The 121,896-nt window shown below is 42.9% G+C and overlaps 2 protein-coding genes and 1 long non-coding RNA gene across 3 annotated transcripts; 1 reads left to right on the plus strand and 2 right to left on the minus strand.

The window, feature by feature from the left end:
• Window positions 1-35,669: 35,669 nt before the first annotated feature.
• On the plus strand, window positions 35,670-70,419 carry PDPN (podoplanin). The gene is made up of 6 exons (XM_020875599.2): window positions 35,670-36,028; window positions 59,463-59,581; window positions 61,199-61,346; window positions 67,154-67,192; window positions 67,740-67,851; window positions 68,580-70,419. The coding sequence occupies exons 1-6, from the start codon at window positions 35,962-35,964 to the stop codon at window positions 68,584-68,586; spliced, it is 492 nt and encodes a 163-aa protein (XP_020731258.2). The 5' UTR covers window positions 35,670-35,961; the 3' UTR covers window positions 68,587-70,419.
• Window positions 70,420-76,063: 5,644 nt separating this feature from the next.
• Window positions 76,064-121,391, minus strand: LOC110126100 (uncharacterized). Its single transcript, XR_011490300.1, has 4 exons — window positions 121,191-121,391; window positions 117,119-117,302; window positions 82,161-82,321; window positions 76,064-79,256 (listed from the first exon to the last, which is right to left on the minus strand). It is a non-coding gene; the product is annotated as an uncharacterized lncRNA (long non-coding RNA).
• LOC139037372 (zinc finger protein 292-like) lies at window positions 119,399-120,776 on the minus strand. The gene is made up of 3 exons (XM_070473763.1): window positions 120,373-120,776; window positions 120,034-120,236; window positions 119,399-119,943 (listed from the first exon to the last, which is right to left on the minus strand). Exons 1-2 carry the CDS (start codon window positions 120,772-120,774, stop codon window positions 120,234-120,236), a joined length of 405 nt encoding a protein of 134 aa, XP_070329864.1. The 5' UTR covers window positions 120,775-120,776; the 3' UTR covers window positions 119,399-119,943; window positions 120,034-120,233.
• Window positions 121,392-121,896: the final 505 nt, after the last annotated feature.

Genomic DNA, 121,896 nt, shown 5'->3' on the forward strand with positions numbered 1-121,896 from the left:
ACTGAACAACCACAGCAAAGAGATTGATGCCCCAAATTCAGCCTCTGTGCAACAGTGCCAAATTGAATCCTGGAGACAGTTTTGGATGAAACAGCATAGCTTTATTGCTTTACCAGGCAAAGGGGGACACAGTGGGCTTATGCCCTCAAAACCTGTATGTTCCAACTGAGTGTGATTGGTGAGGAGTTTAACAGCAACGGGTCAAGGGTGGGGTTGCTGATAAGGATCAGCGTGTGTACAGAACCTGCATTCCTTTAACCTGGTCTCCTGTGGTCTCCTGGTGAGCTTCTGAGGTTCCTTTAATCTGGCCTCAGATGGTCTCCTAATGAGCTGTGTTTTTCAAGTTTGTCAGACCTCTGATAACCTTCTCTCTGGAATGAAGAATTCTTCATCAAGTAATACATCTTCCATTTGTTGAGGTTTTTTTTTTTTAAGATTACAGATGAGAGAGGTGATGACAAGCTGATTCCTTTTCACTGGGCCTGGCAGACCCATCTTAAGGTTGGGGGCAAAGCCAAAGGATGTAGGTCATCAACTTTCTTCCCACCACTATGACAGGGTGGTGATCGTGAGCTTGGGCACTTGAGTGCACAGGAGTTTGGAGGTCTTCTCCAAACTCTCCATGATATTAGCTGGGCAACTCGGCACATGGCTTCACCTGCCTCTAGCATTCAGACTTCTCACCGTCAAATGGGAATAAAATAACACTCCCCACACCCCACCTGCAGAGTGGCTGCAGGTTACAGTGAGTTCACACACATCGGGTACCCAGTTTGGTGTCTGATCCCTGAAAAGTGAAAAAGTGAAGTGAAGTCGCTCAGTTGTGTCCAACTCTGCAAACCCATGAACTGTAGCCCACCAGGCTTCTCTGTCCATGGGATTTTCCAGGCAAGAGTACTGGAGTGGGTTGCCATTTCCTTCTCCAGGGGGTCTTCCTGACCCAGGGATCAAACCCAGGTCTCCTACATTGCAGGCAGGCGCTTTACCCTCTGAGCCATCCCTAAACAGTAGCAATTATTATTATCTTTGGTTCACCCAGAGGAGACCCACACCCTGCTTGTTATACAGTGGTAACACTCAATAAGGATTTCTTTTTTTTAAATTCATTTCTTTTTTACAACTCTATTCATTTACTTACTGATTTTGATGTGGACCATTTTTAAAGTCTTTATTGCATTTGCCACAGTGTTGCCTCTGTATTATGTTTTGGGTTTTTGGTCACAAAGTTTGTGGGATCCTAGATCCCTGACGTGAGATCAAATCCACACCCCCTGCATCAGAAGGCTGTATCGGAAGGCGAAGTCTTAACCACTGGACCAGCAGGGAAGACCCAGGATTTCTTGAATTAATTGAAAGAAAGTCTTCATTTCTCTAAGAGGAAGACAGCCCTCTGTGTGCATGAGTGCTCAGTCACTCATTCCTGCCTGACTCTTTGTGTCCACATAGACTATAGCCAGGCTCCTCTGTCCATGGAATTTTCCAGGCAAGAAATACTGGAATGGGTTGCCATTCCCTTCTCCAAGGGACCTTCCTGACCTATGGATCGAACCCAGGTCTTCTGCATTGCAGGCAGTTGTTTACCATTTGAGCCACAAGGGAAGCCCAAACAGCCCTTTAGTTCTGGGTAAATCAACAACCAACAATAATGATAATGATGATAATAACATCACACTTTTTTTTTTAGCATAGATTATCTTTTTAAAATTTACTTTCAGTTGGAGGATAATTGCTTTACAATATTGTATTGGCTTCTGCCATACATCATAAACGTCACATTTTTAACATGAAGTTCACAGTACAATTTGAACCCTTTGTCTCACGAACCGCAGCCTTAAGTCATTTTTTCCACTCTGGAGAAATTTCAGAAGAAAAGAAACCTCATCCATTGGCAAAATACAGAGTCAGAGGCAGCAGCTGTGTGGGTGCAGATGTCCTTGGATGGCTCCGGATAATTCTAACCTGAAGACGCACATGCAAACATTTAGTCAATGACTTAAAGCTGACTTAAATCAAGCTGCCCAGCACCCAGAAGCCATAAACAGCCCTGCCTGGATGCTTGGCCCTCCCTCTGTCCCTGGGATTATTTCCACAAGGCTCCAAGTGGGAGAGAAATGCCAGTCATTCCTTCACAGGCTTCAGGACACAGGTCGGATCAGTCACTGACGTCAGAGGGGAATTCACTCCCCCCGCTCTGATCTAGAATTTCACTGCTCCTCTCACTGGACACACAGACAGAAGTATTGGTGTGGCCGCGGCGGGAGCTACCTTGCCTGTGGCTGCATGGGAGTGTTTGCTAACTTGCTCAGTTGTGTCTGACTCTTTGCCACCCTATGGACTGTAGCCCACCAGGCTCCTCTGTCCATGGAATTCTCCAGGCAAGAATACTGGAGTGTGTAGCCACATCCTTCCCCAGGGGATCTTCTCGACTCAGGGACTAAACCAGCACCTCTTATATCCCCTGCTTAGCACACTATATATAAAATAGATAATCATCAAGGACCCAAGGACCTACTGTATAGCCAGGGAACTATATTCAATATCTTACAATAACCTATAATGGAAGAGATTGGTTTTTAAAAAAAAAAATACATACATTTCCTTATATACGTGTAACTGAATCACTTTGGGGTACACCTGTAAGTGAAAGTCGCTCAGTCCTCTCTGACTCTTTGCAACTCCATGGACTATACAGTCCATGGAATTCTCCAGGCCAGAATACTGGAGTGGGCAGCCTTTCCCTTCCCCAGGGGATCTTCCCAACCCAGGGATGGAATCCAGGTCTCCCGCTTTGCAGGTGGATTCTTTACCAGCTGAGCCGCCAGGGAAGCCCAAGAATCCTGGAGTGGATAGCCTATCCCTTCTCCAGGGGATCTTCCCAACCCAGGAAGCAAACCACAGTCTCCTGCATTGTAGGTGGATTCTATACCAACTGAGCTATCAGGGAAGCCCTTGCTCAGTATATCCCTCCCCAGAAGGGGTGAGGGAGACTCTGGCATGATTAGAAAGAAAAGAGAACTACCCACCTCTTGGAGGCCCCGCTCCCATGCCGACCTCCTCCCGTACCTTGTCAGGCTCGCATTCATCCACCCTCCCTCCTACACAAGTGCCCGGGCCCCCCAGGGCCAGCTTTGACCAGGGGACACAGCCAGCCTTGCACAGACGGTGTGACCAGGAGGAGACAGACAACAAACATGGGGAGGTCTAAACTGTAAGCTCATTGCAGAGAGGGATGGTGCTGTGTGGAGGACAAAGCAGCTCTGTGAGCCAGGGAGACCGGGTAGGGCTCCGGGCAGGTGCCCAGGGGCCCAGGGAAGGGCGCTCTGAGGAGGTGACATCTGAGCCGAAAAGCCCTGGGCGACCAAAGGAGCCAGACATGCCAAGACCGAGTTCTAGGTAGAGGCAGCATCGGCTAGGTGATTCTCAGGGTCCCGGGCTTGACATAAAAATGTGAGATCCCATTCAAAACATATTAAGCACTTCACAATGATGAGAGCAGGGCATTAAACCAAGCGTGAGGTCCCTCCAAGCTCAGGCCCTGTTAGACTGCAGAGGTAATATGCCCCCTGAGAGGACTCTAGGAGAAGGAATAGTCAGCCTCGGAGCCCTGAGTCTTGGCCAGACTTAGAGAGCTCTGGAATCAGGAAGAAAGCCAGGGTGCCTGGAGGGCAGAGGGCAAAAGTCAGAGGGTGTGTATGGAGGAAGGCAGATAGTGGTGGCCCCTGAGAGAGGGGTGGGGGCTTCCCAGGTGACTCAGTGGCAAAGAATCTACCTGCCAGTGTAGGAGACACCGGTTTGACCCCTGGGTCAGGAAGATTCCCAGTCCCGTGTTCTCGTCTGGAAAATCTCATGGACAGAGGAGCTTGGCAGGCTATAATCCATGAGGTCACAAAGAGTCGGACATGACTTAGCAACTGAGCCCGAGAGGTGTGACCAGAGGTTTTGCAGGAGGGACATACTTGGTCTGATTAATATTTCTAAAGATCCAACTGACCATGGGGTAGAGGCTAGTGTGAGGCAGGTCTGAGGGGAAGCGAGGAGCCAGGTTAGAAGGCAAAGATGGTGATGGTGGAGGCAGACGAGCCAGGACTACCCCCAGGACCTGAGGGTACTATCTCAGGCCTGCGCTTATCCCTGCCCCTCGCACCTGGGGTCTGAATCCTCCAGGCGCCCTGCACATACACACTTATCACTTAACTCCATCTCAACTCACCCACCCTCACCAGTATTGGAGAAGCCTTACAGGCTGGCTCCACCAATGCCCTACCCAGTACCCACCTCCCCACCAGGCCCAGGAAATCCTTTGTATTTCTGGTGTCCTGCCGAGTGCCTGGCACATGATGGGTTGTGCTCAATAACCAGTTGTCCAGTGAATGAATGAACTTATTAATTAATGTTTGAAAAAAAAAAAAAGGGCCCTGCTCCAACCAGGCAAATCTGAGCCTAGACCTTGACCTGAAAAAGAAGGCTTCTATTTCCAAACCCAGCATATTTCCCTCTCATTAGATGTCTTTTAAAAAAAAAAAAAGAAGAAGAAGAAGAAAGAAAAGAAATCAGAAAAGGAAAGAGGAAAAGCTGACATCCGAGACTGCAGCACCCAAATTATAGCCTCTGACTATTGTTTATGCTATATTTGCCCTGTTTCCAGGCGTCATCATGGGGGACAAGGCTTAACATGCCAAACGGTCCCTCTGGCAGCAGCATCCCCAGAAGGAATGTTGCCCTCCTGCGCTCTCTCGTGGCCAGGATGCACACTGCATATGCCCCAAGCAATTTTTCCCAAGACAAGGAAAAATCAGGATGGTATTGATGATGAAAACTTAGGAGAGGTGGGCTGCCAGAGAGGCCTGGGTGCTGAGCGTCTCTTGGGTTGGTGGCCTCCATTAACCCACAGCACGCCAGTCTCTTCTGTTCTTCACTATATCCCAGAGTTTGCTCAAATTTATGTCCATTGAGTCAGTGATGCTATCTAACCATCTCATCCTCTGCCGCTCTTTCTCCTTTTGCCTTCAATCTGTCCCAGCATCAGGGTCTTTTCCAATGAGTCAGCCCTGCACATCAGATAGCCAAGTATTGGAGCTTCAGTTTAAGTGTCATTTTTTGCAATTATAATATTCAGGATTGATTTCCTTTAGGATTGACTGGTTTGATCTCCTTGCTATCCAAAGAACTCTCAAGTCCATTTCAGCACCACAGTTCGAAAGCAGCAGTTCCTCAGCACTCAATCATTTTTACGGTCCAACTGTCATCCCCCAACCTCAGGGCTGCCCAACTGTACAGGAGTTGGAGGACAGCTCTCCTGGACAGGGGATAACAGTCCTTGCTGGAGGAAGACAGACACGCTGAATCTTTACATGGTTTCTTCTGGTCTCTTCACAGAGCTGTTTTATTTACTCACTGCATGGATGCGGTGTAGGAAAAACCCAGATCCACCATATAATTTGCAGCTAAGTACATGATGGATGCCCAGAGATTTAAAATTAGCCAAGTAAACTTAATACTGGGGCATTATGCTTGCTTTCAAGCGCCCGGATGTCTGTTAGGGAGGCATCACTAGGGAAAGACTCTTGATAGAATAATCAGGCTCTATCCTCCCTAGAAATTAAAAACAAGGACCCACTCTAAAGGGGACTAGTTGTCCCAAATGTCCTTCAACCAAAGTAATGAGTAGAGTTGGTTGTCCATGTGAGATTATTTTGTGGCTTGCACAAATTAAAGTGAGGTTTGGGTGATTTCCAAAAAACAAATATATATTTGCTGTTTTATAAACACATACCACTCAGCTTTCAAAACTGAAGCTCTCCCCTCTGCTCTGGTAGGGGAGGTGATAGAGGGAGTGGGGCAATGAAGAGGCTTGACTCATGGCACCTCCTCCAAGTTCATGATAGGAAAAGAGATGATATCAATTCACATTAGAAGCTGGTATATGAGGGACTTCCCCCATGGTCCAGTGGTAAAGACTCCCCCTTCCAATGCAGCAACTCAGATTGGGGTTCTAAGATTCTTGACTGGGGAGCAGAGATCCCATATACTTCACGTGAAAGTGAAAGTCACTCAGTCGTGTTCGGCTGTTTGCAACCCCATGGGCTATAGAGTCTGTGGAATTCTCCAGGCCAGAATACTAGAATGGGTAGCCTTTCCCTTCTCCAGGAGATCTTCCCAACCCAGGGATCAAACCCAGGTCTCCCACACTGTAGGTGGATTCTTTACCAGCTGAGCCACAAGGGAAGCCCAAGCATACTGGAGTGGATAGCCTATCCCTTCTCCAGTGGATCTTCGCAACCCAGGAATCAAACCGGGGTCTCCTGCTGTGCAGGCAATTCTTTACCAGCTGTGGGGCAAATAAGCCCTTTCACCACAACTACTGGGTCCATGAGCTCTAGAGCAGGGGTCCCTAACCCCCAGGCTACTCAGCAGGAGGTGAGTGGGGCAAGCAAGTGAAGCTTCATCTGTATTTACACACACTCCCCATTGCTCACATTACCAAATAATCACGATGAAGGAGTAATAGAAATAAAGTGCACAATAAATGTAATGTGATTGAATCCTCTCAAAATCAGCCCCCACCCCAGCCCCGCCCCAGTCTGTAGAAAAAAACTATGTCCCATGAAACCAGTCTCTGGTGTCAAAAAGGTTGAGGACAGCTGGTCTGGAGCACTTGAGCCACAACTAGAGAAATCTACATGCTGTAATGAAGACCGAGCACAGCCAAAACAAAAAAAAACAGTGCCTAGAAGATTAGGGAATGCTTATTCTTGTGCTCTTTATTTGCATTTTTTCATTTACTTCCTACAACTTAATGAGCCAGGTCTTATTATCTCCACTTACTTAAATGAAGAGACTGAGGCTGAGCCTGGTTAGCTCACATGACCATGATCATGCAGGAGGAATAACTGCAGAACCTGGATTCAAATTCAGGTCTGCAGAATGGATGCGCTAGCATCCTGCACTATTTTATCCCAGAGCAGAGTGGAATCTGTCTTCACTGGGAGCTCAGCTGGTAAAGAATTCGCCTGCAATGCAGGAGACCCTGGTTCAATTCCTGGATCAGGAAGATCCCCTGGAGAAGGGATAGGCTACCCACTCCAGTATTCTTGGGCTTCCCTCGAGGCTCAGATGGTAAAGAATCCACCTGCAATGCAGGAGACCTGGGTTCGATCCCTGGGTTGGGCAGATCCCCTGGAGGAGGGCATGACAACCCACTCCAGTATTCTTGCCTGGAGAATTTCACAGACAGAGGAGCCTGGAGGGCTACAGTCCATGAGGTCGCAAAGAGTCAGACACGACTGAGTGACTAAGCACAGCAGAGAGTGGAATTCACCAGGTGTTACACTTCAGATCCTGCCCTCTGATGGGACTGCAGGGAGCCAGTCAATCACATCTTTTATTGCCTTTTCTAGTGTGCAAACAAGTGAGAAGTAGATTGCATCTGTAATCTGTTGCTGCATAACATGTGCTAAGTCACTTCAGCTGTGTCTGCCTCTTTGCGACCCCATGGACTGTCGTCCGCCTGGCTCCTCTGTCTGTGGAATTCTCTAGGCATGAACACTGGAGTGGGTTGCCATTTCCTTCTCCAGAGGATCTTTCTGACCCAAGGCTCAAACCTGAGTCTCTTATGTCTCCTGCGTTGGCAGGTGGGTTCTTTACCACTAGCACCAAAGCTATGCCCAAGTGTAGCAGCTTTAAGCAACAGTGAACATTCAGTGCCTCGCAGTTTCTGAGGCTCAGCTATCTGGGACTGGATGAATTGAGTGACTCGAAGGCAGAGTTTCTTATGAGGTTGCAGTCAAGAGGTCAGCCAGGGCTGTGGTCAGTTCACAGTTCAGTTGAGGCTGGAAGATTTGCACCTAAGTTTACTTGCTTGGTGTTGGCAGAAGGTCCCATTCTTTGCCATGTGGGTTTTTCCCTAGGAGGGCACTCATGATATGAATGGTGGCTTCCCCACCATAGAGGAAGTGGTGGGGGACCAGGGGGCTCATAAATGTCATGGTATTATTTTTGCCATATTCTTGTGATCACAGAGACTACCCCAGTACAAGAGCACAAATGCCAAGAGGTATGGATTATTGGGTACCATCTTGGATGCTGCCTATCATGTCAACAGAGAAACTAGATAGATGGAGAACAAAATGATGGCTTTTAAACTGGAAAAGCTGCATCAAAGGATGCAGCATAAGGAACTCCTTAATATTTCATCTCTAAAATAAACACACTTAACCACCTGGTCACAGGTGTGACAGGAACACAGTTCCCCCTGCACAAGGACAGTAGCAAGGCTTAACATGTGAAGGAGCAGAGCATGCATGCTGAGAACAAGACATTCTGCAAAGAGAATGGGCTGAGCTGGGCAGGCTTAGCAGTATCTTCCCACTGCCCAACCCAGGACATTTCTCCTTACCCAGGAGGCTGGGAATGATATTCTAGTAGACTTGCCCTCACATGAACACATGATCAGGGAATGCCTTTGTCACTAATACCATCACTGGTCCAATTAGCTCTCCATTCCACCACTGCCTGTACATCTCATGGATGTTTTATGGATGGTTTTAGGCAAGAAATACTTTTCCTTGCTGTTTTTTTTTTTTTTTCTTGTCCATGCAACTTGTGGGATCTTAGTTCCTTGATGAAGCCCTGGCCCCAGCAGTGGAAGCGTGGAGCCTTAACCACTGGACATCCAGGGAATTCTGCCTCTCCTTGATTTCAATGTCCCCAAAACCTAATGTGACCTGTGCCATCATCACTGTCATCACCACTATCATTATCTGTGATTGGGTATCTAGCAAGTGCCAGGCAGGATACTGATTCCTTCACAGGAATGACCCCCATTCCATCACCACAACACTCTGCCGCAGGTACCATAACTTCCTCCATTTAATGGAAAAGACAGATTGGCTCCAGAGAAGTCAATAATGTGCCCACAGTCACACAGTTAACAAGTGGAAGACGTGGGAACTGGAGCAAGCTAGTCTGACTCAACAGCCTTGCTCTTAAATCCCATGCCAAAGGCCATTCAGTTAATATTTGTTGAAAGAGATGAATTCAAAATAACTTCTGATTTACAAAAAGGAAAGAAAGCCTGAATAAGTTAAGTTGTTGGACCATAGCAAGTTTTAGAAAAAACTTAATCTCTACAGTAAATAGAGGGTAAGTAGCAGAGTGGGATTTCCCAGGTGGCATAGTGATAAAGAATCCACCTGCCAATGCAGGAGATGCAAGAGATGCAACTTCGATCCCTGGATCAGGAAGATCCCCTGGAGGAGGAAATGACACACCACTCCAGTATTCTTGCCTGGGAAACCCCATGGGCAGAGGAGCCTGGTGGGCCACAGTCCATGGCGTTGCAAAAGATTCAGACACGACTGAGCTCATATGCAATTCCCACAGTGCTTTTTCTGGGTCTTAGGAATAAACTTAGGGTTGAAGAAAGGAACAGCATCTTGCAAAATAAATAATTGGTTTCCAGGAGGCAGACGCTTAGGCCAGGGTATGGCTTCCTTTTCAGCATAAAGCTGCTTCTCACTTCCATTCATTTCTGTAGTTGCTGCTTCTGTGGCTAAAACGAGGGCTGTGCATGAGATCTGAGTAAAGCAGGAGTAGGCTGAGAACTTTGCTCCCCTAAATGTCCAACACTGGAGGCTAGCACAGTGGTCAGTGCAGATGGCTTGTTGGCTGTCAGCTCCAGGAAGTGGGGGTGGGTTCATACTGCACTTCCCAGACCCAGAGTTTGTTTGCTTCTGAGACAAACAAATGAAAGGCCAAGAGACAAGACGCTTAGAGACTTAGCACTTCCACTCAAATTGTTTGGCTACCTGGGAGCAAGGGCCCACTTGCTGGTGTCTCGCCTGCCTCTGAGGCCACCCCCACTGCCCAACAGCTGTGGCCCTCTGGCTACATCAACTCATTTCAATGTCCGATCCAAACCAGAGACTAGAGTTCAAAAACCGGAGTTCACTAACAGCTACAAGAGCACCAATTATGCATCAGACCCAGGGCAGGGCTTATTGAGAGACATGGAAGACAAGGAGAGGCAAGGTCTGATGGAGAGATAAAAGGGAGATAAAATCTCATGGGGAGAGACTTCCCTGGTGGTCCAGTGATGAAAACTTCGCCTTCCAATGCAAGTGGTGCAGGGTGCATTGGTATAGTAGTGAGCACAGTTGCCTTCCAATCCAAGGTGTGAGAGTTCCATCCCTGATCCAGGAGCTAAGTAAGATCCCACATGCCCAGCAGCCAAAAAACCAAGACTTAAAGCCGAAGCAGTATTGTAACAAATTCAACAAAGACTTTTAAAAAAATATCTCATGGGGTCACAAAGAGGAGTAAGGGGACACCTACCCTGTGGGAAGTTGGTGTGGGGTTTTCATCTGTCCTCAATGTGCCTGCTTCCGTCTTGGGGTGATTCAGGCATCATGGCACAGAATCTTAAGGTGACTTGCAGAAGACAAGATAAGAGGCACTGGCCACAAGGTTTTTGTCCTTCAGAGGAAGGAGGAGGCCCAGGAGGCTGAGTTGAGGAGAGAAGCTTTTAGTGGGAACATGAGATCTGGGGACTGAGAAGATACTGCCCAGGGTTTCCCAACCCTCATTCTCACATGATTTTTGCAATATTTAAGTACAGTCTGTGTACTACTATTGACTTAAAACTTTCATTAAACTGAATCATTTTTCAACATATATATTGATTCCTCTTTAAATGAAACTTTATACCACACAGTAACACTTTCCATGATAGAATGTGGCCATAAGATAAAGATCATGAAAATTAAACAACAATATTAAATTCTAGTCAGATACTATTGTTGGCAAAGTCTCTGACTCTTAACAGGTGTTACAGAGGCAACACAAGAATGCTTAATTCACACTTTCTCCTTGACATAATCCAAAGATTGAAAATTAACTGGATTCCTCTTGTAGGAGTTTGGCAAATCAACTCCTCTGAAGGCCCTGCCCATCACACTATAAGTAGACTCCAGCAAGATTACATATAATTGTTAGGTTTGTATGAATGGAGAGTAACAGAAACTCAGCTGTTGCTTAGGGTCAGGGAAGAGTGTCAACTAGAACGAGGAATCACTCTGGGGAGCAATTTAGCATTATCTCACAAAGTTAGTGTCTTCATTCATCCTGGCTGTGTAAAAAACTACCACAGGTTGGGGGTCTTATGAACAACAGAAGTCTTTTCTCCCCCCCACAGTTCTAGAGGTGGTGATGTCAAGGCTGTATATTGCCACCCTGCTTAACTTCTATGCAGAGTACATCATGAGAAACGCTGAGCTGGAAGAAGCACAAGCTGGAATCAAGATTGCTGGGAGAAATGTCAATAACCTCAGATATGCAGATGACACCACCCTTATGGCAGAAAGTGAAGAAGAACTAAAGAGCCTCTTGATGAAAGTAAAGGAGGAGAGTGAAAAATTTGGCTAAAAGCTCAACATTCAGAAAACTAAGATCATGGCATCCCATCCCATCACTTCATGGGAAATAGATGGAGAAACAGTGGAAACAATGTCAGATTTTATTTTTGGGGGCTCCAAAATCACTGCAGATGGTGATTGCAGCCATGAAATTAAAAGATGCTTACTCCTTGGCAGGAAAGTTATGACCAACCTAGACAGCATATTAAAAAGCAGAGATATTACTTTGCCAACAAAGGTCTGTCTAGTTAAGGTTGTGGTTTATCCAGTGGTCATGTATGGATGTGAGAGTCAGACTGTGAGGAAAGCTGAGTGCCGAAAAATTGATGCTTTTGAGCTCTGGTGTTGGAGAAGACTCTTGAGAGTCCCTTGGACTGCAAGAAGATCCAACCAGTCCATCCTAAAGATCAGTCCTGGGTGTTCATTGGAAGGACTGATGCTGAAGCTGGAACTCCTTAGCCACCTCATGCGAAGAGTTGACTCATTGGAAAAGACCCTGATGCTGGGAGGGATTGGGGGCAGGAGGAGAAGGGGACGACAGAGGATAAGATGGCTGGATGGCATCACTGACTCGATGGACATGAGTTTGAGTAAACTCTGGGAGTCGGTGATGGACAGGGAGGCCTGGTGTGCTGCGATTCATGGGGTCGCAAAGAGTCGGACATGACTGAGCGACTGAACTGAACTGAACTGAATCCCATTCATGACCTAGTCACCTCCCCAAGACCCCACCTCCAACCACCATCACTTGGGGAAATAGATTTCACCACATGAATTTTGCAGAGACCCAAACATTTAGTCCATGGCAGTTAAATATGCATATTCAGTGACTTCCCTGCCAGTCCAGTGGCTAAGGATCCACATTCCCAATGCAGGGGACCTGGTTCAATCCCTGGTCACAGAACTAGATCCCACATTCTGTAAATAAGAGTTCAGCTAACATGCCACACCAAAGATTCTACATGCGACAACTAAAATACCCAGGGTAGCCAAATAAATAAATAAATAAACATACATTTTTTTAAAACCCTGCACATGAAAACGCACATTCCCTGTAATCTAGTAATTCCACTCTTAAATTTATACCAGTGTTTTTCAGACTTCAGTGAGTATCAGATCTCCCTAGAGGACTTGTTAAATCCAAGTTTATCAGGCCCCCCTCTCAGAGTTTTCAATTCAACAGGTCTGGTTAGGGGCCCCAGAATTTGCATTTCTAGCAAGTTCCCAGGTGATGGTGCTGATGGTCCAGGGACCACACTCTGAGATGAATCAGTTTAGGGAAATCCTCAGTTGTGGGCACCAAAAGACATGTGCACTAATGTTCATAGCAGCACTGTTCATAACTGCAAAAAACTAAAAATCCAACCCAAATGTCCATTAATAGGAGCTAAAAAATAAATTGACAGGTCCACAGAATGGAATATTACATAGCAGTGAAAATGGATGAACAATGTTACATGCAACCACAGGGATGAATATGAATACTGTAATTTTGAATGAAAAAAAAAAGAAGCAAGTTAAGCAAAAGGAGAAGGGGGCAGCAGAGGATGAGCTGGTTAGAGAGCATCACTGACTCAATGGGCATGAATTTGAGCAAACTCCAGGAGATGGTGAAGGACAGAGGAGACTGGTGGGCTACAGTCCATGGGGTCAGAAGAGTTGGACATGACTTAATGAGAGAACCACAGAAGCCTCACTTTTATCTAGATTTTGGGATTGTGCTCAGTCACTAAGCTGTGTCCAACTCTGCAACCCGATGGACTATAACTCACCACACTCTTTCATCCATGGAATTGTCCAGGCAAGAATACTGAAGTGAGTTACCTTTTCCTTCTCAAGAAGATTTTCCCGACACAAGGGTCAAACCCAATAGCAGGCAGGTTCTTTACTACAGAGCCAGCAGGGAAGCACCAAATATTGGGATCAGAGGGACTGAAACACTCTAGTTATCACTAACTCAATCTCTTCTTGTTTGGAACAGGCCGCTAACATCCATCCATGCTCTTTTGGGGAAATGCTCAATTTCTCAAGATTTCTGTTGCTGAATGATATCTGGATGCAGGGGAAGTTTTCACATCTCATGAGGAAATGTCTGTGGCTGTGAAATACGATGTGAATGCTCTGGCTTTGTTGTTTGGGGCATCCTCCTTGCCTCTGGGCAGTAGCCTCAATCCTTGCTGCATAGACTAGTGATGTCATTGGCCCTTCCTGCTCTTAAGCCACAAGCTGGCATCTGCTATTGCTACTGATTCTCAGCTCTGCCATTTGCTCTGGTCAAAGGGTCACTGCTGTCTGAGGTCTTCAGAGCCTGACTCAGGCTTCCATCAAGACCACTGGTTCTCTCAGCATTTCTTTCCTTGGAGGGGACATGAGGGTCTTCCCTCTGTGAGGAGCCAGCTGTGCCATATCAGGACCACTTACCTAGAACTTCTCCAGACAGCTCCCTCCACCGTACTTCTTCTTCTTGCCATGTTGGATGTTTCTGGTCAGCCTATGTATTCCCAGGATGTGCCCTCAAACTGTCTGGTGTTTCTGTTTTCTTCCCATCACCCCCACCCTTGGGCAGAGCCTGGAGGGACCCAGGTAGCATCAGCTCTCTCTCTCTCTCCTCCCTTTGGGGTGTAATCTTTACTCTTTTTCTCACTTCAGAAACATTCATCACTTCCTAGTTGAGAGCAGTCCAACAGCAGCTGGGCACACAATCCTGGAGCTCTAGTAAAGATCTGGAAGGAAACATGCATTTGAGAATGATCAGCACTGAAAAATCATAATAATTTTGATAAGAAGAGTTTGCAAAAATATATACCACTGGATCTTTTGAGACATTTTTTAGTTTCTGGAAAGTACATCAAAAACATATTACCAATGCTTACTGATGTTGCAGTTCAGTTGACAAGTCGTGTCTGATTCTTTGCAATCCCATGGATGGACAGTAGCATGGCAGGCTCCTCTGTCCTGCACTGTCTCCCAGAGTTTGCTTAAATTCATGTCCATTGAGTAGGTGATGCTATCTAACCATCTCATCCTCTGTTGTCCCCTTCTCCTGCCTTCAATCTTTCCGAAGTATCAGGGTCTTTTCCAATGAGTCAGCTCTTCGCATTAGGTGGCCAAAGTATTGGAGTTTCAGCTTCAACATCAGTCCTGCCAATGAACACCCAGGACTGATCTCCATTAAGATGAACTGGTTGGATCTTCTTGCAGTCCAAGGGACTCTCCAGAGTCTTCTCCAATACCACAGTTCAAAAGCATCAATTTTTCAGTGCTCAGCTTTCTTTACAGTCCAACTCTCACATCCATATATGACTACTGGAAAAACCATAGCCTTGACAAGACAGACCTTTGTTGGCAAAGTAATGTCTCTGCTTTTTAATATGCTGTCTAGGTTGGTCATAACTTTCCTGCCAAGGAGTAAGCATCTTTTAATTTCATGGCTTCAGTCCATCTGCAGTGATTTTGGAGCCCTCCAAAATAGTCTGCCACTGTTTCCACTGTTTCCCCATCTATTTCCCATGGAGTGATGGGATGGGGTGCCATGATCTTAGTTTTCTGAATGTTGAGCTTTAAGCCAAATTTTTCACTCTCCTCTTTCACTTTCATCAAGAGGCTCTTTAGTTCTTCTTCACTTTCTTCCATAAGGGTGGTGTCATCTGTGTTATCTGAGGTTATTGATATTTCTCCCAGCAATCTTGATTCTAGCTTGTGCTTCATCCAGCCCAGCATTTCTCATGACGCACTCTGCATATAAGGTAAATAAGCAAGGTGACAACATACAGCCTTGATGTACTCCTTTTCCTATTTGAACCTAGTCTGCTGTTCCATGTCCAGTTCTAACTGTTGCTTTCTGACCTGTATACAGAGTTCTCAAGAGGCAGGTCATCTCTTTCAGAATTTTCCATAGTTTGTGGTGATCCACACAGTCAAAAGCTTTAGCATAGTCAATAAAGCAGAAGTAGATGTTTTTCTGGAACTCTCTTGCTTTTTCGATGATCCAGCGGATGTTGGCAATTTGATCTCTGGTTCCTCTGCCTTTTCTAAAAGCAGCTTGAACATCTGGAAGTTCATGGTTCATGTATTGTTGAAGCCTGGCTTGGAGAATTTTGAGCATTACTTTACTCACGTATGAGGTGAGTGCAATTGTGCGGTAGTTTGAGCATTCTTTCGTATTGCCTTTCTTTGGGATTGGAATGAGGTAGATGGCAAATGCCTTTGTTGTTCAGTCATTGGCAATGCTCTTGGTAAGTGCCAATTTGTAGTTGACATGGCCCCCTTGTGGTCATCAATCTGACCATACTTTAGGGCCATCTCATGACCATTTTGTCCTGCATTGCTGAGAAGGCTCGTTCCCAGTTCTGAAAAAGGTTTTTGTTGATAAGACACTCAATGTACTATTACTGGACTAGGTCTTAATAATTGAAGATCTCTGAACACCTGTCTTCTAGTTATGGTCCAGGAAAGTGTCTCCTCTCGTTGCATCTTTTCATACCTAGTGTTACACTGTTATAATCATTGATCATATATAGAGCTATACCTTTGATCAACTGCTTCAAGTCTAGTCATCATTTCCATTGGAGGCTCAGTCATATACTTGGTAATACAAGAAATAATAATCTTGTGAAACAAGCAAAATACAAATGGTATCATTAATAACATTAGTGGAATTAAAAGTAAATATTTTACCAGTGAGCCTCCCACACCAGTTTTTTGTGTTTTTTTTTTTAAAAGATCATCAAGACTAGGGAATGGGTCACTTAAAGCAGAAATCTGATTTTTCATATGGTTCAAATGTATTACATTAAAGGATTTATCAGGTATGAAAACATACCATTCAGTTTGAATTGTAGCACAGATATCTCCCTGAGATGCTGTAAGGTGTCAAGGGCCTTGCAGTTGTATAGCACTGCCTTTCTCATCATAGAGATCTCAGAATTCAATAAGCTAACAACCCGGTTACTATCATTTAAAGTTTATGAAAGTTGTTAAGGCTTAGATACGGTCAATTGCATCCTCCAACCCCATTGAGGCACAAACACATACACATACACAAAAGCTGTTAAACGGTCATACCAGTAAAATATAGATCTTTGACCCACTAGGATCATACCAATGGTAGATTTGTTGGGGTTACCTCTAATTTGTTAACATGTATGACCTTAAATTCATAGGAACTCCAGGCTACACCTTCATATTCATCCCTGTAGATGTCAAGACCATAAATTAGTGCCACAAATCCACTGAGTTCCATACCAATCACTCTCTCTAAGGGTAATAATAGGCATAGTTCATAAAGCACCAAGCCTTGTCTCATAATTACCAGGTTGATCATTTTTAGTATGATTTAACTGTTCCCAACATAGAGGAGCCTTTAAACCTAAATGACCACAGCCTGGTGTTAACCATGTAGATCCTCCCTATAATTGTAGGAGTTTTCCTTTAATAGATGAGAAGTTAATTTTTTAGAGACTTAGCTCATCACTCCAACTGAGTTTAAATGACCCTAAGAGAAAACTTAAATCTATGGCCAGCATCAGAGCAGGTATTATTAATTGGCCAGGTGTGAGGATCCCATCTAGTAATATCATGAATAGCTAGAACAGGACTGAACACTCATCTAAAATAAATTTCCTAGGGGATATCCAATCAGAGCTCTAAAGAACAGAAATCCACCCAGAGAACAGGTAACTCAGAAGTACTAGGCCCAGGTAATTGACCACAACCTAACAACTGGATTGAGTTTTAAACTAGTGTAGAATCATGTCCATGATAGAAAACATGTTATTGATAGGCATAGGCCCAAGGAATCAAGAAAACATTATAAATGATCATAAAAGTCAGATCAGCATCTTGGGCAAGCTGTCTACTTCTGATGTCGTTTTCTTCTCATCCTAGTGTAGTGTAGTTTCCTCTGTTTGAGCATGTTTTAAGGTGAGCTTCAGGTCAGCAGGCCTCTCTATGGACCAGTCCAGCTTAGGGGCCTTTGGAAGTGGGAGTTAACCCAACAGTCAATTTCCCTTCAATTTCACTGGTCATTAGCTAATTAAGAGTACCTGATAGAAAGGTCCTTCCATCCAGGTTGGAGACAGTTCCTTAACTGTCTTAAAGAAGACAGGTCATCTTTCAGTCTTGATTGAAGGTCATGTGTGAGGCATCTGATCTTCACCCAAAGACAGATTACTGAGATAAGCTTCAGAAACAACCCTAGAGTGTCCTTTAATAATTCAATTAAATTTTATATTAATATACCCTAACAGCAAAGAACTATCCAGGAAATGAGTCTTCATAGATATAAGAAACTGGAATTTAACATTCATTGAAACATCTCTTTCTCCCTAAAATCACCATCATTTTTACCAAATACAACCTAATTAAGACCTGTTTGTAATATAGGTCTGGTCTCAATAAACTTGGCCTGATGCTTTATATAACCATAATTGATCACAGACATTTTCGCTTTGCCGAGAATTTATAGTCTCAGACTGAACTTTTAAAATAAAACCTTTCAGGGCAGGAAAGTCGTGCCAAAGGCTTAGCACAGATTTTCCCTAACAGATCTAAGTAAATTCCTCCCTTCTCAAGGTGTCCAAAATTCCTTGAGACTTCTATATCTGTTATTGAGATAACCTTCCTAACTTATAAAGTTACTGGAAGCTTCCAGTCTCTGGAGGGTTCAGAGAGAGAGAAAAGATAAAAGTTTCAATTTGTTTATAAAATACAGTTTTACCAAATTACTGTCATAATTAGTTTGAGGGGAAGGTTTTTTTTTTTCCTTACACCTAGAAAACACAGATTCAAATCAGTAATTTTTTCAGATAGAAACCATAAAAGTTAAACATATTCACCAATTCATTCAGTCCTTTTGTTAACCTTTGTGAAGTCATCAAGTTTTCTGTTAGAATCCTTACCTAGTTCAGAAACTGGTATCTATCCAAAAGTCCTTTCTATAAATCTTCTTGAAGAGGTGAAACATGGTTAGTGCTATAACAATATTTTGAGACAGTAACTAGAATTATGCCTGACAACATTTTACCCAAACATATCAGAATTTTAGGAACTTCATACAGTTTCTAGGATATCTATTTTAGTAACACTTACCATACAATATAACCCGAGACTTATTACTCATTTGACAATATTTCCCATGTAATTCTTTATACAAAACAAACCTAATTAGTGTAATATCTCTCTTTGGGATGTTTCAGGGGCCCCCTGAAGCATCCCAAAGTTAGCTAGAAATCTTCTTCATTAGAGTGATTTTGGAAGCTTTGTCAACAAATGTCAAAAAGGTTTAGAACACTCAGTCAGATAGGATTATAGGCCATTGTGAAACAATACTATTCACTTAGCCAAAGTAACAATAGGGATTTCAGAATAGATCATTTAAGAGATAAAGAAACTTAAATCTATTATCAAAGGCAGTTCAATAGGTGTCCTCTTAAGAAAAGGTGTCCTCTTAACAGAGAGAAACGCTAAATTCAAGTTTTTGCACCAGCTTACTTTACTTAAAAGTTAAACTTAATTAACTTTATTTTAAACTTAGTCCTAACCATATATAAAACTCTTTCCTCATAGTTCATCTTTCACAAACCTTATCACTTTCTGTACCCATTACTGTGTTCTTCCATTCTAAAAAGCCACCTGTAAGTCAGGCTCACTTTCTTTTCCCTTCACAAACTGCAATTCCATTCCTCATATACCTTCTTTAGCAAAAACACCCTTCCTACTTCCCTTAAGCAACAAAGAACTGACTTTTATATTAGCATTTATTATAGATTGGTGAGCTTAAATACCAGTGATAATTTCTAAAACCTTTGTTTTCTTAGAAAGAACATTTTAGGATGGCACCAAACATCATTTATTTTTAATCCCGAATCTCTTTAGTTCTCTGTAAGAGGTAATTAGTGTTTAGTAGTAAATGTTTGAAAATCTTATTTTATTTGGAAATGACTGAGCTATTCAATGGACTTCCAACACTTAGTTTAGCACAACCCTTAGAAGTTCAATTTACCCCAATCTGGAAAGACTATTTTAGAAAGACATTCCTAAAGCATAGTTATTCTTAATAGAGTTTATGTTAAGGCTCATATCTCATTTACATTTTTTCAGAAGTTTCTTCACTCGAGGTAATTTCCTTGCTGACAAACTTGTAACAGATATAATAATATTTAACTTATATTAAACCTAGGTACAATGAAAATATTCTGCTTAATGTTAATTACTCTTAGACATGTCTACATTATTTAGATCAACAAATAAACATTAATATCAGGTATTTAACACTGAATATTTCCCAGTTCACATGAACCTGAAATTCATTTAGGTTAATTTCTCTTGTATTTATAATTATTTGATTTGTAAGTGCTTAGTATTTTTTTTTAAGGCCAATTAGATTAGAGCTCATTTACAAGCTGATCTCAGCAAGCAGCAATATTATAAAAAAAAAAAAAGACACACACTGAGACATACATACATAAAAATAGGCACAAGAAATCCTATAGCTTCATTTTCCAAACTTAGTTATGAATAAAAATGTTTGGAATAAGATTTTAAAAGGCTTTGTTCCCCCTGCTCTTTTTTTTTTTTTTCCCGCTTTTGGTTTCAAGAATTAGATATGGTCTAGATAAGTGATCAAGAGAGCTCTGGGCTAAAGGTATCAGTTCAGTTCAGTCGCTCAGTCATGTCTGACTATTTGTGACCCCACAGATGGTAGTACACCAGGCCTCCCTGTCCATCACCTATAGGAAGAGTTATTGCCTCAGGGCAAGAATTCTTAAAGAGATAATTTTTTCTTCAAGCTTCCTCTGGAGTCTAAAGAATATAGTGACCACATTGTCAAAAATTGTATTTTTTTTTTTTTTTTTTGGTGACCACAGTTTTATAGCCAAAAATTAGACTAGATAGTGCTCCACTTGGCCCTGATAACAAGGGCAGATTGGTCCCAGCAGGGACTGTCCCTCTGGGGAAGTAGGGGTCTTAGTTTGATCAGCCCCAGGCTGTTGATTACAGGAGGAAGTCCTGGACATAAGGGAACTTCAGTTCATTTTCCTATCCTATGTCAATAAAGATCTAATACTTTTCAGGCCATTTTTCTTGTCATTGGATCATAGCTATAGATTGACCAATCAAAAAAAAAAAAATTCCCAAGGGGCTCCCAGGTGAAGTGTGGAACCTTACAGTGAGTAATTTCCACATTAGCTTGAACAGTTTGTACCAGCTGTCTGTGCACTCAAACCAAATCAACAAACCAAACCGAACCAGAACTTCACCAGCCAGAAGTCACACTTCAAATGAAACAAAAGGCAGAGAGATGACCAGAAATCAAAAAACAAGTGGCAAGAGTGCCCCCCAAAATGGGAAAGTGATGCCCAGAAATCAAAAACCAAATGGCATAAAAGTCAAACGTGATTTCCCAGTTCAACTAGACCTGTGACCTGGCAAAGTCAGTGCTAGCAGCCTTTTTAAAATTTTGATATAGTTTCAAGCAATTTCTTGTTGATTTTCTGTGAAGAAGTTACTCTATCATTTCCTGTTTTAGAAGTTTCTAGATACCAGTCAAAGTAAGCATGGCCGGCCTTTTCTAATTGTGCGCACAAAAAAAATATCAAGTTTGGAATATCAAAAGAACCCCAATTTGGCCATTTTAGGTTTAGATCTCTTTTAGTATAATTTCTCCAATTAACTAGGTACTTGCAAGTATGACCTCCGTGCGTATTGTACATGAATCTGGCTAGTGTTAGTCAGAGGCTGGCTTTCTGACACCGCTTTGTCTCTGTTTTTGAGATTCTGTTTCCCATTTTCAGCTGAACTTGTCAGGGATAAAAGTCACTAGTGAACTTGTGCTGTGGGCCCATGTGCTGCCTGTGTGCTTAACTCCTCCAGGAGTCACCCCAGAATCGTTTCAGCTCGTCTTACGTGTCTCGGATTCTGCCTCCGGCAACGTAAGACCACCATGGCTCCTCAGGTTGCTGAATGGCCAATTCTTATGTGCGACCCCCGGACAAGCAAGTGTTTTAATTAATGAGTGGGTTTTCCTAAGGGACCACTGCATGGTATGAGGACTAGGCCTCCAGCACTCCCGTAAATTTCTCAGTCACCTGAGAAAACCGAAACCCGCCAGAAGGAGTCTTGCCCCTTTTCTTCAGAGCAAAGCTCTCATTTATTTTCCTCACTTTTATCCTGACAAATTCTATAATGGCAGTCGAATTGAGGAAAAGTGTCAGATCAGCCTTTTACTTAACCACTCAGCCAAGACCATTCAGTCCCCCACAATAGAGCAACCTTTCAGCTGAGCCCTGGGTATTCCTCGATTTTTTTCCAAACAAGCTCCCCCTACCCAGTAACTTTCCACTGGGTGGGCAATTCTCCTGGCATCTTTCAGCCAGCCCCTCACCCAGTACCTTTTGACCAGGTGGGGATTTCTCAGTATCTGTGAACCAAGCCCCACTCAGTGTCTAGACCATAAGTGAGTATGCCCCAGATGTTTCTCCTGCCCACCCCGACCCCTACCCACCCCCGCCAGTATCTTTCCTACTAGGAGGAGGCACATAACCTGCTCCACCGCCAAATAAAACTCAGAATCTTAACCAATACAGGAGATTCAAGAACCAGGAGAGACTTACCCAAATTCGTCTGCACTGCCCGAGGAGGCTGATGGGTGCACGGGGCTGCTTCTGGTACCAAAGCTCCGGTTCCTCGTAGAGTCCAGTCGAAGGAAGGAAGTCTACTCTGGGTTACTTTGTCAGTTGATAGTTGTGAGTTAAGTTTTATTTGGGGCAAAATTTTAACTTAACTCACAACTCACAAGTTGTACATCTTTTTTTTTTTTAGTCCACACAGGTTTCTCAGGAGACAGCTAAGATGGTCTGCTAGTCCTGTCTCTTTGAGAATTTTCCACAGTTTGTTGTGATCCACACAGTCAAAGTCTTTTGTGTAGTCAATGAAGCAGAAGTAGATGTTTTCTGGAATTCCCTGGCTTTCTCCATGATCCAACAAATGTTGGCAATTTGATCTCTGATTCCTCTGCCTCTTCAAAACCCAGCTTGTACATCTGAGAGCTCTCAGCTCACACACTGCTGAAGCCTAGCTTGAAGGATTTTGAGCATAACCTTACTAGCATGTGAAATGAGTGCAATTGTATTGTAGTTTGAACATTTTTATTAAAAAACATGTATTAAACAACTACTAATTTGCCCGTTATTCTTTTACTTTGTTTAGTTGCAAGTGAAAGTGTTAGTCACTCAGTCATGTCCGACTCTTTGTGACCCATGGACTGTAACATGCCAGGCTCCTCTGTCCATGGAATTCTCATGGAACATACAAGAATACTGGAGTGGGTTGCCATTCTCTTCTCCAGGGGAATCTTCCCAACCCTGGGATCAGACCCGGGTCTCCTGCATTGCAGGCAGATTCTTTACCATCTGAGCCACCAGGTTGGATGTACTCAAAAAATAATTTGGAAAATAAAAATATTTCTTATTTCAAGACACCTTTGCCAATGTAGTTAAATAAATTGATTTTATCTGATCACACACTTCTCATATATTTTCACAAAAACCTACACTGCTCTGAATTATGTTCATTGAATTAATGGGAAATCTCTGCCAGGGAACTTAATTGTTAACACCAGCTCTTTACCAAACCAGACTTTCCTTCTCTCAGGAGTCTAACTCTATTTCGGTTCAAAATGATGAATTATTACACATCTTCTTGAGAATTCTGATTCTTCTGAATTCTAATTCTGACATGGATTTATGGATCTGGCAGGAGTCTTGTCCATGAGTTTGGCTCCTGTTTGAAACAAGGAGTCTTTGTTTCTCTTCATCCTCCCTTCTTTTTTGTCTCTCAGGGCTCTCCTTCAGAGCCATGAATCTGGGTCAAGAGCCAGAGCATAGAAGAGGCCAGGTCATAAAATTGAATCAGTCATCACTCTGGCCAGGATACCTGGGTTCAGTCCCTGGGTCGGAAAGATTCCCTAGAAAAGTATATGGCAACCCACTCCAGTATTCTTGCCTGGAGAATTCCATGGACAGAGGAGCTGGCAGGCTACAGTTCATGCAGCTGCAAAGAACCAGCCATGACTAACACTAATGGTCCAGTTCAGTTCAGTTGAACAGTTGTGTCCAGCTCTTTGCTGCCCCATGGACTGCAGCACGCCAGGCTTCCCTGTCCATCACCAATTCCCAGACCTTGCTTAAACTCATGTCCATCAAGTTGGTGATGCCATCCAGCCATCCAACACTAACACTTAACACTGCTCAATACGAATTCAGAATAACCTACCTGGGGTCAAAATACCCCAATTCTAAAGCTAGATTTCACCCTTCATAGAAATATCCCTACAACAAGAAAAAAACATAAACTCTTCAGTGGGTTTATTGTGTTTTAGTGTATGTGCTGCCAAAGCGAGCACTTGGGTTTAGGGCGTTTTGCTCATAGGAGGTTATACAGACACCATCTCAAACTGTCTGTCACTTGTCCTTGTTTGTTGTTGTTTAGTCGCTCAGTCTCTTCGCGACCCCATATACTGTAGCACCCCCACCCCCATCCCCGGTCTCCTCTGTCTGTGAAATTTCCCAGCATGAATACTGGAGTGGGTTGCCATTTCCTTCTCCAGGGGATCTTCCCAACTCAGGGATCTAATCCATGTCTCCTGTATTGGCAGGTGAGCCACCTGGGAAGCCCTTAGGGGGGTTTACATCCTATAGGCAATGCATCACTGAAGGATGAAGGAGGATTAAGAGGCTTGTCTTCCCGCAGCAAAAGATAAGAAAACAGTGTGGAAGAGGAGTAGATACATGTTAGCAAAGAGAACACATGTTAATTGGGAAGCTGAAAACTGATACCCTTTAAACTTTCTTGTCTGCCTGTGTCCCCTTGGTCACTGCTGCCCCCAGTGTTGTGCTTCCCCACTTGGAAGGCTGCTACTCTGCTCCATGAACTTTTTTTTTTCTTTCATAACCCTCAGCACAACCTTTGCATACCTTATTTATTTCCTTGTCTATTATCTGTTTCTCCTCAGTGTCTCCAGTGGCTCAGACCGTAAAGAATCCACCTATCATATAGGAGACCCAGGTTCAGTCCCTGAATTGGGAAGATTCCCTGGAGTGGGGAATGGCAACCTGCTGCAGAATTCTTGCCTGGGAAATTCCATGAAGAGAGGAGCCTGGTGGGCTACAGTCCATGGGGTGGCAAAGAGTCAGACTTGAATGAGCAAGTAACACTACAGCAATGGAAGAGGTTCAGAAATATCCATCTGGATGCCTTGCTCCCTGACATGTCCCTGGAGCCTGGAACACTGCCTGGTAAACACTTGGATGTTCAACAGATCTTACTGAATGAAAGAATAAATCGTGTCTTGTAGCTCCCTGCTGTCAGCACTAGTAATAAAAAGGTGACCAGACTCCCTAGCTCTTCCAAGGCAAACAGTTAAATCCCTCCATCTCCTAGAAACTTCCCTGTGCCACTTACCTGACTCCCAAACCCTGTGAACATGCTGCTCCAATGTAAGGATAGTCCTTGCCCTGTCTGAAGGCAGCTGGGGACACGATTGGGGGCTCAGAGGCTCTGACTATTGCACTGCTAACATAAAAGCTGTTTGCTTCCAGCTTTATTAACTTCTAAGCCTTTTCCTGTTTTCCTATCATGGCCAAACCCAACTCTTGGCAGACACTAAAATCCAAATTTTTGAATTAGATTCCTGAAGGTGATTAAAACAGATTTGGGACCTCAACAAAAGAGATTTCAAGCTACCAACAGTATCCAGACTATTCCAAAGAAACTATGCCCCATGGAGGAGGTGGGGTGGGGTCTTGTCCTGTGCATCTCTTGGCCTCATCTCCCGCAACCGCACTGTCTCGCCTGCGCAGGGGATTCCAGGCTGGCATAGCACGAGGTCTGCGGTGGGGCTGCTGTCATTGCCAGGCATGTGTGCAGGAGCTGGCAGAAAAATGGGTGAAGTTGCTGGTTTTTTCACTGACTCACAGCAGCCTTGCCCACCAGCATTTTCACAAGTTCACTTTCCATTCAGGGAAACTGAGAGAGAGAAAGACCAGGATTGATGTCTTCAAGGCCACCACCCTTCAGGAGAGCAGTAAGATAAACATCAGCCTCCAGCCCTGCCCCAGTTCGACTTCCCAGCCTCCCACACTGAGATGCATTCATTCAGACTGTTTGCCAAGCAGTGCTGAGTCTCCATAATGAAGAGCCCTCTGAACACACCAATGAAAGGAGCTTTCTGTGTATATCGGTCTGAATTGTAAAAACATCCTTCTGCCCAAATGCTTGTCTGTCCGTTAAAAACTCAGCATTGATCAGGAAAAAAAAAAAAAAAAAAAGAACAAGCCAACAAAACAAAACAAAAAACAAAACGAACAAAAAAACGGACTCTCTGCTCTCAACACATTAAAGGAATCAGCAACCCTTGTCTCCCAACCATCCAGCATACCTGAATTCAAACCCATTGGTGGAGTCAGTCAGCTTCTTCTTTTGAGTAGGGGACAGAGGAAGGGTTGTACATAAAAAATCAATTTGTTGTTGTGAAAAGGAAAAGTTTCCAGGGGCCTGTGTAAGTTGTTTTTGAATTTCTTTGGTGCGGTGTGGAGCCAACATCAGATTCTAAGTATGTCAAATGGGGCGTTTCATCTCCCGGGGGAAGAGGATGTTCACACCCAGGCCAGGCCAGGCCAGTTCAGAGCTCTCTGTTCTCCTGGAGTGTGTGGATCCCTCTCTGTGTCTAGCAGAGAGGCCCAAGGCTGCCCCCACACCACCTCCCCCATAGGATAACAAAATTCACAGGAGCCTGTTGATCCACAGAGCTGAATGTTTTCCTTATTGCTTTAAGCAAAAGCACCACATTTTTAATAAACTAGGGGAAAACTGCAAAGTGAAGGGAAGTAAAGTCAAAGTTACTTAGTTGTGTCCAACTCATTGTGACCCCAGGACCTGTAGCCCTCTAGGCTCCTCTGTCCATGGGATTTTCCAGGCAAGAAAACTGGAGTGGTTTTTTTCCCCATTTCCTCCTCCAGGAGATCTTCCCAACCCAAGGATCAAAGCCTGGCCTCCTACATTGCAGGCAGATTCTTTACCATCTGAGCCACTAAGGAAGCCTCAGACTAGGGAAAAACTGAACATCATTCCTCGGCCCAAGACAGAAGCAGGGCCCTGCATGAATGACAAAGACTCAACTTTTCTCTACCAAGATGAGGGATAAGAGTGGAGAGGTTGAAGGTATGTGAGGTAAGATTGATGGTAAGGTCAGCTAGGGGACAGCCAGGTCCAGGCAAACCTCACATCTTTGCTGTTGGGCAAGCAGTATGTCCTGAATGAGCCAAATAATGAGTTACAACAGTGAATGAATGACAGCATAAATCCTGAGCCACTGCGAGACCAAACGAAATTATGAAATGGCTATAACGTGTCTTTGCCATCCCAGAGCTTTTTATTTTTGTGCGCCTTCTTCTTCTTGGCAATATCCAAGAAACTAGTCTTGTTGTTAGTCGCTCAGTTGTATCTGACTCTTTTGCAACCCCATGGACTGTAGCCCACCAGGCTCCTCTGTCCATGGGATTTCCCAGGCAAGCATACTGGAGTGGATTGCCATTTCCTCCTTCAGGGGATCTTCCCAACCCAGGAATCGAACCTGTGTCTCCTGCACAGTCATGCATGTTATTTACCACTGAGCCAACGCAGGAAGCCCTCTAGTCTCCTTGACATCTTATCAAAACCTGCTCTTGGACAAAGAAGAGAAAGTCATTCACAACTAACTCTGCAAGACTGATAGTGCTACATGCCATCTTCATATGTATACTTGTAGTGTCAAAGGAATCAGGTTTCTAAACGGAATGTAAGCTAAGAAGTTAATACTGTTTATGGAACTTTCAGCTCTTAGGCAGTTTGTAAGGAGACAGAGGTATGCACTGAGATTTGGAGAGGTGCCCCCAGGGCTTTTCCAGCATCCCATCCCAGAAACCTTACAAATCACCTGATCATTTTGTCTTTGCATCATCAGGCTGACTGGAGGTTTATCACGTGCTATTGACTCACCCACCTGGCTGCGTTGGGCTGGGATTCCTCAATGGTGAGGATCTTCTAGTAGGCCCAACAAAATCACAAGTCTCCTTTCACAAATACTGATGGAGAACATGCCAGAGGAAGATGAATGTATCAGCAAGCTCCTGACTACAGGGAACTCAGGATATCCTCTGCTGCTGTTTAGTCATTAAGACGCGCCCAACTCTTTGCAGTGACCCCATGGACCATAGCCCACCAGATTCCTCTGTCCATGGGATGTCCTAGGCAAGCATACTGGAGTGCATTGCCATTTCCTTCTCCAGGGTATCTTCCCAAGCCAGGGATGGAACCCACGTCTCCTGCATTGGCAGGTAGATTCTTTACTGCTGAGCCACAAGGGAAGCCCTGAGTGGGATGAGGTGACCCTAACGCTGGGTGGATATCCAGCCAGGCAAGGGGGCAGGGTAGGGTCTTCAAATTGTGGATGCACACAGCTTTCCTCAGGGGCATGCCATCAAGGGATGGAGTCCTCAAATTCTCAAGGTTCATAAGTTTTCCTCTAAAACTCCTGGGGAAAGGGGGTGCCATTGTGATAACCCTTTCACCACTTGCAAAAGAAATGCAGCTCCCTATCCATCCTGAATTTTATTTATGGAGCATTTCTCTGGGAGGAAAAAAACCTCTTTAGCCTCAGGGTACCAATGTGATAAACTGTCTTTTTTTGTTTTTTGTACATTCTCACTTAGAAGTGAATTCAACTGGTTCTATACTTAGTGAATCCTTGCCAGGCATTTTTCTTTCACTCTTCTATAATTTTAACTATAAACTATGAAGAAGATCAATTTTTTTTTTAAGAAGATCAATTTTTATGGTGACCTGTTTTCTTTCTTTTAACTTACACCACAATGTTAATCACTAGTTTCTAGCCTGATAGATACTATTTATAATGGAATAAACCTCTAATGAGGGAAATAATTCTTAAATAAAACATTAAAATTTAGCACATGTTTGAACATATTCTTGACCCTATGCTTAGCAAAAGGAGGTTTTTGGTCATCATTATAATGCCCTTTGGGTGGGGTATTAATTGACTTTAAAAATTACAATGAAACTTAATTAGGCAGCCTTTACTCTTACATTAGGGGCTTCCCAGGTGGTTCAGTGGTAAAGAATTCTGCCTATCATTATAGGAGACACAGGAGACATGGGTTTGATATTTGGATCAGGAAGATCCCCTGGAGAAGGAAATGGCAACCCACTCCAGTATTCTTGCCTGGAAAATTCCATGGACAGAGGACCCTGGTGGGCTACAGTCCATGGGATTGCAAAGAGTCAGACACAAATGAGCACACATGCACTCTTGCTTTAATATTCTTTCTGCTCTGAATCCTAAGTGAAAAAGTATGCTCTATTAAATATTCAAAAACTGTGTACTGGTTTTATTGTCAAAAACCTGTGGAGTATTTTAATGACCAATAAACTTTCACGTTAAAGAAACATCTTTTATGAGGAATTTTTGAAAAGAAATTTGGATAAAGTAATGTAATAGTACTAATAATTAAGTGAACTGGACTTTCCAGGTGGCTCAGTGGTAAGGAATCTGCCTGCCAATGCAAGAGATGCAGGTTGGATCCCTGGGTCAGGAAGATCCCCTGGAGGAGGACATGGGAAATCCAGAGTATCGCCTTGCTCGTGCACCTGCTGGTGAGAGTGCGTTTGGCTCGGGTCGGGGTGTTCTGAATTTAGGATCGGGGTCCTCTACAAGGGAAGAGTTAACACTCACATGTTGACATTGTGAGATGACATCAGGGGCTGTGTGAAAATGCAATGGTCTGTGTTCATCCAGCCAAAAATGCACCCCTGAAGCTAAACATGAGGACGGATCAGACAAACCCAAACTGAAGGACAGTCTACAAGGTAAGTAGCCTGTCGTCTTCAAGAAGCATCAGGAAAGATGGAAAGAGGCTGAATCAGAGTTCTGAGATCTGAAGACAAGTGCAATATGAGGTCCTGTATCAGATCCTGAAAAAAAAAAATCCATAAAGGACATTATTGGTATGACTGTCAGCATTTGAATATGGACTGTGGATTAGACCTTAGTGCTGTTTCAGTGTTAAATTTTATGATTTTGCTAATCCTGTGTTTACAAAAGAGAATGTCTTTGTCCTTAGGAAATTCACTCCCAAACATTTAGGGCTAGAGCACTTGATAATGAAGCCAATATGCAAGTATTTGTAAATACAGAGATAAAACTGATAGTGCAAATGGAGTAAAAGACAAATTCATGAATCTAGGTCAAGGGTATATGGGAGTTCTTGAACTGTTCCAGATTTATTGTAAATTTGAAATTATGTCAAAAGAAAAAGTTGCAAACAAACATACAATGAAACCTCAGCATATGATGATTTCTCTATATTCCTGTTTTCCATATTTCTTTTATGAATGTATATTTTCATAATAAAAATTAGTACATGCACACCATTTAAAAAATTTGTGAGTGATGCTGACACTTTGAAGTGTAACTGGACAATTTTCCAGGTATTGTATCAAAAAACATCAAGATGTACGGTTAAAAATTCATAGGTAAATTTTTTCATGATCAGTGCGCTTATTCATTATGTCATCAAATGGCAACATGATTTTTTTTCCAATTACAGTCAGACTTCATCTTATTTCTCTTTATGATGTGTTTGATATATTCTACTGAATATAGCTTGGGTGTCATTAGGGGGGCTCCAAGGAGTTCTGATAAATAGTCCTTCATGTCTCAGTACAGAGCAGAACTCAGCGAGAGACAAAAGCGATAGATAAGAAGTGATTTGTTAGAGTAGGACATGTGTTAGGTTTACCTGTGGGTGGGTGAGGGGTTGCCACACCCCAAGAACTTATCGAACTACAGTTCTATAATCAATTGAAAGTTGGGAGCGGGGGGAGAACTTCTTTGTCTTCCTTGAGTAGATATCATGCTTCCGTATTAGTTCCTCCTCCAGGTTGAGCAGGGGCATCTTCTTGTCCCTACATGGTCAAGTTAAGTCCACAAATTATTGTTTTTTATGTGTGCAGAGAGCATGTCCTGGGGATTATTAACTTGATGACACCAATGGGCAGATTGTAAGGCTTATTCTCTACTATTGTTTTATTGTTTGGGGGGTGGGTATTGTGCAAAGAACATGTCTTATGAGTCAAACAGCATGCTTGGGGTTCACTAACTCACTGAGCTCACTAGGCAGGATGTAGGTCTCAAGCCACCATTGTTTTATTGTTTGGGGGCATGTCTCGTGCTTCTGGTGTAATTTAGTTGCTAAGCAAGGTAGCTTGATTCTACTGTTAAGCAAGCCAATCTGGCTTTGATGCAAGTGATTTGTTCTGCTTTATGAGTCAAGCAAGGGCTTCCCACGTGAACTTTCTTGCCAGTGCAGGAGATGTAAGAGACATGGATTGGATCCCTGGGTCTGGAAGATTCCCTGGAGGAAGGCTTAGCAACCCACTTCCAGTACTCTTGACTGGAGAATCACATGGAAGTGGAGCTTGCCGGGCTACAGTCCATGGGGTCGCAAAGAGTTGGACTGAAGTGACTGAGCACATACACCTGCACAGGTCAAGCAGGCCCACATTGTTTCAGAATTTTCCCATTACTTTCTTGAGTGATCATTAATCTTATTGTAGTCTCCCAAAGCCCTCTGAAGTTCCATCTCTATCTACAATTCCCTCATGGGGTTTCTAAGCTAACTATCTCAGTCATGTCCAACTCTTTGTGACCCCATGGACTGTAGCCTGCCTGGCTCCCCCATCCCTGGGATTCTCCAGGCAAGAACACTGGAGTGAGTTGCCATTTCCTTCTCCAATGTATGAAAGTGAAAAGTGTAAGCGAAGTCGCTCAGTCGTGTCCGACTCTTAGCGACCCCGTGGGCCGCAGCCTACCAGGCTCCTCTGTCCATGGGATTTTCCAGGCAAGAGTACTAGAGTGGGGTGCCATTGCCTTCTCCACTGGGTAGCCCTACTTCCCATTAAAAATATACCTATTTAACTCTATGATGAAAAAAGAGTTGGAATCTTCTTTTTCAAAAAAGTTTTAGGGAGTCAAGAAAAAATTGTGTGCTGCCCATTGACACAGGGCATGTGACAGTTTGACTCTGACAGTAGGAGGGGTACTCAGCATTGAGGCGACTCCTGGAGAGAAACGGGGTACTCTGGCAAACACAGGTAACCCCGTGGATCAGAAAGCCAAGCCAGTTACCCAGTAGTGGGATGGCAGGAACCAGCCACCTGGTGGGGTCTCGATGTGGAACACTGGTTCCTGAGTAGAACTGGGAGATAATCAGGTTTTCCAGAAGGGACCCTGGGCCCAGGGAGCCAGACAGGGGTCCAAGAGACTCAGGAAGCAGACTCAAAGTGAGGGTTGGACTAGCAGGGCATGAGTTCATGCTGAGTCCCTGTTCAATGGCCTAAGGGTTTCCTTAGGCCAAAAGGAAGCAATTCTATAGAGTCCATGTCAATGGGCATCCCTGGGGACATCCCCACTAATCCAGCAGTTGGAACTTCACCTTCCAATGCAAGGGGTACAAGGTCTATTCCTGGTTGGGGAGCTAGGATCACACGTGCCTCACATCCAAAAAGCCAAAACATGGAACAGAAGCAAATGTTGTGCCACATTTCAGTAAAGACTTTGAAAATGGTCCACGTAAAAAAAAAAGAACCTCTGCCCTGGAGGCTAGGCTGGCTGAGGGTTCAGGGGGCATGGATGGTCACTGGAAGACATGAGAGGTTGAGAATCAGGTCAGGTCTGGCAGAAAGACCATCACAGCAACCAACTGTAACCACAACAATAAACTGCAGCCGTAGCAGTTCTACTCTGAACTGTGCATAGAACCCTCCAAAGTGGGACTAGCACACCATTTCAAAGAAGCAGAAACTGAGGCTCGGGTTGACTGAAGCCACCGTGGAGCTGAATTGCTATTCCTAAACACTGAGGCTCTTTCTAGCCAAGTGGGTTCCTTCAGCCCCAGCACAACTCCCCGCCCCCCACCCCACCCCCACCCCCACCATCCCAACTCTCAGCTTCATCCCACACTCCTGCTAGATACATTTTGAGCCCAACTCACTCACCTAAGCCCAGCATTTATCCCTGAGTCACAGAGGTGCCTTTAATATCATTTATATCTCAGCTCTGGAGCGGTATGTGTTGAGAAGCAAGAGAAGATGCTGAGAAGTCTTTGCCCTGAGATTGTGCAGAGGCCTCAGGGAACACAGGGCACAGCAGTGATCCTAACACTCATTCTCCAGCATCCCTCAGGGAGGAGGGTCCCAGGCTGAGGGCTCTGGCTCTGCTCCTTCTGCATCTCGGTCCCCCACCTGAGGGTGTGAGAGAGGCTCCCACTCCTTAGAAGTGACTTACAGACCTCTCTTTCCAGATCCTTAAGCAAGAGAGCACACTATTCAACAGGTTCACTTCTTGCAACAGAGGGTTGGTCGCTCCACCCGTCATTCCAGGAGACCCGGGACAATCTGTGTGGTCTCTAAATCAGTGGATCTCCAAGTGGGGCCTGAGAACTTGTTAGAAAGGCAAATTCTCAGGTACAACCCCAACCTATGTGTCAGAAACTCTTAGGGTGAGGTCCAGCTCTAAGGGTCTTAAATTTATTTTTTCCCCCAGCATCTTAATCTTAACCAGGCAAATCTGATGCACACTGGCTTTGGAAGCCCCGTGGGAAACCATACTACTTTGAAAATCTGTTTCCTTGGATGCAAAATGGATATTATCAGTGTTCTTAGTGCAAAGGGTATCTTGAGGTTAAAAGAGATAATTCCTAAGGTCCTAGAGTTCCTGGTTAAATGTTAGCGTTATCTCACCAATTACCACTCTAAGAGTTCAAGCTGTTTCACAAGAATGTAGGAATCTGGGGCTTTCCTGGTGGCTCAGTGGTAAAGAATCTGCCTGCCAATGCAGAAGACGTAGATATGATCCCTGATCCAGGAAGATCCAGGCAGGCTGGTTCAAAATTGGTTCAAAAAGAATGTCAAGGGTGTATATTGTCACTCTGTTTATTTAGCTTCTATGCAGAGTACATCATGTGAAATGCCAGGCTGGATGAAGCACAAGCTGGAATCAAGATTGCCGGGAGAAATATTAATAACCTCAGATATGCAGATGACACCACAGTATGGCAGAAAGTGAAGAACTAAAGAGCCTCTTGACGAAAGTGAAAGAAGAGAGTGAAAAAGCTGGCTTAAAACTCAACATTCAGAAAACTAAGATCATGGCATACGGTCCCATCACTTCATGACAAATAGATGGGGAAACAATGGAAACAGTGACAGATTTTATTTTGGGGGGCTCTAAAATCACTGCAGATGGTGACTATAGCCATGAAATTAAAAGACGCTTGCTCCTAGGAAGAAAAGTTATGACCAACCTAGACAACATATTAAAAAGCAGAGATATTATTTTGCAAACAAAGGTCCATCCAGTCAAAGCTATGGTTTTTCCAGTAGTCAAGTTATGGATGTGAGAGTTGGACTATAAAGAAAGCTGAGCACTGAAGAATTGATGCTTTTGAACTGTGGTGTTGGAGAAGACTCTTGAGAGTCCCCGGACTGTAAGGAGATCAAATCAGTCAATCCTAAAGGAAATCAGTTCTAAATATGAATATTCATTGGCAGGACTGATGCTGAAGCTGAAACTCCAATACTTTGGCCACCTGATGCAAAGAGCCCACTCATTGGAAAAGACCCTGATACTGGGAAAGAGTGGGGGCAGAAGGGGAGGACAGAGGCTGAGACGGTTGGATGGCATCACCGACTCAATGGCCACGAGTTTGAGCAAGCTCCGAGAGGTGGTGATGGACAGGGAGGCCTGGAGTGCTGCAGGCCCTGGACGTCAGAGTCGGACACGACTGAGTGACTGAACTGAAATGAATGCAATGACACCAGTAAAATGCCTGAACATGATGGGGAAGTTAGTTCAGAAATTACCCTATCTACAGTTTTGTCTTTACGTTTCCAACCCCTGCGCTCTCCAGGGTCTCTTCCTCTCCTTATTTCAGGTGTCAGCGCCCAACTGAGAGCCCCAGGACAAGAATTCACCTGGGAGATTGTTAGAAATTCAGAATTTCCCCAGGAAGCTTTACAACATTCTAACAGCGATTGCCTGGGTCGCGGGTGTTTGAGAAGGGCTGCGGGGGGGCTCTGTTTACTAAACATCCTTGGGTTTTTGCATAAGGAATTCCCTAAGGGTCTGATTACAATCTCCCCGTGTAATTCTTATGACAAAGTAAATTTGGAATCTAGGGATTCGCCTTCCCCTAAGGATCCGGAAAACAATTTTTCACCCTAGGATGGAGATTTGGGGCATTCATCTTCTGGCTTTTTGTTTAATGGAGTTTATGGCATCTGGGAGTGGACCACCTTTCCAAGCCTCCACTTAGGAGAAAAATGAAGATTTAATTCCAAGAGTTCAAAAGGAAATAAAACAAATTCTCTTCTTGTTGCTAACATCCAGTACCTGAGATCAGAACCAGTAAAATGGGGATTAGGGGGCCAAGGTCCGGGATTAGAAGGGACGAGCCCCAGCTGGAAGTGCCCACAGGTTGGTGACCTGGTGGGTCCCTTTGACACCCTTGGGCTGTGGCGCCCCACCGACTGACTGCGCGGGTCTGTCCTGGGCCCCAGCCCCGCAGCGCTGTAACCAAAGTGGGGAGAGGCTGGATCGCGCGCTCAGCGTTTTCCCCACAACTGCCGAATCCCAAGAGCCTGCCAAGCTCCCAGCCAGCTCTCTAGGGATGCACCCCCGGGTCCGTACGCCAGCCAGAGCCCGCCCGCTCCCAGCCCCCAGACAAGGGCGCAATTTACCAGTGGGAACCGCCTCTGGCCCACCCATAGGAGGACGCCGCTTTTTTTTTTTTTTTTAATGCCATCAAATTCAATATTTACAAGAACAATCCCATGCTTGGTGCTAAAATGACTGGCCACACAAGAAACAGTTTACTTCTTATAAGAAGAAAAACCTACGCTTGTGCCTTACTCTTTTAGAGAGAGAGAATAATAAATACAGTTTAAAAATTACCCCCCAAAATCGCTTTTTGCACGCGCCCCCTTTCCCTCTAGTCGGGGAACAAATAGTAGTCAACTTTGCCAGGGACCCATCGGCGGGTCCTAGCAGCCCCCGCAGCTGTGGCCTTGTAACTTTAAACCTGGCCTGAGGTCATCGTTTTCGCGCTGGCCAAACGCAGGCAGGGGGCGGTCCTAGCGAACCCGAGACTGGGACCACCTTAGCCCGCGGACTGTCCCCGCCCTCGCCCTCGTCGGGAGAGATAAATGCTGACTCCGATCCGAAAGTTCCCAACTGCAAAGTTTGCTCCGCCTGCTGCTATTGAGAGCGAAGGAACTTGGGGACCCCTCCCGCGCTGGGACTTTTGCTCCCCGTTTTCCAGGCCCCACTCTCGCGCTCCATCAAGGGAAGGCCCCTGGCTACGGAGCTTTTTCATCTTTCCCGCAGCCCAGAAACTAGCTGCTCGGCCCCGCACCCCAAAGAACAAGTCAGCTAAGAAAAATGTGGAAGGTGCCAGTTCTGTTCTTCATTTTGGGAAGCGCATCGTTCTGGGTCCTGGCAGAAGGAGGTAAGGCCAGCGGGCGGAGCTCCCCGAGCAGCTAGCTGGTGGGGACGAGCGAGCCGGGACTTGCGGGTTTCCGGGGCCTGGAATGTGAGGTTGCCTGGGGGAGCAGAGGGGAGCTGGCAATGTGTGCGCGCCGGAGTCTGGAGGGCCCGGGAGAAGAAGAGACGACGGCTTAGCGGGTGCCAGGTCCCAGGCAAAGAGCTGAGTGGGGTGCCAGGGAAAGACCCCGAATCCACAGGTAGCAGGTGGGGAGCAGAGGGTCCCTCGGGGGCGACCCGCCTCCTGCCAACCCTTGCTGGCTCCCAAGAGACAGAGAGAAGGCTCGCAGCCAGGCGCCTTCCACTGGCGGCGCTCGGATTTTCTCCAGGGCTGTGTATTGGAGGCATGCTGTTGGCCTCAGAAGTACTGGCCCCATGGAATCGTGAGGGTCGGGAATGAGGGTGGGATATCCCTGCGCAGCAACGGCCTCCCTCTGGGGGCTGCCAGTCTGTAAGACAGCACGTTGGATACACCCAGGACCCCATCAGTGGGGATTCGTTATCCTCTGTAGAGAGGATAGTGTGTGGGGATAAGGACCGCACTGGAGGGTCCTGATTGCAGAAGGGAGTGGCCCATTATTAACACTGATGTTTAAGTTCCTTTGGGGCCACGTGTGGAACTTGGCCAACAGTGTTAATGACCGCGTGTTGGTGACTCCTTAGACCTTCACTTCTCTAGGTCTGAGAATGGGGACGCTGCTTGCCCATCACTCGCATATCTCCTCCTTCTTCCCTCTTCTTGCCTTTTTGTCCTCTTGCCCCTTGTTGCTGTGTTGGTAGCCTCCAGTCACATGGATCAGTGTTTTCTTTTTCTTGGGTCTTTATTTTGATCTGTTTCCACAGTAGAATATAAACTCCTGTGGACACAGCTGTGTCTTCACCTTGATCCCCAGGGCCAAACAATATCCAGCCCTTAGTAGTTGCTCACTGAATATTGGTTGAAGGCATTGTAAGCTAACTAGGGATCTTTGGAGCTGAAGGTTGAGGAAATGAAACTCTTTTACATTTTCCAAATTGAGGATGGAGGTAGGCCTGGAGCCAGAGGAATCCTGCCTGAAGGGAGGGGCTTGAAGGAGGCCTCCGCACAAAGACGGTAATACCTAGCTCCAGGCCGGTGAGTGGTTCAGGGTGTGTTTCCCTGTGCGGCGCTGCTTCGTGGAGACTGAGGCGCTGTCTGTGCTGTGCGTGCGTGTGTGCTCACTTGTGTCCAACTGTTTTGTCAGCCCATGGACTGTAGCCCAGCAGGCTCCTCTGTCCATGGGATTTCCCAGGCAAGAATACTGGAGCAGGTTGCCATTTCCTCCTCAGGGATCTTCCGGACTCGGGGATTGAACCCGGGGGATCTCGTGTATCTCCTGCATTGGCAGGCGGATTCTTTACCCCTGTGCCATCTGGGTGGGAAGCCCTATTTTGCTGGGTGGCGAGCTATTCATGGCGGTCCTATCTTTGGAACTTCTCTCTTCAGAGCGACATACATGGCTCTGCATTTCAGTTACATTTCCTTTCTGGCCAGACTATGCAAATGACACCATTTTGTGCTCAGCAGGGCAAGATGTGGGAGGCCCCCCCAAACTGAGCCTTGTCCTAGCTCTGCTCAGGAAACAGGGCCACTGGGTGGCATCCCCTCCCCTCCCCCAGCCTCCCCCACTCCCCTGCAACCCCCTTGCCCCGGGGAAGAGTTTAGCTGTAATTATCTTTAAGCCAATTCTGAATATCAAAGGTACTCCTAAAAAGAAGTAATAAAAAAAAAAATCTTCGGGGCTGAAAAACCAGCCACTTCTAGTAATAGCAACTCGATTGGGAAAGACTGAAGCACCCTGGCCCCCTCCCCAGGGGCTGTGTGTTAATGCAGAGTTACTGGGCTGCTGGCGAAGAGTTGAGGCCCAGGAGGGGTTTTGTCTGAGGATAATGAGCAAGGCAACTTGAATATGGATGAATAACTTCTTTGAGCTGAGCTATTGTGGGCTCTAGTTGGGGAGCTGAGCTAGGGGTAATTATGGTGATGAATTTTACTATCCTTCTCTTAGGAGTCTACTCCCTACTGGGCTTCCCTCTTCTAAAGTTATAATCTGGTTCATTTGTACAATCTGGTCCTCTGGCTTGAGATGTCCTCTGGGTCTCTTGAGATGTTAGTGGATTTAAAGGAGCTCGGTGGTCCACACATCTGGCATTTTCCTCCACCGTCAGGCCCCACCTTCACTCTGAACTTTCATCCAAGACACGTATAGGGGCCGCTCCTGTTTATTTCGTGAAATTCTGCAGGCCTCTGCTTGCTGAAAACCCACATGTGCTTTTTTCCCGGACCAGTCCACCCAGGATTAATCATGCGATGAACAAATTTCCCTGTGCTTTTCCCAAAACTCTTGCCAGTTTCAGAGGCTTGGAAATCTTCACGAGTTGCTAAGAGTTTTGTTGCACTTAAGGTATCTCAGGTCTGTTAGAGCCTTCTCGAGGGAGGCTCTGATGACACTGGCATGTGAGATCCAAGATAGCATTTAATATAGAAAAGCACATTTCTAAAAAGTATCCTAGCCTGAGAAGGCTAAACTGGGACATGGCAAGAGGGAGGAACCCAGGCTGATCAGAGGTACGTGGCGGCTGCCCCCCACCCCACCGCCCCCTCACCCCCACCCTCAGGCCTCTGAAATGAGTGACCAGTGAGTAAGTCTATACCAAGAATTACAAGGACCCCAAACCTTGGCATGAAGGTGGATGGTGTGACCGAATGGGAGGGACACTACCTCTGTCCCATTCCCATCCCCCTCCACATGCCAGGAATGTCACGGTTCCCTCATTAAGTCATCATGCATCCTTAAATTATACATTACCATCTTCAGAATAGGCCAGAAGTGAAATTCCAAAAATGGGCCTAGCTCCAAACCTCAAAGCTTTTCTTTTTTTTTTTTCAACCTGCATTACACATTGGGGGAAAAAGAAAGGTTGAACTTGAAATTAAAGGTTGAACTTGAAATTAAATGTTAACCTTGCTTTAAACTCCTTAAACATGAAAACAAAAATTTTTCAAGGTATAAAAATTCTTTACATTTAATACTTACCGTAATATTCCTTTTAGAATGAAGATGTCAGGTACGTTAAAATAGGATTTGTTCATGCATTCCCCAAATAGAAACTCAGCATCTCCTGATATACTGGATATGAAATTCTAAGCACTTTTGGGGAAGGCACACCTAACATAAAGCATTGCACTTCAGTCCTTACCAGCAAAACGATGAACGTGTGCTTTAAATTCCACTGGCTTATCTGAATATTTGTCATATTTCTGGCTTCCAAGAACAGGCGTGCCAGGTTACAGCTTGTGGAGATATTATGGGGGAGGATGTTGAGAGGGGAGAGGCTCATGTAGCTGGCAGTACCCTTGTGAGACTTGAAGAAGTTAAATCAACTCCTGTAAGGCTCTCCAAGGACCCTCCCACTCCTTGGGTATTCCAAAGAAATACTCGGTGAGAGTGTTTTGTTGGAAGAGAATCAAATGAGTGGGGTCATCGGGTGGGCTACAGAGATAAATCTTGGGATTCCCACAGGGGTAAGCAAGAGAGATAAAAACACCTTTAAAAAAATTAAATATTTGTTTTCTGGCTGCGCTGGGTCCGTTTCTGGACCCTGATTGCTGGACTAGACTTTTCTCTAGTTGAGGTGAGACGAGGGCTACTCTCTAGTTAACGGTGCGCAGGCTCCTGATTGCAGTGGCTTCTCTTGTGAGCACGGGCTGTAAGGTGAGCAGGCTTCAGCAGTTGAAACACGTGGGCTCATTAGTCGCAGCCCCCCTGGCTCAAAGGTTGTGGTGTACGGGCTTAGTCGCTCTGTGGCATGTGGGACTTCCCAGATCAGGGATGGAACCCATGTCTCCTGCGTTAGCGAGCTGGTTCATTACCACTGAGCCACCAGGAAGGCCCTGAAAGCACCTTTTGATTGGAGTTCTGAATGCTTTCCCTACTGATTTCTTAAAACCTTGGGGGAAAGGGAAGTGATGGGGCATTGTATCTGAGGGTTATGAAATGGAGCCAGGTTAGGGAGCAACTGGAATTCTGCCACCTTCATCCAAGGCAGGAAACTGAGGTGACTGTCTTCCTTCCCTCGAGACTCAGCCCAGCGCCCACCAGCCCGCCTGCTCCTGGCGGCTAGTCCCGGGCAAGCATTCCCTGGAGCTTCGATGGATGGGTTTTCCCGATTTTCCACCTGGCCCCGTGCCTTTGCCTCAGGAACTGCCCGGAGGAGATGGCTTTAATCCTCTGAGGGAAATTTGTAGATCTGGCCGCTTCATATGCCTGCTTGTCTGAGGAGCTGCACGCTGAGATTGTCAGGGCAACACTAATTTTATGTGGGGGCGGGGAACCCCACAAAACACAAAAACAACAAATTTAGTAATTGGATAATCACCTTTCCGGAAGGTAGCCTCTGTCCAGAGGGTCAGGGTTCCAGACAGTAAAGAGAGAATGTCACTGAGGCCTGGGGGAATGGGAACAATTGTCACTTACATTTGTAGCAGATAGGGAAGGGCCTCTAGAAGATGCGTCAACATTCCTGATGAGAGTATTTCCGTTAACTCATCACAATGTCTTCATCTGGGTGTTGAGACATGACTTACTTAAGCAAAATGGTGATCCAATGAATGGTATCCTGCCTGGAGGAGTTTGTCTGCCTAGAATCTAGACAGGGAGGGGAAAGGAGTAAGGACTAGATGATGTGAAACTTGTCCCACCTGAGGAGTGCTTTAGTTACATATTTACTGAGTAACTTCTTTGTGAGTCAGGCAAGGTATCCTTGCTAATGGCTACTGTAAGGTGTCCTGTCTGTGGTTGAAGGGCTTCTGGTCTCAGTCCAAGTGCCCCAGGACCGTTCTGTCACAGTCTGGAAATGTACTCTGCCCACGTGTCCCTAGTCTTTGTTCTGTGTGCACCAGACAGCATTTCAGGTATTTCACTCTTGAGATGGGCATGCCTGGGATAACAAATGTGGATAGAGACCACTGAAGAACTATTTCACTTTCTAGATAAGCTATTTGAATTCCTGGCCTCTTAAGAGCATGGCTAGGGTGAAAGGGTTTCATCTGATCTAGATCACCCTATAAGATTTTTTTTTTCATTAATTTTTATTAGTTGGAGGCTAATTACTTTACAATATTGTAGTGGTTTTTGCCATACATTGACATGAATCAGCCATGGATTTACATGTGTTCCCCATCCCAATCCCCCCTCCCTTTAAATATCTGAATCTGTATAACTAAATGAACTAGATTCTGGATATGTGGTGTTCACAGCAGTAACAATATGTTAGCTTGAAATGTGGAAGTGTTGCTCAGTCATGTCTGGCTCTTTATGACCCCATGGACTGGAGCCCACCAGACTCCTCTGTCCATGGGATTTCCCAGGCAAGAATACTGGAGTGGGTAGCCCTTCCCTTCTCCAGCAGAATCTTTCCAACCCAGAGATCAAACCCTGCATTGCAGGCAGATTCTTTACCATCTGAGCCATCAGGAAAGCCCAGTAACCAGATGTTATTGTTGTTCAGTTGCCCAGGTATGTCTAACTCTTTGAGACCCATGGACTGCAGCACACCAGGCCTCCCTGTCTCTCAACATCTCGGGAGTTTGCCCAAGTCCATATTTATTGCATTGGTGATACTGTCCAGCCATCTCATCCTCTGATACCCTTTTCTCCTTCTGCCCTCGATCTTTCCCAGCATCAGGGATTTTTCCAATGAGTCATCTGTTCGCATCAGATGACCAAAATACTGGTCAGCTTTAGCATCAGTCCTTCCAGTGAGTATTCAGGGTTGATCTCCCTCAAGATTGACTGGTTTAATGTCCTTGCTGTCCAAGGGACTATCAGGAGTCTTCTCCAGCACACAGTTTGAAGACATCATTCCTTTGGTGTTCTGCCTGCTTTACCAACCAGCTTTCACAACCATATGTGACCAGTGGGAAGACTATAGCCTGACTATTCAGATCTTTGTTGGCAGAGTGACGTCTGTGCTTTTCAACACACCATCTAGGTTTGTCATCACTTTCTTGCCCAAAAGCACCCATCTTCCGATTTCATGGCTGCAGTCACCGTCTGCATTGGTTTTGGACCCAAGAAGAGGAAATCTGTCACTACTTCCACCTTTTCCCCGCTTCTGTTTGCTATGCAATAATGAGGCCGGATGCCGTATCTTAGGTGTTTTTTGTTTTTTTTTTAATGTATTTAGTCTTAAGCCTGCTCTTTCATTCTCCTCCTTTACCTTCATCAAGAAGCTATTTCCTCTTCACTTTCTGCCATTAGAGTGATATTATCCACATACCTGAGGTTGTTGATGTTTCTCCCTTCTCTCTTAACTCATGAGGATGAGCTTATAACTCATCCACCCCAGCATTTCTCATCGTGTGCACAGCGTATAGGTTAAACAAACAGGGTGACAGCAGACAGCCCTGTAGTACTCCTTTCTCCATCTTGAACCAATCAGTCGTTCCATACAGGGGTCTAACTAGGGAACTACACCATAATCTGTATAATAACAGCTCGTATGTGTGTGTGTCCTGGGCTCAGTTGTGTCCCGCTCTTTGGGACTCCATGAACTATAGTCTGCCAGGTTCCTCTGTTCATGGAATTTTCCAGGCAAGAGTACTGGAGTGGGTTGTCATTTCCTCCTCCAGTGGATCTTCCTGACTCAGGGATCAAACCTGCCTCTCTTGTGTCTCCTGCTTGGCAGGCAGATTCTTTATCACTGCCTCACCTAGGAAGTCAGTGCTTAGTGTCAAGCACTTTCCAAGCCCTATTTCATTTAATCCACCCAACATAACTTGAAGACAGGAACTATTTGTATTTTATAGATGGGTAAAGAGGCTCAGAGAGGTTCAGTAACTTACACGCAGACACAGAGCTAGTAAATGACAGTGGTGAGACTTGTCTCCAGGCAGCCCAACCCCAGAACCCACATCTCTATACATTCACACAACAGCCAGCTATTCTTAGATTGAGGCTGCCAAGGTCTCTCAGAGATGTCAGCCGGTTGATTTCTTCAAGCAACTTTCACAGTTATTTGTTAGATATGTAATTTGGATTGAAGAACTAGACTGATACTGGGGTACCTAGTAAAAGGACATAATCCCTGTCCCCTCAAGCGTTTATAGAGCACATATGTTAATAAGAACTTAGAAAGTTAGAGTTAGAAAGGAGTCACACATGGTATTGCAGTTCACACAGAGAGGCAAGGCAGATGTGTGTGGCATATACAGATAAGAACAGGAAAGGTGGTGTAAAATGGCATGTCCTGGGTGACACACAGCATTACCAGATGCAGGTTTGGAGATTCTTGTGGGCCTTGGAAACTGGAAAAACCCTTCAGGGGAGGATGGGACTTGATCATGGCTATGAAAAATGGTGGGGTTGGTTGGACAGGGTGGTAGGGAAGGGCATTCTAGGCAGGAAAGAGTGCTCAAGCAAATGCACAGAAATTAGAACAATCTGGAGTTTGTGTGGGAAAAGGTATGGGCATCCAGGGCTGGGAAAAGCCATGGAGGCTGGCTGGAGTCAAGGGTGTCAAGTTGGGGAGTAGCAGGAAATCTGTTTTTCTGTAGGTAATTGTCAAATGGGAGCAGAGTGGGCCATGAATAGTGGCTGTGGCGAGGGGGGGCGGGTAATGTAGTGATAAGGGTACCACATGGGATTGAATCTAGTTTATAGGGGCCTGTACCAGTGTTCTTGCCTGGAGAATCCCAGGGATGGGGTCACACAGAGTCAGACACGACTGAAGTGACTTAGCAGTAGCAGTAACAGTCTGGGGGGAAAGGGAGAATCAGGAGGTCAAGAGACTAAGTGTAATGACAACACACGGGAGAATGAGATCACATTTGGGGGAATAAGAGCCAGCAAGACTTACAACACAGTATTTCCAGGTTTCTTATTTTTTGGCTGTGCTGGGTTTCCCTTGCTGCACGCAGGCTTTCTCTAATTGTGTCGATCGGGAGTGACTCTGTTGTAATGCACGGGCTTCTCATTGCTCTTGTTACAGAGCATGGACTAAGCACAGGCTTAGTTGCTCCACAATATGTGGGATCTTCCCGGACCAGGGATCAAACCCATGTCTCCCACACTGGTAGGCGGATTCTTATTCTCTGCCACCAAGGATCCTCCAGGTTTCTTATTATTCTTTCCTCATTTCCTCATTTTCCTCTAATCTAATCTGCTCTCTGTCTTTATGAGTTTGCTTATTTTAGATATTTCATATAAATGTCATCATATAGTATGTGGTGCTTTGTGTCTGGTTTCTTTTACTTAGCATGGTGTTTTCAAGGTTCATGCATTTGTAGCATGAGTCTGAATTTCATTCCTTTTTATAGATGAATAATACTCCATGGTGTGGCTAATACTGCATTTTGCTTATCTGTTCATCCATGGATGGACATTTGAGTTGTTTCCACTTTGGGGTTATTATGAATAATGCTGCTATAAACATTCATGTACAAGTCTTTGTATGGGCATATGTTTCCATTTCTCTCAAGGATACACCTAGGAATAGAATTACTGGGTCAAATGGTAGCTCAGGTACTTCCCTGGTAGTTCAGATGGCTGGTAGCTCAACTGGTAAAGAATCCACCTGCAATGCAGGAGACCCCAGTTTGATTCCTGGGCTAGAAAGATTCCCTGGAGAACAGATAGGCTACCTACGCCAGTATTCTTGGCTGGAGAATTCCATGCACAGAGGAGCCTGACTGGCTACAGTCCATGGGGACACAAAGAGTAGGACATGACTGAGCAACTTTCACTTTTACATGGTAGCTCTGGGCTTTCCAGGTGGCTCAGTGGTAAAAGAATCCTGCAATTCAGGAAACATGGGTTCGATCCCTGGATCTGGAAGATCCCCTGGAGGAGGAAATGGCAACCCACTCCAGTATTCTTGCCTGGAAAATCCCATGGACAGAGGAGCCTGACAGGCTATAGTCCAAATGGTTGCAGAGTCAGACACGACTGAGTGACTGTGCGCGTGAGTGCACACACACACACACACACACACACACACACACACACAGAGTAGCTCTTTAACTCTTTGTTGTTGTTCAGTCGCTCAGTCACGTCCCACTCTTTGCGACCTCATGGACTGCAGCACCCCAGGCTCCTCTGTCCTTCACCATCTCCCTGGAGTTTGCTCAAACTCATGTCCATTGGGTCAGTGATGCCATCCAGCCATCTCATCCTCTGTCGTCCTCTTCTCCTGCCTTCAGTCTTTCCCAGCATCAGGGTCTTTTCTAATGAGTTTGGCTCTTTGCATCAGGTGGCCAAAATATTGGAGCTTCAGCTTCAGTTTCAGTCCTTCCAATGAATATTCAGGCCTGATTTCCTTTAGGATTGACTGGTTTGATCTCCTTGCTGGTCAAGGGACTCCCAAGAGTCTTCTTCAGCACCACAGTTCTAAGGCATCAATTCTTCGGTCATCAATTAACTTTTGAGGAACTGCCAAACTGTTTTCCAAAGTGGTTCCATTTTACATTCCTACCAACAATGCAGAAAGTTCCAATTTCTCTACATCCTTGCCAAATCTTGTTATTTTCCATTTGGTTGAGTGATTTGTTTGTTTTTTTAAAAATTGTAGATATCCTAATGGGTATGAAGTGGTATCTAATTATAATTTTGATTTGCATGGCCCTAATGTTCAGTGACATTGTACAGCTTTTCATGTGCTTAAAGACCATTTATATATCTTCTTTGAAGAAATATCTGGGAGAGCGAGCCGGCGGTGGTTCGATGGTGTAATGAAGAAGTATCTAATCTTGTTTTCTCAAGATTGATTGATCAATTGATTGAATAGTCATTTTTTATTGTTTAATTCTCTATGTATTAATATTTTGGGTACTAGACCTTTATCAGACATAAAAATTGTGAGCATTCCTCCCATTCTGTGAGTTGGCTTTTAAATCTCTTGATAGCATCCACTGAAGCACAAATTTTAAAAACTGTTGAAGTCCAATTTATCTACTTTTTCTTTTGTTGCCTCTACTGTTGGTGTTTTATCTAGGAAGCCATTGCCTAATCCAAGGTCACTAAGATTTACTTTTATATATTCTTCCAACAGTTGTACAGTTTTAGCTCTTACCTTGAGGTCTTTGATTCATTTGAAATTAATTTTAATGAATTAATCGTGGTATGAAATAGAGGTCCAACTCCATTTTTTTGCATGAAGAAGGCCAGTTGTCCCAATACCATTTGGTTGAAAAGATGATTCTTTCCACTGAATTATCTTGACACCTTTGTCAAAATTGATTGCCCATAACACATGCACCCCAGTGTTCATTGCAGAACTATTTACAATAACCAGTACGTGGAAGCAACCTAGATGTCCATCGACAGATGAATGGATAAAGTTGTAGAATATATATATATATGATGGAATATTACTCAGCCAAAAAATGAATGAATTTGAGTCAGTTCTAGTGAGGTGAGTGAACCTCGGTCATATTATTCAGAGTGAAATAAGTCAGAGAAAAACAAATATCATTTAATAATGCCTATGTTGGAAATCTAGAAAAATGGTACTGATGAACCCATTTGCAGGGCAGGAATGAAGATTCAGACCTGTAGTCTATAGAGAATAGACTTGTAGACACAATGGGAGAAAGAGAGGATGGGACAAATTGAGAGAGTAGCAGTGAAACATGTAATTGCCGTATGTGAAATAGATAGCTAGTTGGAAGTAGCTGTATAACATGGGGGGCTTAACCCAGTGCTCTTTGACAATCCAGAGGGTTGGGATGGGGGGTTGGTGGGAGGGAGGATCAAGAAAGTCGGGACTTATCTATACTTAGGACTGATTCACGTTGTCCTATAGCAGAAGCCAACACAACATTGTAAAGCAATTATGCTCCAGTTAAAAATGAATTTAAAAAATCACTTTCCCAGAAATGTGTGGGTTTATTTCTGGACTCTCAATTCTATTCGATTGGCTTATACATCTATCTTGATGCCAGTACCACATGGTGCTGACTACAGTAGTAGTACTTACTCTTTGTAGTAAGTTTTGAAATTGAGAAGTGTTAGTCCGCCTCTTTTTTCTTTTTCAAATCGCTCTGGTTCTTCTTATCACTGTATTTTAATTGTCTGATGTGTATCTCTCACTCCTTAGGGAAGAGAGGAGGACCCATCTTATTCAGCACTTAAAAGAACATGTGGTTGGTAAAAACACTTGGCAGGAGGAAGAGGGAAGAAACCCAGCCTTTTGGCAGGAACGACAAGAAGGCAGGTGATAGAAATCAGATTGGAGGGATGAGAGATAAGGAACCAATTTGATGAGAAAGAATAGTAAGTTATGCACTCTCTTACAGACACAGTGAGTTGGAGGTAATATTAAGACATGTAGTCTGATGCAACTGATGGGTTCCTGGGGAGAAACTCAGCTAAAACGGCACAGAAATAATAAACCCCACTTTGCTGCCTGAATTCCCTATTCATCAGAACAAGGGGAGAAAAATGGCAAAAAGGGTCAGAAGAGATCCCCTCTAACTAAGAATATTATTTTTAAAAAATTTTACCGAAGCACACTTCAAACTCTCAAACCAGGCTTCGGACCAAGGCCAAGGGCAGTCAGTGGAAACACAGCTACATCCTGTAGGTTCCTGGAGGGCCTCATCCTCCTGGGCTCACAGCTGAGCTGTCTGCAAGCTGTATGCGTGGATGGTGAGGTCAGAGCCAAAGGGGCTTCTCTTTTCACTCTTGCGAAATCAGGGCCCGCTCAGCCCTGCATGAATCAGAAGCTCAGTTTCCGAGCAGATGGTGAGGGTTTCCCAACACAGTTGAGATGCAGTGTTCCAGGCCAGCACTTCTAAAGCCGGCCTTAGTCATTTGATTATTCAAGTATTAATAACTAAGCGGTTCTCTCTAAGAGAGGTGGCCTCCTGGCCAGGTTCCAGAAAAGTTATACAAGAGTGTTGATTCCAGCCTACAGCACTATGGACTCATTTCCTCTTTTACTGAGAACGTTCTGCTTTTGGTCAAGAGAGAGACCTCCCCTCAGGTTGAGTAATCTTGATTGAGGTTGTAACTAACAACCTCGAGTTTTCACATTTGAAGAGAGGTCCTGAGTCCTGTTTGCAGTTGGTGTGAGTGGGTAACTTGATTCATTCTCCTCTGTCCTAAAAAGTGTAAATACTCATTCATTCATTCAGCTATCAGAGACTGCTAGCAGGGAGAAATGCAGAGTTATCAAGAGCCTGGTGCTAAGAAAGACTGAAGGCAAACGGAGAAGATGGCAGCAAGGATGAGATGGTTGGATAGCATCACCAACTCAACGGACATGTTTGAGCAAACTCCGGGAGATGGTGAAGGACAAAGGAGCCTGGCGTGCTGCAGTCTGTGGATAAAATAAAAACAGCTAGTGGGAAGTTGTTGTATAACACAGGGAGCTCATGAGTTGAGTTTACATGAATTAAGCTTGCAAGGAGTTAGACATGACTTAGTGACTGAACAACAACAGCAACACCAGTTTAGAGGAGGGTACTTCCTCCTGACACCTTGGGGGGGGGAGTGGTCTCTGAGGAAAGAGATGTTTCTTTCACCTGGGCCATGAAGAGTATGTGGGGTCTGGATGGGCAGTGGGGGAGGAAAATCAGTGGAGCTGGGGAAAAGTGACCAACACACATGAGGGCTGTGTTACACAGTGGTCAGAGCCGGGGATTTCTCTGGAGTCTGACAGATCCTGCTGTGTAACCCCTGCATCACCCCTTGCTGACTACGTGGGTGACTTACTCTCAGCCCCACCATCCTCATTTACAAAATAAGGATGATGTTAGTTATTCAAGGCTTTTGTGAAGATCAAGAGAGAGTGCTTGGTACAAATGTTTGCTCGCCATTATTAAAATATCTGGGGCTTCCCTGGTGGTTCAGTGGTAAAGGATCCACCTGCAAAGGCAGGAGACAGAGTTCGATCCTTAGATCGGAAAGATCCCCCAGTGAATGGAATGGCAACCCACTCCAGTATTCTTGCCTGGAAAACCCCATGGACAGAGGAGCCTGGTGGTCTACAAAGAGTCGGACACAACTGAGCAACTAAACAACAAGAATTAAACTAATTCCTCGTGGATAGCCATGGGATTAACTGGGAAGATTGGTAAAGTTTACACAGTAGGTCTCAATTCCTTTCCCTCCATCGAAGGGGAAAGAATGGATGTGGTTAGAGACCTATCCTACGGGCTGTGAGTCACCTGCTGGTGACTTGGCATGAGTCCTTCCTGCTGAAGTGTGAAACAGGAGTCCCCAGCCATCACCAGCCCCTCCCCTTTCTTGATTCTTGTGCTCAGCTGCAGAGACTTCCAGAACACTGCCTTCAACTTTGGGAGGTGACCAAGAGGGGCCACCCCACCCAGAGCCCAAAGAAAACTGCTCCCCCCCTGAAAGGCATCCTTGGGGCATTGAGCATAACAGCCCCTTCTCTGAAGTCAGGGGATGGTCACCGCTCCAAATCTTAATGTGTAGCATTTCTTTTGATTTCTCTAGAGGAACTAGTGACACTTGTCTGGTCTCTGCAGCCTTGACATGTTTCTCTTGATTTTTATGGGAGAGGCACACGTCGCTGATGCCAACAGTGAGCAGTATCAGCCCTGTGTTGGAGGGACTGACAGGACCGGACAGAGTTAGCGGTCAGGCTGCTGCTCGTTAAAAATCAAACAACAGAACAGCAGAGTTCATCTTTATAGGAGAAGTATCCTATTTTCAGCCTTACTGTCTCTTTCATCAGGAGAAGGTGTTTGACAATTCGTGGGTGAAGCACAGTGGACAGTGGCAGGAATGTTATAAGGGATAACTCAAAGGAAATCTCCTGTTTGGTTAGAAGTATACTCGTTCGGTCAGTCACTCAACAAATGTCTACTAAATACTTACCTATGGTGCCAGACATGGGGAATATGGGATGGTATGCGCTGTGAGTAGTACTGTACTGCCTCGACGAAAATTAACAGTGCGTTCATCCCTGTGGGATGCTGAGTGGTGGGGCCAAGCCTTCTCAGAGTTGCCTAGATTTTCCCTGGCCAAACTTTGATCTGCTAAGCAATTTACCAGGATCCTTGGAGAAGGGGTGGAGGTGGGTGGGAAACCCACTGACCACATCAATGATTGTACTGATCACAACCCTGGGTCTGCCAGGAGTTGACGGTCAGATGCAGGGCTCTGGATTAGCAAATGACTTTCAATATTCCCAAGAAAGGCCATACAAGGTCTGGATGTGGGTCAGCCAGTGAGACCAGAGGGGTCACTCAAAAGATGTGGTAAATAAAAGCGAAGTCCAAACACCTATTTTTCTTGTTGCAGAAACCTACTTCATGGTAACTTAAGGGAGCGCTATCAAATAGCTCAATTTGGGGCATTTTGAATGAAGATGAAAGATAGCATAAAGATCTGAGTTATCTTGGAGATCACGGTGGGTGGTCTGCAGAATGTTGAAAAACGTTGGAGATTGGCACCTCCCTGCAGTTTGGAGAGTGTTTATTTTCAGGCTTCTGAGCATAGTTTTGAAACATGATAGAAAAATAATATGTAAAAGCCTGTGCCTGGGCAAAGGATCAAAAGCAGACCTTTTTGGTTTTGTTTTCTACATAGATGTTTTGACCTCCCTCTAAAAACATTACATTCTCTCAAATTTCATTGGAATTATTTGTTTGTAAGTTATCTTACAGTTTTTCCTACAGGGAAAATCCAGAACTTCCTAGGATGTTGCAAGAAAAGAAAAAGAGCATTTTACTTCTTGATGGCCACAAAAGTCATTCCAAGGCCATGCAGTCATCCATCTCCAAAGGGTTGTTTGTGCATTTAGATGCTGGAGCAACTCAAGATGCTAGAAAATCCAGACAGCATGAAAGATGTCTTAATCTACCAGTTTCTTTGAAAGCCTGAGGGTAACTCAGCTTGACTTCTTTTAAAATCAACTTTCCCACTTTAATCTCCAGCTGTTCAATTCTGAAGCTTCAGGTCAACAGAAAGAGGACCACAGGGAACTTCTCCCTCACGTGGAGATGGAAAGTGGGCAGAGGCTCTTTGCCAAAACTTTCAAAGGAGACTTCGGAAGCTGTCCTCATAAGATAAAATGAAATCCCAGACTTAGAGAATGAACTTCTCTAAGTTCATTCTTTTCAGAGGGAAAGATGGCAGGAAGGGATAGTTAGGGAATTTGGGATGGACAGGTACACACTGCTCTATTTAAAATGTATAATCAACAAGGACCTACTGTGTAGCACAGGGAAATTTGCTCAAAGTTATGTGGGAGCCTGGATAGGAGGGAAGTTTGGAGGAGAGTGAAGACATGTTTATGTATAGCTGAATTGCTTTGGTGTTCACCCAAAACTATCACAACATTGTTAATTGGTTATTATCGTTCAGTTGCTAAGTCATGTGACCCCATGGACTGCAGCATGCTAAGCTTCCTGGTCCTTCACCATCTCTCAGAGTTTGCTCAAATTCACATCCATTGAGTCGGTGATACTATCCAACCATCTTATCCTCTGTCGTCCCCTTCTCCTCCTGCCTTCAATCTTTCCCAGCATCAGGGTCTTTTTCAAGTCAACTCCTTGCATCGTGGCCAAAGTATTGGAGTTTCAGCTTCAGCATTAGTCCCTCTGATGAATACTTAGGGTCGATTTAATTTAGGATTGAGTGCTTACCACCCCTCCAAAAAAGCACGAGGTAAAATCTAGTAAAGGACTCAGCACCATATGGGAACATCCTGCTTTACTCGAGGTAAAACCTAGTAAAGGACTCAGCACCATATGGGAACATCCTGCTTACTCAGTTCATCCATTCATACTCTAAATGTTTTTATCCACAGAATGGCAACAGACGGTAAAAGTCTTGCCTCTGAGGTTTCATGCTTATTTCCGATTGTTGGGATAGTGACTTTAGATGCTTTCCAGTTATTACCTGTCCAGTTCTTTCCCTTCCTGCTGCTCTGCCCTGGTATAAGCACTGCCCACTTCTGCCTGGACAACAGTCTAAGTGATGCTCAGCTTCAGTCTGACCCTGGCACCTTCCCCAACACCTACATCTATTCTGTGGCACTAGAGTGGCTCCTGGGGCTGGAGTTATGTCCCTCCCACACTCAGAGCATCTTCTGGCTATAAAGTTAATCTCAAATCAAAACCCCTTCATACAGAATTCCACCAGTCTGACCCTCTACCCCTCCCTGGTCTTGTTTCTCACTGTCTAGACACGCTGATCAGCCTGTTTCTCAAGTGCGTGGTGCTGCATTCTGGGCTTCAGGGTTAGTGAGGCCAGCTTTTCACTTACCTGGTGATCACTCAGTCATTTGACAAATACTCACTGAATGCCTACTCTGTGCCAGTATCATAGACAATGGGGACATCAAGATGAAACAGCCTTTACTGAGCTTGTGTTCTAGAGGGACAGTCAGTTAGTGATTGAATATACTAATTCACTAATTAGTATGTTATGATTTCAGTGTGTGGTCAAGAAGTCTCCTGAGAAAATGCCCTTTAAGCAGAGATCTGAAGTGGGTGCAGGAGCACCAGCTTGAGATTTTCCTTGTCTGCCTGTTGAGAGTCCCTCCTCCTATCCCACCCCAACAGTACCCAAATCCGTGAGAATGGAGACCTCACCTGGCTCACTTAGTGCCAAGAATGGGGCCCAACATGCAGGTATCATTGCTTAGTCACTCAGTCAAGTCCAGCTCTTTTTGCAATGCTGTGGACTGTAGCCCACGAGGCTCCTCCATCCCATGGGATTTCCCAGAAAAGAATACTGGAGTGGGTTGTCATTTCCTTCTCCAGATTCCAGGGGATCTTTCTGACCCAGTGATTGAACTCGCCTCTCCTACACTGGCAGGCAGATTCTTTACCACTGAGCTATCAGGGAAGCTCCCAGCATGTAGTAGGTGTGCAATAAATATTCTTGGAAATAGAGGTGAACTCAGAAAGGCTCCAATCTCCATCCCATCATTGCTGCTGCCTTTTTTTGTAGAGCCAAGAGTACCTCTTCTCTGAGAAGTACAGCCTTGGTAAGGCAGACCACACCTGTCTTCTAACCTGCCACTTCTGGAACCTCAGTCCTAGAAAGGGAACTCATTTGAGGAAATAGAGATTGTGGTCACTACATAATTAGACTGAGGGATTCTAACAGATGGTGTCTCATAAGAGGAGGTGAGATGCTCAAGGAAGCAACTGCTTTCTATAACCAGGATTATAATTTAAGGGAGAGTGAGGTTGGGGGTGAAAAGGAAGGATGTCAAACCCAGGGAAGGGCATTTTCCAGGCAACAGCTACCCCAGAGTCACAAAAAAGGGCTTGAGGGGCCAAAGAGCACTCCAAAACACTTGGCTTTGCATCTGCTCACTGACCAGGCCAACTCAGAAAATTGTTAAACTTCTGACCTTGTTAAAGAAAGTTATTCTGGCACTTGTTCAAACAGTTGGAAGATTTTATTCAAGACTATTGCCTCAGGGAAGAGAGATGGGGTTCAACTCTGAGTACAATGGGGACAGCTGAGGATTCATAGCCAAGAAGCAGAGAGAGGGGCAGTGGATGGAAAACTGTGAAGAAGAGACCTCAAAGGGGAAAGAAAGAAAGTGAAGTCGTTCAGTCATGTCCAACTCTTTGCGACCCCATGGACTGTAGCCTGCCAGGCTCCTCTGTCCATGGGATTCTCCAGGCAAGAATACTGGAGTGGGTTGATATTTCCTTCTCCAGGGGATCTTCCCAACCCAGGGAACGAACCCGGGTCTCCGCATTGCAGGCAGACGCTTTATCCTCTGAACCACCAGGGAAGCCCCCAGAGGTAGGGGATTCTTGCTAAACCAGCCAAACAGGATTCATGCTAAAGGCAGGCCAGGGATTTAGAAATCAAAGGTGGGAGATTGAGGACTTGATTAAAGAGAATCAAGTGATTCTCTATAAACTGACTTAGCAGAGCAGGGTTCTTGCTGAAACAAGACTCTGTAATGATGAACATCGAAGCCTGAGGACATGGCCTTACTGAGAAGAGGGTTCAGGGGAGTTTCAACAAAGGTTGGTCAAGGAAGGTCTTTGTCAGCCTCACTTTGCTCATCTGGTAAGTGGGGACAAACACACCAGCTTAATTTTTGGATGAAAATCAAATTTATATTCCCATTTTACATCATGCTTCAAGATAAACACAGGGCAAATAGAAAGACTCAGTGTAAAAACAAAAGCTTACAGAAAATATAGATGAATATTTACATAATCTTGAGAGTTTGTAAGTATGATATTCAGAGAGACAAAACAAGCTTAATAAGTTTGACTAATGGCAGATCTTGCCACTTATATATGCAAGTGCAAATTAATTTAAAAAATTATTGCAGCATCTATTCCAAAAAATATATGTATTTTTCAGTTTTATCACTTTATTCTATCCCAGAAAACTTAAAGAAATATGCTTTATTTCCTGATTTTGTTAAATAAAATGCTTCCTGAGCTTATGTTGCATTTGCTTCATTTCCTTTTTTCCTATTTCAGTTCTCTGGATTAATTAATTTATTTTTATTTATTTTGGACTGCACTGAGTCTTCATGGTGTGTGGACGCTTTCTCTAGTTGCGGCAAGTAGGGGCTACTCTACTCTTGCAGTGTGTGTGCTGCGTATTGCGGTGGCTTCTCTTGTTTTGGGGCACAGGCTCAGTAGTTGTGGCACACAGGCTTAGTTGCTCTGTGGCATGTGGAATCTTCCCAGATCAGGGATAAAAAGTCCTGCATTGGCATGTAGTTTCTTAACCACTAGACCTCAGGAAAGTCCCCTCTGGATTAATTTAATGGTGCCACACCAGTGCTATGAACCAAATAGCCATGTAAAATATTGATTGGATGCCAGAAAAGGTTATATATTAGTTCCCTGTCATACAGAGTGAAGTATAACAAATATGTATTAACACATATATGTGAAATCTAGAAAATGGTACAGATGAACCTATTTGCGAAGCAGAAATAGAGACACAGATGTACAGAACAAATGTATGGACACCAGGTAGAAAGGGGAATGAATTGGAAGATTGGAATTGACATATATACACTACTATGTATAAAATAGATAACTAATGAGAACCTAAAGTATACCACAGTCAATGCTCTGTAGTGACCTAAATGGAAAGGAAATCCAAGAATATATTCTTAAGGCATAAAGAACACTTAAAAATTATTTAAAGATGAATACCATAAAAGAAAAATGGTCACAAGAGAAGACACTCCTATCAACCAGCAAACTTAAGGAAGAACTCATCACCACAAATCAGAAATGTAAATAAAATCAAAAGATTGAAAATACTTACTCAAAGGCTTAATCAACAATTTGGGACTGTTGTAAGACAATCACAGTGACAGTGTAATTAATGTTCCATAAATTCTAAAATATTGTAAATGAAATGCCATCCCATAAATATATGGAAACTAGAATGATTTCTTTGGGCTATTAGATTTTGATGCAAAGGTAAAAATGATTCACTTGTGTTAATATTTAGTTATATAGAGCAGCTTCAGCTGCATGCAGCAAATTCTGATAAATTCTCATTTTATTTTTATTCTGTTACAAATATTCTCTAATTTTCCTTGTTATGGCTTCTTAGGTATACCCATCATTTAAAAGTGGACATTTTGTTTCCAAATACGTGAAGTTTTTAAACTATCTTTGATATTAATTTCTCAGTTTGATAGTTATCATTTAATGATTCCTTCTCTGTAATCACCCTGTGTGTTTTCAGTGTTTGAACTTTATTGAGGCTTTCAATGGCTAAATCAAAGATCTCTCTTGGTAAATGACACATTGCATTTGAAAATATCTGGGCTATTTTCAAATATCTTTTGATACTGATTTCTAACTTAATTCCACAGTGATAAGAGAACAGATTGTATGATTCCAATACCTTTAGGCCATGAAATTTTTGCATCTTGTTTTATGCAACTGGATATGTTCCAGTATCTCCTGCTTTATAGTCTATGGGAGCTTGAATTTGTATCCTGCTGTTGTGTGAAAATTGTATAAATCTTAATTATGTTGAATTGGTTCATAGTGGTTTTCAGGTCTACTATTTCATTCTATTAAGTTTTGAGAGTTTTATATTGAAGCTTCAACTAAATCTTAATTTATCTACTTAAAAAATAATTGTAATATGTAATTCTAATAGGTATGAAAATGCAGAACAATATAACTTTGTTCTGTATTTTCCATATCTCCTGTAAATGTGTTGTCATACTTTCATAATTAAAAAGAACAAAACAAAAAATGATTCATAACTAGCACTTTCATCCTGATAAACATCTCTTCAGTGCTTATTGGTTCTCAAACTTGAACACCTTAGGATCAAGTCAACTTATCACATCATCTTCTTAGAAGTAGTAGTTTTTAAAAGAATAACACATACACACCAATTCCAAAGCAAGTGGATGGCTTACAGACAGTTGAAAATGTCCATTGGTTCTGCCCCATAGGCTGGGGGAGGCTGGGAGTGGCAGGAAGGTGTTCATGTGAGCATAAGGGGACATCGCTCCAGAACAGACTCTCTTATTGCAGGTTTGTCACTGCATTTACGTAAACAGTGTGTGTGTTGACTGTGCGCACACGTGTCTTAGGAAGAAGAAAATGATTGGAGAGCAGAGACAGCAACACATGATTTGAATTTCACCATTCAAGAGAAAAGGATGTCAAATGCTGGCTGGACACTCAGCAATTCATCCGCAAAGCCTTCAGACGAAATAATGAGAGGGACAAGTGAACATCTCTTGTTAAAGATCAACTTTCCCAGGGAGCAAAAAGAATGCCAGGGCAGTGAGACAAAAGACATGCCTCTTCATCATGAGTGTCATTCATAAAATGCCCTTTTGTCTATTCAGAGCGATTTTGGTCCTTGGCTCTGTGGGCCAAGGGTAGAAAAGAGCAAGAAGGAATTTTTATCATTAGGCTTTCAATGAACTGAACTTTCTACGAAAGAATTCAGCTTATTTTTTTTTAAAGCAAGGGTGGTTTTGTTTTGCTTTTTGAAGCTAGAGGATACCATATGGTAAGTGATTTTGCTGAACACACCAGAAAATGTTTTTAAATGGATAGTTTGTTAAGTGTATTTGAACCTGGAGTGGAAGAAAAGAAAATAGGATGCTAAGTTTTTTAATAAAGACTGCTTGCCTGGCAAAAGGATACTTCCCCTTGAAGTTGATAAATACATTCAACATTTGCTGAGATCATAATCTTAAATCCTTAATGAGAGCTGATCAAAACCCCTACTCCCACCCCAGCAACCAGCGAGAAAGGGAGCAATCTGTTTGCTGGCAGTGAGGTATCCATTAGTTGCTAACTGATGAAAGCCTTTCCCCACCCCAGATGAGAAAATAATGCATATGCTTGGGAAGCGCTTATTGGCAGCACCAGCTCAGTAGTACTCAGTGCAAAGAGGAGGCTCTTGGAACAAGAGAATTGACTCTAGAGGCTTCCTTCCTCTGTGCATCAGCAAACCAGCTGTGATCAAATATTTATTAGCTGTGCCTTTGGCTGAGCTATCTAAGCATAAGAGAAAGAAGGAATTTTAAGGCAAGGGCCGGATATCTCACGTATGTGCTGCCTAGATACGAACATCTGCTCTTTAATTAAGCATGTAAGTCTCCAACCACCCCCTCCCTCTTGCTCCTGAGCTGTGTGCGCTTGCTTATTTTGCAGCTGTATTTAGTCACGAAATTTCTTCCAGAGCCACTCTGAGTCTGGGGAGGGAACCCATGACCAGTGAGTCAGATTTGTTTTAACTTGTGAAAAGGGTTATTGATGAATTGAGACGGCATTCCTACTCGGTCAGGATAAACTCCAATCATTGCAGTAGAGGGTGAAGAAAAGGCCACTTGTCCTCCCTGCGTCCTAGAATTCAACTTGCGGTCCCACCCCACCTATTCCCTTGCTCCTCTGGAAACCTTTCTCATTGGCACAAAAGGGTCATTCGTCCAGTGGTAATGCAGAAAAGCCAGGGCCAGGGGCTGTGAGGTCTCTCTTTAGTTTAGCTCTGGGTACACTAAAAGGTCTGTTAGTTATCTCAGCACCCTTGTAAGTATATTACTGATTCTCCCTTGTAGATGATGATCCCAACAGTCAAAGAAGAGGTTGAACTCTATGTCAACCTCTATGTCTATGTGTATGAGGTCTGTAGTTAGAGCCAGTGGGTCTAATCATTCAAGGAGACAGCAGTCTCAAAATTAAATGGAGCACAAGCTCTATTTTAACAAGAAGGAACCCCTGCCTTTGGACATTCTGATTTAGTAGGTTTGGGAGAGAGCCTGCTAATCTTTTTTTAAGTTTACTATCTAGATTTATTTTACTTCATTTAAGTTTTTTTTTGATGTATTTATTTTTAATTGGAGGATAATTGCTTTACAATGTTGTGTTGGTTTCTGCCATGCATCAAAATCAGTCAGCCATAGGTATGCAGATGTCCCATTGCTCTTGAAACTTCCTTTCAACTCCCACCCCATTCTACCCCTCTGGGTTGTCACAGAGCACTGGTTGAACTCCCTGAGGCATACAACAAATTTCCACTGGCTATCTGTTTTATTAATACATATGGTAATAGGGCTTCCTGGGTGATTCAGACGGTAAAGAATATGCCTGCAATGCAGGAGACCTGGGTTTGATCCCTGGGTCAGGAAGATTCCCCTGGAGAAGGGAATGGCAACCCACTCCAGTATTGCTTGGAGAATTCCATGGACAGAGGAGCCTGGCAGTCTAGTTGATGGAGTGTCAGAGAGTTGGATACCGAGCGACTAACACTTTGACACTTTCATGGTAAGGTATATGTGTTAATGCTACTCTCTCAATTTGCTGCATCCTCTCCTTCCCTCACCACATCCACAAGTTTGTTCTCTATGTCTGTGTCTTCTACTGTTGCCCTACAGATAGGTTCATTAGTACCGTTTTTCTGGATTCCATATATATGCGTTAATATATGATATTTGTTTTCCTCTTTCCAACTTAACTTCACTCTTTGTAACAGAGAGCCTGCTAATCAACATGTTCAGAAATCTTTCCAGACTCTAATTGAGAATTTTTCTGGGTCTATATGAAATTCTATTAACCTAAATGCATTAATTCTTTATATGAAATGGCACCAGAAAGAATCAGGTTCATTATTGAAAGAAAAGTCAAGGTGTAAACACATACACACCCATACCCATCCCACTGTCCAGCACGCCTCAGTGGGAACCAGGGAGGGTCTGGCTGCTTCACCTTTTTGGAGTCCCATCTTCCTTTCTTTTACAATGGAGATGACCAGGCTGTTCTGTATATGTAGAATGGTTTGTGTTAAGCCAGAATGAAAACTCCCTAAAAAGGAAAAAATACCCCAAAAAAATGAAAAAAAAAATCTGATTGTAGCTGACCAGTCAGGTCTGCCCATGATTTCACCTTGAGGTCTGACTCGATCTCCCCTTTTCAGCCAGCACGGTCCGGCCAGAAGATGATGTGACTACAGATGTGAAAGATGAGAAGACGACCCTGGGTGTGGAAGATTACATGACAACCCCAGCTGCCAGTAAAGAACCCTTGGCAACTCCGGTGAGTGTCCCAAGAAGAGAGGAAGTTGCTTCATAGACATGTGATCACATGCAAGGATATTTTGAGACTGGCTTATTTTAGTATGCTTGAGCATAATTGCCCCCAGTGTTCATCCATGTTGTAGCATGTGTAAGAATGTTTTCTCTTTGGAGGTTGAATAATATTCCATTGTATGTAAGTATATACTACATTTTCTTCATGCATTTGGATTGCTTTCAATTCTTTGTTTTTATGAATAGTGCTATGAACATGGATGTGCAAATATCTCTTCCAAACCCTGCTTTTAATTTTTTTGGGTTTATACTCAGAAGTAGCATTGCTGGATCATATGCTAATTCTATTTTCAATTTTTCTGAGGACCTCCATTCTGTTTTCCCTAGTGTTGCATCCATTCTATGACCCCATCAACAGTGCACAATGGTTCCAATTTATTTTCTGTTCTTTTGATAGTAGCCCTCCTAACTGGTGTGAGGTGATAATCTCATTGTGCTTTTGATTTGTTTTTCTCTGATAATTAGTACAATTGAGTATCTTTTGTATGTTTGTTGGCCGTTGTATACCATGTTTGGAGATTGATTTACTCGAGTCCTTTTTCCCATTTTTAAAATCAGGTTATTAGATTTTTTTGGTATTCATTTATAGGAGTTCTATATACTTTTATCAGATAATATGATTTGTGAGTATTTTCTCCCATTCCATAGGTCACCTTTTCATTCTGTTGATTGTGTCCTTTGATGCACAAAGTTTTTAAGTTTTATATAATTCCACTGATCTGTTTGTTTGTTTTTTTGCCTGTACTCATTAGCTTGTTAAATGCTATATTGACATGAACTTTGGAGTCAACAAAACCATTTCCAAGCCTTGTTCTGTTGCTTGTTGGCTATGTGAGCTTGAGCATATTATCTGATCTCTCTAAACCTTGTTCATATTATAGGGCTAATAATAGAATTTACTTCTTGAAACTTCCCTGGTGGTCCAATGGTTAAGAATCCGCTTTCCAATGCAGGGGATGTGGGTTCAACCCCTGGTTGGGGAACTAAGATTCCACATGCTGTGGGGCAACTAAGCCTGTGTGCCGTAACTACTGAGCCTGCACACTCTGGAGCCCTCGAGTCACAACCAGAGAAGCCCACACCCAGCAAGGAAGGCCCAAAGCAGCCAAAAATAGCTTAAAAAAATAGGACTTACTTCTTAGGGGTTTTTTGTGGTGTTAATGAGAAGGTATTTAGAGGGCCTGCAAATGGTAAGCTCTGGGGGAGGAAAGGCATTAAAAATAATACAACATAATATGTGCTGAATAAACATTACAGGAAAAAATGTACCATTCAAGTTCAAGGGAAGGAAAGAATTAATGCCTAGTGACCCAGTATTTTCTAAAATCTTACACCTCAGGTAGTCAGCATGCTCAGCATTTGGGATTTATTTCTAGAGTAGGCATGATTTTATTCCTGTCTCCATTCTTGTTTCTTATGTGTGTTATCTTGTTTCCACTTTAAATTTATGCCATCATATAGCTTATATATTTATACTACTTTAAATCAGTTTCTGACATAAGATAGAGTATATATTTTACAGTATTAAGTTTTATTTCTGTTTTGCCTTTTATATCTCCAATAGATGCTGACAGGAACAGAGAATGTAACACAAAGTCACAGAGAAGATCTGCCAACAGGCGAAAGCACAACAGCCAAAAGCACACCTTCCCAGAGCACAACTACCAAGACCACAGTCCATACCCATGTACCAGCAACTAGTCACTCCCAGGGTAAGAAAAACAGTCACCCTAGCAGGGGTTGATCTTCTTTTGCACCATCAGTGCATTCCCAAAAATCCAGGGACAAATACAATCATCAGCATGGCACTTGTTGGAATGTAAGCAGTAATTTTGAACCAAGCTTTGTGTGGTAGGTTCAGAGTTCATATTTATTGGGTTGTTGAACTCTGCTCTCTATTTCGAGTGACAGCAGTGATAATGCCCCCACAAAAGTAAGTGAGATAGCTACTAGTGTCATATTGCTGACAGTAAGCTGATATAATGCTACACAAAAAACTTTGTGTTGATACCCAAGAGGGCAAAAGTTAGCCAACCTATCTATATCTTAGATTCTGTCCTACCATTGAAACTCAACATTCAAAAAACTACGATCATGGTATCCAGTCCCATCAGTTCCTGGCAATTAGAAGGGGAAAAAGTGGAAGCAATAACAGATTTTATTTTCTTAGGCTCCAAAATCAGTATGGATGGTGACTGCAGTGAAATTAAAAGACATTTGCTCCTTGGAAAGAAAGTTATGCCAAACCTAGATAGCGTATTAAACAAGTCTGTATAGTCAAAACTATGGTTTTTCCAATAGTCATGTACGGATACAAGAGTTAGACCATAAAGAAGGCTGAATGCTAAAGAATTGCTGCTTTTGAATTGTGGTCCTGGAGAAGACTCTTGAGAGTCCCTTGGACTGCAAGGAGATCATACTAGTCAACACTAAATAAATCCTGAGTATTCATTGGAAAGATTGATGCTGAAGCTGAAGCTCCCAATACCTGATGCAGGGAGCTAACTCATTGGAAGAGACCCTGATGCTGGGAAAGACTGAAGGCAAAAGGAGAAGAGAGCCGGAGAGGATGATACGGTTCAATAGGATCACCAACTCAACGGACATGAATTTGAGCAAACTCTGGGAGATAGTGGAGGACCAAGGAGCCTGGTGTGCTGGAGTCCCTGGGGTCACAAAGAGCTGGACACAGCTTAGCGACTGAACAGCAATAGCATTGCTAACATTTCCCATCTTACTGTACATTGAGTTCATATCTGTACACGTGAGGCAAGAATCTATTCTAAGCCTGTCTTAGCAGGGTTTGGGGTTTTACTTTACAGCTGGTATATGCAGCAATGTGAATGGAGGCTCACCCTGGGGATAAATTCTGAAGGACAACTTTGAGTCTGCATCACTATTATGAGGTTTAGACCATTACTAATGATTGTGAGGAAAGATGATTGCCATTACAACTTAGTAAGAGAAAGAGCTTCCTATTTCCAGAGCTTTCTTGAAAGAAATTCAGTTTTTTGAGGTATTTTTAAAATATGCCTTATTTTGTAGTAGATAGGGGTGGAAGAGAAAAGGAACTAATCTTCTAGTAACTGCAATGAATGCTTGCTATCTTGAGCAATTTCCTATCATCATTGTACCTAGTTAGGTGTTTTCATCTTTAAATGAAAGTAAACATAAGGACCTCCCCTGAACCTATGGTTCCTAGAACCAGTTGCACAGCTGAACACCTAGAAAGTTAGTCCTTATTGTTTGATATACAATTCCCAATCACCAATCTGGTTTTTAAAACTCTAAAGTACTTCTGCAGATTTTTTAAATGCTTTGTATTTGTACACTTATGGTCACAGCAGCATTATACACCATAGTTGAAACAAGGAAGCAACCCAGCTGTCCCTGAATAGATGATTGGGTCATATACAAAATATACTCATGACACATACAAAATGTGTCATATACATGCAATGGAATATTATTCAGCCTTTAATAGGAAGGAAATTCTCACACATGCTATAACATGGATGAACCTTGAGGAATAAATGGAATAAACCAGTCACCAAAAGACAAGTGCACTGTGGTTCCACTTAGGGGAGGTACATAGAGTAGTGAAAATCATGGACAGAAAGCAGAATGGTGTTTGTGGGGGTGCGGGTAGTGGAGATGGCTAGAGAGTGTCAGTTTTGCAAGATGATAAAGAGTTGTGGAGATGGATGGGGCTAATGGTTGCATACCAGGTGAATGTACATAATACCATCAAATAGTACACTTAAAAACGGTGAAGATAGTAATGTTCATATTATGTGTATTTTACTACAAAGATAGAAAAGTTTCATAATATGCTTAGAGAATAACGCCTAAGGGTTACTCTAAGATGCTAAAGAAATTGTTGACATTAAATACCAGAGTGAACTAAATAGGGTTAATCAAGGAAAGAATCAATGTAATTACTCACTGGAAACATTTCAAAATTTTGGAGAAGCATTGATCATTTGTAACAAGAATTGATAGCTTATTCATGGCAAGCCGAAAATGGAATATTCCAAGTTGAGTGGTTTTTTTTTTTATATAGTACCAGAATATTTCTCCTATTCCTTGAAAATGTCTCAATTTCCTGGAAAATACTCATCATTACTTTCTTGTCTGTCCTCTTCCCCACCCTTTCACAAAAACTGTGACTTATGGCACATTCCTACTTCATGCATCAGTGTTCCAAGAAATTTTCACATGTGAGTTAAAATGTAATCATAAACACTTGGCTTTTTAAGAGGTAGTTTTATTAGGGCTACAAATTCCTTTACCATCAAATGCCCAAGTTTGATGATGTTCGTGTGCATGATACATTTGAGTGATCACAGTCAGTGTAATTGGGAAGAGGCTTAGGGAGTATAAGGCTAGTACCTCTAATTTAGTGATGAATCATCCACAAACTTTATTTTGGTAATATATTTTCTGGAAAATGGTGTCATTGATGGTGATAATGTTGTGTTAAGAGCCCAGTATGTTGTGTCATGAGCCACCATGTTAAGACATGAAAAGCAAATGTTTGACCTGTCTCTACTGGTAGTTGTCAGCCAGGTATAGCATTTAGGGAGTTGATAGGATGACACTTGTTCTGGGCAGGCTGCAAACCCAGAAGTCTCCCAACTGCTTTTTTTTTTTTGTGAGTTGGCCTGATCAGTTTGAGCTCCATGTAAATGTTCTAGAGCCATGGGTTCAGCTCATGCAGGAAGAGATGGGTTCAAGGACCTGTACTCTGGGGCCATGAAGTTAAAAGACACTTGCTACTTGGAAGGAAAACTATAACAAACCTAGACAGTACATTGAAAAACAGAGACATCACTTTGCCAAAAAATGTCCATGTAGTCAAAGTTATGGTCTTTCTAGTAGACATGTACAGATGTGAGAGTTGGACCACAAAGAGGGCTGAGAACTGAAGAGTTGATGCTTTCAAACTGTGATGTTGGAGACGACTTTGAGAGTCCCTTGGACTGCACAGAGATCAAACTAGTCAATCCTAAAGGATATCAACCCTGAATATTCATTGCAAGGACTATTGCTAAAGCTCCAGTATTTTGACCACCTGATGCAAACAGCTGACTCTTTGGCAAAGACCCTGATGCTAGGAAAGATTGAGGGCAGGAGGAGAAGGGGACTACAGAGGATGAGATGGTTGGATGGCCTCACTTGATTCAATGGACATTAGTTTGAGCAAATTCCTGGAGATAGTGGAGGACAGAGGAGACTGGCATGCTGCAGTCCATGGGGTCTTAAAGAATCAGACACCACTTAGCTATTGAACAATGACAGCTCTAGGGCCATCTTGAAAGAATGTCTTTTTTTTTTTTTTTTTTTTTTGGAAGATGGACCTGATACAGAGTGGATAACTTTTCTTTCCAAATCAACCGTTAGAAAAAGTAAACATCTTACAGTTGATGGTTGGCTGGTTTCACTTTGGATTAGAAGAGCATTAGATATCTGATATTTTGCAAATTGTGAGCTAAGATTCTAGGGCTGAGCCTGATTAAATCACATCTCTCTGTTGTCTCATTAAATTAAGGCCTCTTGACTTTTTCTTCATAAACAACTACCACCCAGAGGAATGAAGGGCTCAGTATACCAAGAAGTTGATGGGAGAAACAAAAGGCTTTTATTTTTTTAATAGAATTGTGTAAAAATTATCTGAAGAAAACAGTGATATTTCTTACTTCCAGAAAGGTATTCATAGTTAAGCAACTTATATCCACATGCTAGGTAAATAAGAATATTCACATTTGAACCACTAGATTAGAGTTAGCTGCAGATAGAAATCCTACAATAATAGTGCCATAAATACAGAGGGAATTCCAGAAAAACATCTACTTCTGCTTTATTGACTACGCCAAAGCCTTTGACTGAATTACAACAAACTGGAAAACTCTTAAAGAGATGGGAATACCAGACCACCTTACCTACCTCCTGAGAAATCTGTATGCAGGTCAAGAAGCAACAGTTAGAACCAGACATGAAACAACAGAGTGGTTCCAAACAGGGAAAGGAGTACGTCAAGGCTGTATATTGTCACCCTGCTTATTAAACTTATATGCAAAGTATTTCATGAGAAATTCCAGGCTGGATGAAGCACAACCTGGAATCAAGATTGCTGGGAGAAATATCAATAACCTCAGATATGCAGATGACACCACCCTTATGGCAGAAAGCAAAAAAGAACTAAAGAGCCTCTTGATGAAAGTGAAAGAAGCGGGTGAAAAAGCTGGCTTAAGACTCAATATTCAGAATACTAAGATCATGGCATCTGATCCCATCATGTCATGGCAAATAGATGGGAAAACAAATAGAAATAGTGAGACACTCTATTTTTGGGGCGCTCCAAAATCACTGCAAATGGTGACTGCAGCCATGAAATTAAAAGACACTTGTTCCTTGGAAGAAAAGCTATGACCAACCTAGATAGCATACTAAAAAGCAGAGATATTACTTTGCCAATAAAAGTCTGTCTAGTCGTAGCCATGGTTTTTCCAGTAGTCGTGTATGGATGTGAGAGTTGGAGTATAAAGAAAGCTGAGCACTGAAGAACTGATGCTTTTGAATTGTGGTGTCAGAGAAGACTCTTGAGAGTCCCTTGGACTGTAAGGAGATCAAACCTGTCAATCCTAAAGGAAATCAGTCTTTAATATTCATCAGAAGGACTGATGCTGAAGCTGAAACTCCAATACTTTGACCACCTGATGCAAAGAACTAACTCATTGAAAAAGACCCTGATGCTGGGAAAGATTGAAGGCAGGAGGAGAAGGGGACAACAGAGAATGAGATGCTTGGATGTCATCACCGACTCAATGGACATGAGTTTGCGCAAGCTCCAGGAGTTGGTGATGGACAGGGAAGCCTGGTGTGTTGCAATCCATGGGGTTACAAAGAGTCAGACATGACTGAGCAACTGAACTGAATGAACTGAAAATGCAAAGGATGTAGTCTCATTAAGCTTAAGTGCCCTGTAAGATCTGGATTTTCTACGAAAGCAAAGGAAATTGATATCGCAAGATGGGCGATATCATAGTCTTGACCACAACTTCCAAAACATTTTGCTCTCAAAATGACGTTTCTTCAAAATAAACCTCCTCCCAATGGGTGAGTTTTTCATGCTCTTGACTTTGGGCCAAAAATCAACAGCCTTGGATTCTTTTGTTACCCTAACTTCTGAAATCTCTGACCATTTATTTAAGATCTCTCTGGGTGAGTTACCTTGACTCTGCTCTCCATAGTAGGTGGGGAAAAAAGTAACATTTACCAAAGAACTATGGACTCATAGGTGTGAAGAAGCATTCATAAATTCAATAAATAATAGTTTTAAAGACAGGATCATGTCAGAGCCTGCTTAAAAGTCCCCTGATCCAATTTACTTAAGAAATTATCCTCTTTGCTTGTGTTTTGCTACCTTCCACTTAGAGTAAGTCCATCTTCTGTCAATTGTTAAATTATAGTTATTAACTCCTAATAATTCTATATCATTGCAACTCTCTCTTTATAGGGAAAACAGACGGAGAAAAACCAAAAGTCGCTCAGAAAGGTGGGTTAGATTTTGTTATCAAAACATTCTTATGGGAGTTTTTAAAAAGGTTTCTTTGAACTTTAATCTTTGTGATGAATTAACATTCTTTCCTGGATTGTAATCAACGGGAGCAGAAAACCTTTTGAAAATGTTTCAAATCTCTTAAGAGAGAAAAGGGAATTGCCTGTGTATGAAAATAAGCAAACCACAAGTGAGTCTTCACAACAGCTGTGGAGAATGGTGTCATATCACAATTTATGGTTCCTAAGGATGGAAATTGGGGCTAATTCAATAGCTATGTGTACACTAAAGCTACTCAGTAGTTAACAGTGAAGCCATCTAGTCAGAATGGTATGCTTCTTGATATATCTTGAGATCCAGAAATCTTTCTGTGATTAGAATAACCCCAGCTCTTTTCCCCTTCTAAGTCACCTCCTACTAGATAGAGGACAAACAACATAGAGCATCATTTGTTATCTACAGTGGGCCTGTGACATTGCTTATTGCTGCTGTATTGTTCATCTGGGGACTGTGCTTTTTTTTTTTTTTTTTCTGTCTCATTCAGGTGGCTTGTCAATGGGGACCCTGGTTGCAATCATTGTTGGCGTCTTACTAGGCATCGCAATCATTGGTGTAATCATCCGTGTGATTTATCGGAAAATGTCGGGAAGATACTCGTAAGTATAAACTTTAGGCTCTTACCTTTGAACTAATAGACACTTTAAATAAAGATCATGTGCAGAAGCCACCAAACCTCCCTAAGCACCGCATCTGAAGTGTCCCCTTGTAAGTTTCCAAGAGAACACCCCAGATGGTTCTTCCGTTGATTTCCATTGCGATCTGACCCAATTTGACCTCTTAATTTTCTGACTCAGTGAACTTGAAGGAAAACCCAAACCAAGTTTTAACGATACACAATCACCCTACTACCAGTCCTCAGAGGTAGGTGGTTCTCAGAAGAACATTAGTGGCAGAGCGAGGACCCTATTCTGATAAGGAATTCTGCTGGTGCAGGGGCCCCTCCCTCCACGCCTGTCCTGCATGCACCCACACACCCAGGAAAAGGAATTATTTCTCCATTAAAATTTCCTAGGAATTCAGAACATTTCAAATTCATAGCCAGAGGAAAACATTTTCTTATTTCTGTTGGGGAGATAATATATGATTGAATGGGAAGAGGATAAATGTTGTTATATGACTGGGGGCATCAAGGGACACAAGCAGCAATACAGTTGCAGATTTATGTATCTGGAAATGCCTGGGAGCCTGACCCTAAGTCAGGCCTGAATGTGATCCTGAGAATCAGGCCTGGAGGAGGGATGAGTAGGGAGATAAGAGCCCCAGGACCTAGTAGTCACAATGCCAGTAAAAGAAGTGACAGTCACCTTTCTCCTTGTCTTCACAGGCCCTAAAGTGCTAAAGAATTGTGCTGTCCTGCCAATACATTTTTAAAAAAGAGAGCTTCCAACATCCCCCCCTGCCCCGTCCCTGAGCACATGGAGAAGATGACCCGTGGAATTGCTTCACCACCACACTCAAAATCCATGGTGATCCCTCCACTCGCTAAAACTAACTGAAGGAAAGAGTATTCATAAGACGTGCTCCTCTAAGCCTTTGTCTTTTGAAAAAAAATATTGTTTTAATATAAATTTTGTGTGTGATTTAAAAGGCAAAATGCATAGAAAATGGAGCAAAGCTGTGTTAAACCCGATTTGTAACTAAATAGACAATAGATTGGGTTGGCCAAAAAATTTGTTAAGGTTTTTACCGTAAGATCTTACAGAAAAATCTGAACAAACTTTATGACCAACACAATCATTCAGCAGATGTCAGAAGCTGTAATTGTCTTTGTTTTTGTCTTTGTAATTAGTCTTTGTTTTGACTATCCTCTGTTATTGTTAAAATGCAAAGGAATCTGAAAATATTTATACCAATGGTGTCCCTGGGTATAGAGCTATGTCAGTCAGTGGCATAAGTGCTCTTCAGTTTCTGATCTGTTAAAGCATACACATTCCAGTCCAGTGGGGTCCGTTTTTAGAGCCTGATTTGGTATGGATAATGAAGTAGAAAATTTATACTTGTGTAATATGTAATTAGCAACTGGCTTTCACTGGTCCAGGTAAGGCATTTCAAAGACGCCTATTTTAGATCACAAATAGAAGTCTTAACTTTGGGGAAGGTGTTTTGTTTCTCACACCAAGGGTCTCGGTGTACTCTGCTGTCTTCTCCGTCGATGACTTGATGAATCAAAGGTTTGTTTGTACACAAGTATAAATTTTTTACTTCCATTTTCCTCAGATGATAGAGATCCAGACCTGACGGGGTGACCTTCTCGCTTCCCCATCACCCAAGTCCTCCATATTGGCTTCTTTGTTCTGGAATATGAGGACCTCAGCCCTGGATGCAAAAAAAGGCTGTTGGAGGCCCAGTGATGCCAGAGGCTCAGGTGTTCCAGGAACTGAGAGCCGCAGTGGTCCCCAAACCCTGTGTGTGCTTGTGACAGACAAAACCTGTCAGCTTCCTAGCATTTACTTTCTGCTTCAGAGGAAAGAAATGGGAATACTAATTTTTAAAAAGCACCTGGATTTAGAGACTTTATCTTAAAATGGAAGCTGTTTCTGGTTTTCACAAGATCCCCCATATTTCAGTGGGGTCATGATTGACAATTCTGTATTGGCACCATCCAGCTCAGGACATTTCTCCCTGTAGGCCAACTAAATTCTTTCCCCTACACAAAAAGGTTTTACGCTGAGCAGATGCTGTGTCACAGTTGTGGTTATACATTTCTGATAGCCTCTGAATTCATCAGGTTCATAAAACAGGAAAAAGTAGACTATCAGTCAGAAAGCTTGGCCTGTTCCCCTACCTTTTGCAGTAATGGATGGATGTAATTTTAAACAGTATGCCCTTGTGTCACTCAAGTCCAGCTAGTCCAAAATCCCAGGTTCAATATTTGAACATCGACTGATGGAGAAGACGGGCTTTGGAAATGCTTTATGAATCTCTTAACTACCCTTCCATTTCATCACTCAGATTCCTGAACAGGAGTTGGGAATAATGTTAATTTCCTCTTTCTTATTCTCTTTTTTTTTTTTTTCTTACTGTGAAAAATAATAGTCAAGCCCAAGTCATACACTGGACCCATCACCTGCTGGGACAGGGCTGTGGGTTTCCTGGTCACATCTGTGTTGTGCTCAATGCAGTGTAGACATGTTTTAAAATAAAACAGATGATTGAATATATAACAGTGAGTCGGATCTGTAATTGGAAATCTCCATCAAGGTTGGATCACCCCTGAGTACATCTCCAGATAAGATTACACATTATATAACCATCTGCCTCTTGATTTGATTGGGAGTGAATTATAAATGATCATAGGAGGTACATCCATGGGGAAGAAATGTAACTAGACCTTTCACCCAGGACTCTGCCAAAGTAGGGAAGTTAAGGTCAAGTGGAGGAATGGGAGGAAAAGTGGCACTTTGGGATTAGTTTTGTTCACTCTGGTCACAAAAGGTTAACAAGGTTTTGCCTGGCTCCTGATTTCTCTACCCTGGAGACTGGAGCCAGGAAAGGGGGGAACAGTTATACCTTGCTCCTGCCAGCCTACCTGGGAACTTGACCTCAGGTGGGTAGGGCTTGACCACATAAGAAAAGGTGGTAATAACCCTTGTGAAGGTTTTCTAACCGCCTATAACCTGGGATGCACATCGCTGCAGAATTCCTGTTCCTGGGACATCTCACTGCTCCTTGACCCTCAGTGCAAGCACTCTGCAGAGTCTAGAGACTGGAGTGGCCAGGCCCTCTGTCCCTCTGTCAGTCTACTACTCCGCACCCCCACGCACATCGCCCCATATGGGACTCTAATGCCACACCCTGTGTCTCTCCCCTCCAGCCCTATCTCTATTCATAAAGGTTGGATTTAGCATCATACCTTCCTCATAATACTCAGTTTTTGTTAAGGCAGGGTTGAATTTTCCAGATGTCTGGAATCCTGAGTTCCTGTTTCTAAGTGGTGAAACTAACAGGAGAGGACTTGAAACTATTCGTTTTCTAGCAGAAAACTAACCACATCCACCTAGTCCCACAGACTCCCAGGCCATCCGCTATGTCAAGTGTCATTTATACACGCCACCCACGGGAGACTATTGGGACCAAACAGACTGCCAAGAGCACTGGAACTTTAAGAAAGCAACTCCATCCTCTCTTCTCTTAGAGATGCCTAGGGACCAAGCAGTGCTGAAGTTAACTGTTTGTGAGATAGCAAAGCATCGTTTGGGCTTCCCTGGTGGCTCAGATGGTAAAGAATCTGCCTGCAATGCAGGAGACCTGGGTTCGATCTCTGGGTCAGGAAGATCCCCTGGAGAAGGGAATGGCTACCCACTCCAGTATTCTTGCCTGGAGAATTCCACAGACAGAAGAACTTGGCAGGCTATAGTCTATGGGGTTGTAAGAGTCGGACTCGACTTGGCAACTAACACACGCACAAAGCATCGTCTTAACCCTTTTTTTTTCTTTCAACCTGGGAGAACCAGGTTGAAACCAAAAAATAAGACTTAGTTCTGCTTTAATGAACAAAGAATGAGTAACTTAATCTCTTACTCTTTCCATCTTTAATTTAATTCATATTGATTTAGTATCCAGGGTTGCTCCTGACAAATGCTTTGATGGGGCATAATGCATATTCTGACATAAAAACTTTGTTTGCTGATCTGAAGTCCAGTGGAAGTAGAATTTCTCTGACATAGAGCTGGATCTTAGCACATACAGTTGGAGCACACAGTTATCTACCTGTGAGCATCAGAGAACTTGGCATTCCCTGAAAGCAAGCATTTCTCTTTGCTTTTCCCCAAAGCTTGAAGCTAGGTTAGATATAAATATACCTTGTGACATGATTACCACAATCAAGCTAGTTAACATGTCTATCACCTCACATGTTACTTTTGTGCACATGGCAAGAACATTCACTGTCTTAGTAAATTCAATTATACAATGCAGTATTATTAACTATGGGCTTCCCAGGTGGCACAGTGGTAAAGAATCCACCTGCTGATGCAGGCAACCCAAGAGACATGGATTCCATCCCTGGGTTAGGAAGATCCTCTGAAGTAGGAAATGGCAACCCACTCCAGTATTGCCTGGAGAATTTCATAGACAGGAGCTTGGCAAGCTACAGTCCCTGACATTAGCTATAATCACCATAGTGCACATTTGATCTTAAGAATTTATTCATCTTGCATAACTGAAACTTTGTACCCTTTGACCAGCATCTTATATCAAAACATGTTGTACACCTTAAATGTATACAATTTTTACTTCTTAATTATACTTCAATAACGTTGAGGGGAAAAGCCAGGTTGGGATGTATAGTAGATCCATGGGCTTTTAATTTAATAAATGCATAGGATGTAACCACAGTTCATGGGCAATATGCAGGATAAATGTAGAATCTCTTGGAGGAGAAGAATAAGGCTGGTGTAAGGAATGTGAGATTTTGGCCCATTGGCCCAGCACATGTGATTCAGGCAAAATGCCAGCCTGGTTTCACCAATCATTAATCCTCAGCACTTTTCACCCTGGGGGTCATGTTATCAGACACAGGCGCAAAGCACCCAATGTTTTTTCTGCACCCAGATGCTGTAGGCCACCACACAGAGTCCCATGCATTTTCCTGAAACCTTGTTCCTCCCATGTTCTTTCCTACTCCTTTCCCTATTACTGCCTTTAGTTTTCCACAGATGGCAGGGGATTGAGAAAACAATTCCTGCCAGTCACAAGGGGAATGTTCCTAAAGGGATGGTGACCCTCCAGATGCTACCTGAGAGGTTGTCTCAAATAAGTGCTTGAATACAACCTAAACCACAACAGCGCCCTGTGAGTAAACTCAGGAAGGCAAAAGATGTTCCGAGTGAAGGGAAAGCTTGAGCCTTCCTTTTCCTTCCCTTCCCAGCCTTCCACAGGGCATCTGGGCATGAGACTGGGGCTGTGGATGGTACAGGGCTGGTTGGGCAGGGATTGTGGGGTGTGGATGTTTGCCCAGCAAGACCCAGGGACAAAGGACACTGGCGGGCTAATAGGGTGTTTGGGGCTGCTGGAGAGATACACCCTTTTGGGACAGAAATAATCTCATTCCTTCATTCAATGAACATATACTCTCAGACCCTGCTCTGGGTCCTGGGGATACATAGTGAGTAAAATCAACAAAAATCCCAACCTGCTGGAACTTTCACTCTAGCATGGGAGACAGTTACCAAAATAAACAGACAAATCATAGTGTGTGTAGGAAATTAGGGGGTGGAAGAGGCAATGGAGAAAAGCAGCAGGGGAAGGGAAAAGGAAGAGCAGGGCAGAGGGACCACAGCGTTGCTTTGGTTAGGCAAGGAAGACCTCATGGGGTTTGAGCAAAGCCCTAGAAGAGGCAAGAGAGGGATGCCAAGTGGGCATCTGAAGGAAAACATTCTAGGTAAAAAGGAAGCATCAAAGGCCCAAGGTAGGAGCATGTTTGGGGTGTGGTGGGGAAGCAGAGTAGCTCAGAATGATGGAGCAGAGTGAGCGGGGAGGAGAATGGTAGGAGATGAGGTTGGAGAGGTGGTGGGGCCCATCTAAACAGAAGCCATTGGAAGGTCCCGAGCAGAGGAGTGGCATAATCTGACACTCATAATCAAGACACTCACTCTTATTTCTGGTTGGGAACTGGCCAGATAAAAAGCCAGTGTGATCATCCAAGCAAGAGCTGATACTGTTTTACCAGCTTCCCTGGTGGTCCACCGGTTAAGAATCTGACTTGCAGTTTGGGGGACGTGGGTTCAATCCTTGGTCAGGGAACTAAGATACTACATGCTGCAAAGAAACTAAACTGGCATGCCTTAATTAGAGAGCCCCTGCACCACAATGAAAGATCCCGCTTGACCCAATGAAGTTCCCGAGTGTCACAACTAAGACTCAATGCAACCAAATAAATTTTGTTTTGTTTTGTTTTCCATTTATTTTTATTAGTTGGAGGCTAATTACTTTACAATATTGTAGTGGTTTTTGTCATACATTGACATGAATCAGCCATGGATTTACATGTATTCCCCATCCCGATCCCCCCCCCCACCTCCCTCTCCACCCGATTCCTCTGGGTCTTCCCAGTGCACCAGGCCCGAGCACTTGTCTCATGCATCCAGCCTGGGCTGGTGATCTGTTTCACCCTAGATAATATACATGTTTCAGTGCTGTTCTCTCAGAACATCCCACCCTCGCCTTCTCCCACAGAGTCCAAAATTCTGTTCTGTACATCTGTGTCTTTTTCTGTTTTGCATATAGGGTTACCGTTACCATCTTTCTAGTACAGCCGCTATGGAGAACAGTGTGGAGATTTCTTAAAAAACTGGAATTGGAACTGCCATATGACCCAGCAATCCCACTTCTGGGCATACACACTGAGGAAACCAGATCTGAAAGAGACACGTGCACCCCAATGTTCATCACAGCACTGTTTATAATAGCCAGGACATGGAAGCAACCTAGATGCCCATCAGCGGGTGAATGAATAAGGAAGCTGTGGTACATATACACCATGGAATATTACTCAGCCATTAAAAATAATTCATTTGAATCAGTTCTAATGAGATGGATGAAACTGGAGCCCACTATACTGAGTGAAGTAAGCCAGAAAGATAAAGACCAATACAGTATACTAACGCATATATATGGAATTTAGAATTTTTTTTTTTTTTTAAATGATGGTGGCTCAGACCCGGATGATGGCAGTGGAGGTGTCTTGAGATTGTCTGGTCTGGTTATATTTTGAAGAAAGTCTGCAGGATTATCTGATGCACCAGACATGGGATATGAGAACAACAGAGAACTCAAGACAACTCCAATGATTTTGACCTTAGCCATTGGAAAATGGAACTGCCATCACTCACCAGGGAAGGCTGTAGATGCAGAAGGTTTGGGAGAGACAAGCAGTTCTGTGTTGAACATGCAGAATTTGAGATGTCTGTTAGAGATCCAAGTGAGGGTATCTCAAGCAGCCACTTAGCTGTATGAGTCTGGAGCTTAAGCTAGAAATCTGGCTGGAGACATAATTTGGGAGTCGTTAATACGTGATGTCAGTGATACTGATGAGATCACCAAGAGCATCAATGGGAAAAGACAAGTCCAAGATCAGAGCATTAGTGGACTCCAAGATTTAGAGGTCAGGGGTAGGCAGACACATTACCAGAGGAGTCTTCTATCATTGCCTGGATGACATAACACCTCATGCATGCCTATGTGTATGCTAAGTCACTTCAGTTGTGTCTGACTTTTTATGACCCTGTGGACTGTAGCCCACCAGGCTCCTCTGTCCATGGGATTCTCCAGGCAAGAATACTGGAGTGGGTTGTCATGCCCTCCTCCAGGGGGATCTTCCTGACCGAGGGGTCGAACCCGTATCTCGTTATGTCTCCTTGCATTGGCAAGCTGGTTCTTTTTTTTTTTTTTTCTTTTTTTTTTTCCATTTATTTTTATTAGTTGGAGGCTAATTACTATACAACATTGCAGTGGTTTTTGTCATACATTGAAATGAATTAGCCATGGATTTACATGTATTCCCCATCCCGGTCCCCCCTCCCACCTCCCTCTCCACCCGATCCCTCTGGGTCTTCCCAGTGCACCACGCCCGAGCACTTGTCTCATGCATCCAACCTGGGCTGGTGATCTGTTTCACCCTAGATAATATACATGTTTCGATGCTGTTCTCTTGAAACATCCCACCCTCGCCTTCTCCCACAGAGTCCACAAGTCTGTTCTATACATCTGAGTCTCTTTTCTTTTTTTGCATAAAAGGTTATCGTTACCATCTTTCTAAATTCCATATATATGTGTTAGTATACTGTAATGGTCTTTATCTTTCTGGCTTACTTCGCTCTGTATAATGGGCTCCAGTTTCATCCATCTCATTAGAACTGATTCAAATGAATTCTTTTTAATGGCTGAGTAATATTCCATGGTGTATATGTACCACAGCTTCCTCATCCATTCGTCTGCTGATGGGCATCTAGGTTGCTTCCATGTCCTGGCTATTATAAACAGTGCTGCGATGAACATTGGGGTGCACGTGTCTCTTTCAGATCTGGTTTCCTCAGTGTGTATGCCCAGAAGTGGGATTGCTGGGTCATATGGCAGTTCTATTTCTAGGCAAGCTGGTTCTTTACACTAGTGCCACCTGGGAAGCCCTGACATACACCTCAGGATTAGCTATTTTCCTTTCTTCTCATTCATACCATTGAACAACCTCTGATGAGTAATTCAGTTTTCCAAGCAGCTTAATGCTGGGATGGGGTGCACTCAATAATGGACACAAATACACCCAACACTGAAAAAGAATCTCAATCATTGAAAATTACCAACCTGGCATGTGGGGTTATAAATCAGTTTTTATGAATCTGATTGGCATGACTTAAGCATTAAGATCATCTCCATTCTTATGCAATTAAGATTTCAGGATCATAAATCTGAGGACCAGATCCTTTGAGAATGATATCCACATCAAGTTACCAGTGCTATGAAGGCATCTAATTCTCTTTTTTAAATTAATTTTTATTGGCATAGAGTTGCTTTACACTGCTGTGACAGTGTCAGCTATACAGAGAAGTGAATCAGCTATACCTATACATCTATCTTCTCTATTTTGGATTTCCTTCCCATTTAGGTCACACAGGGCATTGAATAGAGTTCCCTGAACTAATACAGTAAGTTCTCATTATTATCTGTTTTAAATATGCGTGTGTGCTCAATCATGTTGGACTCGTTGCAACTCCATGGACTGTAGCCCACCAGGCTCCTCTGTCCATGGGATTTCCCAGGAAAGAATCCTGGAGTGGGTTGCCATTTCCTACTCCAGGGGATATTCCCAACCCAGGGATCAAACTCGTGTCTCTTGCATTGGCAGGCAGATTCTTGTATACATCCCAATCCCAATCTCCCAATTCATTCCACTCAGGCATCCAATTCTCCTCCTTACACAGCACTTCTGTTGTAAGTCTTAACTGTAATGGTGCCTCCATAACCTCCCACAATCTAGTTTCCACCCACCTCATTGACTTGCTCTGACCCAGCTTCCACCATTTGTCAATGCCGGCAGCCTCTGCTTGGTCTTGTCCTAAGCAACAAGCCCCAGCAGTCAGCCCTGTGGACCTCCTTCTTGCTCTTGGCTTGCCCACCATGTTACCAAGCCAGTTGCCCCCATGGCCCTCTGCTTACTACTCCACTGATTCTTTTCTTATCTTTGTTTCACCCTCTTCCTCACAGGCATATCTAAGCCTCACTATTTGCTTCTCCCTTGGAAAGATTATCTACTCTCACAGCTCCAATGACCAGAAACTCCAGGAGGGCAGGAGTTTGTTAGCTTCTCTGCTACGTCTTTGGACCCTGGAGCAGTGCCTTGCACATAGCAAGTGAACAATTCTGTCACCCTGTATGTACACACCGCCACACTTGAGTGTACACACTCAAGAACCTTATCATTATCGCAAAGTTAAACATCTGCTTTCCATCTCTCCCTGCTCTTACCTGATCTGTATTCCATGAGTGGGACCTTCCCAAGGCATCTTTTTACACATTTAACCACCACATTCTAAGATCTGTCCCAGTGGCTTCCCACAAAATAACTTGACATTCAGAGCTTCTACATGTTTTCAGGGGGCCGCTATCACACTTGTACAGCCACTTTTGTGAAACGGAAAGAGCTTGAATTTAGACCCAGATTCTGGTGGCTTTGGTTCCAGGCTCTCCCATTTCCACCATGGAGGAAATGCATTAACACTTTTATGTTTCTAGGCTCTTTTGATTGCAAGAGACTCACCCAGGTGTCTTCATGCATTGCTTCATATTCCATGGCTTCTTGTGAAAACAAGGGTGAAAAACCCTATGGGAACCCCCAAGCAGTAGCAAAGCACAACCACAAGGAAGTGAGAGTGTTCTCAACAGTGCTGGGTTCTGAATTATCTTGACACTTCCATCACTGCACTGGACAGTTTTCATTTGCTCCGAGTCTATTCTCCTTCTTTCCTCACCTGGCTCTGTGACCAGGCAGGCCGACCTGAATGGACCAATTTTGCTCTCCAGGTTCTGGTTGGGTTTGACTAGTGGGAGGCACTGAGAAGTGGTTTGGGAAGCAAATAACCAAAAAAAAAAAAAAGACACAGGTTGGGGTATTTATTCCTCCAGCTCCTTCCTTGTCAAGTCAACATGTTACTGGTAGTTGTGTTTCTTTACCAAAAGTTACAGCTCCTGGGACTTGCCTGGTGGTCCACTGGTTAAGACTCCATGCTCTCCAATGCAGGGGATACAGGTTCAATCCCTGGTTGGAGAACCAAGATCCCATATGTCACATGGCATGGCCAAAAATTAAATAAATAAATAAATAAATAAATTTTCAAGTCACAGCTCCTATTGAATAAAGCTCTAGGTCTGCCCAGGTTCCAGTAACAAATCCTTCCTCTTGCCTAATTAGGACTGTGGGACTCCCATGGTTGTTAATCCCAGAAGCCTCATTGTTCCTTGTTGGTTTCCTTAACTCTGTGTCACCGTTGGTAAATTGTCCCTTTATCCAACTCTTCTTCATCCTTCTTTTGAGGGTACCATATGTTTCCAGCTGGGACCTTGACTGGTACAACCGCATGAGTGTTTGTCAACGTACAAATATGAGGGTGATTTAACCCCTCATTTTCCCTGTCACTACCAATCAGCAAACCAATTCTGTCTTCTGGGCATCTATTCTATGCTTCCTGGCTTCTGCTAATTTACAACTTGCACTGACTCACAACTCACGTGACACATGGTCCAGTGGTGTCCCCTTAAACACACCTGCCACCCCCCACTTTGGCATCCTGTCTCTGTGTGTTCTCTCAGCTTTGATTCCTGCCACTAATGGTTTGATTCACTCTCTATTTCCAAGACCTATAATGTCCAAAGAAATCTGCACAGCCTGGTTATTCACCATTATCTTGGTTGGTCAGAACTTCCTGTGCCAGGTCACAGGTGGGTCACAGACCACTGTAGGTCCTCCATCTCCTAGTCATTGCTTCTTCCTTGTTGGCAGAAGTTGGTTCTGGAAGAAAGAGCATGGGAAAACCATATGTTTCAGAGCTTGACTGTTTTTTATGTAAAAAATAATACTTATATCCTAGAGTTGTTATCAGCCTTAAAGGAAATAATAAATGTTTAGGGCCTGTCTGAAAACACAGCTACTGCTCAATCATGAGCAGCAATTATTCCAAAGATCACTTCTTACTTCTATTACTACAGCCTCATTCACTCTCACAACATCCCTATGAAGTAGGCAAGACAGAGGTTATCCCCATTTTACAGATGACAAAACTGAGGCTCAAACAGTTGCCTTAAATTATAGAGTTACAAAATGCCTGAAGCCTCATCAGTGAGCAGGTGTCTCTGGCCCTCCATTGTTTAAAGTAAAAGTAAAAGTCGCTCCACCATGTCCAACTCTTTGCAACCCCATGGACTATACAGTCCATGGAATTCTCCAGGCCAAAATACTGGAGTGGGTAGCCTTTCTCTTCTCCAGGGGATCTTCCCAATCCAGGAATCGAACTGGGGTCTCCTGTGTTGCAGGCAGATTCTTTACCAACTGAGCTATCAGGGAGCACATTTTAAAATCAATGCCTCATTCTGTATAATGGGCTCCAGATTCATCCATCTCATTAGAACTGATTCAAATGAATTCTTTTTAATGGCTGAGTAATATTCCATGCTGTATATATACCACAGCTTCCTCATCCATTCGTCTGCTGATGGGCATCTAGGTTGCTTCCATTACAGTATACTAACACATATATATGGAATTTAGAAAGATGGTAACGATAACCCTATATGCAAAACAGAAAAAGAGACTCAGATGTATAGAACAGACTTGTGGACTCTGTGGGAGAAGGCGAGGGTGGGATGTTTCAAGAGAACAGCATCGAAACATGTATATTATCTAGGGTGAAACGGATCACCAGCCCAGGCTGGATGCATGAGACAAGTGCTTGGACCTGGTGTACTGGGAAGACCCAGAGGGATCGGGTGGAGAGGGAGGTGGGAGGGGGGACCGGGATGGGGAATACATGTAAATCCATGGCTAATTCATTTCAATGTATGACAAAAACCACTGCAATGTTGTAAAGTAATTAGCCTCCAACTAATAAAAATAAATGGAAAAATAAATAAATAAATAAAATCAATGCCTCTCTATCAGCTCTATACTATCAACTGTGGTATATTTTGAAAACACAGTTTCTCAGCCAGTAGAAAATACAGAACTTATTTCTTTTTAATTTGGAACTATTTTAAACATACAGAAAAATACAGAGATATACACATTTCCCATTGAAATATACACATTTCCCATTGAAATATACCCAATTCAGGAGAATGGTCCCTCTGGGAAGAGAAGAAAGAAGAAACTGATGTCAGGAGGGTACTTGACAGATTTTTACTTCTCAAAAAAAAAATTATATAATAAATAGGAGAAAATGCTAGGGTTTGCTGAAGCTGAGTGTTAGGTATATGGGACTTTGTTATTACTCTCTGTATTTTTAGCAAACCTAGCATTTTCTCAGTGAATTAATTTGGGGGATATTTAAATATGCAGACTTGACTAAGAATTACTTGGCATCTTTCTTATAAATGTGATACTCATAGAAAGAAGGTCTAAATTAATTGGATTTAGTGGCCAATAACTTTACAATAATTCTTTGTCTCTACCCATCCATTTTCCTTCAAATGACCATTTGATTTTTTCCTATATGAAAATATTGGGAGGAAATACATTTATTATTTTCAAAATGATAGAAATATTTCACCTACATTTCATGAAACATTTTTTGAGCTAGTTAATTACTTCTAATAAAAATACAACAGTGAGATTCAGAGTCAGCATTTTTTCTAAGTACAAAGTGATATATCAGATGTTAGAAGAGCTTTTTTAACTTGCAGAATAAAAAGAATTTAAAAATATGAAGTTGGCTCCTGAGAAAAATCCATCTGGTGATCCACAGTCCAAAATATTTATGAAGCAAATGTCAAAAATGAAAAGATTCCATAATAGACATTCTCTCTGAAATGAAAAAGAACTGCTATGCACACAAAAATTAAATTCAACATCTCCCTCTTTTAAACTAAAAGTAAGGAGTTCTTGATGTTGATTGAGAATTTCTCCACATATCATTTTATCAGGACCATTTTCAGAAAGTTGAGGCTTTCTTGGCTGTCCAATGGTTAAGACTTTGCCTTCCAGTACAGGGAATGCAGGTTTAGTCACTGGTTGGGGACGTAAGGTCCCACATGCCTCAGGGCCAGAAAATCAAAATGAGAGCAGAAGCACTATTGTAACAAATTCAATAAAAACTTTAAAAATGGTCTACATTAAAAAAAAAATCTTAAAAAAAAACATAATGCTTCAACCTCACCTGTAGTGGGTTCAACTGTGGCCCCCGAATGATATGCCCAAGCCCTGGACCTCAGTCCCTGTGTGGGTGACCTTACTTGGAAAAAGGGTCTTTGCAGACATAATTAAGTTAAAGCTCTATCTCAAGATGAGATCTTCCTGATTAACTGGATGGGCCTTAAATCCAGTAACAAGCATTCTGAGAAGAGGAAAACACAGACAGAAGGGGGAAAGCATAAGGGGGCCATAGGGAGATGGAGGCAGAGGTCAGAGTGATGCAGTCGCCAGCCTAGGAACACCAGGGACCCGCAGAAGCAGGAGGCTGGAAATCTCCCCTCGAGCCTCCAGAGTGAGATTCACCTGCAGACTCCTTCATTTGAGACTTGTGGCCTCCGAAATGGTGAGAAAAATATTTCTGTTGTTTTAAGCCACCCAGTCTGTGGTCATTTGTTACAGCTGCCCTAGGAAATATAATACATCCCCCCACCATCCCTGCCCAGTAACCCGTCTGCAAGGGCAGCTCCCCTCTGCCCATCCAGCCCATCCCAGATGGAAAGTGACACACACCTCTTCCACTCTGACCTTGAGCCATTCCCTTGATTCTTCCAAACAATGGTTTGGCAGCCACCTCGCTTCCTCTGGGACAGACAGATGTTACTAAGCCTCCCCATACTGTCATTCCAATTTTGCACTCACATTGGAAGAATCCATGGTGAAAGAAATGTGACCTAAAACAATAGGCAAAGTCAACCCTTGCAGGATGAGTGGAACACAAAGGCAGGTCCAGCTGTAATCACCTCACCACCCTTTGTGGTGACTAACCCAGAAAGGCTTCAATGAAAATAAAACCCCAAAGTCTATTGAGTGAGCATTCAACAAATATTCACCCCGTACCTCTTATGAGTCAGGCACTGCCATCGATGCTAACAAGGAGATGGAATTATTCTAATGCTCATCAAATGTGCCAATAGTAATAATCCTTTGGGTCTGGTGGCTAAAGGAGAAACTGGGGTCTGAGCGGCTCTCTTCAGTCACAGACCTCCAACTTACAATGGCAACGGTTTTCGCAAGTTGTTGTCAGACAGTGGACACACGGCTACACAATACCAGAGATGCTTGTGACAAAATTAAGAACTTCTCTGCGCCACTTACCTCCCTCCTCTTCATCTACTCCCCCCCCCCCCCCACCCCAGGCTCCTAGTCGTGCTTCCATTTCCATAGGCCTGTCCTCAGTAGACTACTAACAGATCCACCTAAAAGGAAAGAAATAGATCAGAAAGAACCATCTTCAAGGTCAAGGATGGGAAAATCTGGGACTTCCCCGGCTGTCCAATGGTTAAGACTTGACCTTCCAGTGCATGGGATTCGGGTTTGATCCCTGATCAGGGAGCTGAGATCCCATATCCCTAGTGGCCAAAAAACATAAAACAGAAACAATATTGTAACAAATTCATAAAGACTTTAAAAGTGGTTCACATTAAAAAAAAAAAAAAAAACTTAAAAAAAAAGAAAAGATGGAAAAACCAGACTTGCAGTTTATTCTGTAAAAATTAAAATAACACAGTCCACCCCAGCTCATAACACTGCATCTGAGGAAAATAGATAGTATGTGTGGAAGTGTTTTATAAATTATAAAGCAATATAAAACAGTCAAAGGTGTTGTTATTTATTAGGCAACCGTCGCATCCAAGCACATGTTAGATTCTCTTACATGAATGCATCTGGTCCTTCCAATAACCATGAAATGTATCACTGTTGCCCTTTCTTAGGGTTTCTCTGCTGGCTCAGACAGTAAAGAATTGGCCTGCAATGCAGGAGACCTGGCTTCGATCCCTAGGTCAGGAAGATCCCCTGGAGAAGGGAATGGCTACCTACTCCAGTATTCTTGCCTAGAGAATTCCATAGACAGAGGAACCTCAGGGCTGCAGTCCATGATGTCATAGAGTTGGACACTACTGAGCAACTAACACTTTTTTAGGTGGGGAAGCCAAAAGTTGGAATGATTGAAATTACCCAAGGCCACACCATAGCAGGTGAAGGAGCTGCAGCCCCACATCCATGGCTTTTTCAGTACAGGGCTCCAGTATAAGGTATTATATCTACAGAAGCTCATCAGATGAATTTTTATGTCTCATCTAGAAAAATAAATTGTTTTCAAAATCTAGGAATATCAAAGGAGTAACACTGATGGTGGAAATTCAGGCACTGGGACAGGGAGTAAGATGTGGAGCCCTATACCACGGTCATAGGTGTGGAGCCTTGAACCAAGGTCACAGGACAAAAATTTCTGAAATTAACACAGCCCCATAGCAACTGTTGCCATGAGCCTCCTGATCTAAACTGGCCAGTTCCCTGACCCCATGTTAGGTAAAATACCCACACTATTCATTACGCTATAGCATCCTAACCAATCACCTAATGCCACTCTTCTGGTAGGAATTTTCTCTCTCATGAGGTTATAAATTGGCTACTAGCCTGTAAAAGGGGTCTACTCTCCCTTGAGCCAGCCCACTCTTCTAACAGAGTCTTACGCGTTAATAAACTCTATTCTCTTCTCATTCCATTTCACGTCTCGAAATTTTTTTCTAACCCACGCAGGGACCATGACATGAGAGATCTTTTGAATGGAGACCCTGCAAGGGTGCCTGAAATCATGCCATGGAAACCACCACCTGCTGCCTGCACACATCTCCATGTTTATGTCACAGACCTGGGATCTGGCTTCCTAAAATCTTACTCTTTGGTGTAACCCAACCCATGAGGCACCCCTCCTGCTGAGGAAGGCCAAATCATTGCTACTGTGAGGTCTGCAGCCATGAAGCTATGGCAGGAGCACACAGACTAATGGCCCTGCTCTCCACTCACACCCCACCCGGAGGGCCACCCAGAACTCAGGTGTGAGGCAAGTAGAGCTCTGGATGCCTTTGACATGACCCCATCCTCCAGGTAGTTCAGGTGGTGAAGAATCCACCTGCAATGCCGGAGACCTGGGCTCGATCCCTGTGTCAGGAAGACCCCCAGCAGAAGGGAATGCCAACCCACTCCAGTATTCTTACCTGAAGTATTCCATAGACAGAGGAGCCTGGCTGGCTATAATCCATGGGGTCGCAGAGAGTCAGACACGACTGAGAAACTAACAACATCCTCCAGGGAAGGACCTGACAGAGGAGTTGGGGGATAGAAGTGGGAGAGGGGAAAGGCAGAGAAGGAGGTTCTGGAAAGGAAATCTCACTTTCCTAGGTTTGGGCTCAAATTCCACACTTCAAAGCCCCATGTCCCAAATTACAATTCTCATACTTCCCACTCCAAGAGGCATGCCTAGAGCAAAATGCAAACTAATCAAGCTTCTTCATTGCCCCTGGCTGTACTAATATGGAGTCAAGGCTAGGACTTCCAGAGAGACTAGAGCCATTAAAAGCTTGATGTCCCAACTCCAGGGCTTAAGATCTGATTTGGAGAAGCAATTACAGGGTAAAGCAGTACTGGTTTGATAGTGTGGTCAAAACCTTTTGATCCATAGCAGTAAAAAATGTGAATGCTCACTCCCAGTGTAGTATTAGATTCATTCACATGAAACTGTCATTTTTGTAGGATAAAAAAAATTCAATACCATTGTGTAACCCAATATATGTTTATAACTTGCATACATTGGGTTGGCCAAAAAGTTCATTCTGGTTTTTTTGTAAGATGTTAAAAAACCTGAATAAAACCTTTTGGCCAACCATGGACCTCCTCCAGATTTCATAACGAATATTAGAAAAGATTCATTTCTTTCTTTTTTGAAGAGATAGATTGAATAAAAAGAAGAGGTCTCAAACCTTCCCTTTGTATCCCAAACGATCTTGGTATGCCCCTCACCCTCCGCCCCCTGACTCTAGATCACTGCTGCAAACAAAGAGGTCTCACCCCAATCCCCAGAGGGACCTCCAAATATGATCATTTTAGCATGACATGCAAACCTTTAACCATCCTGCTGTCCCTCTCCCCTAGGGCCCATGTGCAAAGCACTACTGTCTATAGGCAGAAAGTTCTGGGCTCTCAGGTCAGACCACCCTCAGTGACCCAAAGCCTGAAAACAGTTCCCAGCTAATCCCAGCCTAGCCTGGGTCACCATCTCGATTTGGGGGAGAGATGGGGGAGGGTATGAAAGGCAGCCACGGTGAGCAACTAGGTGGAGGACACGAAACCCAGGGGGTCACCAGAAGAGCAATACAGGTCTGAGTCACTGCCTGTTCAGCCCTCCAGCCCTGGCCTGAGTCCACTCAGTAAACAAGGCAGCATCACACCAGCTATGGGCCTCTTTGTCTGCATCTGTAGATTTAGGCATCAGACCAAACCCACAGACTCCTCCCAGTAACAAACAGTTGGGTGAACATACAAATATCTTCATTCAATTCTTTGCTTGTTAATTTCTCTGAGTTGAGGAGCACAGCACTTAAAAGCCCTGTGCAAGTCAATTCTGAGCCCGTTTTAACAGGCTAGGCCCTTTTTATTTTCATATAGTTTTGGGTGTAATATCCAGCATGCAGGGGGTTCATACCCATCTCCTGGTCTGGAGGATCTCAGACCTGGTAACTGAGTGTCCTGGACACGGAGTAGGAAGGAGCATGGGAGAGGGGAGCTGGTGATTGTTATTTAATCGGGAAGGGGGGTGGTCTGCAGTATTCAGCAAAGAGGTAACACATTTAGAATCAACCCCTGTGATTCTTGAATCCAGAGTATCTCATCCACTTCAGTGGGTCCATCAGACACCTTGAGAGAGGCCATGGAAACCAAAGATCTTCTGGAAAGAAGGCCCCAACATCCTTTGAGACTTCCAGGATCTCTTTACAGTAATCAGAGGGAAGCCCTGCCAGCCAGTTCATGGGCCTGGGCTTCAAATTAGAAATAACATCTGAATATCACTTCAGGCAGAAATCCCCATACAAACAGTTGGTTTCATATTCATGATGAGTCCTAAAAGGAAAGGCTTTCCTGGTGGCTCAGACAGTAAAAACAAGAAGATACACACAGTCCAGTGTTGACTTATATATGGAAGAAATTCAGTAAAAGCCAATGATTACAGGAAAGAATAGACTCTTTGATGGCTTCAAGAAAGACTCAAAATTATGTTTAAAACATTACACACATATGGCAGAATCTGCTTTAAATAGAAATGGGAGAAAACACAAATTTGCATCCAAATACCATAGTCCAGGGAAGCATCTCAAAATCTCTTTTGATGGCACCTAATATATTCTGACACATCACTGAAGCTTAAACTTTGTTCTCTGGGGTCTCTGGCTAATACTTTTACACCAGAGTTATAGTGCCTCCAAACTCTTGACCTGAACCCTGAAAGTCAGGACATACATTGCAGATCCCTCCAGAGGATGCAATTTTGTGTGAAGAGACAAGCTCAGGGTACTTATTTTATTTAAAATAAAACAAATGATGCTCAATTTTCAGAATTTATATTCAATCCATCATCAATCACCATTTATCCTGAAAAGCCACAATTGCACTTAAGTAATTTTTCAATGGAAGAAATGGAATCTGAATTTTATAAGCACTTGTATCATAGATGACAAGCTAACTTTGAAATACCCTTCATTTTAAGAAAAGGGAACTTTCCTACACTGTTGGTAAGAAGGTAAAAGTGTGTAGCCACTGCAGAAAATAGTGTGGAAGTTCCTCAAAAAACTAAAAATAGAGTCTCCATATAATCCAGCAATCCCACTCCTAGATATATATCTGGACAAAACTCTAATTCAAAAGGATACATGCACCCTGTGTTCATAGAAGCACTATTCACAATAGTCAAGACGTGGATACAACCTGAATGTTTGTCAACAGATGAATGGATAAAGAAGATGCAGTGATATACACAGTGAAATGTTAGCCATAAAAAATAATGAAATAATGCCATTTGTAGCAACACAGATGGACCTAGAGATTATCATACTAAGTGAAGTAGGTCAGAAAGAGAAAGGCAAATACCATATGAAATCACTTGCATATGGAATCTAAGACACAAATCAACCTATCTATGAAGCAGAAGCAAACTCACAGATACAGAGAATAGACTTCTGGTTGCCAAGGGGTGGGGTGAGTGGTGGAGGAATGGAGTGGGAGTCAGGGGTTATCAGATGCAAATTATTTATATAGAATGAATGGACAACAAGGTCCTACTGTGTAGCACAGGGAAATATATTCTTACTTCGTGATAAACCAGAATGGAAAAGAATATGAAAAAGAATGTGTGTATGTATATAACTGAATCATGGTGTTGTATACCAGAAATTAACGCAATATTGTAAATAAACTATACTTCAAATAAATAAATAAAATACCCTCTATTTTAAAGTGGTCTGACTGTAGACAACTGGTTTGTAGCACATGTCATACTTGGTTCGCCATACAGGTTGAACAGCACCCAAACTGGTCTGTAGTAGAGGCTTTATACTCCAACAAGATCAGTCCTCAATATGACCTTGGATGTCACAGCAATATCACTAAGCAAAATTTCTTAGTATTTACTTTCAATTTCTGGACTTTTTGTCATGAACCAGTAACAGTTTTTAGACTACCACCAGTCTACCAATGAATCAAGTACAACCCCCAACCCTTTTTTTTTTTTTTTTTTTTTTTAGCAGATGACTTCATCCAATCATTCCTTTACTCAGCAAATAGCAGCTGAGTATCACTCATGTACCAGACACCAGGGCTAAAGGAGTGAATACTTCACAGAAGGTCCCTCCCCAGACAAACACAAACACACAATGTGAATTCAGATTGTGACAACTGGTACTCAGAAACACAAAGCAGAGAAAGGGATGGAGAGAGGAGGATGGTAAGGGTGCTATTCTGAGACACAGTGGTCTTGGAAGACCTCTGAGTAGGTGGAAATGGTGGACATCTGAGTCAAGAAATGAAACGAAACATGGGAGGGGGCTGTGTATGGTCCTGGGAGAATTTTGGTGTTTGGAGGAAAAGAGAAAAAGGCTAGTGAGCCCGGTGGAGTGAGTGAAAGAGAGAGGAGTTAGGAAATGAGGATGCATGGGATTTCCCTGGTGGTTCAGGGGTTAAGACGTTGCCTTCTAATGCAGAGCACGAAGGGTGAGCTCCTGGCTTAGGGGACTGAGGTCCCACATGCTTTGAGGCCAAAAAATGAGAACATACACAACAGAAGCTATACTGTAACAAAGCCAATAAAGACTTTAAAAATAGTCCACATTAAAAAAAAAAAATCTTAGAAAAAAAAGAAAATTAGAATGCAGAAATGAGGGGTGGCTAGATCACATAAGTTCTTTAGGTAAGAAGTCTAATTAAGAATTTATATTTTATTCTGTGTTATAAGGAGCTGTTAGAAGATTTGGGGCAAGAGAGTAAGTTTGATGTGCAAAAAAAAAAAAAAAAGGCTGGACCCAGTTAAAGTGAATAAATCTATAGGAATGACACTCAAGGATTCTCATCTTATGACATTCACACCCTGTGTAGACCTCTCCAACATAAAATAGGCCTGACCTTTGTAACTAACAGAATATTGCAGAAATGGAAGAGTGTGACTTCAGAGGTCAGTTCATAACAGGCAATGCAACTTCCTTCTTGCTTTTACTCTTGGGAAAAGAGTGAAAGTCAGCTGCCATGTTGTGGAAATGCTCAGATGACCCTCTGGAGAAGTCCAGGCCCAGGGATTGAACCCTCATCTCCTGCACTGGCTGGTGGATTTTTTTTTACCACTGAGCCACTGGGGAAGCCCCTGGAAAAGTCCACGTGATGGATAACTGAGTCCTCCTAACAACCAGCGCTGACCAGCTGAGTGAGCCGTCTTAGGAATGGATGGTTCAGCACCAGCCACCACTGCCGCTGCCCACAGCCCAGCCGACATCCTGACTGTAACCTCTTGAGAGATTCTGAGCCAGAACTTCCCCACTAAGCAGCTCCCAAGTCTCCAGGCCATGGAAACAATGAGATAACATGAGGTCTTTTAAGATGCTGACCTTTGAAGTAACTTGTTATGCAGCAATAGATAACTGATACAGGGAGTATTTTTGGAATCTTGGAGACTATTTTATCAAATAGTTTTTACTATTTTACCCTCTATATAGAGGGTAAGGGGATTCTGAAAGAAAAGCTGACTGGTACACCAAGGTGAATAGCACTTTGTAAGGGTGCCAGCACCAACCTATATCAGTGAGAATTCTAGAAAGCAAGATGAAAGTTGCATCGGGGAGAGAGAAGAGAATTCAGAGGTTGGCTGTCACATGGAATACTTGGGAAAGCTCAGGGAAGATCCATTTTCTGCTTAAAGCAATCTCTGAGAAGAGAATAACCGATCCTGGTTGGAGATAAGGCTGGAGAACTGTGAGTAGACCACTGTTCATTCAAACAATATTTGCTGAGATCCAACTATGTGCCAAGAATGTGGACAATATCATATACTAACAGATATATGTGGAATCTAGAAAAATGGTATGGTGAACCTATTTTTCAGGGCATGAATATAGACACAGATGGAGAGAACAGACCTGTGGTCACAGCGGAGGAAGGAGAGGGTGGGACGAACTGAGACAGTAGCAATGACAATACATGCTACCATGTGTAAAATGGAGAGCTAGTGGGATGTGGCTGCATAGCATGGGGAGCTCAGCTTGGTGCTCTGTGATGACCTACAGGGGTGGGGAGAGGGTGGGAGGGAGGCTCCAGAGGGAGGGGGCATATGTATACGTATAGCTGATCCATGTCGTTGTACAGAAGAAATCAAAACAACACTGTAAAGCAATTACCCTCCAATTAAAAATTTTTAAAAATGTTTATGGAACAATGTAATTTTTTTCTTTATGCTCAAAAAACAAACAAACAAACAAACAAGAACATGAGAAGTGTCAGAAATGGAACAGGACACACCCCACTTGGATAGATGTTTCTGTCATGGGGGTTGGAGACACCAACAGTGATCAAATAATCCCACTAGCAACTGAGAGGTGCAGGCGGGCAAGTACATTGAAGGAGAAAAGGATATAAAAATATATGGAAGGGACATGAAAACTAGCTTGAGGAAGTTTTCCTGAAACTAAAATGTTTGAGTTGGATCTAAAGGAGACCTTCCTGAAAGACTTCCTGAAAAAGTAATGTTTGAGCTGGATCTAAAGGACTAGCAGGATTAGGGGGCATTGACAGGGGAGAGAAACATTCCAGTGGAGGGAGCAGCATGGAGGGAAGCCTAGAGGCAGAAAAGACAAAAAGGCCTTTGAGGAACCGAAGGCCAGTATGGTTGGATGCAGGGAGCAAGGGGAGCAAAACCAGAGAAGGCCAGGCAGTGGGCAGGGCCAGGCCAGGCCCAGCCTCACAGCATATTAAGGATCCAGGTTCTTTTTTTTTAATATTTGATATTTTTAAAAATTTATTTTTTAATTGAAGGATAATTGCTTTGCAGAACCTCAACATGAAGGATTCAGTTTTTTAACCTAGTAGCAATAGGAGACCAGAGAGTCCTGGTTCTGCCATTGGTTCCCACTAAGATCAATTGATGTTATATTGACTCTCCAATTCGTTTTTGTGTTTCTTCCCATTGTATCCATTTGGGACATCAACCAATTCCCTAGATGAGATGATTGTTGGTTGACAATGGTAGAAGATGGTGCCCAAAGGAGGTTCAAATTGATGCTTTTGAATGTGGTGTTGGAGAAGACTCTTGAGAGTCCCTTGGAGTGCAAGGAGAGTAAACCTGTCAATTCTAAAGGAAATCAGTACTGAATATTCATTGGATGGACTGATACTGAAGCTGAAACTCCAATACTCTGGCCACCTGATGCAAAGAAATGACTCATTGGAAAAGACTCTGATGCTGGGAAAGATTGAAGGCAGGAGGAGAAGGGGACGACAAAGGATGAGATGGTTGGATGGCATCACCAACTTAACAGACATGAGTTTGAGCAAGCTCTAGGAGTTAGTGATGGTTAGGGAAGCCTGGCGTGCTACAGTCAATGGGATCACAAAGAGTTGGACACCACTGAGAGACTTAACTAGAAAGGAGGTTGATCTGTGTTTGTGCTTACAGACCAGTGCGAGCTCTGAGTTACCAGCCCCACAGCTCCTCCAGAAGTAACACTGGGGAGTTGGGAAAGGCAACTGTGGCCTGGAAGGATTGCTGCAAGGAGAGCAAACCAGTCAATCCTAAAGAAAATTAACCTTGAATATTCATTGGGAGGACTGATGCTGAAGCTCCAATACTTTGGCCTCCTGATGCAAAGAGCTGACTCATTGGAAAAGACCCTGATGCTGGAAAAGATTGAAGGCAAAAGGAGAAGGGGGTGACAGAGGATGAGATGGTTAGATAGAACCACTGACTCAATGAACATTAATTTGAGCAAACTCTGGGAGATAATGAAGAACAGGGGAGCCTGGCGTGCTGCAGTCCAAGGGGTCGCAAATAGTCGGACACGACTGAGCAACTGAACAACAGCGTTGCTCTGGGTTGGAGCTTTGGATGAAATTCAGCCCATCTATTGTTATTCCACAGAGTCTCCTTCAGGATGAAGCCTGTGTCTCCAGCCTTGCATTGAGTCTGAGAACCCAAACAAATGTTTGCATGCATTAACTTTCCTTAATTTGTCAGATGACGTTCAACATTACCTACGATGGATGTTAATTTTTCCTCAAAGCAAGCACAGTTTTTTTGCTTCTGAATGTGCATTCAGGAAATGGAAACGATCATTTCTTCAAGTGAACTGTTGCTCTGGAAAATTATACCATTTCACGCTGCTATGGGGACAGTCCACAACTATAGATTTGCATGCCAAGGCAACATCATTGGGAAATCAATTGCACGCTCAGTTGCTCAGTTATATCTGACTCTTTACAACCCCATGAACTAGGCCATCAGACTCCTCTATACATGGGATTCTCCAGGCAAGAATACTGGAGTGGGTTGCCATTTCTTTCTTTAGGAGATCTTCCCCACCCAGGGATTGAACTCCCCCCTCCCCCGCCCCCCGTCTTCTGCACCTACAGCATTACAGGCAAATTCTTTACCACTAAGCCACCTGAGGAGCTGGGAAATCATGGGGTTGTATTGAAAGGACTTTGACATTGCCAGCAGTCATTAAAGCAACAAGCCTGGCTGTCAGAGGGGGCAGATGGACACGGAAGCTACACCATGTGGTGCCAAGTCTCCCTGGCTTCCAGCTCACTGGTGATCATCTCCAAACTCTGAGAGCAGATATCATGGGATGAATGCTGCTGTAGCCAATGAGGACAGTTTCCTCTGGCCATTGTCACTGCACAGACTTGTCATCTGTAAAGAGAATGGGTCATCTGTGACTGATGCCTCAACATCCATTATCCCTGAGCAGTCATTCTAGGTCAATCGCGGAGCTCAGTCTCCTGATCAGTGACTGATCTAGAGCAGCTGTGCTGCGTTCAGTCTCTCATTGTGTCTGTCTCTTTGTGACCCTATTGACTGTAGCTACCAGGCTCTTCTGTGCATGGGGTTATTCAGGCAAGAATAGGTTGCCATTTCCTTCTCCAAGTGATCTTCCCAACCCAGGGATCGAACCCAAGTCTCCTGTGTTTCCTGCTTTGGCAGGCAGATTCCTTACCACTAAGTCGCCTGGGAAGTCCCTGATAGAGAACAGGTGTCAGAAAAAATCCAGCCAAAGAAGACAGAGGAGGTCTTCTGGGGCTGGGGCCCTCGGGATAAGGAGCTTTATTTCTGAGACTCCATTTCTTCATCTGCATCTTCCTTAAAGAGTTATTTTCAAGGATTAGTTTCCTGCTTATTAAGAAGTAAAAGGGGTCGTTTCCCTAGAATAGTGACTTTTACACTTTCTAAATTTCAGGACCACCTTGTATTCAAATATTATTTAAAACCAAATGCCTTTTGTTTAGGCTTCCCAGTTGGCACTAGTGGTAAGGAACCTGCCTCCTGATGCAGAAGATATAAGAGATGGGGGTTCGATCCCTGGGTGGGGAAGATCCCCTGGAGTAGGGCATAGCAACCTACTCCAGTATTGTTGTCTGGAGAATCCCATGGACAGAGGAGCCTTGTGGGCTAGTCTGTAGGGTTGCAAAGAGTCAGACATGACTGAAGTGACAACACACACATTCATTTTAAAATACAGTTAAAAAAACCCCATGATATAGTTTAATGAAAAACAACCATATATTCCAAGATGAAAACAATTTTGTGATGAGTGACATTGTTTTTCATTTTGCAAATCTCCTAATGTCTGATATAACAGAAGACAGTTGGATTTTCATATTTGCTTCCACATTCAAACTGTAGGTTCGGGGTTGAAGTACATGAAGAAAAATCACACAGATAAGTGAGAAAACAGAGCCCCTGCCTCTTAAAGGCTTCCAGGACCCCTCAGGAATTCTTGGACCCCATCCTTGTATGCTCAGAATCACTACGCTAAAAAACCAAATATCCACCAGTTGATCCAGAGAAAGGTACTGTGTTTGCTAGAAGACAAATCTTCCAGATAGGAGTTGAGACCAAGGGTAGTCATCAGTTAGATCTATTAAACTGGAACTTGCTTAATAAATAATGAACTATAACCTGCCTTCATTGATTGGGTTCACTTAAATTGTTTTACAAATACTTGTGTGTCCTCCAAGCCTCATGTAGCCAAAACAATAAGATGTTTGCCGGAGCTGTTTTTCAGGAACTTGGAGTCAGCTGTGTCCAGTTTGAGCCTGAGCCTGTTGAGTCTGGTTAGGACTACTGACCCTCCAACTGGTCTTGCCCAACAATCCACCCTCAGAACATGCCAACACCCCGTTTTCTGAACACCCGTCGCTCAGCTGCACCTGCACAGAAAGACAATAACCTCACCGTTCTCTTAGTTCCAATCACCTTGCCCCTGAATCTTTATCCCAGTAGTGTTCTGAGCCCCAAGCCCTGAGGGAGACAGATTTGAGATTTATTCTCTCATCTCTTCACTTGGCTGCCTTGTAAGTTAAACCCTTTCTCTGCCACAAACCTCAGTGTCTCAGCATTTGGCTTGCTGTACGTCAGGCGGACAAACCTGACTGGTTAACCATGTAAGATGGCTGTCTAGTTACAGAATAGGAGTCTGTGGATTTTTAAAATTCATCTGTCAACAGACTTCCATGTTGTTCTTTAGTTTAGAGCATAACTGTCATTCTGATGGACAGTGCCTGTGGTATACTGACAACTGATTCAAGGACTCACAGGATCTCAGAGTCTAAAGGACTCTAGAATTCTCTGCCAGCTCTGTGTCCTATCTTGTAGTTCAGGTTCTGTTCAAGCACCTCCCATAAGAGGACATTTGCTGCTCGTGGGACAGTTCAAAGAAGCAAGGGGATTGGAAATCATCTAAATAAAGTCTTAACCTACCATTAAAGAACTTCCCAAGATCACACAGTTCGTTGTTGACACCACCCAGTGTTTCCTTACTTTGTATGTTAACTGTTTTTGAGCTCAGTTTATAAAATCATTTGTCCTTGTATGTGTCCACATTGAAGAAATATTTCCTTCTGGAAATAAACCAACCACTTAGTTTTGCATGGTATAATTTAAGCAGCCATAGCAAGTCTAGGAGCTGTGGGACACTTCTACTAAATGAACTGTTCGAATCGGCCTGTTAAAGACAAGGGTGGTTTCCAAATCAAATGTTTCTTTAGTGTGCATTGGAGACACTGCAGCTCACATGGCCAGTTGGAGCACTCCCACCTGCCTTTGAATGGCCCTTCCCTTAACTCCCTGCAAAAGTCACTGTCGGCAGCAGGGGGCAGGACCTTCCTGTCCAGAAGGTCCGTCCAGTGGTGAGATGTTGATCTTCCAAAATCTTTTTGGCAAAAAGCCTCAATGACCTGTTTTATTTTTTACATTTTTATTATAAAAGTTTTCATAACAAAAGCACAGTTAATAGGATAAACCCCCATAGACCCTTTCCTCCAATTTAGTAATTTCAACACTTTCATTTCATCACATTTGCTTTATCAAACCGTTCTTTATCCCTCCCTTCTTCTTTTCCTTCTTTCTTTCCCCTCTTTCTTCCCCTCTTTTGTATTTAAATATTATCCTCAACACTCTGTCATTTTGCCTTGAAAGTTTTCTGAAGATATTTCTAAAATATAAGGCTATTTTCCCACAATATCATCATGTCATTTATACCTTCCTTAGATGTATCAGTCTATTTGTACTCTAATTTCTCCACTCATTGTCTCTGATGTCCTATGGCTCCAAAGTTCTTTTTAAATCTGGAACAACCACTACCTCTTCCCTCTGTTCTTCTTATGCCCTTGACTTGTTTTAGAAACTGGACCAGTTTTTCTATAGGATGCCCCACATTCTACATTTGTTTCATTTTTTTATTCTGAAGTCCTTTAACATACTGGTTTGTCCCTTGCTTCTCCTGTAAAGTAAAGGTGAGGTCTAAAGTCTTGATTAGATTCTTTGGTAAGAATATCTCACAGTGGTACTTTCTATTGTATTCTATTTATGGATGTACTTTCTATTTTATCTCATACCATCCAATCTGGTTGGCCTACATTTAGTGATGCAGTCTGATCCCTCCATTGTAAACTTCCCTGTCAATCATTCTCCATTAGGTTTTGCATCAAGTCAATTTCTGGACCAATCATACAATTACAAGTTGAAAATAGTGATTTTTTTTCTGCCACTTAAATTCAATTATTCCTATTAAGTGCATTAGCTGGAATTCTCTGCATAAAAGAACTTTTCTTCATCATCTAGAGCTATTTAGGAGCCTGAAAATACAGTTCATATAGAACAAGCAGGATATATGCTTATTTCTTTCCCTTTAATGATCAATTCTCAGAGCAAGGAGTTTGCTCTGCTCTGTAACAAATACCAGACTGGGTTAACGAGCTATTAAAAATACCACAGACTGGGTTAACTAGCAGATACATATTTTTTTACAGTTCTGGAAGCTGCAAAGTCCAAGATCAAGGTGCCATTAGGTTTGGTATCTGGAGAAGACTCTGTTCTGGCTTGTAGACGGCCACCTTCTTGCTGTGTCCTCACATGATGGAGTGAAACAAAGGGCGCTCTGGTCCCTTCCTGTTTTTGTGCTATGCTGTGTTCAGTCACTCAGTCATGCCTGACTCTCTAGTTCATGGGGATTTTCCAGGCAAGAATACTGGAGTGGGTTGCCATGCCTTCCTCTGGGGGATCTTCCCAACCCAGATATTGAACTCACAGTCTCCCACATTGCAGGCATATTCTTTACTGTCTGAGCCTCCAGGAAAGCCCAAGATACTGGAGTGGGTAGCCTATCCCTTCTCCAGGGGATCTTCCCAAGGCAGGGATTGAACCGGGATCTCCTGTTCTTATAAGGACACTAATCCCAGCATGGGGCTCCACCTTCATGACCTCAAATAAACCTGAGTTCCTCTCAAAGTCTCCACCTCCAAAACCTTTAGATTAGGGGTTAGGGTTTCAACATGTGAATTTGGGGAAATACAAATATTTGGTCCATAACAGTGTTGGTGCCAAAACTACCAGTAGTGGCTTCAGTGAATTTTGTAGAGCTACTATTTCCATGCTTTGTTCTTGCTCTGAGTATTATTGTGAATTCATGGATTCATATATATATATATATGTGTGTGTGTGTGTGTGTGTGTATATATATATATATATATATATATATATATATATGTTTGCTTATTTTTTTTTTAAGTTGCAGCACATGGGATCTAGTTCCCTGATTAGGGATCAAACCTTGGCCCCTCCTTTGGGGGCCCAGAGTCTTAGACACTGGACTGTCAGGGAAGTCCCTCATTGTGGTTTTAATTTATACTTCTCTACTGACATGATACTGAGCATCTTTTTATATGCTTATTTGATATTTATATATCTTCTTTGGTGACTTTTGAATGTTTAAATCTTTTGCTCATTTTGAACTGGATTGTTTGTCCTATTATTGAGTTTTTTAAAGTGTTCTTTGTATACTCTAGATACAAGTCTTTAAAAAATTTTTTTTTATTTTGATTACACTGGAATGGTAAAGACTAGAGATCTCTCTAGAGATACCAAGGGAACCAAGATACCAAGAAAATTAGAGATACCAAGGGAACATTTCATGCAAAGATGGGCTCAATAAAGGACAGAAATGGTAGGGACCTAACAGAAGCAGAAGATATTAAGAAGAGGTGGCAAGAATACACAGAAGAAATGTACAAAAAAGATCTTCAGGACCCAGATAATCATGATGGTATGATCACTCACTCTCACCTAGAGTCAGACATCCTGGAATGTGAAGTCAAGTGGGCCTTAGGAAGCATCACTATGAACAAAGCTAGTGGAGGTGATGGAATTCCAGTTGAACTATTTCAAATCCTGAAAGATGATGCTGTTAAAGTGCTGCACTCAACATGCCATCAAATTTGGAAAACTCAGCAGTGGGCCACAGGACTGGAAAATGTCGGTTTTCATTCCAGTCCCAAAGAAAGGCAATGCCAAAGAATGCTCAAACTACTGCACAATTGCATTCATCTCACATGCTGGCAAAGTAATGCTCAAAATTCTCTAAGCCAGGCTTGAGCAATACATGAACTGTGAACTTACAGATGTTCAAGCTGGTTTTAGAAAAGGCAGAGGAACAAGAGATTAAATTGCCAACAAATACTGGATCATCAAAAAAGCAAGAGAGTTCCAGAAAAACATCTATTTCTGATTTTTTGACTATGCTAAATCCTTTGACAGTGTGCATCACAATAAACTGTGGAAAATTCTGAAAGAGATGGGAACACCAGACCACCTGACCTGCCTCCTAAGAACCCTGTATACAGGTCAAGAAGCAACCGTTAGAACTGGACATGAAACAACAGACTGGTTCCAAATAGGAAAAGGAGTACTTCAAGGCTGTATATCATCACCCTGCTTATTTAACTTATATGCAGAGTACATCATGATTAACGCTGGGCTGGATGAAGCACAAGCTGGAATCAAGATTGCCAGAAGAAATATCAATAACCTCAGATATGCAGATGACACCACCCTTATGGCAGAAAGTGAAGAAGAACTAAAGAACCTCTTGATGAAAGTGAAAGAGGAGAGTGAAAAAGTTGGCTTAAGGCTCCTCATTCAGAAAACTAAGATCAAGGCATCTGGTCCCATCACTTCATGGCAGATAAATGGGGAAACAGTGTAAACAGTGGCTGACTTTATTTTTCTGGGCTCCAAAATCACTGTAGATGGTGATTGCGGCCATGAAATTAAAAGACATTTACTCCTTGGAAGGAAAGTTATGACCAACCTAGACAGCATATTAAAAAGCAGAGACATTCCTTTGTCAACAAAGGTCCGTCTAGTCAAGGCTATGGTTTTTCCAGTGGTCATGTATGGATGTGAGAGTTGGACTACAAAGAAAGCTGAGCGCTGAAGAACTGATGCTTTTGAACTGTGGTGTTGGAGAAGACTCTTGAGAGTCCCTTGGACTGCAAGGAGATCCAACCAGTCCACCCTACAGGAGATCAGTCCTGGGTGTTCATTGGTAGGACTGATGTTGAAGCTGAAACTCCAATACTTTGGCCACCTGATGCGAAGAGCTGACTCATTTGAAAAGACCCTGATGCTGGGAAAGATTGAGGGCAGGAGGAGAAGGGGACAACAGAGGATGAGATGGTTGGATGGCATCACCGACTCAATGGACATGGGTTTGGGTGGACTCCAGGAGTTGGTGATGGACAGAGAGACCTGGCATGCTGGGATTCACAGGGCCGCAAAGAGTCGGACATGACTGAGTGACTGAACTGAACTGATGCTGGGTCTTTGTTGCAGCACTCAGGTTTTCTCTAGTTGTGGAGCACAGGTTCCAGAGCACGCCTGCCTAGTAGCTGCGGCCCACAAGTTTAGTTGCCCTGTGGCATGTGGGATCTTAGTTCCCCACCTGGGGATCAAACTCATGTCCCCTGCATTGGAGGGCGGATTCTTAACCACTGGACCACCAGGGAAGTTCCCTTATATATTTATTTTGTGTTAATCAGTTGCAGTTGTTATTCTTTCTGTCACACAGATTGCTCCATTTCAGGCCACTGCAACCTCACAAACTGAGTTTTTGACATGGCCCCATTAGTCTTTAATGACATCCTTTCTTCTGGCATGAGAAGCTCCAGGATCAACTCAAACATTTCCTGCTTCAAATTTGAACTCAGCCATTTCTCTACAAAGCCCTGTTTGTTTTAGCAGGAAATAGCGTGTTCATTGTATCAAGCTGTTATGCTTCTGTTAATTTATTTAGGAAATACATATTTTTCAAAGAGAAAAAGCCTAAAAGATTCAGTGCTTTTTCTGCTTCAAATTTAACATCAATGGGCTTTTTCTTAACTTCTTTGATTTTATATTGGAGTGTCTTTGCTGTTATACTATAAATCTTCATTCTTAAGAACAATTTTTATTGCTGCAATGACTCATTAAAATGATACACATATAATAATTTCAAAATTGGAACGCCAATATTGCTATTAACAAGACCATTTAATGAAGTTTACATTTTCTTTGCAGTTTGGTTTTTTGACCTTAGAATATATCCCAATAATGATGTACAGTTCAAATATTACATTCAAAAGTGACTTGAAGTAGCTCTAATATCTTTGTGAAATGACATCAAGTTGACATGTGATTTAGTACTAGTTTTTATTTGTTTTCAATTTTTAGGGAATGCTTCTCCCCACTGCCTCTCTCTACTTTTGATTTAATTCTCTTTTTTGAATTTGTAAAATAATTATTGATTCCAACCTCAAAGCTTTCTAGCAAGATATATTCAGAGAAGCCTCATTTCCTTTCCTGTTTCTGCCTCTCATTCCCACTTCTTCCCAATATTTCTCCCATTATTCGTCCTTGCTTTTTCAAAGCAAGAAAACATGAGAGGGTGTGTATGCATGTATGTTTCCTCCCCACCTTCACTCAAAAGGTGATATACTAGGACTACCTTGGTGGTCCAGTGATTAAGAATCCATCTTGCAATGCAGAAGACGAGGGTTTCTTTCCTGGTCAGGGAACTAATATTCCACCTGCTGAATCTGAGCATCATAACGACTAAGCCCATGGACCACAACAGAAGATACTGCATGAGGCAACGGATCCTGCATGCCCCAACTAGGCCCAACACAGCCAAAGAAATAAACAGATTTTTGTAATGTGCTATACTAGATACACTGTTTTTCAGGTGATATTTTCATCTCTTTTGTCAATATATCTTGGCTAGCCCACCATATATATACATGTGTGTGTGTGTGTGTGTGTGTGTGTGTGTGTGTATTGAGATGTTGCCTCATCATTTTCATGATACGTTGTGCTCCATTGTCTGGGTTTTTCATAATTTAGTCAAATATTTCCTTATTGATGGGCATTGGGTTGTTTCCAATCTTTATAAAGAATATTGCAATGAATAACATAAACATGTCATTTTGTTTGTTTGCAAATATATCACCAGAATATATATATTCCTAGAATATATTTTTCTAGGAATATATAAATATATATATATATATATGCAATAAATTTACAATTTATTTATATTAAATTATATATTTATATAATAAAATATTTATAAATATATATTTCTAGGAATAAACATATTCCTAGAAATAGAATTGCTGCATCAGGGGATAAATGCATATGGAATTTTGCTAGATAGTGTCAAATAGTTCTCCATCTACCGAGGATATAAGAGAATTCCAGTTTTCCCCACACATTTGCCTATGGTGTGTGCTGTCGAAGTTTACACTTTTTGTCAGTTCGATAGGTGAGAAATGTTATCACAGTGTGGTTTTCTCATTTTATCAGTAAGGCTGAGCATCTTTTCACATCTTTAAAGACCATTCACTTTTCATTTTCTATGAACTGTCTGAAGCTTTCATCCACTAAAGTAAAAATCACTGGAAACTCCCTGGCAGTTCAGTGGTTAAGATTCAGTCTTTTGACTGCCATGGCCTGGGTTCAATCCCTGGATGGAGAACGGGGCCCCCACAACCTGCATGGCATGGTCAAAATAAACATAAAAAAATAAAATAAAAATCACTCTTTTTCTTCTCAACTTTTGGAATTACTCTCTATAAATTTTTTTATCTGTGATATAGGTTGCAGCTATTTTTCCCTGTTTATTATTTGTTTTTTGGATTTGCTTATACTATTTTCATTTTTTAAAAAGTCTTTGCTTTGTTTTTGGTAGTTGAATTCACAGTCTTTTTTTTTTTCTATTGCTTCTGGATTCCAAGTCATAGTTAATAAGGTTTTCCTCCCCTTCTACATTACAAAGGAGTTCACCTACTTCTTTTCTTGCATTTGCATAATTTAATTTATAATTTAGATCTTCGGTTCACCTGGAAATTATCTTGACATACTACATGAGTGACAGAATATTTTCCTAGTGTCTGTGATTGATTATGTTTTCAACTCAGTTGAAATGATAGATGTTCTGATTCACTAGATATTCATCATTAATGTAAGATAACATCTTTTTTTCCAAATTTTCAGCACCTTGTCATTGATAGGTTAAAATTCAAGAATATTCTAAAAGTTACAAGTCAACATTATGGGAGAGAGTTGTTAGCTTCTTTCTATCCTGTCATTTTAGAGCTTTTTAACTGTACTAGTTACATTTCTATCTCAATACCAGTGCAATGCATAATGTTATACAGGAAGCCAGGAAGAGAAAACTATTCTTCTCAGCCAGGCTGCTGAGACCATCTGCTTCCCCTTGATTTTGGATGCAGTATCACACACCAGATACAGCTGGGGACAGAAGAATCTAATACTTGCTGTTGACAAACACAGCGGCTCACACATGTCATTGAAACAGTGCCCCTAAAGGGCTCGGTGGTCAAGTGGTTAACATTCTGTGTTCCAAGCGCAGGGGACACAGGTTCAATCCCTGCTCAGGAAAATAAGATTCTTCATGCCACACAACATGGCCAAAAATAATAGTGATAATTGCCCCTGAGAACATGTTCTGTCTTGTAACACCATCAGAGGAATTGCTCTAAGTTTCTTTTACTAATGCTGAAGCTGACACTTTAGATACATTAATTCAGAATAATCTCGCAGTGGATATTTCTGAACTTGGTTCAGTCATTTTTAAATCCATGGCTGATTCATGTCAATGTATGGCAAAAACCACTACAATATTGTAAAGTAATTAGTCTCCAACTAATGAACATAAATGAAAAAAAAAGAACTTATAATGATGATAGCATAATAAAATGAAACTCAATTTGTGAAAATTTCCTAAGTATTTTGAAAGGTGATATATGCATTTAACTCAAACAGAAATGGAATTATCAGTATATTTTTATCAACAGATGAAACTTTTCTTCTGTACTTTTTTGTCATAAAATCTGTGATTCTTCACCTCTTGAAGATAACAGAACTTATCAACAGATTGCAGGGCATGAACTTCTGTGTTGCTTTCTCAGAAATGGTGAAAGACCCCACATTTGCCAAACACTTTCAGTGGCCTCAGTAAGGTGGCTGAACCACAGCCATAGACTTACAGTAAGTTCATCTGTCTAAGAAAAAATCAAAATGTCAGCCTTAGGGACTTCCCTGATGGCCCAGTAGTTAAGACTCTGCCCTTCCACTGCAGGGGCACAGATTTGATCCCTGGTCAGGGATCTCCTGTATGCCATGAGGCATGGCCCCCCCCCAAAAAAATGTCAGTCTTGGTCTGATTCATGCTACCCTCTATTCAACAAAACCTGCTACGGAATTAAAGTTAAGTAATGCATTTATTTTTTGTTTGTTTGTTTGTTTTATTTTTTTCATTTATTTTTATTAGTTGGAGGCTAATTACTTTACAATATTGTAGTGGTTTTTGCCATACATTGACATGAATCAGCCATGGATTTACATGTGTTCCCCATCCCGATCCTCACTCCCGCCTCCCTCCCCATCCCATCCCTCTGGGTCTTCCCAGTGCACCAGCCCTGAGCACTTGTCTCATGCATCCAACCTGTTTCACCCTTGATAGTATACTTGTTTCAGTGCTGTTCTCTCTGAACATCCCACCCTCGCCTTCTCCCACAGAGTCTAAAAGTCTGTTCTGTACATCTGTGTCTCTTTTTCTGTTTTGCATATAGGGTTATCATTACCATCTTTCTAAATTCCATATATATGCGTTAGTATACTGTATTGGTCTTTATCTTTCTGGCTTACTTCACTCTGTATAATGGGCTCCAGTTTCATCCATCTCATTAGAACTGATTCAAATGAATTCTTTTTAATGGCTGAGTAATATTCCAATGCAATAAAGTGATTGATGGCAAAGGAGCAGAGTGAAAGAGCCAGCTTAAAACTCAGCATCCAAAAAATGAAGATCATGGCATCCGGCCCCATTACTTCATGGCAAACAGAAGGGGAGAAGATGGAAATAGTGGCAGATTTCCTCTTCTTGGGCTCTAAAGTCACTGTAGATGGTGACTGCAGCCATGAAATCAGAAGTTTGCTTCTTGGCAGGAAAGCTATGATAAACCTAGACAGTGCGTTGAAAAGCAGACACTACTCTGCCAACAAAGGTCTGTATAGTCAAAGGCTATGGTCGTCCCCAGTGGCTCAGGCGGTAAAGTGTCTGCCCGCATTTCGGGAGACCTGGGTTCCATCCCTGGGTCGGGAAGATCCATCCCTCCAGCAGGGTGCTGCAATCCATGGGGTAGCAAAAAGTTGTATATAACTGGGTGATTGAAAAACAACAAAAGTGATTGCTAACTAAAAATGACATTAGTGAGTGGGCACAAAGATCACCCCACAAAAAATATCACAAGGAAGGCAATAATAAAGAACAGAAATAATTAGAAACAAATATTTAGAGAGAATCAATTAAACCAAATATTAGTTCTTTAAAAAATGTATAGCATTGACAAACTTCTGTGATTTGGAAAAAAAAAAGAGAGAGAATTCACAAATAACCAATATCTGGAATCAAAAGGAAAAGATACACTGGGAATTTTCTGGCAGTCCAGCAGTTAGGACTCCATGCTCTTCTCTGCCGAGGGCCTAGGCTTAATTCCTGGCCTGTGATCCCACAAGCTGCAGGCCACACTACCCCCAAAATAGGGTACACTCTCAGTATCATAGACATTAAATAGAAAATAAGATATGATAAACAAAAGTATGGCAATAAATTTGAATATTTACACAAAATGGACAAATTCTTAATAAAAGAATAGCAAAATTGACTTAAAGGGACTAAACTCCCAGTTATAAAATAAATAAGTCTTCCCTGGTGACTTAGATGGTTAAGAATCCGCCTGCAATGCAGGAGACCTGGGTTCCATCCCTGGGTTGAGAGGATCCCATGGAGGAGGGCGTGGCAACCCACTCCAGTATTCTTGCCTGGAGATCCCCATGGACAGAGGAGCTTAGCGGGCTACAGTCCATGGGGTCGTAAAGAGTCAGACACGATTGAGTGACTAAGCACAAAATAAATAAGTCACAAGAATGTAATGTAGAGCACAGGAGATATGCGTGCTCAGTCTTTCAGTCATATCAGCCTCTTTGTGACCCCCTGGACTGTAGCCCACCAGGCTCCACTGCCCATGGAATTTTCCAGGCAAGAATACTGGGGTGGATTGCTTTTCCACCTCCAAGGGATCTTCCTGACCCAGGGATTAAACCCACGTCCCCTGAATCTCCTGCAGAAGGATTCTTTTACTGAGCTGCCTTGGAAGCCCAGAGGGGATATAGTCAACATTGTATTTGCTAGAGAGGGTATAATCTATAATAATACAAATCAGTATGCTGCACACCTGAAACTAACATAATATTGTAAGTCAACTATACTTCAATAGATTTTTTTAAAAGAAGAGGAAATACAGCTCCTGAAAGTTTCTACAACCATTGAAGAAACTGAATTGGGGGTAAAAGTTTTTTCCATTAAAAATTCCAGACTCATAGTTCTAATGAAGTGGATGAACCTAGAGCCTATTATGCAGAGTGAAGAAAGTCAGAAAGAGAAAGACAAATATCATAGATTAACACATATATATGGAACTAGAAAGATAGTAACAATGACCCCACTGCAGGGCAGCAAAGGAGATGCAGACATAGAGAACAGACTTTTGGACACAGTGGGGAAAGAAGAGAGTGGGACAACTTGAGGGAATAGCACTGAGACATATATGTTACCATATGTAAAACAGATACCCAGAAGGAGTTTGATATATTATGCACGGAACCCAAAGCCAGTGCTCTGTGACAACCCAGAGGCATGGGATGAGGAAGGAGGTGAGAGGGAGATTCAAGGTGGGCACATACCCATGGTCGATTCATGTATCACAGAAGCCATCCCAATATTGTAAAGTAATTATCCTCTAATTAAAATAGTTTTGAAAAAGAAAAAAAAATTCCTCACTCAGATGGCTTTCCTGGTGACTCTCACCAAACTCTCATACAAGACATTATTCTAACCTCACACACATTCTTTCAAAGAAAAGAGAATTTGCCAATCCTATTCTGTGAGGCTAGTATGACTTCAATACTAAACCCAGAGAAGACAGACAAGAAAGAAAGAAAATAAGCCAGTCAATCTATTCCTGAACCTGGAGACAAAAATTCTATTAAAATCATTCACAACAACAAAAAAATCATTAACAAACCAAATCGAGCATTCTATTTAAAATGGGTAAAAAACCAAGTAGAGTTTATTTTTTTATACCAGGAATGTCAGTTTGGTTTATCCTTTAAAAAATTAATGAATGCATTCACAATATCAGAAAGTAAAGGAGAAACATCAAATATTGGTTCAATAAATGCAAAAAAGCATTTGATAAAACAGAATACATATTAATGACAAATTCACCAAACTCAAAACCTACAGAAAATGCATTAATAGTGAAATGGTGAAAAGTCTTTGTTTGCTATCAGGGACAAGACAAAGATCCCTGCTCTAATCATTACTACTCAACATTGTAAAGGAGTCCAGAAATACATGGTAAGGCAAGAAAAAGAAAAATACAGTGAACTAGGAAAATATAAATAGGAAACAAAGAAAGAAGAACCCTGTGGTATTGGATTGAGAGTCTAATGGTGAATTCATATGAAAATAATATAAATGCTAATTGTATCATATGTGTTTGTATATCAATATTTATTTTTGTCATTGTTCAGCTTCTCAGTCATGTCCAACTCTTTGCAACCCCATGGACTGCAGCACACCAGGCTTCCCTGTCCATCACCATCCCCCAGAGCTTGCTCAAACTCATGTCTGTTGAGTTGGTGATACCATCCAACCATTTCATCCTCTGTTGTCCGCTACTCCTCCTGCTCTCAATCTTTCCCAGCATCCGAGTCTTTTCTAATGAGTCAGCTCTTCGCATGAGGTGGCCAAAATACTGGAGCTTCAGCTTCAGTTTCAGTCCTTCCAATGAATATTCAGGACTGATTTCCTTTAGGATTGTCTGGTTTGATCCAAGGACTCTCAAGAGTCTTCTCCAACACCACACTTCCAAAGCATCAATTCTTTAGCACTCAACCTTCTTTATGGTCCAACTCTCACATCCATACATGACCCCTGAAAAAAACATAGCTTTGACTAGATGGATCTTTGCTGGCAAAGTAATGTCTCTGCTTTTTAAAATGCTGTCCAGGATGGTCATAGCTTTTCTTTCAAGGAGCAAGCGTCTTTTAATTTCATGGCTGCAGTCACCATCTGCAGATATTTTAGAGCCCAAGAAAATAAAGACTGTCACTATTGCCATTGTTTCCCTATATATTTGACATAAAGTGATGGGAGTCAGATGCCATGATCTTAGTTTTCTGAATGTTGAGCTTTAAGCCAGCTTTTTCATTCTCCTCTTTCACTTTCGTCAAGAGACTCTTTAGTTCCTCTTCACTTTCTGCCATAAGGGTGGTGTCATCTGCATATCTGAGGTTATTGATATTTCTCCCAGCAATCTTGATTCCAGCTTGTGCTTCATCCAGCGTGACATTTTGCATGATGTACCCTGCATATAAATTAAATAAGCAGAATGATAATATACTGCCTTGTCATACTCCTTTCCCAATATTGAACCAGTCTGTCATTCCACATCCAGTGACAACAGTTGCTTCTTGACCTGCATACGGGTCTTTCAGGAGGTAAGTAGGTGGTCTGTTATTTCCATCTCTTTAAGAATTTTTCACAGTTTGTTGTGATCCACACAGTCAAAAGTTTTAGTGTAGTCAATGAAGCAGAAGTAGATGTTTTTCTGGAATTCTCTTGCTTTTCCTATCATCCAGCAGATGATGACCCAATATATATTTATATTGGGCTTCCCTGGTGACTCAGTGGTAAAGAATCTGCCTGCTAATGCAGGAGATGTGGGTTCAATCCTTGAGCTGGGAAGTTTTACTGGAGAAGGAAATGGCAACCTACTCCAGTATTTTTGCTTGGGAAATACCATGGACAGAGGAGCCTGGTGGGCTACAGTTCATGGGGTTGCAAAGAGTCATGACTTAGTAACTGAGTACACACACATACATTTATATGAATGTCAAATTGTAAAATAAAAACAGTTCTGGCTATCTAGCCTTGTGGTTTCCTTCAAGGAGGACTTTAACCACACAAATTTGGGGATTAATATTTTTTTCAGTTTTTGAAAGATTTTATTTTTAGAACAGCTTCATGTCACAGCAAAACTGATCAAAAGTACAGGTATTTCTCATATAACACCTGTCCTCACACATGCATAGCCCTTCCCCCTTATCAACATCCCTTACCAGAGGGACACAATTGTTAAAACTGATGAAGCTACCCAGACACGTCATAAGTCCATAGTTGTATTATGGTTCACTCTCGGTATTGTACCTTCTATGGGCTTGGAAAAATGTATAATGGTATGCATTTGTTGTTGTTTAGTTGCTCAGTCATGTCTGACTCTTCGTAACCCCATAGGCTGTAGCCCACCAGTCTTCCCTGTCTATGGGATCTCTCAGACAAGAATACTGAAGTGGGTTATCATTTCCTTTTCCAAATGACACATATCCACCATTATAATATCATACAGAGTAGTTTCACTGCCTAAAAAATCCTCTGAGCTCTCCCTAGTCATCTGTACCTCCTCAACACTGTCAATCACTGATTGTTTCACTGTCTTTTTATAGTTTTGCATTTTACAAGCATACTTGGGGATTAAGATTTTTTTAGATTGCTTTTGTCTTTAAGATCTTTTTGTTGTCCAGTCGCTCAGGTGCGTCCAACTCTTTGCGACCCCGTGGACTGCAGCACATCAGGCTTCCCTGTCCTTCATTGTCTCTAGCCAAAACAAATCACTATGTGTAAAATTCAAGAGTAATAAAAATAAGTTTCTGTCTTAGAAGTGATAATGAAATCAGAAACTTCTAGTGTTGAAGGAGACTTTAAAGTTTGTCTCATTGAGAAGGAAATCTTTTCTGTTTGTAAGTGCAGCTGGGGGTGGCAGGCTTGGAAGACTTGCTTCCTCAACACTGGAAATAACATAGGGCATGATGTCAAAAAAAAAGGAATGACCCACTTAGGGTGACTGATCTGGGCTGATTCAACGTAATTGCATGTTTACTAAGTGGTATCCTAGCACCAGCTAGTGGCAAGAATTAATGAAGACATTAATTGCTAGGAAAAATAGAAAGACATTTGTCAAAAGGAAATCTAACAGTTTCTCAACCATTTTTAGGTGCCTTTCATAGTACATAGAAGGGGGAAAAGTGGAAACAGTGACAGATTTTATCTTCTTGGGCCCCAGAATAACTGCAGATGGTGACTGCAGCCATGAAATTCAAAGATGCTTGCTCCTTGGAAGGAAAGCTATGACAAGTCTAGACAGCACATTAAAAAGCAGAGACATTGCTTTCTGATAAAGGTCCATAGAGTCAAAGCTTTGGTTTTTCCAGTAGTTATGTACAGATGTGAGAGTTGGACAATAAAGAACTGATGCTTTGGAAGTGTGGTGCTGGAGGAGACTCTTGAGAGTCCCTTGGACAACAGGAAGATAAAACTAGTCAATCCTAAAGGAAATCAACCCTTAAGATTCATTGGAAGGACTGATGCTGAAGCTCTAATACTTTGGCCACTGGTTGCAAAGAGCCAACTCACTGGAAAAGACCCTAATGCTGGGAAAGATTGAGGACAGGAAGAGAAAGGGGTGACAGAGGATGAGATGGTTTGATAGCATCAGCAACTCAATGGACATGAGTTTGAGCAAACTACAAGACATATTGAAGGACAGGGAAGCCTAGCATGCTGCAGTCCATGGACTCACAAAGAGTCAGACACAACCTAGCAAATGAACATAGTAAAACATAGTACATGATTTAATCCTCTCAACTAAATAACACAAACATCTTTATTTTAAATGCTGAAGAGTGCTATTTAGCTAAAAATGGATGAGCAACTTACACAGCAGGGTTGTCAGAATTCCTGGAGCAAAGCCAGGATAGGATTGGCTAAGGAAGGCAATGAAAAAACTTTGTATTTGGAAAAAAATCTACCCTTGAATATGTACAGCTGCAGGGAGCATGTAAGTACATACCAGTGTCTTGGTATCTCACCCTGAAGGATATTCTAGCTGTCCTTGAGAGCAACTATTAACCATTGGAACCCAGCCCATATATCACATCCAACACCCTGTGATGGAAAATCTAGAATTTCAAATAGACTCACCAATCACATTCTGAGCCAGCTCTGACACTGTCTTGCTGGGTCTAAATAGACAGAGGATTAAGGACTTCAATGGCAAAGTTAACATTGGTAACTAGCCTGCTTGGCCACTGTCATGAAGCTTACTTTTGTGACTCAGTCGTGTCCAACTCTTTGTGATCCCATGGACTATAGCCCACTAGGCTTCTCTGTCCATGGAATTTTGCAAGCAAGAATACTGGAGCTGGTTGCCATACCCTACTCCAGGGCATCTTCCGGACCCAGGGATTGAACCTGCATCTCCTATGTCTTCTGCATCGGCAGGCAAGTTCTTTACCACTAGTCCCACGTGGGAAGCCTGTTTACACACCCAGAAAATCTATGGAGTCCAAATACATGTAGTATTAGTTCATGTTGGTCATGAAGAAGGATTAAACTGGATGCAGTGCTCATAGAGTTGGACACAACTGAGCAACTAACACTTTCACTTTCACTAATGCTCATCTTCTGTGACTATAAAGGAAAGGACTGGAAAACACACTTTTGTTATCCAAGGGAGGTTCCTGTCAGACTAAAATCCCAGAAATGAGAATGACCTTTGTAAAAGTTAGAACACAGTTCAAAAGATTGTTACTTAAGAATAAAATTTACTGGTAAAGGCTTTTGTTCTGTAGTGGTCCTAAGATCTAACACATATTTTAAAAAAGATACACAAATCTACTGTGTAATTTGTTTATACCAAGAAATTCTGTGTGTGTGTGTGTGTGTGTGTGTATTAGTCACTCAGTCCCATCTGATTCTTTGATTCCATAGAATTCTTGCCTGGAGAATCCCCATGGACAGAGGAGTCACAAAGCAGATATGACTGAGTGACTAAGCACCACATACACATGGACTATAGCCCGCTGGGCTCCTCTGTCCAAGGAACTCTCCAGTCAAGAGTATTGGAGTAGGTAGCCATTCCCATCACCAGGGGATCTTCCCCACCCAGGGATTCTACCTGGGTCTCCCGCATTGCAGGCAGATTTTTTGCCATCTGAGCCACCAGGGGAGCCCCATGTGTAGATATATGAACATATTTATAAAATCCAAACACACAATGGAGTTCCTATGGGTGTGCTTTTTTGCCTTCTGAAAGATAATTGGCTCAAAGCATATAACAATATTGAAAGGTTGTGGCTGAGCCGTGAAAGATGTTGGGATTCTTGGCCTCTGGAGGAGAGGAATTCAATCCAGGGCCAGTGACAAGGCTTGATCTCTCAGAGCTTTTGTGTAATAAAGTTTTATTAAAGTATAAAAGAGAAAGATAAAGCTTCTGACATAGACACCAGAAGGGGGCAGAAAGAGTGTCCCCCTGCTAGTCTTTAGCTGGAGGTTTTATGTCTGTTAGAAAGCTATTAATCAGATAAGAGAGACACACCTCAAGGCTGAGGGAGTTTCACCAGGCCCCTCTCCCACAGCACGCATTTTTGTGATAGGATGGCATGAGGTGTGTCCTCCCCCAGCCATAAAACAATGATATGAATACTGGTTTGTTGAGGTATTATCAGCCCAAGGTTTGAGAAAAGAAAAAGGCTAGTCTTATGTGGAACCATTTTGAAGAAAGGCAAATTCCAAAGCAAATACATAGTTTCATTAACATAACTTAAGAAAAACATTTCCATGAAAAAAACACATTGGTTAGCTCAAGGTTTGAGAAAAGTTAAGCTCAGGTGGAACAAGCTGTCATCATGGCAACACAGAATTTTAAGAGAAACCTTTTAATTTTGTATAAAGAAGGAAAAAATTCTGATCCTTGTAGTTTATTTCCTCCTGCCACTTAAGGGAGAGATAAAAAATGTCTGACACTTGCAGCCTATTTCCTCCATTTGGAAACCCCTGGCCTTCCTTCTCAATATTTTTTTATTGCGGTATAATTGCTATACAATGTTGTTAGTTTCTGCTATATAGCCATGTGAATCAGCTATATGTGTACATATATCCCTTCCCTCTTGGGGAGGGTGACCTCCTCACCCCTCTAGGTCATCACAGAACACTGAGTTGAGCTCCCTGTGCTATAAAGCAGCTTCCTACTAGCTATCTATTTTAAACATGGTAGTGTTATACACCAATCCTACTCTCCTAATTCATGTCACCCTCCCCTCCCCTTCCTGTGTCCCCAGGTCCGTTCTCTACATCTGTGTCTATTCTTGCCCTGCAAACAGGCTCATCTGAACTATCTTTCTAGATTTCATACATATGTGTTAATATATGATCATTTGTTTTCCTCTTTCTGACTTATTTCACTCTGTGTGACAGACTATAGGTTCATCCATTTCAGTACAAATGACCCAATTTCTTTCCTTTGTATGGCTGAGTAATATTCCATGGTAGATATGTACCACATCTTCTTTATCCATTCCTCTGTTGATGGACATCTAGGCTGCTTCCACGTCCTGATTATTATAAACTGCTGCAATGAACATGGAGGTGTGTGCATCTTTTTGAATTATGCTTTTCCCAGGGTATATGCTTTCTAGACAATGTCCTTTAATGACTGTGGCTTATAGGACTTTCAAATGTTAAAGACTCCCTTCTTGTTGAGTTCCATTGTGATGGTAAGCTCTTCTGGAGCTCAACTGCTACTCACAGGTGGAAAAGAAGCTCACAGACTCTGCATCTCCAAGAGTCAGGCAGGTAGAGTCTTAGCAGCCTGCATACCTCTCTCAAGATCAAAATAGGAGAATCACAGCCAAGCCTAGCTCTCGCTCCAGTTAGAGTCCTACATCGTTGCTGCCTCCACACCTACCTCAGCCCCAGTGCCTAGGACTCTCAGTTCACTGAGTCTACAGTCAGTAGGGCCACAGCTCCCATCACCTTCATACCTCCCTTCACTCACGGGTTCATCTGTTTTTTCAACATATGCTTATTTAAAATCACTATGTGTTAATATACAGTATTTGTTTTTCTCTTTTTGACTACCTTCACTCTGTATGATAGACTCTAGGCCCATCCACATCTCTACAAATTATCCAATAGTTCATTCCTTTTTTATGGCTGAGTAGTATTCCATGGTATATATGTATGCTATCTTCTTAACCCATTCATCTGTGTATATATATGTACCACCTGGTCTTCCCAGGTGGCGCTAGTGGTAAAGAACCTGCTTGCCAGTGCAGGAGACATAAGAGACATGGGTTCAGAAAGATTCCCTGGAAAAGCAAATAGAAACCCACTCCAGTATTCATGCCTGGAAAATCCCATGGACAGACGAGCCTGGCAGACTATAGTCCATGGTATCACAAGAGTCAGACGCAACTGAAATGACTAAAGATGGATATGTACCACATCTTTATCTACTCGTCTGTATTGTATATTAAGGCGTATATGTGGAATCTAGAAAAATGGCACAGCTGAACCTATTTCCAGGGCAGGAATAGAGATGCAAATGTAGAGAAAGGACATATAGACACAGAGGGGAAGGAGGGTGGGATGAACTGGAAGATTAGGATCGACATACGGTACAGCGTGTAAAATAGAGAGCTAGTGGGAAGCTGCTGCATCGCACAGGGAACTCAGCCCGGTGCTCTGTGATGACATAGGTGGGTGGCATTGGGGGATAGGGAAGTGGGAGAAAGGTCCAAGAGAGAGAGTATACATGTATACACACACACACACACACACACACACACATATATATATATATAGCTGATTCAGTTCATTGTACAGCTGAAAAGAGCACAGCATTGTAGAGCAACTATACTCCAATTAAAAAATAATAAATAAATAAATAAAACCACTATATGGTGAATGCTGACCTTTCAGAGATAAAACCCTCGGAATCTGTCCTTACTGGCTTCACAGTTTAGCAGCAAGAAAGACGCATCAACTGACAAACAATACACAGTGAAGGGAAATGTTGTTTAATTTCTAAATCACACTAGCACCAGAATAAGAGATTTACATGGATGACCTCATTTAATTCTTGCACAAAAATGGGGTGAATACCAATACCATCTTCATTTTCCATGTGCAGAACAAAATGAGGCTCCAGAAGGATGACTGGTTTGCCACAGGTGATAAAGTTAGAAGTGGTAGAGATAAGAGAGGATGTCATCAGACTCCAGAGTCTGTTCTAATGCATCTCTAACAAGCGACTTTTTTTTTTTATTGGCTCAGAAGCATGCCAACATCAGTTCCCCAGCCAGGTATTGAACCTAGGCCCTCAGCAATAAGAGTTCAGAGTCCTAACCACTGGACTGCCAGGGAATTCCCTCTAATAGGAATTTTTAAAGAAATAAATTTAAAAACCTTTCTCATCCTCTAACCCAAAATATATTTATGTATTATTCCCCATTGACATATACTAACCTGGAATGATAAGCTGCTATTTTATACTTTGGTTTATAATTCAAATACTTCCTTATTTATTTTGTGGTTCAAATCATCCCTTCCAGCTTTGGCCATTGGGAGATCTTGCAGCTGGCTCATTTACTCTTCTGACATATCCTTATTGCTGCATTTTTTTATTTATTTGAGTACTGTCTTATTTTCTAGTACTCACTATAAGGTTCTTCAATCTCATCTTCTATATTTCCCTGTTGGTCATGCTTAAAAACTGAAGTATTTGAGCAGGTGAACTGTAAGCCGCTGTATGTAAAGTAACACAGATTTGTGGCTACACAGGGAGTTTTCATAGAACTTTATTTCTGAATTTCCTCTTTCCTACGATTCGATTTGAACCCTTGACCTAACCAGGGCACTGGTTTACACAAACAGACTTCCCTAGTTGTCCAGTGGTTAAGACTCTGCACTCCCAATGCAGGGGATCTGAGTCTGATCCCTGCTTGAGGAATGAAGATCCTGCATGCTGCACAGAACAGACCAAAAAAAAAAAAAAAAAAAATACACAAGGGTTTCCCTGGAGGTTGAGCTGGTAAAGAGTCCACCTGCAATGCAGGAAACTCTGGTTCGATTCCTGGGTCAGGAAGATCCCTTGGAGAAGGGATAGGCTACCCACTCCAGTATTCTTGGGCTCCCCATGGACAGAGGAGCCTGGTGGGCTACAGTGCATAGGGTTGCAAAGAGTCAGACACAACTGAGTGACTAAGCACACACACAAGTTTACAATAATGGAGTTAGTTCATTTCTTTCCACTGGTCCCCAAAATTGATGAAACTATCAGTCTCATAATATCACACTCACTATATTCTACATTTTGCTTTTGTTGAACATTTCTGAAAAAGTGCAAACACCATTCCACTGCAGCAACATGGAAGTTTAAATTAGTTGTTTTGGAGAAAAATGAAACGAGAAGAACATGCCCCTCTATGACATCTGCAGAGTTCCTCAACCTCAGCACTATGGGTGTTTAGGGCTGCATGCTTCCCAATCATAGGGGCCGCCTTCTCATCATGGAATGTTTAGCATCATCCCTAGCCCTACACACTAGATGCCTGTTGGATATGGATGTGTGTGTGCTCAGTCAAATCCTATTCTTGGCAACCCCATGGATTGTATCCCACCAGGCTCCGCTGTCCATGGAATTCTCCAGGCAAGAAAACTGGAGTGGGTTGCCATTTCCTCCTCCAGGGGATCTTCCCCACCCAGGGATGGAACCCACATCTCTCATGTCTGCTGCATTGGCAAGTGGATTCTTTACCACCCAGTCTCCTGGAAAGCCCCACTAGATGTCTATATCACCCACCAAGCTCTGACAACCAAAATGTCTCCACACATTGTCAAACACGCCGGTTTGACAAAATCACCCCCCAGTTGAAAACCACTGTTAATAATAATGACAACCCGAGAGCTTTCTATGTGCAGCATTGCTGCAGAAAGGGGACACCAAAGTCTTGAAGTAAATAGTCGTTAACCATGTCAGCTGATCTGCTTTGATTCCCTGGGCGGGACTACACTGGACAAGTCTGGACAAAGGCTACCTCCTAGGACCAACAAGGGTGGCGCCTGGGTAATCTGAAAAGTGATTAAAAAGGCCGGAAGGTCACTCTGGTTCACTTGTTAAGACACCTGCGCCTGGTGGGTGGGAGCTCGCTGTGTGGTCCTGGCTCACTGCCAGCCCAGGTGACTACAGTCTCTACCTTCTAAGCTTCCCTTCCAATTTCTTTTGTGCACAGTGCCTTTCTTTAGTTCTGTTCTACCCCGCATGACTAAACCTTAATTATTCTCTTAGCTTCCAGCGATTAGTTAGAGGATATTAATCTGCAATTTGTTTGTACTGTTTAAATCAGCAAAGCACTGGAAGATGAAAAGGGCAACTTGAGTTTCCCAGTTTGGCTCCATGGGATGTAATGGTAGAAAGAAAAATCGCCTTTAAATAATCTTGCTAAATGAGAAGAGTCAACCAGTTGTTCATCAATCTACACAGGGCTTCCCTAGGTTAAGACCCATCCTAGAGGGACTGAGACCAAGCCAATCACAATGTCCAGCACTCGCTGTTCATATGCATTTGAAGGACCTACTATCCTTATGTAACATCTTCACCCAGCTTGCCTCTGATCAGATGACTCGCCCTTTCAGGAAACTGCACCATTCTCCAGACTTTTCCTAATCTTTGTTCCCAGGTAAACTGCCAGCCCTGTATTTTAACCCTGGTAGAGGTCTGTCTCCACGCAGCAACAGTGAATGGGATAAACCATGGGGGACAAATTGTGTCCTGCTTTGTCCAGGACTTGCTGGACTTTGGAACAGAAAGTCTGGGTCCCAAGAATTCTTCATTTCCAGGCAAACTGGGTTGACTGGTTACCTTCATTTTTTGAAGGCAACCTCTGTATCTCATCTCCAGTGACCTTAACTCTCTCTCTACACACCTCCCACCATTAGGTCAGGAGGTGATATTGCATGTTTTGTTGTTTTTGTTGTTGTTCAGTCACTCAGTCATGTCCGGCTCTTTGCGACCACATGGACTACAGCTCACCAGGCTTCCCTGTCCCTCACAATCTCCCGGAGTTTGTTCAAACTCACGTCTGTTGAGCCGATGATGCCATCCAACCATCTCATCCTCTGTCGTCCCCTTCTCCTTCTGCCCTCAATCATTCCTAGCATCGGGATCTTTTCCAGTGAGTCTGCTGTTCCCATCAGGTGACCAAAGTATTGGATCTTCAGCTTCAGCATCTGTCCTTCCAAAGAATATGCATCTTTCAAATACCTGAATGAGAGAAAACTGAAATTAGCTGCAACTCTCTAGCTGACCACGAGGGGGCGTGTCGTTCCGCGTAAGCAGTGCTGCACATAAAGGAAGGAATGTCCCAGGTTAGGAGGATCAAGTTAAAACGGCTCCGTCAGTTAGTGCCCTAGGGGTAGAAATTTTTAAAAAGTCAAGTCAGTAGCATTTCTGCCTCTTAAAATAAAACAAAAACCAGTGCTCATGAAATTGATGCTCCAGGGGACTTCCTCGGTGGTCCTGTGGTTAAGAATTGGGCTTGCAATGCAGGGGAGGTGGGTTCCATCCCTTGTCAAGAAACTAAGATCCCACGTGCTGTCGAACAAATAAACCACATGTGTCACAACTGCCGAGCTGGGGACCACAGCTAGGGAGTCTGAACGACACGAGGAAAGATCCGCATGACACAATGAATATTCCACGTGCCGCAACTAAGACCCATTGTAGCCAAATACACAATTTTTATTTTTTTTTTTTTTATTTTTATTTTTATTTTTTTTTTTTTTTTAAATTTTTATTAGTTGGAGGCTAATTACTTTACATCATTACAGTAGTTTTTGTTATACATTGATATGAATTAGCCATGGATTTACATGCATTCCCCATCCCAGTCCCCCCTCCCACCTCCCTCTCCACCCGATCCCTCTGGGTCTTCCCAGTGCACCAGGCCCGAGCACTTGTCTCATGTACCCAACCTGAGCTGGTTATCCGTTTCACCCTAGATAATACACATGTTTCAATGCTGTTCTCCTGAAACATCCCACCCTTGCCTTCTCCCAGAGTCCACAAGTCTGTTCCATACATCTGAGTCTCTTTTTCTGTTTTGCATATAGAGTTATCATTACCATCTTTCTAAAGTCCATATATATGTGTTAGTATACTGTAATGGTCTTTATCTTTCTGGCTTACTTCGCTCTGTATAATGGGCTCCAGTTTCATCCATCTCATTAGAAGTGATTCAAATGAATTCTTTTTAATGGCTGAGTAATATTCCATGGTGTATATGTACCACAGCTTCCTCATCCATTCGTCTGCTGATGGGCATCTGGGTTGCTTCCATGTCCTGGCTATTATAAACAGTGCTGCGATGAACATTGGGGTGCATGTGGCTCTTTCAGATCTGGTTTCCTTGGTGTGTATGCCCAGAAGTGGGATTGCTGGGTCATATGGCAGTTCTATTTCCAGCTTTTTAAGAAATCTCCACACTGTTTTCCATAGTGGCTGTACTAATTTGCATTCCCACCAACAGTGTAAGAGGGTTCCCTTTTCTCCACACCCTCTCCAGCATTTATTGCTTGTAGACTTTTGGATAGCAGCCATCCTGACTGGCGTGTAATGGTACCTCATTGTGGTTTTGATTTGCATTTCTCTGATAATGAGTGATGTTGAGCATCTTTTCATGTGTTTGTTAGCCATCTGTATGTCTTCCTTGGAGAAATGTCTGTTGAGTTCTTTGGCCCATTTTTTGATTGGGTCATTTATTTTTCTGGAGTTGAGCTGGAGGAGTTGCTTGTATATTTTTGAGATTAATCCTTTGTCTGTTGCTTCATTTGCTATTTTCTCCCAATCTGAGGGCTGTCTTTTCACCTTGCTTATAGTTTCCTTTGTTGTGCAAAAGCTTTTAAGTTTCATTAGGTCCCATTTGTTTATTTTTGCTTTTATTTCTAAAATTCTGGGATGTGGGTCATAGAGGATCCTGCTGTGATTTATGTCGGAGAGTGTTTTGCCTATGTTCTCCTCTAGGAGTTTGATAGTTTCTGGTCTTACATTTAGATCTTTAATCCATTTTGAGTTTATTTTTGTGTATGGTGTTAGAAAGTGTTCTAGTTTCATTCTTTTACAGGTGGTTGACCAGTTTTCCCAGCACCACTTGTTAAAGAGGTTATCTTTTTTCCATTGTATATCCTTGCCTCCTTTGTCGAAGATAAGGTGACCATAGGTTCGTGGACTTATCTCTGGGCTTTCTATTCTGTTCCATTGATCTATATTTCTGTCTTTGTGCCAGTACCATACTGTCTTGATGACTGTGGCTTTGTAGTAGAGTCTGAAATTATTTGTTCTAGTTCTGTGAAAAATCACAGCGTAGGGAATTTGGTATTGGAAGATTCTCTTCATCATATTTCTGGTCTGGCTGGTTATACAACATTTCCACAGCATAATATGCATCTACTGTAGGCTCAATAAGAAATTCACTCAGTTGACAAGCACGTTTAACTTCCAGATCATCAGGCAACAAGCATGAAATGGTCTTGCAGATAGATATTTTCACTTCAGTATTTTCTGTAGATTCCAGGCGAAGAGCTTTTACGCATAACTCTATACAAGTGGCAAGTCCAGCTCCTTCAGTCTCTGAATTAATAACTTTAATCAGGAAGAAAATGTGATATACTGTCTTGGTTAACAAAGAAAGTTGACGACATCTTTCTAGGTACACTTGAATAGATGGTTCTACTCTCTGCTGTAATTTACTCCAAAAGAGAGTGAGTTCCCAAGCACAGTACATATCTCCCTGTTGAAGCTGACGTGATAAAAATGCAGTACATAAGACAAGAGCACTTTTTTCATCACCCTCAGATTCTAAGTTACAGATCATTTCTAGGGCATCTTTGCAATCAACTTCTGAAATCTCAGTTTTCTATAAATCTCCATTATTTTTCTTTTCATATATATTCATTCCATCTCAAAGCTTGTCAAGTCATGCATGCATAAGTATAACCTCTTCGATTAACTTTTCATTTGGTGATGATGTACAAAGACAGACAAGGTAAGTTTGCTTAAAACTACCTTTTGTACCAATCTCTGGATGGTCAGAACACAGCTTTGCTAGAGCAGTTGCTTGACTTAACTGATTTGTTTTGATTAGATGTTTAATTCTCATATCCAACAAGATGGGACCCTCAAAAGCTAAAAATTCATTCACTTTATCCTTATCCAATGGTTCCTGGGAAAGAATAGTGCACAGTACCGGGTTTTTCCACACCCCAGTCTCTTGAGCTAGAGTAGCTAAAAAATGCAATTCACAGCTGCCATTCTCCATCAGCTTTTCATGAGCTACCTGTACCAGTGTCTGAAATTGCTCCCACTGCTTATCAGATAATTCAACAGGCAGACACAGCAAAAGTTCAACACAGCTTAATGCCAAGCGTTCCAGAACCAAAGCTACATTTTCACATTCAGAGGTAAGATAAGGTCGGGCTTTCACGTAACTTTGGATAGCCACTGTGTATACCTCCAATAAAGGTAAAGGGTCTTCTGAAGTTTTCCACTTCTCTGCATATTCAAGGAGCGTCTGGCACAGCTGCTGACAGTACTCCGCGGCCGCCTCCACGGCCGGCACCCGGCTCTCCCGCAGCTGCCGCTCCAGCTCCTGGAGCCGCTCGCCCAGGCGCTGCAGCTCCGCGGCGCAGCCGCCTCCGCCGCGACTCAACCTCTCCTGCTCGGCCTCCTCGTCCGCCATCTTCACACCTACACAATTTTTAAAAAAGAAAAAAAACATGGAGAGAACAAGATGGAGGAGGAGTAGGTGGACATGGAGTGCATCTCTCTCCAGGGATACATCAGGAATACAACTTTAGACAGAGAAGCGCATGCAGAACACCAGCTGAGAGCCGACAGCAGTACCTGACCAGCAGAAGAGAATACATAGAACCATGCAAAACTCGGTAGGACAAGGAACTAGGGGGATAAACAGGGGTGTCAGTAAGACTGGATCTGCCCTTGGCAGGTGAGGGAACTGAAGCAAGGGTCCGATCCCCACATGAGGGCAATTGTCTGAGTCAGGGGAGAAACATTTAAGGCTGAGAGTGAAGCAGCTGATCTGTGGCAGCCTAAATGCAATGAGAATCAGACCGTCCTTGTTGCAGCTATACATACCCCAGACGGGGGCGCAGGTCCCCTGGAAGGCCCGGCAGCTGGGAGCTGGAGTTTAGGGATTGTGGAGCAGTCCCAGGGCGCAGGCTGCTGTTGACTGCGGAGAGATGGATCGAGGGGATGATTGAGAGCATGCGAGGGAGGCGATTGTGGTGGGAAATGCCTGTGGAGGAAAGCTGGGCAGCCATGGAAGCAAAGCAGTACTGCTGAGTCACACGTAAGGGGTGGAGCCATCACCATGGCGTCTCTCTCCCCACACACCAGCATCCGCAGCTGAGCAACAGAGAGGCTGGTCCATCAAACGCCTGGCACTGAACTACAGAGCAGGACCCCACCCAGGGTGCCTCTTTAAGTGCCTGACGTGCCGAAAAACAGAGAAGGATCCCAGGCAAGGGAGCCCTCCAAGTGCCTGAACGGGTGGAACAACGGAGAAAGACCGGCCAAAAAGGCCTTCTGATCACCAGCTACAAGAGGCTCGAAAGAAGACTCTGATGGGGCCATAACTCCTGCGGCAGAGGCAGTCTGTGTCCCTGCACACTTGGCACCACCAGGGGCCCCGCAAGCCAAGCAGCTGTGCCACCTTCACGGTCTACTCTCACTGGGAAGGAGCTGCCACAGGCAAAAAAAAGTCTTGGGTCTGTGCGCGCAGGTTCGCTTCGGTTGTGTTCCACTCTTTGCAACCCTGTAGACTGTGGCCTGCCAGGCTTCT

The sequence above is a fragment of the Odocoileus virginianus genome, chromosome 11, assembly GCF_023699985.2.
Source record: "Odocoileus virginianus isolate 20LAN1187 ecotype Illinois chromosome 11, Ovbor_1.2, whole genome shotgun sequence".
Lineage (NCBI taxonomy): Eukaryota > Metazoa > Chordata > Mammalia > Artiodactyla > Cervidae > Odocoileus > Odocoileus virginianus.

Coding starts and splice junctions, on each gene's coding strand:
- PDPN (XM_020875599.2), top strand. CDS start 35,962: ATGTGGAAGGTGCCAGTTCTGTTCTTCATTTTGGGAAGCGCATCGTTC. Junction 61,347..67,153: donor AGCAACTAGTCACTCCCAGG/GTAAGAAAAACA, acceptor CTCTCTTTATAG/GGAAAACAGACGGAGAAAAA. Junction 67,193..67,739: donor ACCAAAAGTCGCTCAGAAAG/GTGGGTTAGATT, acceptor TGTCTCATTCAG/GTGGCTTGTCAATGGGGACC.
- LOC139037372 (XM_070473763.1), bottom strand. CDS start 120,774: ATGGCGGACGAGGAGGCCGAGCAGGAGAGGTTGAGTCGCGGCGGAGGC.